Source organism: Spermophilus citellus (assembly GCF_964194105.1).
Source record: "Spermophilus citellus genome assembly, chromosome: 1".
Taxonomy (NCBI): Eukaryota; Metazoa; Chordata; class Mammalia; order Rodentia; family Sciuridae; genus Spermophilus; species Spermophilus citellus.
Window position 1 is genome coordinate 124,056,329 of NC_138182.1, and position 143,228 is coordinate 124,199,556.

At 47.7% G+C, this 143,228-nt stretch overlaps 3 protein-coding genes across 4 annotated transcripts in view; 1 reads left to right on the forward strand and 2 right to left on the reverse strand.

Moving 5' to 3' along the window:
- KCNIP1 (potassium voltage-gated channel interacting protein 1) overlaps window positions 1-8,456 on the reverse strand; it is a gene marked incomplete at its 5' end in the record, with an annotated part of 307,261 nt that extends 298,805 nt beyond the window's left edge. For both annotated transcript variants that reach the window (XM_081269910.1, XM_081269911.1), the window contains one exon: window positions 8,120-8,456. In XM_081269910.1, coding sequence (XP_081126036.1) covers window positions 8,120-8,207 — 88 coding nt within the window. The remainder of the gene's footprint in view (window positions 1-8,119) is intronic.
- A 41,839-nt stretch (window positions 8,457-50,295) lies between these two features.
- LCP2 (lymphocyte cytosolic protein 2) lies at window positions 50,296-94,874 on the forward strand. Its single transcript, XM_081269494.1, has 21 exons — window positions 50,296-50,572; window positions 54,849-54,911; window positions 57,791-57,837; window positions 68,763-68,828; window positions 69,272-69,303; window positions 70,558-70,592; window positions 72,971-73,172; window positions 74,364-74,473; window positions 75,817-75,883; window positions 75,975-76,058; window positions 78,794-78,819; window positions 78,912-78,931; window positions 79,032-79,139; window positions 80,548-80,578; window positions 82,513-82,525; window positions 83,201-83,330; window positions 84,344-84,393; window positions 88,927-89,021; window positions 89,443-89,520; window positions 91,025-91,180; window positions 92,642-94,874. The coding sequence occupies exons 1-21, from the start codon at window positions 50,495-50,497 to the stop codon at window positions 92,762-92,764; spliced, it is 1,614 nt and encodes a 537-aa protein (XP_081125620.1). The 5' UTR covers window positions 50,296-50,494; the 3' UTR covers window positions 92,765-94,874.
- A 1,140-nt stretch (window positions 94,875-96,014) lies between these two features.
- Window positions 96,015-102,916, reverse strand: LOC308635663 (uncharacterized protein C5orf58). Its single transcript, XM_081270245.1, has 4 exons — window positions 102,815-102,916; window positions 101,824-101,896; window positions 100,962-101,055; window positions 96,015-96,183 (listed from the first exon to the last, which is right to left on the reverse strand). The coding sequence occupies exons 3-4, from the start codon at window positions 101,053-101,055 to the stop codon at window positions 96,032-96,034; spliced, it is 246 nt and encodes an 81-aa protein (XP_081126371.1). The 5' UTR covers window positions 101,824-101,896; window positions 102,815-102,916; the 3' UTR covers window positions 96,015-96,031.
- Window positions 102,917-143,228: the final 40,312 nt, after the last annotated feature.

Below are 143,228 nucleotides of genomic sequence, written 5' to 3' on the forward strand. Positions count from 1 at the left end.
TTATCAAACTTCAAAATGCAGACCCAGAAGGGACCCCTGGAGTCAGCAATTCCTCCACTTAGGGATAAAGACACAGAGGCTCAGTGAAGGGAAGCCACTTGCTCTGTGCAATGGATTAATTAATAATGCTCATGCCCCCAAGTTGTAATGTTGAAGTCCTAGCCCCTGGTGCTGATATTCGGAGGTGATTAGGTCATGAGGTGGAGCCCTCAGCAGTAGGATTAGTGGCCTCTTGAAAAGGCCCGACAGCTAGCTTGCCCTCCCTGCTCCATGGGAGAATGCAAGAGGGAGAGGGCGCTCGACAGAACTGGGCCATGCTGGCACTAGATCATGGACTTCCAGCTTCAGAACTGTTTCCAGAAATATAAGCCACCCTGTCTGTGGCCTTCAGTGATAGCGTTCTGGATGGACTATGGGAGCAAATGTAAAGATCTGGATTCAAAGCCAGGTCTGACTCCAAAGCTGCGGCTCTGTGCACCTTTAGGGACACAACAGGGAATCAGTGGCTTCAGCCAGAAGACATGAGGTTGGCCTTGTGTGCATGGTCCTCCCGCCCTCATCCTACAGGGAGGAAGGGCTTTCTGCTGCCCTCATCCTGTTCATCTGTGAGGGCACAGGGAGGGTTGCTCACAGGTGACACTAACCTCCCCTCCCCAGGCTCTTCCTGGGGTCCCCCTTCTCCCCCCCCCCGGAGCCTGGGGAGCTCTGTGGTTTCCTCATCTCTCCTCCCCCACCCCGTAAGACTTCCTCAGCTCCCTGCCCCTCTGTGGGACCCTCAGCTGCTGGGTCCTCCCTCCTGCTTTCCACTCTGGGTAGGAGGAAGAAGCTGATCTCCCCTGAATATCCACGGACGCCTGGGCAGGCACCATAATGGCCAGCTTCACAGATGGGCAGCGCAGGCTTCCAAGAGGCCAATGCCTGGGTGGAGCAGGAGAAAGCTGGATGGGAACAGGGACAAGGGGGACAAGGTCCTCGGTCTTGCTTGTACCAACCCCTCATCTTGTTAAGGTCACTCTGGCTGGTCACTTCTGTCAAACTCTGCCCACGGCAATTCAGAACAGGGAGATGAGGAGTGGGAGGCCGCCTTATAACCAGCCAGACGAAAACCAGGCCTCAAAAAGAGGCAGCCACCCCCCGGCCTGCCATTGAGGGCAGGGGAAGCCTTTCTCTCTCATTAGTTCAGCGTTCACAGGGTGCAGGTGCCTGAGGCACCGTGGACATCCGCCCACAGCCAGTGGCACTGCGTGGCTTGCTTTCTGGGGCGGGGGTTGGGGGATGGCCAATAAATACACAGACCACTAGATAAAAGGGACACTTTCAGCTGTTGACAAATTTTCCATTACGGAACTTGTCACTGAAGCGACTGGCAGTCGCTGAGACAGTGCGGAGTGGCAGTGCCCCTAGAGAGGAGCCAGAAGACAACGGGACCCACGTGGCCTTGCTCCCTTCACCTTGACCTCTTCTGGCTTCAAGTCTGAGTTGAAGCACATGAGAAAAGAAAGGTAGGGGCTGGACGTCTTCCCGCAGCTGTTAAGTGCCAGGTACTGTGTGTGCCACCATCTCACTGGGCCTCCTTAGCCCTGTGACGTGGGAGTTATCGTCCCCATTCTAGAGCAGAGGACACAGACTCAAGATGGGGAGTGACGGATTTCCTGCTTGGCCTGACGGATCTGAAGATGGGCCTGCAGGGTTGAAGGCTGGGGACCACTAGGGTCTCGGCAGTAGGGCCAGGGGCCTCGGACCTCAGGGGTGCTTAGAACCTGAGGTGCTTGTCTCCTCCCTGTGCCACGGTACCGCAGCTCACGGTACCCTCCTGCCTGCTGGGGGACCCAATTCCAGCTGCTTTTAATTTGAAACAAACTAGCCGCTCCCCCGTGGTCCCGAAGTTAATAGGCGTCTGTGTAGCCATGCTGGGATAAGCAGCCCCGGACAAATCATTCCTTCCTCGAATCAGGGTTATACGGGAGGGAGGCTGGGAGACCCAGAGAGCAGCAGCCTCAGCAGGTGGTGGGAGGGCCAACTTCTTCTTCCCCTCTGTAGGACTCGGAGACCCCAGAGAGCACCCAGCCTGCAAAACTGGACCAGGGAGTGATGGGCCTGTTCCCGGGGATGAGGATGGTGAGGCCAGCCGGCCGGGATGGGGCCTGGGGGAGCCTGACCTGGGACCTGAGAGGCAGATGGGGACCAGGAGCCCTGGTGGTGGAGCTCTCTGCCCCAGCAAGGTGCTGGCTCTCCGGAGGGTGCAGGGAGGCAGCAGCACCTGCTGAGCGTGACATTAGAGGTGCTTGTCCTACACAGCCAGGACAGCGAGCTGAGGACACTCCTTTCCCCAGCAAGGGACGGGCTTCCCGTGGGATGGTCAGTGTCTCCCCTTTGGTAGCCTCTTTCAGGTCCCAAGGTCTCCAGGGTGAAGGCCAGTGCTTTCCCAGACAACCCCCAGCTGGTTCCTCAATGCTGGACCACCTGGTGCCCCAAACCTGGCACATGTCCCATGATCAAGACCACCTCTCACAGTTGCCTCGGACGGAAGAAGGGAGAGCTGTGATGGAGGGTTCTTCTATGTGTCTGAAAGGTGCCTTGGCCCCATGTGCCTGTGTGATAGGTGATAGGGACTCTGGGAGAACTGGGAACATGGTTGTCTTGCTGACCTTGGCCTCTGTCACAGCCCCTTACACAATAGGTGACTGCTCTGAAGACAGCTGGGGACCCTGATGGAGGCAAGGTGAGCAGCAGTGTGGGCAGCGCCATCTCCTCCAGCCCCGTGAGTGCAGCACATGGTGCCTGGCCTTGCTCCTGGCCTTGGTCCTGGCAGGGTCTGGGTTCTGGTCCCAGTTCTGCCCCCCTCTAGCTGGGCCACCTGGGTTAGCTAAACACGTTTCCTTCTCTGTCAAAATGGAGACTGCAATCCCTGTTTCTGGGGTTGAGACTGGCGTGTGGCAAGGGAGGTGGCCAGGGCACAGCACTACAGGGAGGACTCTCCTCACCCCCTGCAAGGCAGGCTGGGCATATGCCCACCAGCTGCCAGCCCTTACTGACATGATCCCCATCCTATGAAGAAGCACCCTGTACAGTTGATGTCACTATTATCTCCAATTAAAGGGGGGACCTTGACTTGGGAGCATGTGTAACTCGCTTGCCTCACAGATGGCTAACAGCAGAGTTGGGACCCGAGCCCAGCCATCCCCAGGTCCAAGGTCAGCCTCTTGAGGACCTTGAGCAGCAGCAGGGAGTTCCCAAGAGGTACAGTGTGTCTCTGGCAGGTCTGGAGCAAGGTCCTGGTCCTGTCTTGTGTGGAAAGGAACACCCTGGGCGCGGGGGGGGGGGGCACTGAAGCTCCAGGGCTTTGTCCTTGACATAGATCTGATTCCCCTCTTCCCCCTCCCTGCCCAGAGCCTCACGGGTGGCCTGGACGAGGCTAGAAGTTCCCCTGGACTAGATCCCTCCCTCCTGCTTATTTTGGCTTTGTTATCTTCACCTGGGGCAACAGATTTATTCCCGGGGTGCAGAGGAGATGACTTCAGACCTCCCCAGCCAGAGTGCAGCCTCAACAATTTCTGGCCTCCAGTTCTGTGTGAGGGAGCTGGGTCGCTGGCTGGGCAGACCAAGGGACAGACCCCTGGTTTCCCAGGCATCTGAATCAGGGACTGGGCTTTCCAGTGAAATAGCAGGTGAGGGCCTGGCTCTGAGTCAGGCTCTGACCTCCTGATGAGGGAATCAGACAAGGGGCAGGCTCAGCTGCCCTCAGGACAGCCAGATGGGTAGCAGGAAGTGAGTGGAGTAACGTCATCCAGTATCTGGGCAGCAGGTCCCATGCCTTCCTAGAGTGCTCTCGAGGGGTCTCTCTGAGTCTGTGCTGGACACTGATGAAACCAGCAAGGAGCAGGGGTGGGGCCTTCCCTGAGGGCTCACAACCCCAAGAGTGTCAGCTAATGACCACAGTCACATTAGGGACATACACTGAGTAGTATAGTGGCTCAGATGCAGGTAGCTTTAGAGACATCACCTGGTGTGATTCTGTAAGGAGGGTGCCATGGTCCCATTTTGCTGAGTAAGGAAACAGGCCAGAGAGGAGACAGGGCCAGCCCAGCCTTTCCAGTGTGTTAGGGACCCTGCGATGTACTAGGCTTGGCACCAGGGACACCTCCCAATGTGCTCATGGTTTGCAAACTTTCTTTCTTTTCTTTCTTTCTTTCCTTCTTTCTTTCTTTCTTTCTTTCTTTCTTTCTTTCTTTCTTTCTTTCTTTCTTTCTTTCTTTCTCTCTCTCTCTCTCTCTCTCTTTTCTTTTCTTTCTTTCTTTCTCTCCCTCTCTCTTTCTTTCTTTTTAATATTTTATGGTTGTTGGTGGACACAATGACTTTATTTTATTTCTATATGGTGCTGAGGATGGAACCCAGTGCCTCACACATGAGAGGCGAGTACTCTACCACAGAGCTACAACCCCAGCCCCAACTTTAAAAAAAAAAAAAAGAAAAAAGAAACTCTAAATTAGAGAGAAATCCAGTACGTAAAACAAATCAAAGTAGAGCTAAAATTGTTGGAGCGGGGATGCCAGAGGCCTGCCCACCCAGCCTCCCCTCCTGGGGACAATATAAGCCCTAAGGAAGCTCAGGCAGAGTTCTGAAGGCTTTGTGTGGCTGCAGCCGCACCCTCTGGCAACAGACCCAGCTCCTGCACCTGAACAGCATTCAGAGGCGGGCACTGAAGAGGTGGGGGTGGCCAGCGGCCAGTGCCTCCTGGATCAAGCATCTCAGACCACCCGCTGGATGTGGTGTTTCTTTCACTTTGACCCATAATGGACCTCCCACCCTGAGCCCCGCTCTAAACTTCAGCTCTGGCTACAGCGAGAGTGAAGCGAACTGGTCCTGTTCACAGGGCTGTGCACTAGTGGGGAAGACAGCTTTCTCACCATCTCCTAGAGGAGCGAGATCACCAGTGGCCATCAGGGCTAGGAAAGAAAGGCTCCCGGTTGGAGAGGCCGCGTATGTACAGGAAGACCTGAGACATTCATCTCTGCAGCAGGCCACTGATGAGAAATCTGGGCCACCAGGTCCCTCGACCAAGTGCCCTAACAGGCAGAATGGGGAGCAGGGGTCCCCAGCCATTCTTATTCCCCAAGTAGACTTAAGGCTGGCGAGAAATAATAGTTTGTTTCCAGGACCAGAACGAGGTGCCTGGACAACAGATTCTGCATTCCCACCCTGAAAGGGACAAAGAGAACTCGTGCTCTGGAGGGCTGGATTCTTGCACATCTAGAACTCAGTCCAATGAATAATGGATAAAGGAAATCACGACTCAAGCCAGAAACCATTAAGCAAGCATGCTGTGTCCACGTAGGGCGGATCTAAGTCCACCAGGGAGGTCCGTGAGGGAGAAAGTCTCTTTCTGGACTCTGTGCAGACCTTCCTTAGCTCCAGCCCTGGCCCTGCTCCTAGGGTCATCATTTATTTAATGAATATTCAGCAAACACCTGGGTTGGGCAGAATACCAGTTGCCCTGCACATGCCTGGCGCAGAGCCAGGACTGTGTAAACACCGGGTCCTCTCCGGGGAGCTGAGGCCAAGGGCACAGATACGGCCAGACATGCCCCTCTCCTGCTGCCTGGGCAAGCTGCCTCCCTGAACCCTGGCTGCAGGAAACTCGGTACTGAAGCAGGTCAGAGGAAGACTAGGCAGCTACTCTGTCCCCAGTGCTGGTCCCCATGGAGCCCCTGTGTGTCAGGTGGATCTCAGTTTCCAGGATTATGAGCAGGGTTGGGGAGCCCTCCTCCCTCTGCAGCTGGTCTTTCTGCAGAGGCCGACATACCAAAGTTGCTCTCCCAGCCAGCCTCAACCCCCTCGCCCCTGTTCAGCTCTGCCTCCCCTCCCAACCTCTCATCTCAGCTTAGATGCTACATTTGGAGGAGGCCCCAGTCTGCCCAGGAACAGTGCAAGTTGGCTGCCAAGCTTCCCTGCATCTCAGCCCTTCCCCGAGATGTTGGCATCCCAATTGGTACCCATGTGTTAGGACTGTGCCCTGCGGACTGCGGACTTCTCGGTGGAGGGCTTCTGTCTGTGATTCCTGTGTCCTGCGTCTCATGATGAGCAGAGCATGCAGGAGGTGCTCAATAAACACATGCTGAGCCAATGAGCACAGGCGAATGAGCAGAAGAAAACATCTTCTCGTCATTCATTTCTCATATGCTCATTTGTTCAGATAGCCACCTCTGCTGTCTAGCTGCCCGTCTGTCTCTCTTACACACACACACACACACACACACACTCCTGTGCACACACTCCCTCCGTCTGCCCATTCGCTTTCTCACACTCACCCTTCGTGCCGCGTCGTGTCCCTTCTGGACTATGTTCCTCCTCTGATGCTGCCTGGGTGGACAGACTCCTCTGCAGTCCATTAAATGGAAGAGTTTCTGACCTGAGCCCTGCAGGGGCCATGGGAGACCCTCCTGTCTCTGCCTCTGCCCCTCCCTCACATCTGCAACCACTCCAGAACGGATCCCACGTCTGTACTTCCTCGGACCCTCCCAGTGGTGCTCGGAGGTAGTCAGGATGTCATGGAAGCATTGTACAGTTGGGAAAACTGAGGTCAGGGAGGCTGTGGCTTGCCGAGGTGGCAGAGCCAGAGCTGAGACCTGGCTTTCCCCACTCAGACCAAAGCCCTTTTTTGGTGGACTTCTGGGAGGCTGGGACTGAAGGATGCTGCCCATTCTGGGTCTTGGTACCTGTGGCACAGGAAGCAAGCCCTGAACTGGAAGCACCGTGAAACCTCCTTTCCCCCTTACTCCCTCCTCCCCCAGGAAGTGAGAGCCTCTGCCGCCATGGCCCCTGGCCTCCTCTCCAGGCCTCCAGTAATTCAGGCCAGGCAGCCTGACACACGCCCCCATCACCATTGACACACGCCCCCATCACCACCTGGGTATCTGCAGGGACAAGAATCCCCATTTCAGAAAGACAATAAAGAAGGATCAGGAGCCCCCCAAAAAAGCCTAAGAAAGGAAGTAAGCGGAATCTCGCCACCCCCATCCATGCTGGCTACTGGATTTACCCAGGCTGGGCCCACTGGGCAGCCAGGTATCTGAGCCATGTCAGGAGAGCTGGTCACCCACAGCTTTATCTTCTCTCATTGCTATTTTTCAAATTCCCAGTCAAGGTTTTAGGGGCCTCTTTCCCTGAATATTCTGCCTGCTGCTTCCGGTGCCTCGTCCCCCAAAAGGACTTCCTGAAAGAGGGCATGAATATTTAAAGACATTTTTTTCAGTCAATGGAACCTCATCATTCTGCTGCTCTCCCTTTAAATTTATCTCTAGAAAGTTTGCCTGAGTGTCTCTGAGTGGCCAAACCTCCCTCGTACAGAATATAAAATGGGGTCTTTTAGAAGTTATTCCCCATTTTGCCAAGGGGACCAGAGCTGTTGGGCCCTTGTGGGGCTAATGATGCCCAGACTGTGCTAATTCTGGTCCCCAGCCATCCTTCCTGGGCTGCCTGGAGACTTAAGCCTGCAAACTCCCTGCCACCCCAGTGCTCAGAGAAGCAGGAAAATCAGACATGGACATGGGCAGGAGATAGGGAGGCACAGGGCTCCCAAAAGGCAGACAGAATGATGACCAGAGTCCCAGAAGCATGGGACCCTAGACCCCAAGAAAGAGCTTTTGGCACATGACTGCAAAGCCAACCCAGAATGTGGATTCACCGGTGCACAGTGAACTCAGGCCCCAGATCCCCTCCAGCTGCCCTATCCTGGGTCTGTGCTCTGCAGACCTGCTCACAGCCCACCACATCAAATCTCTCTTATCAACAAGACACAACACTCCCTGGGTAACTTCTTGAAACTCTAGTCACGCTAAGCTGCTTCCCGTGCTCTGGGAAGGGTTCTGTTCCTCTCCACACACCACCAACTCCATTTCCAAAGTTCCAGGCAATTATAACCGGCTGAGCTCCCTGGCGGGGTGCCCGCCTGCACAGAACCAGGACCCAGGTTGTCAGCAACCTCAGATCCCAGCCACCGATTTTCCACAGTCTCCTCCGAGAACTGGGCACATCACAACAGCCACACTGGCCACACAGAGGCAGCGTGACCCGTCAGATGACATCAGGACAGAGCAAGAGTCAAGGCCACTTTCCCTACCTTTGCTGAGGGTCCCGGTGATGAGCTTAAAGATGGTCTGGGCAAATTTCACGAAGCCAAGCTTGCATCTTCTGGAACAGCCGCTCATGGTGGCAGAGGGGAGACAGGCTCTGCTGTCAGCACCCAGAAGGGACAGCACCCTCCCCGAGTGCCCCTGGAACTCGGAGGCTGCCTAGGTGAACCCCGAGAGATGGGTGCACCCCAGAAGCCAGGCTCCAGGAAGAGTACAGCCTCCTCTGCAGCACGTCCAGCTTCTGCATCCAGAGAGCCTGCAGGGCGAACCCTCCTCCTCTCTCTACCCACTGCCACTGTCCACTCAAGTCCTCACCACGGGAGGACCTCGGGGTGCAGGGCTGGGACGGCACTGCCAGCACCAGGCGCTCACGGAACCGAGGAGGAGAGTGAAATTGAGCAGAGCAGGGAGGGAGGAGCTGAGCGCTCGCAGGCTTTGCTGACTGTCTTCCGAGCTAGCACGGCAGCGGTAATGTGGCAATTAATACTCCAGTCAGAGGGAGGGGACAGCCACGCAGCAAAAGCTCAGCCCCACCACCTCCCTCGCTCGCTCTCCAGCTCCTTCCTTCCTGGTTAATCTAATAGATCAATTCTCTGTGCCTCCATCAGGACCTGGGAGAACTCCCCACAGAGATGAAGCCGCGGCTCGATCTGCTCTCAGTAGAAAGTTTGCAGGCAGCCCTGGGCGTCCTGGTTTGCATCGAGAAACTGGCTGAGTGGGGAGTCCCTGGGGGGCTGTCCTGTGCACACAGAGGAGAGAGCCCGCTCCGCCCCACCCGCAGCCTCCACATAAGCAGCAGGTGTGGCCTCCTCCCTGTGTGGGAATGGCCAGTGTCACTGACTCCCTCCTCCTCGCTGCAGGTGCCCCACTCAAAGCCAACCGCTCAGTTCCAGGTTCTGCCCCTGCAGAGCAGGCCTGAGTCTGCTCTACCCCTGCAGGACAGCAGAGGATGCCACCAGGCTTGTCTGGATGGAGACAGTGTTGCTTAGAAAAGGGACACCCCCCCACACACCCTGCGTTGAGATTTGACTACGATGCAACACCCTTAACAGCCGACCTGCAAGGCATTCTACAGATGAGGATCCATAATGGCTTGGCTGTTATTCAGGACCAGGATTGTGTGGGTGGGAAGGGACCACAGGGGACATCTCAGCCCCCACACCAGCCCCATTTTGCTTTCTTCGGTGAGTCAGAAGGCCCCTGTAATGACCAAGGGCGCCATCTGTGAACGCAGTCTTTCTCTTTTCCATTGCCTTCTCTTCAGGTGACCTGCTCGTGGGCTCAAGAGGAATGGATTGCTCAAGAGCTGCAGAGCAGAGACCCCCGTGGACAAGTGTCAGACAAGCCAGACCCAGGCACCATGTCTTCGCTGTCCTCCCCTATCTTCTGGGAGTCTCATGGAAGCCTGTCTCGAAGCCACCGTCCCTCAGGATGTCCCCAGCCCATTTTAGCTCCGGGAAGCACAGAGCCGAGCCCCAAAGCCCCCAGCTTTGCCAGGTAGGTGTACCCAGCAGCTCAGGCAGAAGACACCCCACTGTGCCTGATGCCCTGGCATATTCACGGAGCTAGGAGGGTCCCTGAGCTAGGAGGGTCCCTGTGCGGCTCCCTGAGCCTGATCAGCTGGTGGAAGTTCAAGGGCAGAAGAGGCTGGAGTCTGACCTCCTCTGGGGGAGGCGGCGGCAAAGGCGCACCTGCTCCAGCAGAATTGAGCCTCTCAAGGATCGAGATTGCACCCAGGCCTGAATTTCTCCCTGCTCTCTTCATTCTGCTGCCCCAGCCTATTGGATAGTGCTACCCACATTTAGGGCGGGCCTTCCCCCTGGTTGGCTGACCCACATGCCAATCATCTCTGGAACTGCCCTCACAAACACAGCCAGAAGCGAGCTTCTAATTTTGTGGTTATTTCCCGGTCCAGTCAGGTGGATGTCCAAGATTCACCATCGCCATAGCCTCTCCCTCTTGGGCTTGGGGACGTCTGAAGGAATTAATGTCATCGCAGTGTCTGGCACGGTCCAGGGCAGAGGCTGGCATGTCATGTGAAAGGTAAAGGTCATTGCTGCTGCTTCTACTGACCCTGCCATTACTGCCCCAGCTGCTTCTGTCCCCATAACAACTTAATCTTGTCCCACCCACACCGCGGGACAAGAGGCGCCCCCAGCCATCTGGATTCTTGAGCTCCTGCTGATGGCCTGGCCCTGGGAGAAGGTGGAGCGGGGCTCGGAGGGGCTTGATGCGGTATCTGTCTTCACAGAAACCGGTGCCCTATCATGGAGCATCCCAGGTTCCCGGAAGAGAAAAGGGGAGGGAGGATGCAGAAACTGTAGAGGGTGGAAGAGAAACCCAGAGGTGGAAACAACCAGTGTAGGGAAAGGGAGTGGTGTGTAGGTGAACTTCACAAGGGATGGGACGCACAGAGCCAGCCTGCCCTTTGATCTCTCCTGGCAGCAACTCAAACTCTGCATTTTGGTTTCTCCTCTGATCTCTACAAGGCCTTGTATGTTTGAACTCTTGGTCTTAGATGAATGAGCAGGCCCAGACAAGATTGGCTGTAACCCAAAGATCACACAGCACAATCCCCCCCCCCCCCCAGTAAGGCATGGTGTTCAGTGGGCCATGAACATTCCTAGAGAAGGACGGCAAGCAGAGCCAGGTGGAGGGCAGGTGATGCCCACCTTCTGCATACTGGGTCTTTGTGAGAGCCCTGCCAGGCAGCCTTTGTTAAATTACCCTTCTGTGGATTTTTTTTTTTCAGGGTAAATGTCTCCATTATTTCTCCACAATGAGTTTATGATTGTAATGGACAGCAGAGAGGGAAAGCAACTTCTTGATGGCCACACAGCTTAGGCAGAATTTGAATCCAAGACCCTTTGACATTGGAGTCTAAAATTCATAGAAATTTATTTGATACCTCACCAGGATTCAGAATTAAAGGAACTGGCAACTTTAGAGTGACACAGTTTGCTTGGATGTTAGAATCAGCTGTCCATTACAATCACAAACTCATTGTGGAGAAATAATGGACATATTTACCCTGAAAAAAAAATCCACCCCTCATGGCCATGGTTATGGGGGTGAGAGGGGAGGTGGAAGGGGACATGGCTAGACAAGGGGTCAGCCACTGTCCAACCAGGAGACAGACCAGATCAGCTGTTCTAACAGGGAGTTTCGTACAGAGCCAGGCTGGGCAGCATCGCAGACCTCAGATGGCTGAAAGGAACCCAGAGGAATCGTGGAGGGAGGGGCTGCACAAAGCAGCTGTCACCTCTGGAGCTGAGGTCACCGGAGGGACAAAGGACAGAGGCTGGGATCCCCTGCACCTAGAACCCGGGCAGAGGCACCCTGTGAGGCCGAGACCCTGACCTCCAGGTGGGGTGCACCAGTGTCCCCGAGGTGGGATGAGGTTGATACAGTAATGACAATCATGAAAGGTACTGGGACCGAGAGCTCCCGCTGGAGCCCACTGAGGTGGGGGGTAAGGAGGCATGGCTGCAGCGGGCAGGGGCAGGAAGCACCCGTCCTCCCGCAGCGCCTCCCTCTCCCTGTCAACAGTGCTGGCCGCGGGGCTGCTGGCAAAGCAGACATGTGGTTTTCAGTCCCAGCCTCCGCATTCCGGAGCAGAGAGAAGGGAGCCCTTGACTCCGAGGTCAGTGGCGTCATCCTCAGCCCAGACCAGCTGCCGACTAAAGTGACGTCCACTCACTAACAGATATTTACTCAACACCTACTGTGTGCCAGGTGTGGGGGCCACGGGTGGAGAAGACAGAACTCCTTCCTTCGTGGAAACTGCTCTCTAGAGGGTGAATGGGGGGCAGGAGCGCTGAGGCTGTAAACCACGGAATTCATAAAGGGGAGAGCAAAAATGCTGGGGTGCAAATCACAGAACCCTTGACCAGTCTGTGCTTTCAAATCGGCAGTCAGGGATGTCCAGATCCCCTGTCAGTTCCTGAGACAGCCACCATGAAGTAGAAAAGGGCAGATTCCATAGGCATCGTGATCATTATAAAAGTATCACCCAGATTTGTTGCTGTGGGACTAGAGGCTGTTAGGAATGTTCTACAGAGGAGAAGGTAGAGGGTCCCGCAGATTAAGCGATTGATCTCTGGGGAAGAGGTTGAATCAGCAGGACTAGTGACTGGTGGGAGGAGAGCTGAGGGGTACCTGGCAAAACCCACCAGCAGTGTTAGAAACAGAAATAGGAAAGGAAGGAAAAAGAAGATCAAGTCTGGGGGGGAGATGGTTATAGATTTCATGTCTTGGGGAGAGAAATGTCCAACTAGCAGATAAAAATGGAGGCGAGGAGCTCAGGAGACCAGGTAGGAACTGTAATTCTTATAAATAAATGATTCCTGTTGCTGCTAAGGAAGAAAATAAATGTTGCATCCCAGCCTGCCCCAAAGATTAGCATTTAAATACAGGCTTACACAGGTGGGTAGAAAAGCCCATTTCCTAAGAATTGAATCAGATTTTATTTTTCCTCTAAGTCTCAGAAAAAATCAGTTCTGCTTGAATGTGGGCCTCAGAGAGGAATCCGCCTTGCTCTTGGGCGCGCCAGCTCCGCATCCTCAGGGGGAGTTTGTATCTTCTCCCTGTTATAATTGTGAGAAAATGATGCGTGAGGAGCCAGGGGCCATCCATCAGCACTGCTTGCTGGGGTTCCGAGGCTCACTGCACCCAGAGCAGGGCACCTGGTGGTGGGATCTCCAAGCACAATGGCTCAGCCACCCGCAAGTCTGCAGGGCCCAGCCAGGCGGGGTGGGGGAGCCACGGTTTTCCCACAGAACTGGCAAGAAGGACAAGTGCAGCTGTAGGGGCTGCCGGTGCCAAGATGGCAGAGAGCAAGGAGGCTCTGAAGCTGCCCTTTCTCTTCCTAGTGCCCCAACTGCCCAGGGTCTTTAGAGAACCCCAGCATTGATCACTGACATCCTGCTCAGTGGTATCGCCTGCCCCCATGTGCACCCCATGCTAAGAGCTTACTCAGTCCTGGACTCCCCATGGGAATCCTGAAATGTAACCATGGGTTTAAATGGGACACCAAGGGCCACCCATGTGGGTGCTGGCTGTTCCCACTGTGACCCACAGAAAGTCCTAGGAGACAGATTAGTGTCTCCTCTGCTTTCTAGAGATACTGATGCAGGACACAGCACCACAGAGCATGATAGGGGCTGGGTCTCCACTCCTAGGGGCAGATGCACTCTCTATGTTACTTTTCTCCCACTTTCCTATCAAATAGTCTTTCCCTGTGTCTCAGCCACTCAGGACTCTGCTTGCTCCAAATGGCTCAGCTGCCTTCTCCCGTGTTCTCTAGCTCAGTCACATCCAGCCTGCAGGAGAACCCAGGGTGGAACGGTCCCCTCTCACCCTCTCCCATCAGCCAGCCTATCGACAGCTCCTGCTATCCTCCTTACAGTCTCTCTGGCAAATCCACTTCTTACCAGCTCTGAGCACACCATAGGGCTGCTCAAAGTGTGGTCCATGGTCCATGCAGAAGATCGAATGGTGTCCCCGGGCCCAGAGTATGTTCACATCCTGGAATTGTAAAATGGGGTTTTATTGGAGGGGGGGACGGTATTTGCAGATATAACTCAGTGAAGTGTCTTGGGATGAGATCATCCTGGGTTGTCCAGGTAGTTCCTGGAAAAGTGGTCCACAAAGTGGAGCACCAGGAGCAACATTCCCTCTGCCAAAGAGAAGTCTTTTTCTTATCAAATGAAATGCAGTTCAATCCTTACCTGTTAGTCATGTTAAATTCTGACCTTTTTTTTTTTTTGTCCATCCTATTGAAATAGATATCCCTTCAGAGAGCCTGTGCCTGACATTTGTTTCCAGTAATGTCCTCCTATTCAGATGCCCCATCTCTAAAATGAGAGCAATACCACAACCTACCTCCAGGGGGCACTGTGGGCCATAAGGAGCACTGTATGGGAAGAAGCGACCTCTGCCCAGCTGCAGTGTGAGCTCTCCCTTGGCCTAGGGACCCTGAGCACAGGGAACTCACGGGCCCCCCACCCAAGGAAGTCTCTCCCTGCTGCCCACAGGCTTCTCCTCTGTCCTCAGGGGTGCTCAGGCCTGCCTTGACCTCCCTCCACTTCCCTTTGCCACAAGTGGGCTCTAGAAGCCTCAGAACTCTAAAGCCTCAGCTCTGGACTAGGTCACCACTCCTGGAGGGGCTACTTGGAGTGCAGCAGAACTGTCCTGGCCAGGCTGGCTGGACCCTTTCTCCTGGGAGCAACACAGATGGTGGTTTTGGTGGGAGGTGGTGGCCCAGGCAGGTACTTGTCCGCCAGTTCTGCAGGGTTTGGGGATTCCCACAGATAGCCAAATCCATGGATGTTCAGGTCCCTTTTGTGAGACAGTTTAGTGTTAGCATAAGGCCCCTGTATACCCTGAATCATCTCTGGATTACACAATGTGAAAGCTACGTAAACAGTTGTTTAATACTGTCACTTAGAGGATAATGACAAGAAAAAGTCCGTAGTGTTCTGTTCAGATGCGTAAAACAGATTTCTCTTTGATACACGATTAAACTTAAAGATTTGGAAGGTGCAGATACAGAAGGCTGACTACCCAGTAAAACTCAGGCACAAGCTACCCCGCGGTCCCTGACCCCTCGCCACCCTCAGCTTGAGTGTCAGGGGTTCTAGCAGCTAAGCCCTTTTAACAGGTTCACTCAACCATGCTTGAAGTTGGAGTCTCTCTGGGATCTTGCTTGGGTGATAGCAACTCTGTGTAATGAGGGTTTGGGAGAGACCATGAGACTGGAATTCAAAGTGCTGCCCAGCTCAGGTTTAAATGTGTCCTCCAACAGGTCCTGTGTGGGAAGCTTAATCCCCAAATTCACTTGTTTGTGGAATTTGGAGGTGAGGCCTTTTAGAAGTGATTAGGATTGGATGAGGTCCTGAGGGTAAGGCCCAAGATGGCATCAGAGGCTTTATTAGAAGAGCAAGAGAGGCCCACATAAGCCTGCCGGCTCTGTCTTACCATGTGCTGCTTCCACCATAATAGGATGCAGGTGTCATGCTCTTGGACTTCTCCAGAATTATGAGTCAAATAAACTTCTGTTCTTTATAAATTTCCAGGTTCCCGGTATTGTGTAACAGCAACAGAAAACGGATGAAGATTTACTGTAATCCCTCATTATGTATGTGCATGTAGCCCAGTTATTCCAACTCTCTAAGCTTTTAATTTCTTATCTTTAAATTGGAGATAACACTTCCTATCAGAATCAATGCAGGCATTAAATAAGAGGGGTGATCAACCGTTCTGGTTTCCCAAGGACTGAGGGGTGCCCAGGGACACAGGACTTGGAGTGTTAAAATGGAAACTGTTCTGACTCACCCCGTAGGAACAGAGCAGACACAGCCCTGGACGGAGCAGCAGTCAGGAGAGTGGACGACTCCTGTGTTCACACACCTTCCACACTCTGTTAAGATCTTTGGCCACTTGCATTTTACATTTTTCTACATATATTTTCACAAGTGATTGAATCCTTTGTGATGTCAGAAATTTTAAAGGGGCAATTATTATGAGTGGCCAGATCCTTTTGCTTCTGTGGGTCCTTCCAGAATATTCTGGTCTGTCCCCAGAGATCCATTCATGGAAACTATGAGGCTGAGCCCCACATTCACAGCCAGGCCAGACTGGCTGTCCCCCTCCATCTTCAAGGCCACCTTCTTGGCCATGGTCACATAACCAAGGTCAAACCTCAGGCAGCTCTACATCTCTGTCAGAACAATCACTCTAGAAACTCGCAAATAATGGAGGGAACTCGGGGAGGAAGTCCTTATCAGTTAAAGAATAGTCCATTTAAATAGACACCCCCATTTTGGTAGGTAGAATGTCTAGAGGGGCCAGAGGGCCCTATGCATCTGAACAGCAGGGAGGACACACACCCGGTTGGCAGGGTGGGGGGCCAAGTGGGAGTTGTCTCCCATACTGTGGGGTAGGGCTCACTATGGACCCCAGGCACCATCTTCCCCTTGTCATTGAACCCAGTCCCTCAGCTGGTGAAATCAACTCAACTACTAGCAGAACTCAAGCCGAGGGCCAAGCTGGTGTGTCCCAGGATGGGCAAGAGGTGACAGGCACACCCGAAGTGAGGCCAAGGCTTGGGGGACCTTATGCCGGTTGGTTTCTGCATCTGGCCTTGAGCTTGCTCATCTGAGGCATCTCTGGCTCCCTCTCCAGACCCCTTCTGCCCCAGAGTACCTCTGCTTGCCCCACGGTGTCCTTCACTTCCACAGCATCTTCACGTTCCCCTGAGCAAGGCAGACAGGCCCTTTTGTCTGGGTCAGCCTGTTTCCTTGTGGGCAATATGGCTGGAAAAAATAGCTCACAGGTTAGCTCTGAGCAGGTGTGGAGTAAACGGACGAGTACGCGCGTCTGATTTCTGCATTGTCACAGAAGGGTCGAGGGGCAGGCAGATGGATTGAGAGGTGGCGTTTGGTAGTTGAGAGCTGTTTCTACACCTTCCAGCTTTGTGGCTTCCTGGCCCTTGCAAGCCTCAGTTTCCCCATCTCTCAAATTAGGGTAATAATGGCCTGTTGTAGTCAGTGAATGGGCGGGTAAGGAAGCACAGGGCAAGGGCTCTGGTAAAGCTAGCTGCTCCTGATTTTGCCACTGTTGTCCTGACATTGATCATGAGCCTCCTGGACAGAGGAAGGACCAGAGACCCCTCAGGGCGTTCTGAGCCCACATAGAATTATTCGGAGTCTTGAATAATAGCCCATGAGCTGTCCCCCTAAGATCCTCCCATCTTTATCCCTGGCCAGGAGCCCGAAAGCTGGATGTCCTTGGGCTCTGACCTTCCGTAGCAGGAGAACAGAGGACTGGACAGGATGACCCCAGGGGAATTTTCCAGGCTCCTCTTGCTTCTGTGGCATCAGCCAGGGTTGGTTCATCTTGAGTCTTGCATCCCAAAGTGACAGTGAACCCATCGCAGGACCACCTATGTTGAGACCCTGCCCGTAGATGGAAAGATGCTTGAGTTTGACTCATGCCTTCCAACTCTGGAGCAAAGACCTTTCCAGAATGATTACAAGGCTCAATCAACCAGGAGGGCCTTGGAGCCGTCCTGCTGCGCCCCCTGGTGGCTGGCTGTGGAGGCGTCAATCCTTTCCACTGGCTCCTTCTTGCCATGAACAGAAAGGTCCAGAAAAAGATAAAAATGTGTGTGTGTGTGTGTGTGTGTGGGTGGGGGGTAACCCTTGATTTCCTCTTGGGGAGGGGTCATCTTTGTTGAGGCACAGGTCCTGAATGTCAGCTTGATGAACAGTGGTTGTGGGAAACATCTAAACTTCGTGTTGTGGAAAGGTCTAGACTAGAGGAGAGATGCGGAGGCTCCGAGGCTCGGGAGGGAGCAGAGGGAGGTGGCTTGGTCACTAGGAACAGCAAGAGGACTTTGAGGAAGGGCATGTGTGATGATCTCCTTTAAGTCATCCACGTGGCTGTGGAGTAAGACCCCAAAGAGTGGGCTACATGTGAGGGACTTGTCAGGTAGGTTTTATTTTTTTTCCCCTAAGTGAAAATTAAGGGAAGATATTGAATCACAAATTCAGATGGAATTGATATAGAACAGGCTGGTATACTAAAGAAGCCACATAGGTCCCTAAACTGGCTTAATTCAGTGGAAGGAGGTGCTCAGGGCTCCAGGTGACTGGGAAAACCCCACCCTATCTACCATACCACCACTTTCCCCAACATACACACATACACACCTACACAGTAGCAGAGAGATGGAGAAAGGAAGGGGCCTACCCCCTGGTGGGAAGACATTCTGGCAACATCTTTACTGACTTCTGGCTTTCAAAAATAACAAAATACTCACATCAGCTTGCACACTAGACTTTCCAAACTACTTTCTCATATCTTGTCCCTTTTGACCCCAGGATTTGGAGTCTCAGTTTGTAGACAAGGAGACTGCACCCCTAAGAGGTCACGAGACTCCCTCAAAGTGACACCGGTCGGGGTCTGTGCCCGCAGCTCTTGCAACATTTGCTGACCAGCAGTGCCCAGGCATCTGGTTGCAGGCTTGCTAATCGTTAGGATGCTAAGTGGCTCCAAAAATACTATGGGTGGCTTCCAGAGGTGAAGCTGAGCCTGGAAATGGGGCTCGGGACCCATATTCCTGCTGTGACCCCAGCCAGGGTGTGGGCGTTGAGCAGGGGACAGGCCAGCCCTAGCAGCCCCAGTAAGAGGAGCAGTGTGCGCTTGGTGTGGCGGAGAGGGTGGCTGGAGAGGGTGGGAAGTCTGAGGGCTCTGAGGGCCAGACCTCAGGAATCTCGTGCACAGATGGAGGAATTTAAGGTTCCAGAGACAAGGTCCTCAGAACAGTGAGCATTCCAAGACAGGTCAGCTGGGGAACACAGAGCAGCTGCTTTTTGACCAGGATTTGCACCATCCCACCACCTCCTTGATGGGGACAAATTCTCCATCAGGGTGGCTCTGCGCCCCAGCAGAGGAGTTTTCTGCAATGCTGCACTTTACCACTAGGGGAGCCCACACTCTCACTCCCACCATCAGCCCACCTGGCCAGATGAAGTCTTCCTTCTGCCCTAGAGAAGATGAGGATCTGAGGGCCTGGATTCAGAATTCTTCTGACCAGTAAGTAAAGAGACCAGGGATCCACATCCAGGGACGAGAGAGGGGAGAAGTGTAGGACACTCAAGTGGGCACCATGGGAAATGTCTCCCTCTCTGGAGAGCCAGGTGTGAGTCCTAGACATCTCATATTCTTTCAGATACCTGCCCCTGTGATGGGCTTGTTCTCCCCAGGTATGAGCTCATCAGTGATGAGAAGCCATCACCAGCCGGATGCACGGTGGTTAGACTCACAGGCTCTGGATTCAGACAATTTTGTTCCAGATCTCTCCAAACTAGATGTGATTGCCATGAGCCCAAGAACCTTGTCTACCTTGTGTACCACAAAAACCCCAATGCCTAGAATAGAGCCTGGCACACAGAGAGCATTAAATATTTCATGAAAAGCCAATGACTCCAATCCCCGCTGCCTATTTAACCTTGAACTTTAGTTGCTTTGTCTGAGTCTCATTTCTCTTCTCTGTAAAATGGGACAAAAGCATTCTAATCAGACAGGGTGGCAGTGAGGATTATATAAGAAAATCCAGCTCAGGCCCTCTGCTCTGTGCTTAAGGAAGAGTAAGGCTGCCACTGGGTGTCTAGCATCTGCTCAGCAGTTACACACGTGAGTGTGCGTGCACACAAGTGCACACTAGGACCTCAGGCGGTGTTTCGAGGAGGCCAGTTCTCTTGTTATCCGCCTCTGTTTACAGCTAGGAAAACGGAGGCACAGAGGGGTTCAGTGGTGCGTCTGTGTTTATCTGGATGGTGATACTGATGGAACTGGAGTTTTAAGCCCAGGCAGTTGGACTTCATGGCTTTGCTCCTATGCTCAGAAATTGGCTGCTTGGAGTCCTCTGGCTGTGATATTCTGCAAATGACAATGCATTGCTTTGGGTCGTTTCATGCAGAGGACAAAGCAAATCTCCTGCATCCTCATCTGCACCTGACACTCCCAATGCTTTTGACCACCCAAGGGGCATCAAGCCAAGTCACCCAAAGACCCAAAGATCAATGCCTACGTGTCTACCACGCTGCCCTGAGCAGACAAGATGGCTCCAGGAGGCTGCACCCACATCCAGGCTCACAGCCTTCAGAATCCACTGGTAGCATCAGACAATTGTTCAAAAGCAGAAGCCAAAGCCCTACCTGCCACAGCCCCCAACTGGGACAGATGCTGTTTCTATAGGTCTGCAGTGAAACTTTGGGACCTACATCTTTGTTTGTATTTATGGTCAACATGTCATGAAGCATTTGGGGGGTACAATGTGCTTTTCCATACATGTATGTGAAATGATCGAATCAGGGCCAGGATCCCAGGAATCATCTTCAGCATGAAGATGGCCATTACTTTGTGATGAGAACTTCCAAAAGCCCCCTCCTGAGCTATTTTGAAATTGACGCTACATTATTGGTCACTCTTATCCTCATAATGTGCAAAGGAACACCTGAGCTTTCCCTCCTTGCTAACTCTGCACCACAGATCACTCTCTCTTCTCCTTCGAAGCCGCAGGATCCAGCGTTCTGCTCTCCACTGAGTTTTGCTCTCCACTGAGTTTGAGATCAGGTTTTGGAGGGTCCACATTAGGTGAGGTTGTGCAGCACATGTCTCTGTCCTTCAACACCAGGTCCTGCGTCCCCCCCCCACACACACTGCATATGGATGATGGGGACCTGGACCTTGACGGGGACCTGGACCTTGAACAAGCCCCCTGGGTAATTCTGATGCAAGGGTCTCTCCCTCTTGTCTTTGGAAATTAAAAAAAAAAAAGGCAAACCAAAAGACCTCCTAAGTTAGCGACCAGTGCTTTCTAAACTCTCTGGTGATCTGCTAAACAGAAATGGAGGGGTAAGCAGGTTCTGATTTGGTTTTTCAAGAAGGAGGAAAATGCCAAAGACGCTCAGCACAAACAAGTCCACACTCCTCCTCTAGCCCTGGGCACCTCCCCTACTGTCCTCCGGGGACAGTGTTGAGTCTGCTCCACTGCAGCTGCCCAGCCCTGCAGACAGCATGAAGCCCAGTAAAAGGGGAGGAGAGAATTCCAGCTCCTGCATCTCCTTCTCCGCTACGCCACCCCCCTTTGCTTCCACTGGGAAAAAAAAAAAAAAGAAAATTGCCAAGTAATTGCTCTTTGACAACCCCTGCTGGTCCCCAGCCCTTTCCTTCTTGCTGAGATTATAATTAGGGATCAGTACGTTTAAATAGAAAATCCATGAGCAGCGCCGAGCCTTCATTTTTCAAATGCTGTTTCTTGGACCCTGAGAATGGCACTCACTTTGGCTTGGGGTAGAGGTGGCCAGGCGAGGTCTGCAGGTTCAGAGGGCTGCAGAGGGAGAGGGCACAGCCCAGCTGGCTCTCTGCAGGGGTGCAGGAGCCACAGCAGAGGTGTGAATGCGTGTTTACCAGTGCTTTCTAAACCTGACCTTGTTTCACCTACCCTGTGGGTAGGCTCAAGTCTTACTCCCATTTTAAAGATAAGGAAACTAATGCTCAGAAGAACCCTGACTTGCCCGTTCCATACTTGGTGAGGGCTAGGACAGGGACTTGAAGTCCCTGCACCTGAGTCTGGGATGTTTATCCTGAAATTTCATGGCTTTGCCAATGATGCAGAGGTCAAGGTTCCAGACCTGAGGAAACTCCTGGATGTGGGGTCCTTCTCTCCCAGCCTGAATCTGGCTTGGGCTCATCTTCTCCCTGGCAGGGCCGAGGGAGAGGAGAGAACCCTGCGGTCCCTTTAGCAGTAGTTCTCTCTGGGCTCCTGGTGCTGCCCCTTCCCTGGGTCCTCAATGCTCAGCGTAGGGCAGACCGTGGAGCTGCCTCCTGGCTGCTCCTGCCCTTCCTCTCCCCTGATCCCTGGGCCAAGCTGTTTTGACACAGGCTTGGCAGCAATGCAGGCCTGGGCTCCTGCTGCTAGGACCAGGCCTGTCAACAAAGGACCCCGCCCCCAACAACGCACAGGGGTGGTGGAAGATGGGGAAGGTGCTGTTTCTTGGTTGCTGAAGGGAAAGGGCTTTGGAGCCACCTCTCAGCGCTTTTTGGTCTTCATCTTTCTGGCATCAGTTGAAGAAGGAGGGGTGTGGTCCTCATGGGGTGGAGGTGATGGGAGGCCCCTGGATCCTGAATGTGAAACCCAGTTCCCATCAGGGCCGCGTGTGAGTGATGAGCAGAAACCTTGTCCTGTGTTTAATGGTGTGTCTGAATTATTAACAATGTCTAATTAACCTGAGGTAGGAGGATCCTCATTTATCAGATGGGAAAACTGAGCCCCAGAAAGACTAGGAAATTTGGATCAAACATACATCTTGTAAGGGGCAGATCCAGGTTCCAGTCAGGTTCTGGGTGATCCTGAGCCCATGATTTCCCTTCAGGGCACCTTCATGAGCTCCAGGGGAACATGCTGAAGGAGAGATGATGTCTTTGCTAGGACAGGAGTATCCGGGGGACAGAGGGACACTAGGCAATGTGGACAGATCAACCCAGGACCTGGTCTGCAGGACAAGCTTCAGTGTCTGGCCAGTGTACCTCCCAACCACCCTGCACCCAGAAGAGTGCATGAGGTATAGAGCACCCCGCAGGAGGGAACAGGGGCCTGGGGACTGCCCCCTGACCCTGGTAATTATGGAACCTTCCCAGGTTGTCAGCTGTTGCTGAAGGCCTTTAATTAGTGGCCACCAAAGAAAATCCCTCAAAAATAAAGCACGAGAGCATCTTACACCTGTGTCCCTTTCTTCACATCTCGTTTGTGATTTTCAAAAATATTCAAGAATTCTGAAGCTTCTTTTTCTCTCCTTTCCCTTTCCATGTTCTGTCTCCTCTCTGGTCTATGCTCTTCTCTCTCTCCCTCTCTCTCTCTCCATTTGCCTCCCTCTGCCCCTCTGCCCCTCTGCCCCTTGGTTCGACTTCTGACTTAGGACTGTCGCAGCAAGTTCCCCCTGGACTCTGCAAACCCTCCTCTCCGGGCTCAGCCAGCTGCCTCCTGGGCCCTGCACCAGCTCAGCACTTCAGGGAGGATAGCACCATTATGGATCACTGTAATTTTCTGGGGCTTCAGGAACTCACAGCTAAGCCTCTCTCCTCAAGTCCCTAAATGTAAATAAACACTGTCCCCAGCTGGGAAGGGCAGGCTCAGGAACTGGCTATGTTTCTGCAAAACAGAACTTCGTAACCAGAAAGAGGCACTTGCCGTTGTCTTCCCACCTAGAGAGAGATGATGAAGGAGGACCAAGGACAGTCTAGGAGAGTGGGAGGAAGGGAACGAACCAGCCAAAGGCAGGATAGAGAGAGGGTGATCCAGAAAGAGGAGACGCTATGAAAGGTTCATAAGAAGCCCCCATCTCTCACCTTCCACTGGTGTGGAATTTACCACTAGGTTTCCCATCTCACAGACAGATAAACCGAGGCTGCGAGAGACTCAATGACAATAGTAAGAGAGTCGAGTGAGCTCACTCAGCCCCAAGAACTGGAAAAGCACCACCTCTTCATCCTTCTCTCCTGGCTGGACTGACTCCAAGGCCAGAACTGCAGAGCTGTGGATTTAGCTGTGTGGCACGTGCCTCTGGAACCCGCCCTGCGTTTCCCAAGGAGTGCACACTGTCGCTTAATCCACGCTTGTCATTTAGTTTGGTTAAAAGGGAAAGGTTGTCAGTGCTGCGGCCATCTTAGTAGGAAATGACCAGATGGGGTCTAAACGGGCCAAGGGTGTGGATTCAGAAGAACCCTCAGGCCACCCCCCACACCTCACCATGGAAGGTGAAGGTGCTTCTGCCCAGGCACAGTTCCCCAGATCCCCTGGCACAATCCACACTGCTGGTGCCGATGCAGTAACATCAGGGTCTTTGTGCCACCCAGAGCCGCTGAGGACCCTGGACTAACTGGACTTTGAGCTTTGCTCAAAAGCAGCTGGAGTTGAGGAGAGAAGAGAGCTGTCGCTCTGCCCCTTGCCAGAGACTCAGCAAGGTCTCCCCGGTACAACCCCAAGCTCTGGCGTTTCCTGGGTTTCAGGTTCTCTGAGTGGATGAGCCTCGGTAGCTTCAGGTCTTGTGGGAGAATCTTTCTGAGATACTCTACCTTCTGTTCTCTGTCGTCAGAATTGAAACCAAGTCTCTGGTGTCAACCCTAACCAAACATAAATACCCATCCGTTAGGAAGGGAGGGTTCTCGAGGCAAAATTGCCTGGTAACAGTAACCATCACAAAGCCTCTGCCCGAACCTCAACTGTGCACAAAGGCCACAGCAGTTCCATCCCACAGTCTGCGGGGACAGGTGTCCAGCAAGGGTGTGTTCAACCATGGGCTAGCACTGCCCTTGTTTTTAATCCCTGTGGACAAAGATCGGAGTTTCAAAATATCTTATGTGCTCTTCCTCATTTTTTTGCCTTTAAAAACTTCCCTGTGCACACGCCCATGTGACATGCATGACATGGCCTCCCACTGCCGTGCTCGGCCCTTCCCAGATTGTCACCCATATTCTTTGGAGAATCTCCCTGTGGCTCCACATGGACTCCTGGCCCTGGGTTGGGGAAGCTGGTGACCAGGACTGTGATCTCAGGTGGCCCTCTCTGATATCTACCCAGGACACGTGCCGGCAGACTTTCTTTCCTAGTAAATCCTTTGTTTGTCATGTTCCCTCTGCTCCTGCGCCAGGTGTAGGTGTCTGTGGAACCTCTGGGTCCAGCAGAGTGTCTTCTGTGGGTTGAGGGACAGTCTGAATTTCTCATCTTCCTGTGGTTTTGCTGGATGGTGCTGTCGTGTGTCAGCTCGTTGCCCAGAACAGAGGCCAGCTGGAGTGGACAGAAGTGCTTTGCTTCCTGACGGGGATGGTGGGATGGTGGGATGGTGGTGACAGGACCCTCTGGCCATCAGACGGCCTTGTGGCAGCCTCCGTGTGACCTAGACTGGAAGCTGTGGGCAGAGCTGACCCCAGGGCCAGGCTCTCAATAAGGGCTGTGGTGACTTTCTCAGTCCCTGCCTTCCCTTTGGGTTCCTCCCCTCCGTCCCTTCCCGTGGGTGGGAGAACAGGGTGGTAGGCACCCCGCATGTGGACCACGAGGACAGGAGCAGCATTTCCACACAAGAAAGGTGTGAGAACAGAAGCTGAACCTTCCTGAGGGGGCGTCTGTGCCTCTCCAGGAGCCAGGCGACCTGGGGATTCAGGGTGCTCCCCCCCCAGCAGCCCCTCACCTCTACCGCCAGGACGCTCTGTGGAGGGGCCCCAACCGCAGTCGCTGCTCAGGCTGAGCTGATCCTGAAGAGGAAGGGAGAGCACCTAGGGGAAGGGTGAGCTCTGTCCTCCTTCCCCTCTAGGCCACGGTGGGGACAGGGAGGCAGGGAGGCTGGAAGCTGGACCCTGCATGGCTCTCCCTCCCGCTCCTCCCTAAAGGCTGTAGCTAGGAGGACAGGTTGGACCTGAGACCACAAGGTACCGAGGCTACACTTCAGTTTCCCTCCCCACCCCTTCCTCTGCTCCTGGGCACAATCCACGCACACCCACTCCCCTCCCTCCGACCTGGGCAGAGCCTCTGAAGGGTCCCTCACAGCGACCTGCTCCCCTTCTCCCCACCCCCTGACCAGCCACGCTCCACAGAGCCCCAAGCCCCATGGATTCCAGCCCTGGAGCAGGGACGAGGCCCCCTGGCCCCTCCAGGGAGCCGGGAAAAGGAACCCTGCCCTTCCCCAGCCAAGCTGCAGACGTGGGGATTTCCCCGAGGTCAGGATCACGTCTTCTCAGTAACTCCTTTGGGCCCCAACAGTGGGTAGGTCTCATGCCCCCAAACAACACGGAGTGGCCTGTGACTCATACCCAGCCCTGCCTTTTGAGAACTCTACTTCCTGGGGTTGAGCGCTGGGGTGGATGGAATGGGGGCCAGGAAAGGGTGTGCCTGCTCCTCAGGTGGCCTCCTGGGGGAACCGCAGCTCTCTGGCTGCAAAGCTTCTGGGCTGCTGAAGCTCCCCAGAACCTGAGCTCTCTGTTCTCTCAGGAAAGCAGCTCCCAAACCATCCATCCGCTTACTAGAAGGTTGTGTGGCATGACTCAAAGCCTGTCTGGCCGTTCTCTTAAAGGAGGATGAGCAGAACCGCCTGGCAGCAGAGGCCATGAGCTGCCGGTGGTCAGCAGAGGAGGGGTGGGCGGGGACAGCCAAGGAGTGCTGGAAGGCTCTGCTGACTCCCTCCTCTGCTGCTGCGGCTGCCTCACCACAGCTAGTTTCCAACAGCCTGGAGAGAGGTCAGGGGCGTCTTCCCCGTGTAGAGCCGCACTCTAGGCCCCAGTTGTCAGGATCACAGCTCCAGATCCTGGGGGACAAAGTGGTAAAGCTGCTTTGGTTTTGCATATTGTTATTATCACAAAAGGGAAACACCAACTTGAATATAAACAAAATGGGGAACTGAGACCCACCACGTGGTTTTGCCATTTTCTCACACTGGTTGAACAAGGGTGCTTTCTAATGGCTCCAACCACCTCTCAGGCAATAGCACTATTATGTATTCAAAGCCAGAATATCAAAGGAAGTGTTTGTGGAAACCCATCACGTACTCCTCTGCCTCATTTAATCTTCCTTTCCCAAAGCAGTAGGCACTTGGGAACCTGTTTCATGGTGGGGAAACTGAGGCTGAGGGAGATGGGGAGACTAGTCCGAGGTCTTAGGTACCTGACTAAATGCTAGAGAAAGGATTAAACATCTGGCCCACTGCCAAGCTCCTTGACTTTTCCTACACTCGCCCCGGCTCCACCCCTCCCTCCGCCTCCTGCTTATTTGGCTCCTTCTGTTCCTCAAACACTCAGGGCAGACTCATGTCAGGGTTTTCTGTCCCCCTTTGTTTTGGTTCCTTCTTATCATTTACACCCCATCAAAAATGTCACTTTATTGACTAATCACCAAGTATCCTCCAAGTGTCACCTTCCCGGTCAACCTCTATCAACAGAAAAGCCCCTTCCTCCCTTGAACCCCAAATGTGACTCCATCTTCTCTCGGGTATCTATTACACCCTTGTGTGTGGGGAGCCATTCTGACACGTGATTGGGTGACTCCCGTTAAGGGCCTGAGGCACTCTGGCTGTGTCGGAGTTATCCCGACCCTTTCCTGATGAGAGAGCCCATCCGTGTGGGGGTGTGCGTAACCACTGACCCTGGAGACCCAATCACTGACCCTGACCTTGGAGTACAGCCCCCCCTCAACCTTCATTGGATGGAATTCTCCCCTGAATCTCTTGTCCCCCCAAATAAAAGGCTACTCCCCGGCGTGTTCGCTATCTCTCTCCTGCTAGCCCAGAGTAATCCTCGCTGCCCTGCTGGGCGGCTGGAGGCGGGGAAACAGGGAGGCGAGCCGTCTCGGACCTAGCAATGTAAAATAAGGTACTGTCTGTGTGTTTTATTTTGATCTCTTCTAACTAACTTAATGCCAGAACCTCATTAATGAAACCACTGCGCAGGCCGCGTGGTAGACTTGTGCATCCACCTGACCCTTTCTTCTAAAGTAGCACCCTCTGGGATGTCACTCTGTTCAATCATTTTAGTACTTCTCCCTCACTATCCTATTCATTTCCATTGTCTGTGGCCCCCACTAGAATGAAGGGCTAGGGACAGCAAGGGACCCATCTTTCTTGTTCTTCTCTGTATCCACAGATCCTGGAGAAATGGCTGATATACTGAGGAAGTTCAGATATGTTTGTTGGATGAGTGGGTGGGGGGGAGGATAAATGGCTGGATAGTGGGTGAATGGGTGCATGTATTGGTGAGTGGGTAGATGGATGGATGGGTGGATGGATGAATGGAAGGATGAGTGGGTGGATGGATAGATAGATAGTGGGTGAATGGGAGATGTACTAATGGGTGGGTGGATAGATGGATGGGTGGATAGTAGGTGAATGGGTGGGTGGGTGGTGGGTAGATAGATGGATGTATGGGTTAGTGGATGGATGGACAAATAGAAGGATAGATAGGTAGACGGTGGGTAGACAGATGAATGGATGAGTGTGTAGATGGGTGGATGGGTAGATAGAAGGATGAATGGGTGGATAGAGGGTGGGTGGATGGATGGATAGATTAGTGGGGTGGGTGGATGGGTGGATGCATATATTAGTGGGGTGGGTGGATGGATAGATTAGTGGGGTGATGGATGAGTGGGTAGGTAGGTGGGTGGATGTAAGGATGAATAGATGATGGTTGGGTGGATGGTTAGAATCTGCTATGTACTAAGTCCTAGTGCAGCTGTAGAGATGAATGAAGTGTAGTCTCTTTGCTCAAAGAGTTCACTGTGTCATGCAGGAGACCGTCTTAATATTCAGGTAGGTGTATGGAGGTGTAATAGATGCTCTGAGAGAAGACAGAGGTACATTTGGGGTGCAAGCGAGGAAGGGGCTTAGTTTGCTTGGGGTTGATTGGGGAATTGTCTGCAATGACATTTTGAGCTGTGAAGCATAAATGGCTATTAGCGAAGTGATCAAGGAATTTAAAGCCCCCCTGCATCCCACGGAAAATGCGAAGCGGCTGCACAGTCAGATATGGTGTGGTGAGACTTGGGATAAGTCAGATTTGGTCTTGTTTTCTACTGGATCTTCTGTGTTTACCCCTCCACCCCCCGTTACCCTTGTGGCCCTGGATAATTGTCTTCCAGAGCAGGTACTCAATGCCAACTTGTTGAAGAAAGGAGCAGGCGCTCATGGTGAGATGCAAAGTTGGCATGATCGACCAGAGTCAGATGCTGGGCTAAGGAATCTAGACACCGGCCCCAGGAGAGCGGGGAGTCATGGAGGGTTGACAAGGTGCCTCTTTCTGACAGTCACCCTGTGCTCTACACAGGAAGCATGCTGGAGAAAGTCCAGACTAAAGCAGGAATGGGGGGCGGGTAAGGCAATGGCCATAGTGTGAGTGAGAGATTCTAGGAACTGAATCAAGATGGAACATATGAAGGAGTAGAGAGAGATTCCAGGGACTTGAAGAAGACAGATGTCACAGGATGCCCTCCTGGACCCCTCCTGAAGGGGAGGGAACAGAAAGGAGAGCCACTATCAAGGCCTTGGATCTAATTTCACAGTCACTATTTTCTTCTCACTTGTCTTTTCTTCCTGAGTTCCTCCCGTCTAATTGTAGAAACTTCAGGCCCCGTCAAGCCTTGACCCTTCCCTAGAAGTTCAAGGGGAAGAGTTCTGGAAAGGGAGGGTGAGTTCCACCTGGGGCACATGGAGTCAGAGGCACACGGAGCACCTCCAGGTGGAGATGCTCTGAAGGAGCCGAGCGCAGGCCTGGGTTTGAACTTGGGCAAGCCACTTAAGCTCTTTAGAAAAGCCGGGAGTTAACAATTTTCCCACCCTCATCAGGTCGCTGTAAAGATCAGGTGAGACAATGTATACAAAGTGCTCAGAGCAGCGCCCAGCACACAGTAGGTCAACAAGATACCTTGAATGTCTTCCCTCGCTACTCTGTGGGCAGGCGCAGGTCTGGGAGTCACGGGACAGGGTAGCCTTGGGAGAGCTGGACTGAACAGGAGAGTGTGTAAGGGCCAGAGGCCAAGGACAGAGCTCTGCTATCTGTCATGGTGAGCAGAAGAGAAACCAGCAAAGGGGACTGACAGGATCGGCCTCTGGGGTCAGGGTACTCCAGAGATCCTCATGAGTGTCACCTGATGAAGAAAGTCTAGCAAGAAGACGGCATAGGAAGGGGCCGGCCAGGGCCTTGGGGGATCACAGTGACTTGTTGAGGACTTTTGGTGGAGAGTGGAGTACCCAGGACCTGGTCTACACATGTCCAGTGCGCACTGTCCTCTGGAGAACCCTGACCGTGGGGAAAAGATGGGAAGCAGGACTGCAGGAGAACGGAGGCAGAGAGGCCCTCTGTGGGGTGGGTCTGCTTTGCTTCTGGAGAGCAGGGCTCATTGTTTCAAGATGAGAGTCGCAGGCGGTGGGGCCTGAGGGGAAGAGAAGGTGCAGAAGGCTGGGAGATTGGGGGAAGCAACGAAATAATCGATGGAAAAAATGAATCTCCCAGAAGCCTCAGGGAGGGGGCTCAGGAGTAAGGTGCCGCCAACCCCACTGCTCTGGGCTGGAAGCGGGGTGCAGGTTGGGAGGCTGTAAATAAGCACATAGGTGGGAGGACAGGAAGTGGGGGTGTGGCTGAGCACCTCAGCCTCTTGCTGTGAAGCAGGATAATACCCCACTGAGGAAATAAATAAATATGTGGCCTTTCCCTACCTGCGGGGCTTTTAGAAGAAATTATGATTAAGAAACTTAAAATCTCAAGGGGAAAACCAGAGTTGGAGGAACCAAGGCTGATGGTAAAGTTATTAATAGCCTCATAAAATATCTTGCACCAGCTGCCATCAAGCTCTGGAGGATACTCCATGCTACGTGAGGACGCTGTGGAGGCCACTGGCAAATCTTTATGGCCCAATAAGACTCCCAACATGTGACCCTGACCTTCGCTTTCTCCGGCTGCTTGAAGCAGTTCAGGATCTTCCTAGCCCACAGTTGAAACAAAATCTTTACAGATTGATTTATTTTCCAATTGTAAGTGATTTCAAACATACAAGGAAGTTGAAAGAATTTTACCAGAAGACCCATGGACTCGCCTCCTGCATTCCGCCACTCACGTTTTGCTAAGCTTGTTTATTGAAATAGACTTTTTGTTTTAGAATAGCTTAAGATTCACACAAACATTGCAAGGAGTTCCATGTCCCCATGTGGTCCACAGACACTGTCCTCATGGTTAGCATCGTGTATTAATACGATACATTTGCAACAATTAATTAATATTGATGGCTTAGTATTCACTTAGATCCATACCTCACTCAGATTCCTTCAGCTTTTGCTTAGTATTCTTTTTCTGTTCCCAACTGGGACACCATGTCACATCTAGTCCTCATGTTTTCTGAGGCTTCTATTGGCTGTGACAATTTCTCAGATTAGGCTAGGGTTATGGGTTTCGGAAGCAAGACCGCAGAGGCTAGCTGCCCTTCTTAATGTCAGGAATATACACCTTTGATGCGTCTTCTTGTTGTTGGTGTTGACCTTGACCTTGACATCTATCTGGCTGGGACACTGGTCATCAAGTTCCTTCATGGTAAAGGTGCTCTTGTCCTTCCTGTCCACAGGTGCTGTCTGGAAGGAGGCACTGTGTGCAGCCCACACTTAGACGGGGAGCTAGGCTCTGCCTCCCTGCAGGTCTATCCGAAGCATCATTTCTGTGGGATCCAGCAGGTGACATGGCCTTGGATCATTTAACAAGGCTAACTTCAGCTTTAAACTTTCTCCTGTGACTTTATAATTTTCTTTCCACTCCAGACCAGTCCCTGAGGAGGCCCTGAAAATCTGGCCTCTGCTTCGTGGTGTTAGGACAGAAGGGTCAGCCATTCTACCTCCTCCGTGAGGACACACTGATTCTGGTGGGTATGTATTTTCCACTTAAATGTCCTTTAGCAATAGAAGTGCTGCCTCCAATAGCAGGCCCCAGCTGACTCTGCCTGCAGAGGCCACTTATGACTGACAGATTGGTCTGGAGGAAATCGGCTTTTGGAACGTGGTTCTATGCTGGCTCTTTCAAGTCTCCCAGGAAGATAACTGCTATTTCATTCCATGTGATTTTAAGTAAGAGCTCCTATGTCCCTTTCTCCTTAAAGGATCCCATATAGCGTTTTGCTCTTAGAATTAAAGATCTGGGTACCAGGCACTTTACACAATCTGAAGATTCCCCATTCCAAAATGCTCCAGAAATCAGAACAGGATTCGCAGTGGGAGATCCCACACCTGACCTCAGGTGAGTGGGTCTCAGTCAAAGTTCAGGAGGACTAAAAATATTATATAAAATTGTCTTCAGGATATGTGTATAAGGTATGTAGGAAGCATAAATGAGTTCTATGTTCAGAATTGAGTCTCAACCAGGCACAGTGGTGCACATCTATAATCCCAGTGGCTCGGGAGGCTGAGGCAGGAGGATCTAGAGTTCAAAGCCAGCCTCAGCAAAAGTGAGGCGCTAAGCAACTCAGTGAGACCTTATATCTTAAATAAAAATACAAAATAGGGCTGGGGATGTGGCTCAGTGGCGGAGTGCCCCTGAGTTCAATCCCCAGTACTGCCCCCATCCCCCAAAAAAGAATTGAGTCCCATCAGTTTAAAAATGTCAGCACAGTGCTGGGCATCACTTTTACTTGTCCGTTGTCACCACCTCAGAGCCTAACTCCCACTCTGAGTTTCTCTTGGGTTCACACCTGTGATCCCAGTGACTCAGGAGGTGAAGGAAGGAAGATTGCAAGTTCAAGGCCAACCTGGGCAGTTTAGTGAGGCCCTGTCTTAAAATAAACCATAAAAAGGGATGGAGATGGTTCAGTGGTAGAACACCACTGGGTTCAATGCTAGCATTGCCAAAGAAAAGAAAAGACAGACAAACAGACAGACAGGCAGGCAGGCAGGATGGTTGTATGTTTGTGCTGCCTGCAAATTTCAAACAGGTCAGTGTCCCCAGGCTTTCTTCTGTCCACCTGGCCCATCAGACTCTACATCCCAAGACCCTGAGCCTTGAACCTGTGATGCAGAGAAAGGCCTGGGCCCAGATGGAGCACCTGGAGACTGTGGCCCCTGCAGCCTGGCCATTGGACATCCCATGGCTGTTGCCCATTTTCTATGTTCTAGTCTGTTTCCGATTCCCACCGACCGGGAGCCCTCAGACCCCAACACTGTTCAACACGTTCCCCTGGTTGTTCAAAGGAGAGTCGGTTTTCCTTGCTATCTGCAAGCACCTGGTCTCACCTCTAGGGATTAGTGACCCCAGTTTACAGATCAGGAAGCTGGACTCTGAGTTAGAGATTTTGAGCAAAAATCTGTCCTTGAGAACTCAGGTATTGAGAAATCCTTTTTTTTTTTTTTTTTTTTTTTTTTTTTTGGGCTGGGCTGGGCTGGATTTAGAACCCTTGTGTCCCAAAGAGATGATGACTCTTGAGTTTTGTTTCCTCATTGAGGCCTGTGCACAAGTGTATTTCTTGAGTTGTTCATTAAATGTGGCCAAATCCAGGTCAAGGGAGAACGACAGCTTGCTATTGAGCAGAGTTTCACTGAGTGTGCAAAAAAGCAGAAAAGGGAAAAGATCTTTCTGAAGTTAAAAGTTGAATTGAATTAAAGTAATATAGTGAATGAATAAAACTAATTATGGTGACCCAAGGGCCTAGGCAAGAGCATCTTTCCAAGTGTGGCATTGCTGCTGTGTTATGGTTTAGATATTAGGTCTTCCCAAAAGTTCACGTGTGAGACGAAGCAAGAAGGTTTAGAGGAGAAATGATTGGGTTATGAGCACCTTAACCCAATCAGTGAATTAATCCCCTGATGGGACTCACTGAGTGGTAACAGAAGGTGGGTAGAGTGTGGCTGCAGGAGGTGAGTCACTGGGGACGTGCCTTTGGGGTATATATTTTGTATCTGAAGAGTGGAGTCAGTCTCTGCTTCCTGATCACCATGTGCGCTGCTTCCCTCTGCCACACTCTTCCTTCATGATGTTCAGCCTCACCTTGATCCCTGAGGCATGGAACCAGCTGTCCATGGACTGAGACCTCTGAAACTGGGAGCCCTCAAATAAACTTTTTGTTCTCTAAAATTGTTCTTGTCAGGTCTTTCAGTCACAGCAGCAAAATAGCTGACTAAAACATGCTGACTCTGGAGAAGCTCAGGCCAGAGTCTCCTTCTCTCTGCTCACGGTTTTCTTTCGATTTTCACTGAAAACTTCTTATTGCTTGCTCATCAGGTGCCGAAATGGTTCTGAATACTGGCACCCCAGGTGCACGAGGATCTGTGCACATTCAGCAGAGGAAGAGAGGTAGAAATCTGTCTATCTAGTTCACTGGGGTTGGTGCGATGCTACTGGTTAGCTCTGGGGCCCAAAGGGCAGAGGAGGAGGAATCCTGCTCCTCTGTCTGTGGAGAATTGGAATGGTAAAGTTAAAGCAGGGGTGCAGGAAGCCTTGTCTAAGCCGCGCAAGTGTTCAGCCTTTGGGTAAATTAGTTAACTGCATCTTCGTCTTTTCATCTGTGGAATGTGAATAGTAACATCCCACAGATTAAATTAGATACTGTATTAAAAGAGAAAGAGCTTAAGCAGGGCTGGGATTGTGGCTCAGCTGTAGAAAGCTTGCCTAGCATGTGTGAGGCCCTGGGTTCATAAAAATAAATAAATAAAATAAAAAGTATAGTGTCCAACTACAATTAAAAAATAAATTAAAAAAGAAAGGGCTTAATCATATTCCACTGGATATATTTTCTTTATCCATTTGTTCATCATGAGGTTGTTTATAACTCTTGGCTCCTGAGAATACCGAGGTATTGAACACGGGAGACAGACTTTTCAACCTTAAATAAGGAAATTAGGTCACATGCCTCAACGTGGTTGAAGCTTGAGGACACTACACGAAGTGACAGAAACCAATCACAGAAGGGTAAATAGTGCATGATTCCATATGTGTGAGGAATCTAAAGTCACCAGACTCATAAGGACAGAAAGAAAGCTATAAGTCCCAGGGCTTGGGCCAGGGAAACGGTTGCCGTCCAGTGGGCAGAGATGCAGATGAGCAAGAGGAGAAATCCTGGAGTTCTGCTACATAAGAAGGTGTTTATAGTTAAAAAGAGTACTGCATGCTTAAAAATTTGTTAAGGGGGTAGATTTCATGTTTTTCTCAAGAGTGAAAAAAGAGAAAAGGCATAATCAAACAATACTACGTACTGTTTATGAGTATGTACACATGTATAAAAACATGCAGGGAAGGCTGCTGATCAATGTTTGGCAAGACTTGTTTCCAGATATGGAATTGGGAAGGGTAGGATTTTGCTGTATCTGTGAAGTTTTATTTCTTAAAACAAAAAGGATTTAAAGCAAATGGGGCAAACTATCATTTTGTTAAATCAGAGTGAGGTGCACATTGAGGTTATTCATTCTCTCTCTCCCTCCCTCCCTTCCTCCCTCCCTCCCTTCCTTCCACAGTGTTGGGGATTAAACCCAGCGATGTCTACCACTGAACTATATCCCCACCCTTTCTATTTTTATTTTGAGACAAGGCCTTGATAAGTTCCTCTGATTGGACTTGACTTTGCAGTCTCAGATGTGAGCCATCACATCCAGCTGGATTTATTATCTTTTATTATGGTTGAAAATTTAACAATAATATCAGGAATATGAGAGCATTTGGCAAAGTTCTTGGCATAGAGAAGAGCCAAACCCTACAAAACACAGACAGTGCAGAACTTCAGAAGCAAGAGAACAGCCCCTGAGTCCATGAGGCTGGGTATGCAGATCCCGAGGAAGGCTGAGAAGAAAGCCACGGCCGGACCACTAAGGGCACTCGTATGCTGAGTGTATACTGCTGAGGCTAATGTTAAGCCTAACAAAAATGCCGTCTTCCTTTCTAGAAGTCCCCAGATAGCCAATCCATGGTTATCTTTGAGCAGTTCCAATACCAGTTTGCAGTCTTAGGCCAGGCCAGCTCTAAGAATTACCTGTGGGTTTGCCAGTGCCATCTGTATGTTTGGGACCCACCCAGACATCTGAGCCATGGGGTCTTGGTGAAACCCAAGGATGTGCATTTTCCCAAGTTCACTAGCTGGGGAGTCTCTGGCCTGCTGGCCAAGCCTGGAGTTGCCTTTCCGTTGCTGTGGAGAAGGCTTGCTAGGGCAGGCTTTATGAAAATAGGGCCTGTTAAGCCAACTACAAATTCCCAGGGAAGTAAAGAAACATTGAATTATGCAACATAGACTATAGTAAGTATTTAAGGAAATTAACTCCAGTGGCGTCTTTTCCCAAGAGAATGGTCCTTGCACTAGGTAGAAATCATTCTCAGTAACTTAATAGGCCTTTTAAGGGCCTCCACTAAACAGATGGTTGTATTAGCTCAAATTATTGTGCCATTTAATAACAATTCTAGGCAGTGTGTGCTGAGGCCCACAGAGTACCTGTTGCTGGGCTATGGATTTCTCAGACCTAATTTCATTTAACTTTCAACAAACCCTATCAGGATTTGATACTAATCTTCCATTTCACAGCTGAGAAATCTGAGGCGAGAGATCTTTCCCAAGTCTAGGTCAATATTCGAACCCAGGTCTGCGGGGTCCCGGAGTCTGTTCACCTCCATACCTTCTCAATAGGTCCATGATGACATTCCTTGAATCATTCATGGTTTTACTTTACTGATGTCTACACTGGCCATCCCTGGCATAAACCAGGCTTATTGAGGTTTCTTTGGGGATTTTCTTGGGTGGGTACTAGAGCCAACTGCCTGACTCATCATCCACTGTCCTAGTGAAATAGGTTCAGTGGACACTAAAGGCAGCCACAGCAGAAGGAAATGTCACCAAATGACAACACACTCTTTTCCCAATGGGTAGGAGCCAAATGTAAACTTTCTTTGTAGAAGAGAAGTGAACTGAGGATGTATCAAAGTTCTAAAAGTTCATATCCTTGATCTAGCAAGGCGACATCTTGCAACTAACTATTTAAAGAAAGAATCATGGTTGTGTGCAGCTGTTTAGCTGAGAGAATCCTAATTTCTGAGTTACAATAATGAAATTTGAAACAACCTAAATATCCAACCATAGGAAATTATTGAAATACATCCTAGTACCTGCATGCCACAAGACGCTCAGCAGCCATTTCAAAAGCTGCCCTGGGATGACATTCAATCACAGAGAAGGCTGCTCACAATATGCTGCATATATGAAAATAACAATAAAAAGTACTCCAAAAAGGTGTTAAATTAAATAAGCAGGAAGCTATTAGCCTGAGGCTGCCTCTGTGCGTTGAGTTCCTATGTCATGAACTTCACTCCAGCATAGTATACAAAACAAATCGGGAACCTAATTTAGGAGTATAATTTTTTTGTACCAAATAGGCAGGTTCCAGCCAATCGCAAACAGTGATGCTTCAGCCAATCATAGACAGCCAACTCATCACACCAGCCGTAGCTGCACCCAATGAGGTGGTTTCCCTGCTCCACATGTGGCTTATAAAAGCCCGCAGTTTAAGATGCTGGGCACTTAGGGCGTCTTCCGAATGCTGCCGATTCTTGAATTGTACTTTTTGGAAAGAAATTCTATTATTTGTCTGAAGTCTTTTTTTTCTTCTTTCTTTTAATAAAGGCTATTAAGAACTGTATGAAGAGTGTTAATCTCATTTTGGGGGGGCGGGTACCAAGGATTGAGCTCAGGGGCACTCAACCACTGAGTCACATCCCCATCACTATTTTATGTATTTTATTTATAGACAGGGTCTGAGTTGCTTAGCACCTCATTTTTTTTGCTGAGACTGGCTTTGAACTCGCCATCCTCCTGCCTCAGCCTCCCAAGCCAAGGCTCTGGGATTACAGGTGTGTGCCACTGTACCTGACCTGTGAATCTCATTTTAACAGCAAGTTTTTTTTTTCTAATATGCCAACAGTTTGAGTGTCATTCTTTTTGTCATCTGCATTTCCTTTATTTTTTTCATGATTGTGTTATGCTTTTCTAGATAGAAAAATCATAACTTTGTTCAAACAAAATGAAATAGGACCACAGCTTGAAGAATTTTAGGTGGAGGATGTTTGAAGCTGTGCTTGTACAGCCACCTCCAGAATCTCCCACATCTCTGCCTTCTGGTTCAGAGGTCCAAACCTTTTCCCAAGTTCACTAGCCGGGGAGCCTCTGTGACAGTGACAGGTCTGACTGCCTTCTCTCCAGTGGTGTTTCAGTCTTTCTGGAAGTGAAGACATCCCCCTGCCAGGCTGCGTGATGCCTGGTGACCTCATGAGAAGCCCGTTTTTCCTGGCTGCCGTTGAGCAACTGGAGGGTGCTCTCAGCCCTTGCTGAGCCTGCAGGCTTCCAGTCAAGCATTTTAGGAGAAATGAAAGAAGAAGTTGAAGAGCCACCAAATCTGGAAGGATTGCCATGCTGTGGGAAGTCAAAAAGGGAAATGTGCACACATTCTGCTTTCCTAGGGTGCCAGCTAGGAGGGCTGCAGCAACCTCATGGTTGGGCACCTTGGGGCTTCAGGTGACCCCACTGTGGGGTCTGACACCCTGTTAGCCATGGCGATGCCATGTTGGCCTGCCCTTCAGAAGACCATATTGCAGTGGCAGTGGTTGTGCTGTATGAGATGGAGTAAGAGGAAGCACTCAAGAGGGACCTCTCACCCACATCTGGGAGTTCAAGGGAGTTATCCAGACAGCGAAACTCAACATTAATAGGGGAGAGACTAGGGGAAGGGTTCTGTGCATTCCCACAGAAGGGGTGCAGTAATGCGGAAGATGCCTTCCTTCAATCCGCCATCCATGGCTTGTGAATCAGTGATTCTGAAGTCACTTCCCAGATCAGTGGGCCTGGGGGCTCTGAGTCTCTCATGGAGTCTCAGAGCTGATGAGGTGGCCAGAGAGGAGCTGGGAAGAGCCTGGAGGGATCTGTGAACCCAGGGGAGGGGAAAAGAGAGAGGCCGTCCAGCAGCAATGGAAGAGCAGAGGGTAGGAGACAGGGGTAGCTTGGGAACACGTCTAGGTAGCTGTGGCGGCTGCCGGTGTCTCTGCTGAGTCTTCTGGAGGCCTCCTCAGCCTTTGGTGTCAGCAAGAGAAAAACTTTAGGGGATCAACCAGACACAGAAGGGAAAGGGGACAAGGACTTACTAGGGGGAGATGTTGTATGCTAGTTAATAAAGGGAGGCTGGCCCAGGCATGGTGGTGCACACCTGTAATCCCAGCAGCTTGGGAGGCTGAGGCAGGAGGATCAAGAGTTCAAAGCCAGCCTCAGCAATGGCAAGGCGCCAAGCAACTCAGTGAGACCCCTGTCTTTAAATAAAATACAAAATTGGGCTCGGGATGTGACCCGGGGTTGAGTGTCCCTGAGTTCAATAGCTGGTACCAAAAAAAAAAAAAAGGTAGGGGGGCTGGGATGAGGAGCATGGAGGCCCCTCCACAGTGGTTCAAGATCTGCACAGCCCTGTGATTCTCCTAGAGAGAAGCCATGCTCCTCCCAACCCTCTGACCTGGATGCCCACCTCTGGGTGGAGCGTTTTGTCCTGCTGTATCTGCACCCATCAGCATAGAGTTATTTGCCCCAACCGGCCAATCAAGAAGCCCTGCCACCAGCAATGACCCATCAAGTGGAATGTCGGTCAGTTCTTGGGGGTCAGGGCCTTATCTACCTGGTACACAGTAGGGCTTGATGAAAAACCTGCTGAATAAAGGAACACATGGTGGATGAAGGAGTGATGATCATCTGTGGAGGAAGGAAACCAGCTTAGAATTAGACGTAGACAGACCCTGAGACTGGGCCCAACTTCACTGCTCACCACCGGAGTAACCTTGGAGCCGGTGTCCTGATTCACAGAATGGAAAATGCCGGTTGTGGATTTGCAAAGCGTCTAACGTAAAATAAATGTTCTAAAAGGGAGCTATTTATTATAGTATTAGAACGTGGAGGAGAATTTTGCTCGGATACCAGATGTGAGATGGAGTGGAAATCCAAAATAGTTAACACTGGTCTTGACCTCTGTTGGTCAGGAAGGGGAGAAAGGATGGAATGACCAGATCTAAGGACATCTATGTTGCCACATGGGGGGGGGAAGGAAGCCCACGACTATGGTTTGAATGTGTCCCCCCAAATCTCATCTGTGAGAAATATGATCCCCAAAGTTGAAGGTCAGTGGCATTTGGAGTTGGGAGCTTCGTGAGGTGACTGGATCATGAGAGCTCTGCCTCATGATGAGGTTAGTCCATTCGGGGATGATGGATTGGTGAGTAATGGCAGGAGTGCGTTTGTTACCAAAGCCACTGTCTCTGGTCAGCTTGCTCTGTCTCACCATGATGCCTTCAGCCCTCCCCTGATGCAGGGCCCTGCTCTGAGATTTCCTGGCATCCAGAACCGTGGGCTAGATAAACCTGCACTTTACACATTACCTAGCCTCGGGGATTTTTTTTTTTTTAATAGCAACAGGAAACAGCCTAAGAGACCTGACTTCCTGGATTTTTCTGCTCTTGAGGCAGATTTATTGAGGTTCTTAGGAGCAATCCCTGGGAAGGGTCCAGAGCAGATGGCATGGCCCACCAGCATTGCTCAGAGGCATCGTGTTTGAGAGGAAGGTGCTGAGCTGAGTCTGGCTCCTCAACTCACTTCCCCCACCACCCAGTGGCCATGAGGCAGCGTCTCCATCTTACTGCACAGGCTGCTGGGGGAGCGACCAGCTGGCTATCTTGGCTGGCTTCCTGTTCCTGTCCTTCCATGTGATGTGGTCACTTGTCCAGATGTAGCAGTTGGTCCAGGCTTCTGGAAAAATGGAAAGTTAAACAGAACAGTTGATGGTGGAGGATACGGAGAAGAGTCAAGACACAGCCGATTCAAGGGAGATGTGACAACTGGACAGAAAGAAACGTGCTCACGGGGAGCTGGAGACCACGGAGGTGCATCCGGGAGATGGTGAGGAGCACAGAGGCTGCAGGTCAGGCCTGGGAGGCCTGGCTTTCAGCAAGTGCTCTGCTCCCGACAGCTGTGCAGCTCTAGGCCAGTGGCTTTCCCTTGCTGGGCTTCAAGTTTCTCATCTAGGGTCTGCTCGTCTGCCTTGGGGCATGCCATTCATCCACTGATTCATTAAATCAAAAATATCTCTGGAGCACCCGGGTGCTGCTGTAGATGCTGGGGATTCAGCAATGAACAAGGAGCACAAAAATCATATTGTCGTGTGGGTCCTTGTACTCAGTCAACAAAATCATGAAGCACAATCTACAAGGGACAAGGAGAAAATCCAGCAGGGCAGGGGGCGGGGCCTTTTCTGAAAGGGTGACTTCTAGGTGGAGACCCCAGGAAGCCAGTGAGCCAGGAGGACATTGGGCAGAGTGTTCCCGGCTGAGGCGATGCCCCATGCGAGGGCTGCTCAGGAGGTGAGCCCTGCTCACTGTGCTCCTCTCAGACTCTCCAGCTGCCCACTAGCATCAGCCTCTCCAGCCAGGCCTCCCAGCCTCCCGGCCTCCACTCCCGACCATGGCTGGTCAAGGTGACTCTAAGTTCTTAGACTCCGCAATTTCCCTGCTGGAAACCTACCTGTGCTCCTGTGCCACACTCCGTGCCCAGGACTGAGTCCCCTCTGTGGCCTCCCACCAAGCCCCCCACCCAGTGGCCTCCCACCAAGCCCCCTGCCCTCCCTCATCCTACACCCACTCCTTCCCAGTCACACTAGCCTCCCTGCTGTTGCTGGGACAGGCCAGGCATGCCCCCATCCAGAGCCTCTGCTCCCTTACCCCAGGTACCCACCAGCCTGGTCCCCCGACTTCATTCAGATTCCACCCTTCAAGAGGACATCCTTAATGGGCCTGCCAAAGCCAGACCCTATCACCCTCCATCTCCTCAACCCACTACCTTTCTTCAAAATATTTACTGTTACTTCCCATCATTTTTAATGTAACTATAAAGGATCAAATATTGCCTGTGAGCTGGACACTGGACAACGCAGGATTCATTCCTCTTCCCCTCAAACTCCTGGAGGGTGGTTTTATCATTAATCCCATTGTGGAGATCAATAACCGGAGACAGAGAGAAGTTAGGAGTCTGCTTAAGGTCCTCCAGCTGGGGCCTCTACCATGGCTGCAGCACCCCGGCCAGCACTGGTCAGTAGGGCTCAGCACGATGGACATGCTCTGCATCTGGAGTGTCCAAAAGGGCAGCTGCTGGGCACATGCAACTGCTGAGCACGGGAGGAACTTGGAGAAGCAGAAAGTGTCCCAACCCGCCTTCCTCCCCCCCCCCCCCCCGGCTTGCTGGGGAACATGGATGAATGAAGGGGGGTGGGACACCCTGGGGAGGATTGAAAATATAACCCAATTTTGTGGAGTGGGGACAGCCAGGAGCACGGTGTCCAAACAGAATGCTAAAAGATGCCCAAGGGCTATTACTTGGAGCTAATTCCCTTTAAGGGTCCTTGCCACACTGTAATGACAAGCCACCTCCAGGCACTGCACGTCTGGGTCTGTGTGCTTGGTGTGTGAAGAACCCAGGCCCTGGGACCAGTGTATGGGTGAGCCAGGCAGCACTGTGTGGACGCTGCCTGCAGTCCCACTGTGCGGAGATTTCTGGTGAAACTGGGTGGTGTGCAGAAACTACCAGTGCCCCGGGAAAGGGAAGGCAGGTGGAGGGAACAGGCACAGCTGGCCTGAGTAGCCAGGGAGGAGACAGCAGGGGAGCCAGCCCAGGACCAGGTGGGAAACCTTCCTAAGCAGGTCAGTTCTGAACAGCACTCGCAGCTGAATTGGGCTTGCACTGGGTCTTTAGTAGAACAGCGGGCGGCAGCCTCCACCATCAAGCCGCGTGCAGTTGTGCGTGTGTGATGGGCTCCCACTTGGGAATTTGGCCTTGGCCAGGATTCGCCCACCTCAGTTCACCCCGTACGCCTTGCGGGGATGCTGGGATAATGACGTCAGCGCTGTTCTAAGACTCAGTGTCCCTAGTGGGAGTCACGGTGGGTCCCTTGGTGCCTCTGATTATGTTGTGGGGTCCCTGTTGGTGCTTTCCAAATCCTTCCAGCTTAAAACATAAGTCTGTGTCATTTGGGGATTTTATCAGAAGTGGCTTGCTCCTCCTACAGCCAGCAATGTGGTGGGTTTGGTTTCTACGGTTTGCTTTTCATTTTTTGAGTTGTTGTGTTAGTTTCCTGTTGCTGCTGTAACAATTTTCACATTTGGGTGACTTTAAACAACGTCAATGCATTGCCATACAGAGGAGGTGAGGTCTGACTCAGGTCCCTGCAGGGCTGCCGTCAAGGGAGGCACTCCTGTCTGAAGGTTCTGGGACAGAGTCCCTTGCTGGCCTTGTGCTGCCTCTCAAGGCTGCCCACATGTGTTCTCTCTTCTCCCGTCTTCCCTCTTCTACTTTCAAGGGTTTTCGGGATTACACTGGGCCACCTGGATATTCCAAGATAATGTCCCTAAGTCCAGCTGGTTAGCAGCTGAATTCCTCTGTGCTGGGTAACCTAATAGACTTCACAGATTCTGGGACTTGGACATGGACATCTTTCCTCTACTTAACACAATTGACCACACTTCCCTTTTCAAATGTGTTTTTAAATGCAATCTGACTTTCTAGCTTTTCTTAAGCCATGATCTGGCAACACAGGACCCCGTTCCTGCCCTAACGGACCTTCGTCACAATACGGAGACAGCAGGCTTGAACTGAGCACTCTCTGTTGGCCCCAGTCCCCACCCTGCCTTATCATCCCCTTGACACCAGTGCCCAGAGCAGGATGCCATGACCGTTGTCTTACAGCGGGTTGCTCCTCCCCAAGGCCTGCTTCCCTCGCTTGAGTGTCCCCTTGGCCTTCGCAACCTTGAGCCTGCGGTTTTTCTTCTGAATTATTAGGAAAGCCTAATCTACCACTTTTGCCATCTGTCTACATCTGAACTATTACAGGGTAGCGTCTGCAGTTGATCCGCACCCACATGCTGATACAGGGAGAGGGAGTTCAAGGTTATGTGCCTCGAGGCTGCCCACCGATGGGAAGCTGCTCTGGGCTGGCCTCTGGGGAGGAATGAATGAGTCAGATGTGTTGACAGAAGTGAACAGTGCCATCAGGGACTCCCGGCTACAGTCTGGCCTGGCTACAGTCTGCCAGAGGCCGCGCTGGGCCCTTCCAAGTTCATGTCACCAAATCTTCAAAACAAGTCAATGAGGTCGACACTCTTATTTAGATTTCCCCATCCCCTGGTGGAAACTGTGGCACAGAGAAAGTAAGCAAGTTGCCCAAGGCCACACAGCTGGGGTGTAACCGAGTTGTGCCTGAGAAGTGTTATTCTGACTCCTAAACCTGCGGCTTGGCTCCTGAGCATCTGTCTTCAGAAGGAGAAAACTTGACTATGGTGTTAGACTTTTGAGGGAACGGACCATTCTGTCAAATCTCCACAAGGAACTTGAGTCCTGCTGGGATCCCAGGTTCACACTGGGAGGCCAGGAACAAAGCCCTCCATCTGAGAGTGCTGGCTGACACGGAGTTCTGACCTTGAAGTTGCCTCCCTGAGACTTCTTAAATCACAAGGCTGGCCATCAGGGAGCAGAGGGCCCCAAACTACTGTAGATGACAAGGAATGGCATGGAGGGGCAGAAAGAGGGAAGCTGGTTTGTGAGAATCTGGCAGTGTGTGTGTGTGTGTGTGTGTGTGTGTGTGTGTGTGTTACTAGAGGAAGCTGGTATTTTGTTGGCTGGCCACGTGTTATAGTGAGAGCTGAGAACCTGCATAATCTCCTTGGTTGAAAGATAAAGCGGACCCTCCAGGGCAGCAAGGGCAGGCTGCTCAGGGGCTCAGCTCGGGGCTCCAGGAGCACAGGATTGCCACATGCTGGGACATGTCCCAGCCTGATTTGCAGTTGGAGTTTCTGCCTGTGGTGAATAGGATTCTGATTTCTTGCTAAATGCAAACGGGGTCATCATTTGCCAGAACAAGAAAGGGACAGGGAATTCAGCTTCACCCAGGCAGATGAGACTGCAGGGAAACAGATCAAGCCAGCAACATGAGGAGGAGCAGATTCTGAGATGAGGGGGGGGCCTTACCTTTGCACAGGTGGCCCCAGACTATAGCAGTCTCCTCATTTTCCAAACCTTCCACCTGGAAAAGCACCTCGGTGAGACTGAGACATGTTGACCACCCCCTGAAACCTTTTCAGAATAAATCCTCCCTCATGACCAGATTGTGTCTCTTTTGTTCCTTTCTGTCCCTGAAGAGAGGCGGACAGAAAACTAAGCAGCTGCTGAGAGGACCATAGCTTCCATTGAAAGAAACCTCTAGAAATTGTCGGGAGAAAAGAAGTGGACTTGAAACCTCTCTATGACACATCATATGCAATTTGGGTGTTTAGCATAAGCAAGTTAATCTATCAACAGAAGCCCATGAGAGACGTTAAGTATTATTAGCTCCTTTTGAGCCCGAGGAGACCTTAAGAGGGGCTCCAGGGCGAGACCCACTGGGGCTCTGCTTGATGAGAACCTGAGCCTGGGGTCCCACTGGACGGCTGGCTTCAATACTCCGGGAACCTCTTTTACTACTCTTCAGATTGTTGGACAGAATGAAGAGCAAGGGTCTGTGTGTTCAGGGAGTTAGGGTGGTTTTGGTTGCAAGCTTAAAATGCAGCCCTGTCCAACCTGAGCACAGGCACCTTACTAGAAGGACACAGGGGTGGTCATATGTCCACCAGGACGGTTTCCAGAAGTGGGCTTGGGACACACAGGGGCCAGGCGGTAGCATCTCCAGGGCGTAAGTGACTCAGGCCTGTTCACGCCTCAGAGGGGAATGAACGAAGCCTGGCTTTCCTTCTCCCCCTCGGGTTTCTTGGCTCTGCCACCGTCCCACCTTCCATCTCCAACACAGCCGAGCCCAGCCCTAATGGGCATCCCTCCTTACAGAGCACCACTGCGGGACTCGGAGCCCATGCCATGAGCCCAGCCTGGACTCCCTAGGCCTGTTTCCTCTTCATTGGAGAAAAATGTATGCAAACCCAGGATCCTCGTTTTAGGAGAACTCAGAGGCAAAACACCTTGTCTTTCGGAGCCTAGTAAACATGGTTGGCAAGACTGATAATGACACTCACCTAGTAAGGTATCCACCCTTAGAAACCACAGCGTTCAGGGCAGAATCTTAGTACTGGACAAACCTGGTTGCAGGGCCTATAGGCTATCTCTGCTCACCTGTAGGCCTTGGATAAGCATTTGGACTCTCCAGCCTTTCCTTTTTAATCTATCAAATGGATATGTCTGACTTGATAGCCTTTCCACAAAGAGCAGATATGACAGACTTACATGATGTAATATGTGTAAGGTCTGAGCATTTCTTCTTTCTGGATTCTTGAGTCCTCATGGCATAGTTGCTAGAAAATTATGTGCTTTCTGGATTCTTACACTTCTGCCCAGACCTACCCCAAGCCTCTGATTCTTGTTGTTCTTGGTGATTGCAAATGTCCCCTTGGTCTCGGGTGCATGTATTCATATCCCGGGCCCCAGCTCTTCCTTGTAGAGAAGCAGTCACGTTAGGCCACATTTGCCTTTGCCTGCTCCAGGTTTTCTCTCACACTCACCCCCCTCCCTCCAGCTCTGTCCTGCCCCAGCTTGCTGAGGAAGAAGCCCAGGGGGTGTCCTCCATAATCCAAGAAGGCTGCCCTCCCCTCTTCTCCTTTGCCCACACCCTTTAACCGACACTTGGGAGTTTCTCTTTGCAGCAGATGTATCTGGGTTCAGGCTGCCAAAGTGAAAAACAGGGCAGATAAGAAGGGGAGGTTAGACAGGAAGCCCAAATATGTACTTCCTCCCACTTACCTTTGAACTTCGGAGGCACCTCGGCTCAAACAGCAAAGCAGGAGAAACAGAGGAGGATGAAAAAAAAAAAAAGATCTTTTTTAAAGAATGAAATTGTCAGCTCTGAGGAAGTGGAAAATTTTGCTTCCTGTGGTTGCCTGGCCAACGTGGCTAGCTCATGCTTTCCCCCTGTGTTATCCCAGGACGGGGGAGGTGAGCCACTGTCCAGGCTGCGGCAGGAGCAGGCCGTGGGCCTCTGTGAAGGCGGAGCAAGGCCTGGTCTGGAGAAGGCCTGGTGGGGGTCTCCTCCCAGCCCAGGGCCTGCAGAGCACTGGTGAGCACTGGGGCTTCCCACTGCCCAGCACCTCAGCGGAGGCAGCTCCAGGGCTCTGTGCCCTCCTGCAGGGCTGCCTGTGCCTCAGGACTCTATGCTGCCCTCACTCCACTGGGCCCTGTCATGCCGCTAGAGCCCCTTGCCATCTGGAATGACCCCAGGCACGGATGCTATTTCTGCTGCCTGCCTCTAAGAATGGAGGGGAGACTGTCCCTTCCCTGTGGGGATTGAGAGCTGCAGCCTCCAGTGGTCCAACGGGCAAACCTACGCAAACCCTCCGGAAAGTTCCAACGAGCCTAAGCTCAGCCTCTGAAGATAAATCCAAGCCATGTGAAGTTGGAGGAGGTGAAGGGGGAGGAAGGTGGGAGGAAACCCTCTGACTGACTGCAGCACCCCAAGTCCTCACCCTCTGCGGGCCACAGCTCTCGTCTTTGCCCTGGTTGAGGTCCTGGTCACATCAGATCAAAGGAGCACTTCTGCCCACCTGCCTGCTAACTCCTTAGCTTCCTGACCCAAGAAGCTCAGCACGTTATCGCCTGTGGAGTCCCTACTTTTCCTTCTCCTGGACACCAAGCCAAACTGCTCAGACCCCTCCCCACCTGAACACACAAGGGCTGCAAGTCCCAGGTCTCTCTCTCTCTGTTAATGAGCTGTCCCTTTTCTCACCTCTGACATGAGCTGGAGAAAGGCAGTCAGCTCACCGATTCTGCTGTGGGTCTGGGAGACAGGGAGACAGAGGGGAGAAGGGGGGCTCCTTCAATCTGGGTTGTACTCCACTGTCCCTGCATCCAATTTCTGACCCTAGGTCTGATGAGCTGACGTGTCCTTCCCTGAGGATGTTGCTTCTTGTGCACAGCCACCCCTGGATGCCCGTGAGAGACCCCGTCCTGTGATCCTGCCCCGGGTACTAGTGTGGTGCTGTTCTCAGGGTGCCCTGAGACCACCACCCCTTCTCAACCTCGAGATACATAGTTGACCTTCCACACCCGCAGGTTCTGTACCGACTGCCGATGGGAAATAGTTTTGAACATTGCACCTGTATGACTGGGACACTCTTTTATTCTCACCTTTATTCCCTAAACAATCAGGTATAACAACTCCTTGTGCAGTTGTTACTATTGTAAGTCCTGTAGAGATGATTTCGATATATAAGAGAATATTACACACCGACACTGTGACACTGTGACATTTTATATAAGGGACTCGGGCATCGAGGGATTTCAATATGTGACCCATTTGCTGCAGATCCCAGGGACGGTGCAGATTGCCAAGCCTGGGAAGGACTTCGTGGTCCTTTTGACCTGCTCCCTCGTGAGTTCTGGGTTTTTCCACCTGGCGAGGGGAGACTGTGGGATGGGATGGCAGAGAGTATCCCAGCTCGAGTTGCTTACTGTTTTAAGGCACTATGCCCTCCCTGGTCCCCACCCCTACTCTGCCTCATGCTCGAAGACAACAGACCTATGCTCTAAACCAAACTGAGGTGGCATTTTCACAGCGTTGTCACTGTGGAGGACTGTTCTCAGGACTGTCCATTTTCCAGGTGAGGAAACTGAGGCTGGCTCCCATGAGTTGCCTGCACAGGGCTGTACTGACCCTTCTGCTTTCCCTGGGGGCTAAGTGGCCCTGTCCTTCTGGGGCCAGGAGATGTGAAACTTGTGAGTGTTGGGCAACCTGCCCACCAGAGACTGGGGAAGAGGAAAGGCCTGACGCAACCAGCTTCCCCTACGTCACCTGCTCTGGAGGCCTGGTTGCTCTGTGTAGGGAGCGGGCACAGACACCCGCCCGCCTCCTGCACACGAAGTGCAGTAGACATTTCTGAGGTTGTTCACATCCAGAGGAGGTTGACGGCCTCACTTGCTCTTCCTGGGAGACACTGTGACTACCTTGTGCATAGAGGGGGTCTGCGCAGGCTCAGGCGAGAAACCTGGGTTGAACCCCGACTCCACTTTGGGCAACTCACGTGACTTCTCAGAGTCTTGAGGGGACAGATGGCCAGGGCCCAGGGGCTGAGACTGAGACACATTTTGGGTGAGACCTGGTTGCACAGCCTGCTGGCGGGAAGCAGGAAGTAGGCCCCTCGCCTCCCTCCCTGAGCCTGTCTTCTCTGTGGTGAAGCAGGAGTAACAGCAGTGCCCACAGGGGACACGGTCACAGGGACATTCCTAGCTCACTGCCTGGCATGGGTTCAGGGCTCTGCCTAAGAGTGGTCGCCATCATTGTCATTGTCATGCAGGGTTCTGAGCCATTGGGGGGCCCTTCTCACTGAGCTTCAGGGATTGTTCATCTCAGCCACTTTTATTGGATAATTCTTCCAAAGGAGCCTAATATTTAATGAGAGCTTCATTCCAACTGCTGCTTTTCCATAGTTTTTTTCTTCTCCTGAGTTGGGATGAGCATCATTAAAAAATTATTATTGCTTCGACTTCTAAGGATGGTCTGCAATGTTGCTTTCCACAGGTGCTGTGTTTTGAGAGAGAACTGACTGACTGAGGTCCAGGATTCCCTCTGTCGGCTCCATCCTCCAAGGTCTTCTTCAAATCCCAGTTCATGTGGTGATGCTGTCTTTGATTATTCTATTTGAACATGACTTCTCTTGTTCCCTCCGTCTTCAAATGCCTGCTGTGCCAGTGATTGGGAAGATGAAGCGAGGTCCCTCACCAGGGCAAGCTCTTAGGTTGTGGAGAGCTCTTAGAGACCACTCCCTGTAGAGAGCCTGGATTGATGTCCCTGTGCCCTCAGAAGTGAGGCTAATGGCCGCTCACCATTTTGGACCACTTTCCAAGTGCTGAGACTGAGACTGAACGCACATCTCCCTGAATCCCACAACCCTGTAGTGAGACAGGCACATGACAGCAATAACGGGGTCCCCTAGACGACATGTAAGATGGAAACCATGGGTGGCCAAACCTGCTCTTGAAAGGCCTTCAGAAGGCAGGCATCACCGTGGGCACTGACTGAGCATCACTCAGTAGAAGCAGAGAGGCTGACCCCTTCCTCTGACACTGTGACAGATGGTGCGTGTGTGTGCACGTGTGTGTGTGCGCGCGTGCGCACGTGGGCTTACACATGCATGGAGCTTTGGGTGAAGAAGCTAACTTGTATTTAGAGGCCACCATGTGGCATGGACATTTTGCTTTTAGACACAGGACTCACCCATGCCAACAAGCTGCTCAGTCTATGAGAAGTACACAGAGTCTCAGACGGAGGAAGAAAGCAGCAGATTCCCATCTCCTACCTCAGGGGATGTGCTCCTTGGCTAGAATATGTGGTAGGATCAGTAGGACACAGGAGCCAACAGTCAGCACATAAGGTGAAAACCCAGTGAACAGAATATACGACACCGTCAAATAGAAATTGTTAAATTTTTTCTTTCTTATTTTTCCCTTTAAGTATATCCAGTGAAATGCATCTCAACGTTGCACATAGAATCCCCGTTTTCTTTCTTCACAGTTGTGGAAGCTGAGAGGCCTAGATTTTCAGTCCTTTGCCTAAGACTGTCCAGCCCAGAAGCCTTCACACCAGGCAGTGAGCCCTGCTCGCCCCACCGAGGGGCCCGTGCAACCCTGGGTGCCCAACCCGCCACTCATCCAAGACCCTCTCATCCTGAAAGAAGTGAAGAGGCAGCTGAAGATCTTTGGATGGAAATGGAGGGTTAGGAGGGGAGGAGGCTGTGAGGCACTAAGAGGCCATCTTCCTCCCCCCAGCTCAGTAATGTGGGAATTGTCTCTATTTTAGGTCAACTGTCAAAGTAGATCTGTATCTGCAAAGCCCCAGCCAGGCAGGAGTGGTATCCAGAGCTTTGGGGGCCAAGAGTCGAAGGCAAAATACTGGGACCGACCCTGCAGCCTAGGTCTCCATCACTGCCCTCCCACTGGGCCAGGGGGAATTACCAAGCCTGTCTCCTCTCTCAGCATTCGAGGCCCCGGAGCCCAGCTTCCTTGTTTACTTATTTAGAAGCCAGCAGAGGAAGTGGTAAAGGAAGCTGGCTGAGTCGTTTTCTGAGAAGAGACCATATTTGCTTGCAGAGGAAGCCGTTGCTTTCTGGGATCTGGCGACGACAGAAACGGCCCCTACTCCAACAAGGGGTGCTCCCGAGGGTGGCTGGGAATTAGAAGAGCCAAGGACACTTCAACTTGTGGATTTAGGGGTTCTCTCTGTCCATGGGTGCTGCACCTCGGCCCAGCTGGTGAGCTTCCTGCCAGGACAACAGCCATGGCACTCAGGAATGTGCCCTTCCGCTCAGAGGTCCTGGCCTGGGACTCAGACAGCCTTGCGGACTATTTCAAGAAGGTGAGCCCTGCTGTTTTGTAGGTGGTCGGGCTGCGGAGGCTTGGAGATGGACCCAGGCAGAACCCGGGAGGAGTCTAAGATAGCAAGGCACCCACCTCAGGCAACCTTGTTGGCCAAGTGGGTGCTGTGGAGAGCACTGTGTTTCCCTGGCAATGGGTCCTGGAGGGAAGGATGCTCTGGAGAGGGAGCTTTCAAATCCCTACTGTGTGCTGGGATCTGAATTGGATGCTTTATATAGCCACTGTTCCATTGCACATGCCTCATTGTCTTGTGAGGTCAATACTATCAGCCCGTTGGCTGAGCTACAGAACCAGCCCAGGGAGGTTAAATGGCCCAAATCCCCAGGGACCACATGTGTCGGAGGCAGGAGTCGAGCAGTGCCACTTTGGTTTCCAAGTTCTTGCTCTGAGATGCGGAAAATGGCTCTGACGGCTAATGAGGTCACGTCTGCTTACTAGAAAGGGCAGACAGAGTCCTGAGGTGGGGGAGGCATGGGCAGGGGAGGAGGGATGGATGGAGGGCCACGGGGAACGATGTTACTTACGGTGTTTGGGCATTCATTGCTCATGGCCCTGAAAGAGAAGTCCTCAAGCTCTGTCATCAGCCAGAGTCTCACTGGAGTTTCATGAGTCTCCAGAGACAGGCAGAAAACTGCTAAGAGTGGCAGGAATAGGGGAGGGAAATTGATTCCCCGGAGGCGTGGGGCTCAGCGAGGCAGAGGCAGAAGCTAAGCTTCTGGAAGAGTGGTGACCAGTGTTGTTCTCTGACCTTCCAAACTTGGAAGACATGTTCAAGGGTCCTTATGCTTGGTCATCTTGATGGGGACCACATAGCTGCTTGGGCAGACCTCAAGTCATGTGACTTGGTTAGAGACCTTCTACCCCTGTCTATGGGGCAAAATGTCTTATGACAGGTCTTTGAGCTTCTGACACCCCCTTCCATGCAGGCTGGCATCAAATTCAGTTGATCTTCCAGACCACGATACAGATGCGATGATAAAGCGAAGACCATAGAACTCATCTAATTCAACTTCCTATTTCTCCTGGGCAAACTGGGATCCAAGGGGCTGGAATAGACTCTCTGGGACACGTGGTCAAACCTGGGATCGATTCAGTGCGATGGTGTTTACAGTCACAACTGTTCTTCCCCAACCTATAGGAGAAAGTGCTAGTGTGCTGAACTGGGTGTGGCATGGGGGGCCTCAGCCCGCAGATCCTGTTATTTCCACTTTTTGTGCATTTTATTTCTGTTACTTTCCCCCATGAGTTATCATAAACCTAGCTTTCAGCATTGTAGGCACAAAGATCACTGGGGGACTGACTTCCAAATAGCATTTCCAAGTGCTTTTCTCAAGGTAGACCACAGGTCAGACAAAAGGTGAAAACTTCCAAGATGACCCATTAGCTCACTGAAGGAAGGACAAAGGAATTTAGGGTCATGGAGGCAAAGTCTGGGGAGAGGCGGTGGGGGGGCTCAGGCAGGCGCCATCTTCAAGGCTGACCAGGAAAATTATGCAACCCGGTTGAATGACTGAGGTTCTGTTGGTCAAGTTCCCAGTGGAGCAGGCAGATGGCCCACAGTCAGGGATGATCCAGGGAGACACCAGACTGCCTGAGTTGGGGAAGGAGTTCTCAGAGATCCCAGACCCCAGCAGAAATGCATAGTGCTGGAGCAAGTTCCCCTCCTGAAATAAAAGGACAAGGGCGCTGAGGATGACCTGTGTTCTTGGAAGTCCCAGCCCAGCACAGAGATGGAAAAAGACCTTCACATCCTTAGCCCCAGCCCCCAGAGAGGGAGCTGACCAGGGAAACTGACCACAGAGTCGTTTGGAATGAGCCATTTAAAGCATCGGTCAGCAAGTGCAATGTCCACAGAAGCAGAGGGTCAGGCCATGCTCCAGGACACCTTCCACCACCTCTGGAGTCAGGCATGCCTTGGTTTGAGTCCTGCCACTGCCATCTGCTGGCTTGGTGACTTCCTTGGGTTCCTTTGATTCTTAAATTCCTCCCCAAGAAAATAGAGATACTAACAACTAACCAATGGGATGATCATGAGGATTAAAGAAAATAATGTGCCCAAGGAAGTCAGCAGAGAGAGGGACCTAATTAATATTCAATTTCCCCAGCTCCTGGTCCATTACTTGGCCTCTATTTGGGAACGACCAGAGAGACTGGCAGAGTTTTGTGTCCAGTGCCTCAGACACGTGGGTCTCATCCTATATCTGGCATGTAAGACCCCAAGGACTGAGGCCACATGAGGCCTCTGACTCCTCCAATTCCTTTGGGCCTGCAAGGAGAGCATCCTAAGCTGTGCTGTGGGTGGTGGGGTGGGGGGGGCACTGTCTCCCAGCCATTGTTCCAATCCCAGCACAGCTCCCAGCTCACTGTGTGAGCTTAGGAGAGATCCTTCCCCTCCTGGACCTCAGCCATTCCACCTACAAAGCCAGGTAACTCCCCTAGGTCAGTGCTACCAAGCCTGGACGGTCATCTGAATCACAGATGATGCTAGTTAGAATACAGACTCCAGGGACCCAGCCCAGATCTCACGGGTTAGGAATCCAACGTCTAGGTTCTAGTCTGGAAGTCTATCTAAGGATCTAGAGTCCGAGCCGGGACTCTGAAAAACCAGCCATTCATCTGATAATGATGACAGCAAAAATGATTAATTAAAGTCAACTGACTCTTCAAAAAAAAAAAAAAAAAAAAAAAAAAAAAACGCCTGCATGTAGATCAGAGAAGCCAGGGTCCACAGTGCTTTAAGCACTGACCTCTAACCCAGCTTTCTGAATATAACATTCACTCTGCTCTTTCAATCAAATGGTGACAACAATCGTATTTACTTTAAGTGTATGTTGGCCATGAGATAAGAACTTACTTCAATTAAATTAGATTCACTGAATTTTGGGGGTTTGGCCCTGGGGTTTGACTCTAGGGCCTCACACGTGGTAGACATGCCCTCTGCCAATGAGCTACATCCCCAGCCCTGAACTTGTCCTCAAAGAAGGCTACAAACTATGAGGTCCATGCTTTTGGAGGAGAACCTAGAACACTCAAGTACAAATATTTAACACTCAGTACTCCAGACATCAAATTGAGAGGTTTAGAGATATTTTGAGTTATTGAGGACAAGGTGAAATAGGTCTTTCACATAGTTACCAGTTGGTTTTGCAAAGTAACCAAGACCCTAAAAATGATTATTGCTATTGATCCTACAACCTTTCTGAGAATCTGACTTATCTTAAATAGTCAGATTAAGACTCATGCAAAAGAATATTCATAGTGCTCTATATTTTGATCTGGGTGGATTATATTTATACTTATATTTATTTACTTTACCTACCATATGTAAGTAATATTGTTATTAAAAAGAATGTTCCTGGGGCTGGGGCTATAGCTCAGTTGGTAGAGTGCTTGATGCATGCGCAAGGCCCTGGGTTCAATCCTCAGCATCACAGGGGGAAAAAAGGAGAGGGGAGGATGTTCCTGACAGACTAAAAGCCATGCTCTAGAGTCCGAGTGCCACCTCCATCACCTGCAACCCAAGGATTCTCATGCAAGTTCTTTGACTCTCTGAGCCCTGATTTCTCATCTGAAAAGCGGGAAGACTAAGTGACTTAAAGAATGGTTTCAGCACTCAGAACCGTGCCTGCCACAGAGCAAGCATTTGGTATTAATTGGCAGTTTTACTTTTCATTATTAGAGCGGCAGTTTGGTAAACAACCTAAACGTTCAGCAGTAAGGGGGTGATTAAATCATCTTGTGGCCATTAAAATCGCATTTAAAACGAGTCTGTCATAACAGTAGACAGAGCTGGTATTCTTATTTTTAGTACTTAAGAAAGAAAAAGGCAGAGAGGAGAAATCATCATCTCACTACGTTCGGAAAAATGCAAGGGAAGAAGGACTGTGGGAGACGCAGCAAGGTCACCAAGGTGGTCTTTGGGGACAAGACCACAGATGGTGCTTCTTTTCTGCTGTCAGCTCCTCCCCACTTCCCCGGGGGTATATGGCCAGCCTCTCAAGGGCCTCAAAGGCAATATCTTCCCTGAGGGCTCAGCCCCAGAACCCGAGGGTGAGCAATTCCTCAATTTCAGGCAGTCTCAAGGGAGTGGCTACAGCAGGGCTGCACTGGGGACCAAGCCCCACTGTTAGACGGGGAGAAGGGGAGGCTCTCCAGCCACCAGGACTGCAAATCACTAAGCTCTGGGGCAGGCAGGGGAGGGAAACCAATGGCAGGAGCTTGCCTGTCACTGACGGCACCTTCCTCTCTCTCTGCAGCTGAACTACAAGGACTGCGAGAAGGCAGTGAAGAGGTTCAACATCGATGGTGCCCGGTTTTTGGTAAGTCTCTGGCCAGTCGGATGCATTGAAGCCAAGGATGCTCTATGCTTTTCCCAATAGCTGTAGGGACAGCTGGTCTACCTGGTCCCTGTGGGGGACATCACCTTTGTCATCTCAACTACTCTCCTCTTTCTCACTAGTGAGTTCATACACACACCAAACATACTTTTGATAATGCTGTCTTCAGTGTATTATAGTTTTAAAAGCGTTATGAAGGGCTGAGAATATAGCCCAGTGGCAGAGCTCTTGCCTAGCATGCACGAGGCCCTGGGTTCCATCCCCAGCACCACAAAATAAATATATAATTAAATAAAATAAAAAAAGTGTAAGACTGAAGTGCAGGGACACTTAAGGACCAAGCCATTAAAGGAAAGGGTCCAACTCCAAAGGTGGAGGCAGAGGCACTGAGCTTTGGCCAGGGAGGGGATCTGAGAAATTCCCTGGAGAGGATACTTGGCCTGTGGTCAAGAGAGAGCCTGGGCTGTACCTAGCCACCCTCTGGGCACTCTGCCCCACTCCTTAGTAAAGAAGTGGAACAAGACTTCAAGGGTTCTGTGGGTGTAGGGTGTTTCCAATCAGGATTCAGAGTGAGGAGGATAAACTAAGTTGTGTGCCTCTGTAAGTCGTGGTCAGTAAAGGACATGACCATGAGACTTCAGGCCAGCAGAAGGGAACAGGCAATCACATGACAGTGGCCCCTCAGCACACCCATCCCAGTCTTAGAGGCACTCCCACCACCAACATCTGCTGAAACTTCCTTAGGAACAGTGAGCTTGCGACCACCCATAGTCTCCTGCCCTTTCTGGGCACCTCTGGGCCCTGTGCTGAGACTAAACATGGAGTCCTGTTAGGCTGAGTTCTGCTGTCAGGAGCCATGTCAGGCCACCCAGCTAAGTCATTCATTCCCTCCCCATGGGCTCCCTTGACAAGCACTTCGCTGAGCTCGTCCTCCATGCTGGCCCCTGCTGTGTGATGGGTGAAGAGGTGATTAAGACATGATTCCTGGCTCTGGAGGCTCATTTTATAGGAGAAAGCAATCTTCAGGAAGGCCTCCGACCACCTCATTTCCAGATAAGAAAACATGTGCAGAGGTGCGATGAGATTTGTCCTAAGTCACAGCCACAGTTACTTATCACAACCTAATCACACAGTCACTTTACTCTAATATTGTATGGGTTTTTAACAATTTTATTTGCTCATACTGAGCTTTAAGCCAATAGACTTCCTGGAGTTCTTGAAATTACTACAAAATCACTACAAAACACAAATATTTCTTTCTTGTACCTTTAGCACTGAGAAAAGAGGCATCGCTATTGAGTGGGAAGGGAGGGAGACGTCTCTGAGGAGGGTCCTGGTTGCCTGGGCCACCCTGAGCAAGCCCTTGCCCTCTCCGAGCCTCCCTTGCTTCCTCATCTGTTGACAGAGCATGTCACATGGGGTCACAGCAGATGATGGTTCCTTTCAGCTCCTTGATTCTGTGGGTTTAGGTGTGATGGGACCGCTGTTTCCCTGGTAGAGAGATGTCATCTGAGCAGCCACCTGCTCTGCTCCACTCTCTGGCATCCATCAGTCCTTTGGAGAATGCACACATTCCACTCATTGTGTGACCATGAGGAAGTGACAGGAGGGGTGATAGGAGCATGAGAGTAGGTCGCAAAATTCAGTGCCTGCTCTAGGAACTGGAATATTTACAGGCAGGTTCTATGAAATCCACCCTCTATCACAAGTGCTCTGGGTACAATTTGGAACTCCTGGTCTAAGCTCCAGTGGCTTATCTGTTATCCCTTCCAGCTTTGGAACATCCAGGGCCATTCTGCTATTGAAGGAATTAGCTATCCTTCGTTTCCCCCTCCCTCCCTCCTTCCCTCCCTCACTCCCTCCCTCCCTTCCTTCCTTCCTTCCTTCCTTCCTTCCTTCCTTTCTTCCTTCCTTCCTCAGAGTAGTAGGTCTTCTAAATCTGTTTTGCCACTACTTTTTGATAGAATCCGGTGTGCTGGGGAAGGGGTTCCTATGCTTCCAGAAGGCATAAGCAGGAGAGGAAATGTGCTTACTACATGCGTCTGCACATCGCCAAGACCTGACCACAGTGGCTTAGGGGTTGATGTTTCTCAAATAATAAGAAAGGTACAGGTGGGTGCCCCAGCTGGTGAGATGCTCAAGGAAGTCATCAAGAAACCAGGCTCCATTCAGCCTGCAGAAAATCGGTGGCTCCTGAACTAAAGGTTCTGAGCTGGCTACTTCAACTCCAGGCCTCAGTGTGCACTGCAGACAGGAGGAAGGGGAAAGGCAGGAGGCGCATGGTGGATGGTGAATGTGTCACCCTGGGGTAGAACCATTCTGGAGGAAGGAGATGCTGATGCTCAGTGGTGAGAAGGAGGAGGGAGGGAAGAGAGAAAGCAGGCCTGGCCAAAGTCTGATCTCCTCTGGACTTTTGGCTGACACCCTTCACCCTCTCCATCTTGCCTCAAAAGGTCTGATAAGCGGGGTCAGAAAGAGCCGGATCAGATGAATCCAACCAGCACCTTGCCAAGACCCCTTCAGGAAAACTGAGGAGGGCTCTGAATCCTGGGATAGAAGTGTAGGAAACATTCATGACATGGCTAAATCAGCCCACACAACCAATTCTATTTGGTTGCACAGATTTAGACCTCGCTGCAATTATTTAGTTATTGAATTCAAAATTATCTGTCAACATTTAGAATTTGGGTTGTTTCACCTAAGTTCCCGACTTTGGGATTCCCTTTGGAAAAGTAGATCCCGGCTGCTCTTCCAGTGCTCTGGTCCCCTCTACTGTCTAGTGTCTGACGTGTGACTTTGTGCCTGGCTTCGAGCCCCACCTGTGGGTTGTAACCTGTCTGCCACGTGTGTCTTCCTTTCAGAACCTGACAGAAAATGACATCCAGAAGTTCCCTAAGCTCCGGGTACCGTAAGTACTCCCTGACTCCATGGGCAGTTTGGGAGGCAGAGTTTGGAATGGGGAGTCAGTTATCTGCGGGGTAGATGAGTCAGTAGCATGTAACCAGTCACTTGAATGAGGAAGGCAGGTAGGACGGGTGAGGACAATGGCAGGCCATGGGAAGAGGGGTCTCATGGTGACTTAGAGAAAGGAAGCCACAGACAGAGCCCAGCTGGTAGGTGGATGCTCTTGTCAAGGACAAACTCAAGCTGGAACCATGTTTTCATTTCGCGTCTTTCTGATGGGGTAGCTTGGGCCTGTGACAATAGTACCAGGGTCAGGAGGCTTGAGGTTTCATCATGGTGTCACCGTCGACTTAATGATGGCTTGAGTTTTCGGTACCTCCATTTGCAGCTCAGCAAAATGAGAATTAAAGCAGTTGAAGGATGGGGGGTGGAGGTCAATACTAACTGCTAGGGAATGGCTGTCAGGGGCATTGTGTTAGAGGAGTCTTGAGAAAGGCAGCCGTGATGGATTACTGATGTCTGCTGTGATTGATTACCGATGTCTGCTGTGGGTGCTGAAATGGGAAGTTGTGGTACAGATATTGTGACCTGTCCTTCTCATTCCTCTAGTGAAGGTCTCACCTACTCAAATACCTATAGGATCCAGACAGATGATATGAATGTGTAAATGGGCCAGGTTAAAAAACTAAGGCCTGTGGATTTGTCTTTCACTTTACCACCTTTGAATAAAAGATGACTATGGAGATATAATCCTCTGCTAGAAGGATTGTATAGCACAGTTATGATTAAAAAGTAACCATCTTAAAGCTTTCATTGTTGGTGAAACAATAGGGGATGGTGGGCACTGATGTCATGTCCCCTTCGAAGAATGCTACAGCTACTCAGCATCAACCAACGTGGACCTGTTGATGTCCAATCTTCAAATTTACCACCAGTAGCGGAAAATATGGGTTTTATGTGATATATCTCAATTTTTAAACATTGACTCAAATATTTTTAAATTAACTTATGGACTAAATTCATTCTGGGTGCTACTACTTTGAGATGTCTATTCTGGGCATTCTCTGAGGTTCCTTCTCAGAGCTCATGATGACAAAAGGAAATATCCTGAAGGAGCAGGAAGAAAGATATTAGAGTAGGTAGGAATGTCGGAGTAGCTCAAGAAAAATATATCTAGGACGATTAGGTTTCCCTTGATGGGAGGGATGAAGGAAAAGAGGAGTGAGGATTTGCTTTTGGAGCTGTCTGTCTCTAGGGACAAGTATTGTGGAAGATTGTTCAATCTTTCGAAGAATTTTCTCTAGACACATGTGGATATTTAAGTGTAAAATAAATGTAAAATCTGGTTCTGCAGAGCACTAGCCGTATTTCAATACAGGTATGTGGTGACTCCCATAGTAGTTCCTCCTTATTGGCAGTTATTGGCAGTTTTGCTTTCCACATTTTCAGTTACCCATGGTCAATAGTGCTTGAAAATATAGGATAAAGGGAGAGGGAGAGGGAGAGAGAGAGAGAGAGATTGATTCCCCAAACTTTTAAAATGGTACATTGTTAAAATTGTTCTATTTTTTATGACTTAGTATTGTTGATCTCCTATTGTGTCTAGTTTCTAAACTAAATATCAACAGAGGTGTGTATGTGTAGGAAAAGCACAGCACATAGAGGGTCTGGTATTATCCATGGGTTCAGGATCTCCCGGGGGGCTTGGAACATATGCCCTCTGAATAAAGGGAGGGCTGCTGCAGAATGGAGAGTAAAGCTATAGAACATGTCCGTGAGTGCAGAAAGGGAATGCTCTAGAGACCAACCACAGTTTTTCTTCAAAGGAAAGACCTTAACACCCAGGGGTCAAACTGGTGGCTGGTGGGGCAGATCCAGCTATAGATATAATAATAGGTTTGGTCCATGCTGTGTCTTAAAATCAAGAAAAGTCTCACAAATCCAGTTTCTTTAGAAACAAATGGAAGATGTGCTGATCCAAGCTCCATTTTCTATTATTGTGGCAACAGTCAGCTGGGTCTGATGTCCATCGACTCATTTAGCTCCGTCTCATTTTTGCTCCCCAATTGGCCATGGTCCTCACCACTTCCTAAGTGATTATCCTAAGGTGCACCATTTTTTTTTTTTTATCTTATGCATGGAGACTTTGTTTCTCTGACCAAGATGAAATGCTAGGAATAAGATTTACTTTACCACCAGAAACAACCAGTCAGGACATATTAAGTATCAATTTTCAAGACACTGGATGCCATACAATGACAGATAGGAAGCTAAGGTGAGGAGCCCTGTGATTGTCCGCCGCTTTGAGAGTCTCTGGGCCATGGTGCAGGGAGCAGGGAACACAGGCAGCCTCTGTGGACAGCTTGGAGGCAGAGCAGAGAGTCCAGCAGTCTAGAGTAGCTCAGGCAGATGCCAGAGGGGAGGAAACTGGATAGAGAAAGTTCTGGAGAGTTTCAGAGGTCCCTCCTCAGTAGAGGGCTAATCAATATATACAAGTGAGAAGACTACTTTTACCAAGCAAAAAAACAAAACTAAACTAAACCAAACCCCGCCCCCAGTCAGAGTGGAGGTCACAGTAGTCAAGTGGTCACAGATCTAGAAATGGTGCCTATTTCTACCAATCTGGCTGGAAAAAGTCCAGATTCACAGTCACTAAGTAGAGTGCGTAAAAGGACCTTGCCTCAGTAATGAGAAATAATTATCCCTAATCTAAAGATGTTTCTGGTTATGGTTAGTAAATCTTCAAAGAAAGACTCAAAAGAATCAAATTATTTCCAACTACATTCTCAAATAAAACTTAAAAATATGTGTAGGAATGCAAAAATATTCATTACCTCATGAAATAAAATTTCACAGTGTTAGACATCTAATCGGACAGTAATCGTACCCATTTCCATGCAAATAAACAGAAAAATGAGACCCAGAATGAGTAGAAGACCAACATTTCAAAAGTGACTCATAATTGACACAGACATTAGCTTTGGCATGCAAGAACAATAGAACTGTATTCCATGGGTTAAAAAAAAGTTAATTTGAGGCATGGGAAATAACAAAAAGACCTAAAGAGAAATTTTATAGGTGAAAACTATTATTTCTGAGATAAGAAATAAACTGTTGGGGAATAATAGTAGGTTAGACATCATTGGTAAATATGGAAACACAGAAATAAAAACTACTCAAAACAGAATAAAGAAAGAAAATAATTATTATGAAATGATCAAAGGGGAATTTATTATTGGACTTTGGGGACACTTGGAATAGCCTAATAGGTATATAATTAAAGGTTCTAAAGGATAGTAAACAGTGCATGTGAAGAGTGGGTGACAGAAATAATTTGATGAAATACTAGCTAAACTTTTTTCAAGTTGGATGAAATTTAAAAAACCAGCATATCTAAGAGTTTCAACACACCCTAAACCCAAGTAGCAGAAAGGAAACTAACACAAGGTATATTACAACCAAATTGCTTAAAACAATTGATTAGAAATCAATTATGTAGGGAAAATCTTATAAGTAGTCAGAGAAAAAAAGGTTACATTGTGCATAGAGGAACAAATACAAGGATTACAGCCAATTTCTGGTGAGAAATAAGGCAAGTGAGAAGACAATGAAGCAACATTTTAAAGTACTGAGAGAAAAATACTGTCAATCTAGAGTTTGATACCCAGCAAAACTATATTTCAAACGTGAAGGGGAAATAAAGACTTTTTCAGACATGCAAAATCTGAAAGAATTTGTCACCAGTGCTGACTTACACCACAACAAACATGGAAGAAAGTCCTTTAAGCAGGAAATGACACCAAATGTTAATCTAGAATTATAAAATCAAGAGAATGAAGAGTGCCAAAAATGGTAATTATGTGGGACTACATATATACTTGACCCTTAAGGCTATTTGAATTCCCATCTTCCAATCCCTATACAAAATTCATACTTCATTAATTTAGGGAACTGGTTACCCTCAATGAGTTGAGCCTTTGTTAATCGCTCAGGCTACAGAGGTAATAGAGAGAACTGGATTATAGAACTGTATTCCATGTGTTAAAAATCCCCATTTGCAGGACACTCCCATTCTAATGGGAGGCTCAGCTACACAATCAAAGTAATTGTACTACAACTCCAGCAGGGCTGTGGCATTTGCATGAACCAGTACAAGGGGAACAGGAAGGCAGGGGTCATTTCCCCCATGGTATTCAGGGAACACTTCTGGGAGGAGGAACTCCAAGTTAGGTCTTAAAATATGCCATGGAGGTCAGGTGAAGAATGGATTGCAGGCTACTCTAGGAGTGTGTCTGGGTGGGGTGGGGGCATGTTGCAAAAGCACAGGCCACCCATGTATTTGGTGGAACAACTAGTGGACCAGAGAGGCTGGGCTTCTACACAGGAGTATGGAAAACAGAGTCTAGACTGATGGATAGCCATGTGTGGGTCACAATTCATGAAGGCCCTAAGAGTGTTAGTGGAGCTAGCGTACCAGGGGTGATACCAGGGTCAACCTGGGTCTTGGATCTATCCATATCCAGCGGAGCATAAAGAAGACTTAGAGGAGGTCTCAGATAGGCACTTGGGACCTAATTAGGAGATGGTGGGCATGATTCTATGAACAAGGTAGCCCTGGGGCTGGAGCTGTGAAGATTTGGGGTGGGGAGACTTAATAAGAGCTGGATGAATAAGGATGTTTCAGGTTGTAAGATGCCCTTTCATGCTGAGACTAGGCTCAGCTGATGTCGTTGAGCTACAGGGATAAGGGGGGGTGAGAAGTGGCTGCTTAAGGATGTGGAAGGGACAGTCACAGCTCTTGTGTTGCAGGTGGGCAGGGGTGGGGACTGCTCTAGCCACGTGAAAAATGAAACCGAGTGTGGCCTATGGTACAACACCCTCCACTGTACTGAATGTAGACCCCAGATGAGCCATGAGGTCTCTAGGGAATATGAAGGGTAACATGAAGACCATGGCAAGTGTCAGCTGGGTGGCTAGTTTTAAGTGCTATTTTAGGTATAAACAGGTAGATAGGAGAGCTTAATGAGGTGAGTGCACACTCGGAGGCCAGATTCTTGAAACCTAATTCTACCATCCATGAGCTACGGAGTGTGGACTAATTATCTCAGCTCTCTGAGGCTCAGTTTTCTCCTCTATTAAGTGGGAATAATAATAAAACCTACCTCAAAATACTGATCAGAAAATGAGAGTGAGTAATTCTTCCTTTTTTAAAAATCTTGATTAGCATCACTTCAAATTTTTGCCAATTATTCTATTTTGCTAGAGAGAGAAGATTAAAGAATAAAAAGGGTGTGAGCTGACTTTGCCTCCTACCAGTGGTGGGACCTTGGGTAGTTGCTTCTACAGTCTGAGCCTCAATTTCCTTGTCTGCAGAAGGGCAAAGAACTCATTCAGGGAGTGGTACATATCAAAGGAACCTAAATTGCCTAGCACTGTCCTTGACACATATAGATATTCTAATTTATTTTGTTCCCTTGTATAGAGGTTGGTTTGTCTTGATTGTCACTCTAAAAAGCCATGGAAAAGAAATCATGTTTTTATGTACAGCACCCAAAACAGGATTATGCTCCTCAGAATATCTCTATTTTCTTCCCTCAGTGATTTAAAAATTTTTTTAAAAATCAGATTTAGATAAATTCCTGAGGAAGACTTTCTCTCACTCTTACAAATGTCGTTCCTCTCTCAGGACACTGTGGATCCCAAGACACCCCAATATTGTAGTAATGGAAGGTTCTTAAAGAAAACAGTGAGGGTTCCTTTGAGAGGGCCCAGGTTCAACCTCGTGGCACGTCTGAGAATGGTGGGGGAGGTTGTCAGGACACATGTTAGGATCTGCTGATGTCTATTTGGAATTCATTGAAGGAGAAGATGTTTGAGTTTTATATTAAAATCCCAGCATATCTTAAAAAATAAGGAGCCGGGCATGCTGGGGTGGGTGGTGTAGGTAGCAGATAGCTATTAGATAATATTGTCTTGTAGCATTCTCAGGGTCCCATCACCAGTAGCAGAATTAGGCTGGGAAACTTAAGATTCCATCAGAGAAGTAACAGAAAGATCTGTTGATAGCAGATATGGCCTCCAGTCTCTTCTGCATAGGACCTCATTCTATTCCTGAGATGGAGAACACCGGCAGGGGGGAGAGGATGGTTGAGAGGAAGGGACTCAGAGGTACAAAGAGCATTCTTAGGTCTTTGAAAGCTATAACCAGCCCTCGGCAAAACTGAAGCAATTACAAGGTCTGTCTCCAACATGTCCCTTCCCCGCACGGCACCCTTCCATCTATTGACTGATCCCTCCGAGGTACCCCGTCTCCTTCATGAAGGGTGCCTACTCCCAACTGCCACCCCTTCTCCTCCGAGGCAAGGTCAGTGAACTTCTGGGCTCAGCGCCACATTGATGAGGCCATGTGGCCTGTGACAGGCACCTCTCTGCATGCCTACCTTCCTCTTTGGTGAAAATGGACTGCTCCTAGTCGCATGTGGCTGGAAGGGTCGTGCGGCATAAGTGAAACCCACGTGGGAACTGTGGTCAAGGACGAGGGCGAGAAGTGAGAAGACCACACTGCACCCCCGATGACTCTTTCCCACCCCCACCCACGCTCTCCTGTGGCACAGATGGCAGCGAGAGCCCCTACCAGCCTGCAGAGAGCCATCTTGGCTCCTCTCTGGCTCCTCGTGGACAAGGAAGGTTTGGAAGGTCTGGCTCTGGCTCATGGAGATTGATCTTTGTCGGCAGAACACGTTGTTCCTTGAGGGAGGGATTAGATGCGAGCAGAGAGCAGGCGGCATGTTGAGGAGGGGCTGAGGCCAGGGGTCCTGGGGGGCATTGGAGCCCACTGTGCAGGTGCCTGCCTTCCCTGGGGCCTGGGGACATGCTGTCCTGGGAGGGATCAGCACCCAGTCTTAAGCTGGAGTCAAGGGAGAAGCCTCCCAGGATGGCGGGAAAGGAGGAGAGTGGTCCAGAGACCTGGCTATGCGAGCTATGGTGAGGACTCAGCTTCCCATATAACCATCCAGGCTGCAACAGTAGAGTTCTTGTGAGAAACCGCCTGCTCTAACTGTGTGCCCTTGTCTCCTGCCTGCCTGCCTTTATTATAGGAGAAAAGAAAGTAAAGCAAAGGGGGGCTCTAGCATCGAAGGACAAAGTGGACAACACTGTCTCCAAATCTGTTACTGTCTGATGTCACCAGGAGGGCTGGGGACTACCTCTGTATTCTTTGACAATCAGGTGTGCAACTCCTCCTCCATGTGGGTGGAGGAGTTCTTGACCTTAGTTGGTCCTCCCCAGAACTGTCACCGTGGCCATCCTATTTGGGGGGCTTCATCTAGGAGTCAATCCCATGTTAGTGTGAACACGGGTCAACAGCTGGTCAGAAGTTACCTCAGTGCGCCTGCGCTACTAAAGGACTCTTCTTCCCAGACAATTGGAGACACTGATAGCCCCGATTCCTAGCTTTACATCAACATCAACGGACCCTCTCAAGAGTTAGTCCCATTAATCCTTTTCTCGTGACATGATTTCCAACTAGCTCCCTTGCTTCTGTTTATTTTCTACAAAATTAACTATCACCCTTTGGAAGTTGTTTAAAGATGACCCTAAAGTAATTTAAAGAACACTTATGACCTTGCCTGCATTTCACTGCGATTACTCAGGCCTATGTTCTACTCAACAGGAAGTAGCTATTGATTTGACTTCACCTCCCCTCATTCCCTGGGTGATTCAGGGTCTCCAGTCCTTGACGGGGGATATTAGGTATTAACTAGTAATGAGGTGGTCTCCAACTCTCCTGGTTCCCCTTTTTATTTTAAAAGAATCCTCAGTGTCAAGGATAACAGGAGTTATTTCACAAGCTTTTCTGGTCATAAGGGCCACCTGGGCACTGGCTGATGTGACTGAGTCCCAGACCTCTCTTTGCAGAGTCTGATCACTCAGACCTCAGATGGGCCCTGTGATCTGTGTTTGCAGCAGGCGCACCTAGGTAATCCTGATGATCAGGCCTGCCGGGGATTCCCCAATGAGACCCAACCCCTTATTATGCTTATAAAGAATCTGGGATTTAGGAAGGGTAAATGCCTCCTCTAAGTTACATGCAAGGTCCAGCCTTGGAAAAGGACAGATCACAGTCAAAGTCTCTGTGCCTGCAGGTTCCATGCCTGTGTGTCATCAGGAAAGACCTCAGACTGTGAAGATGACATATGGCTCCATCATGTAGCTACTTAGGGATGCAACTGGGCTGGAACCTGGATCATCATAGGATGCCGCCTTCCTGCAGAGGCCTGACTTCCTGTGGGTGGTGGAGCCCTTTCCCTGGGGCCAGCACAGCCCACACACAAGGGGAGGCAGAGAGAACTACTTCCTGTCTAAGGCTGCCTCTCCCCTCTGCCTCTTTTCCTGGTCCAGAGTGAGACCTGGTGTTTGCTGACAAGAGGGAGAATGAGTCACCTCCGGCCACTCACTGTCACTGGGGTGACACATAACTTTGCAGGTTTGCGCACAGGGAGCAGCCACCTCCCAGCCCTGCATGCAGCATGGCCACCCAGCCACCTGGCTGGGCCAACAGGGGTTCCACTGGCTCAGCGGGGCTCCCTGAAGCCCGTCAAAACAAGAGGGTCCTGGAAGGCCATGTTTTGCTACAGGCTGGACTTCGGGGCTCATGCTGCTCCCTGAGCTCTGTGTCGCTCCGGGGTTTCTGTGGTTTGGCATTTCCTTCCTCACCCCGTTAGAGCTGGAGCAGCCACAGTCTGGCTGTTGGTGATACGGTAAGAAGCCATACCGCAGAGAGCGCAAGGCCTCGTGGAGATCTGAAGCAGCTGTGTGAGCTGGCCTGAGTGCTGTGGGACGGGGGTGTTGAGGTGAGGCTCAGCCTGCCTCCCAAGGCCTCGCTGAAGTGTCACCTCCTTCCTTGTTGAGGCAGGAGTGTTTTAAACTGCAACCCAGCCCAGCCCTGCATGTGCACGCCCCCGCCCAGCCCCCCACCACTGCTTGTATGTAATGGCATTTCCTTATTCTGAAGTCGCCTCCTTATTCACCGTTTGTCACCTGCCTTGCCCTTCAAGCCATGAGCTCCTGGGTCTGCTCTTCTCACTGGTGCACCTTGAGCACCCAGAAGATTCCCTGGCCCTAAGGTCCTTAGTGCATATTGTTGAGTGACTCGGCATTGAATGGGAGTGGCCGCTGTAGCCAGCACCTGACCTGGCCACAGTGCAGGACGAGAGCAAGGCTCCCCGACCACAGGTAGGAGACCTTCAGCATGCCCACCTCCTCACTAAGCAACCATTTAAAGGAGCCACAAATAATCATGTCACAAACATTCTGATGGCATGATCCAGAGGCGCCTAGGGAGCCCTGGGCCCTGCTTTAAAGCACACCCCCCCCCCGGGGGGGTTGCTGAAGTCTGAGTTCCATTAATGATGTGGTTGTGGAGGCTTAAACATTGTCCTCCTTCTTTGTCCTCTTAAGCTCCCAGTATGTTATCAGATTCACCTGCCGGGCCACTGTCCTGGGCAGCCGCAGTTCCCTGGGGAGTGGAGAGGAGGGGATGGGAGTCGGTGGAGGGATGGAGGGAGCAGTGGATCTCAAGGGCTGAGGACTGCACTTGCTAACTCAGCAAGTGTGTCTTAGACCAAACTTGTCACCTGGAGATGGTCATTAGGTGAAGGAACGTAGATGGCAGGTCACTGTCATAGATGGCAGAGCTCAACAGTGTCTACTCCCAGGGAGCTTCCCACACAGAGAAGTAACCCAAGGACATCCAAAGGATGCTGGCTTGGACACCAGAGAGGCTGGCTTGGAGGGTGCTGTGTGAACTGGGGAGACTGGGAGACTGGTGGGCACCCACATTACTCTCCTCCTTTTCAGTCCTGGAGATGGAACCCAGGGCCTCACTCACGCTAGACAACCATTTGGACCACTGAGCTATGCCCCCAGCCCCCGTGTCCCTCTTGTTGTTGGGGCCTCTATTGTCTTTTCTGTAGAATGAAGTTGGACCCGACCGTCTCCGCGGCCCCTCACAGTTGCACCAAGTCTCTGGGGAGCAAAGGGGCAAGAGCTGGCATGGACGCCAGCTGCTGGGGCGCGCTCACGGTGTGGTCCTGGAGGCAAAGGCACTCTCTGTCCTCGGGCCCGGGGACTTGCCAGTTCCGACACGCAAGCCCCTGAACACAGGGTTTCTTGAGGAGTCTTGGCCAAGGTTGGCCTCGGGATGGGCGACTCAGGAAGCCTCTGTCTGTGCCCTCAAGGAGACGGCTTCTCCAAGTCTCCATGAGAACCCAAGTCACTGAGGAGAGGCAGGGAGGGGAGCATGGTAGACAACAGGACGAAGAACACCCCATGAGAGTTTGCAGTAAGGGGCGGGGATGTAGAGCACTTGCCCAGCTTGGGCAGCCCTAGAACCGCCAAAGGGGGGAGGGAAGAGCAGAGTTTGTGATAAAAAATACGCAATGGGCAGCTGATTCCTTGAGGGCCAGCAGATGGTCTGATGGATCCTGGGACCAAGACAACAAAACAACACAAGGATGTTTGACCAAGAATCAAGGGACATCATCCCCAAGAATAACAGCACCGTAAACTCTGCCCCTGTAGTATCCAGATCCCAAGGCAGCATCTCAGAAGAGGGGACCAGGTTTGAGCTGACAAGTCCCAAGGACGGGCTCAGAGCTAGATTGAAGGCTCATCCAGACGCAGGTCAGCCCAGGGGCAGAAGCTGGGGGACCAGCAGTGCAAGCTCTGATGCCAAGGTCAGGTGACAAGTTCTGGGAGGAGGTGAGGAGACCTCCTTGTAGTTGAAGGTGTGAGTCTGGCTGGGGGCCCTCAAAAAGAAGGCTGGTCAAAGTCAGCCCAGGGGCTCTGAAGTCGGAGAGTCCAGGTCACTTCTGGGCTCAGCGGAAACCTTGAGGCCAGGAGATGATGTTGTTTCTTTTTAATTTGTAGGATTCTCAGCAAGTTAAGTCAAGAAATCAACAAGAACGAAGAGAGAAGGAGCATCTTCACACGCCGGTGAGTGGGGCACTCAGGTGGGGCTCGGGGTTGATCTAACCAACCCAAGAATTTTTGAACCCAAGTTGAACCCTCAAAGGAAGCCACAGAACTAGTTTTGTTCCACTGTTTGACCTGCAGGGATCCTTTAAGTCCTGGGGGTTTTGAAGAAGGTGCCCGAGGAGGGGAGGGGTCCCCTCTTCCTGCCCTACCCTGTCCTGGCATCTAGGACATCAGGGGGATGTCCCCCCAAGATGGCAGGCAGTCGCAAACTCCCAGCGGTTCCACCAATGTGGCTTTGGTGGTTTCCAGAATTGGGGGGCAGCAGAGCCCTGGTTGCCAGCAGGACACCCTCCCGGGCAGTGAGGCATGCTGTCCGCTGGGGGCTCATGGGCAGGGGGGCACTGAGGGAGGGGCGATCCTCAAGTTGCAGGACCCCTAATGCCATGCTCTTTGCCTTGCAGACCCCAAGTCCAGCGGTTTCCAGAAGAGACAGGTAAGGATGTTAGGGCTGAGAGACCATTGCTTTAGGAATGATAGATTCCTCAAGTCTTTTGTCCTCTGATTCCCAGGGCTCCTCGGGTGCCAGGGAGGTGACCCTACTCATTTGCCTAGTTTTTACCTAGAGAAAGCTTGGGTCTCAGAGGGCAGGAAAGATGGCATTCTGCAGGATGCCTGGATTAAGGCCACTGGGCTACTTGGCAGAGACAATGAGGGATTCTGGGAGCTCTGTGGGGCTGTTGGAAACACCCAGCCTTTGCCTGAGCACCTGCCCTGAGCCAGGTCCCCTGCTTCTGTAGATTCAAAGCAGTTTTCCACTGTTAAATTGCATGTAGTGTTGAAAGGCAGATTCCTGGGGCTGGGGATGTGGCTCAAGCGGTAGCGCGCTCGCCTGGCATGCGTGCGGCCCGGGTTCGATCCTCAGCACCACATACCAACAAAGATGTTGTGTCCGCCGAGAACTAAAAAAAAAAAATAATAATAATAAATAAAAAAAAAGAAAGGCAGATTCCTGGGCCCCACCTAGTCCTGCTGAACAGGAAGCCCTCGGGATAGGGTCCCAGAGGTCTGCATATTTTAAAACACTCTGAGATGACTTCTATGTACATGAAAGTTTGAGAGTCATTGTTACTTTCTGGTAGAGGGAGCTCCAACATAGAATTCCAGGGTGATAGTAAGTTGCTCTCATAGTCTGTTTTCTGTTACAATAACAAAAAACTTGAGGCTATGAGGTTTATAAAGGAAAAAAGGTTCATTTTGTTCATGGTCCTAGAGGGCCAAGAGCACAGTGCTGGCATTTGCTCAGCTTCTGGAGAGGCCTTCATGGCAGGTGTTCTCACCCAGTGGGACCCTTGAGAAAGTGAGGAGGTGGCACATGTGGAAGTGACCGAAACACCATGGGTAATCTTGCTCTATAGCAACTTGCTTTTGTGGTGACTAATCCAGTCCCATGAGACTCAAATCGCGCCTGTGAGACCTGGTCCTGTCTCAAGAGACCTAACCAATCTCTGCAGAAAGACCTCAATCCATTGGGAGGGCGGAGTCCCCAGTACTGAGGACCTCTTCCAGGCCCCACCCCCGCCCAACTCCACTGCGGGATCCCCTCAGCAGCCAGTGAGGCTAATGGCATCCAAACTGGTACAGAGGGAAGGACGCAGGCCTGGGGAGGGACCGCTGGTGGGGGAGCTGCTTTGACTTTCCCTCAAGATGGCTTCTTTGGTGCTGATGACGGTGTTGTCTCCTCCCACAGAAAGCCATGAAGAGGATGGGGGCTGGTCATCCTTCGTGAGTATGGCGGGGCTGTCCTCTGTAGTAAGAAGGAGAGGCAGTGCCCAGGGGGACAGCCTCTGATAAGGTGGTGGCTCCCCGGGGGCTCAGAGTGTGTGCTCTGCCCAGGGCCAAGTGGTGAACGGTTCGGCTTTGCAAGCCCTAGGTCCTGCCTCCTGCTCAGCCCTGCCACTGAAACACAAAGCAGCCACCCACAGTGTGCCACAGGCCAGCCTGGCTGGGTGCCAACAAAGCTCCAGTCACAAAAGCAGAAGGGGCTGGACCCAGTCCCCAGCAGGAGTTTGCCGACCACGCCGTCACTCACCGTTGTCTCGCCCACAGAAGTCCTTTCCCCGTCCCTGTCCCAATTCCATGGTTTCCTTCCTAGAACTCGAGGCTATAGTGATGTTCCTTGTGGTCTTACGTCCCCCTTGGTGGCCCAGAGAGAAAGGGATTTCAGAGTAGATCATCAGCCCTGAAGAGTCCTCCCCACTGCAGCTGACTTTTACATTTGAGGGGTCACAGTGGCCCCTTTCAGGATCTGAAGGGCTCTGTGCATCCCCTCCCCACCAACCACACCCAGCGACCACAAAGCCAGACTCAGCTCAGAACCCTGAAGGATCAAAGTCCAGTGTGTCCAAGGAGCAGTTCAGGAGCCACAGAGCCCCCTGGGGTGCGCCTTGTGTAGCGCTCATGGTCAGTTAGGGGCAGCCCTGGGCCAGGCCGCCTGACCCCGCGTTGAACCATCTTTCTGGTAAGCGCCACCTCTGGGGCCAGCAGAGAGCAGTGCCCGCTGCCCTGCCTTGATGGGGCTCCTGTAAATGAAAACATTACATTTGGTCTTTCTATGGGAAAACAAAGAGACACAACAGATTTATTTGGTACAGAAGGGAAAATAAGGCTAGAGCTTCCAAAACAAAAACTGTCTGTGTTTTTGTGGAGAAGCAGTCTGCCTCACACTCCTGCACTCAGCCTGAGGCAGCTGTTCCCACGTCTCTGTAAACCCTGGATTTCCAGTCGCTGGTGGCTATAAAACTCCATAGCTCTGTTAGTGCCCTGCTCTGCTTGGGGACTACAGGGACATAGGCAGAGATGAAGAGCCCAACCACGTGAGCATACACACAGCAGAATAAGGTCACCAACAAAACACATTAAGGGCCAAACGGGTGGGAGAAAATCATGGTTCTAGAAACAGAAGGAGGAGTGCCTTGGAGACAGGCTCCTGGGGCTGTGGAAGGTCAGGAGCCACGGTCTGAGGTGGACAGGCTGAGGGGGGTGTGTTGAGGTCCTCGGAGGCAGAGGCTGGAGAGGGGCCACCTGTCCATGGCTGGGCCATTGTTCTAAAGTCCTGTCCTTCAAAGGTGTGGTCCACGGCTTGCAGTTTCAGAGACAGGGACGGGGAAGCTTAGGAAGGTGTTCGACCCTCGCTTTGCCTTCTTAGTCACTGTTTTTTGAAAAATACTCCTCAGCTGGGAAGGCACAAGGAATCTTCCCCAAGTCTCCACTGAAGCTGTGGGGACCTATAAGGGACCCATAGACAGGGTCCTCCCCTTACTGCTGCTTCTTCCCCTGTGGCCCTCCTCCTGGAGCCCTGGAGCATGTTCATTCACCAGCTTAGCTTTGCTGTGACAGCCATGAGCTGCTTGTCCCTTGGTGGCTGAGGTGCCACCGCTGCTGGGAAATCATTGCCATGACCCTCTGGTGTCATGGACGCCTGTGAAGGCCATCACACAGTACCACGGACTTCCTATCCCTGAGGCCCGCAAAGAAGCAAAAATAAATTACAATTAGATCATGGAAATGGTGGAAATTCTTTTCCAAGAGGGCAGCTCTGACTTCAGTGACCCACGTTGTGAAGGGCCGTCGTTTCTGTCCACGCAGCTCTCGGCAGGAGGAATGGCGCAGGCCGGCCGCCCTCCCTGACAGGTGGAGTCTGCCCTTGGGGACAGGCTGCTTTCCCTGTCCTCCACGGACCTGGCCTTCAGTGCTGCCATAGCTCATGATGAGCAGAGTTTCTTTGAGCCGAGGCACACTAAGAACAGGCGTGGACTAATGTGGCATGAATGATGTCCTGCGCCTTTGTCCTTTCTCTTGGTGCCTGGGGCAGAGACTGCATTTACCCAGGACGGAGCACACAGCCCTGTCCTTCTTCCTCCTTGGAACACGCAGGTGTAGGAACAATCACTCACCACCCAAGAGTCCAAAGGCGGTGTCTGAGGTCCCAGGTCCCTGACCTGCTGGCTCTGTGGCATTGCATGCCCCATTGTGAGGCCTGCAGAGAGCAGGCCCCGGGGGTCCTTGGGGTCCTTGGGGTCCTCTAGGTGCCCCAGGTCCTGCGGGTCCTGCGGGTCCTCCGTGCCCTCCGCGGCTGCTCTGAGCCTGCTCTACCTTGGCAGGAGGAGGACGACTATGAAAGCCCCAATGACGAGCCAGACGGGGAGGACGATGGGGACTACGAATCTCCCAATGAGGAGGAAGAAGAGGCACCAGTGGAGGACGATGCAGAGTACGAGCCACCGCCCTCCAATGATGAGGAAGCTCTGCAGAACTCCATCCTGCCTGCCAAGCCATTCCCCACCACCAACTCCATGTACATCGGTAAGCCCCCTGCAGCCCCCACCGGGCTCCCCACTGCTGCCTGGGCAGTCAGCGCCCCAGTTTTCCATGTAGCAGAAACCCCTGGGTGGTGGTACCAGCTCAGCTTCTCAACAACTGTGTAACTTTGGGTGAGCGTCTCCACCTCTCTGGGCTCGATTTCCTCATCTGTGAAGTAGGATAATAAGAGTATGGTCCACATTGGTTTGCCACGAGGATTGTTACCAGTGCAGGCAAATCATTGCCTATGCCGGCTGCCATCTGCATGAACAGCCACATAAGGGCATTTGGCAGTCATAACTTATTCTGAGTGTTACTCGTGCTTCTGGGCTATTTTTCTGTTCCTGCCATCTTTGGACCAAATCATAGTCATGGGGCACTGCTCAGGGCAGACGGTCAGAATCAACAGGAAGTTATTGAGCGGGGTTTGACGGCAACTTTAAGAACCTGTGGACAGTCTTTAAGAATTTGTATCACCTTCCTGCTCTGCCAGTCTCTTCTCCCTCATTCAGCAAAAGTGGTGGCTGTCCTACTGGGGGACAGAAGGTCCAGGTAGCATACAAGACTGTTCGATTTGGTGACAGGAGTTGGTGGCCAGCTCTGCCTTCTAAGGGACAAGATGAGCAAAAGGATGAGGCGGGAGAGAGAGATGGCTCAGAGCCTTTGTGAGGGAAAGGAAGGGGACAGAGCGCAGGGTCCTCCTTTGACCAACTTAGCCCTGACACACAGCTGTGGTGTGTGAGTGTGCACATGAGGGTGAGCATGTATGTGCACATACATGTGCGTATGTGTGTATGTGCCTGCACACGCGTGCCTGTGTGTGCAGGCAGAAGCTGTGTGTTGATGTTTTACAGTTCTCTCTGAAAACACTCCTGCCCAACACGGGCTGAGCTCATTCCAGAGAGGCCTTTTGTGCTGGGAACTTCTCTGCTGTTCCTGAAAAGTGACACGAGGTGTTTCCTTGTATAGGTGGGAATCAGGCTAGGACAGGGCCAGCTGGGGTGGAGCATGCCCGCCTGTAGCAGCCAGGCCAGGTATCCCTAGGGCTGGGGCTCTGGCTGGTGCAGGTGGCACTCTGAAGGTCAAGGAGCGGACACTCCCAAAGCCAGGGTCAGTGCCTTCCTGGAGAGCGGCCCTGAGGGTGGCTCACCTTGGCGGCATGCTCTCTCTCATGCGAATATTCTGGTTCTACAGACCGGCCCCCCGCAGGGAAAGCCCCTCAGCAGCCTCCTGTGCCCCCTCAGAGACCCATGGCTGCCCTTCCTCCTCTGCCAGCCACCAGCACGACCAGCCGGAACCACTCGGTAGGTCTCTCCCTTTCTTTTATGTCACTTTGTAGCTGCTCATTATTTCTTCTACCAGACAGAAAAAAAAAAAATGAAACATCTTTATCTAATCCTAATTGTGCAAGAAGAGATTCGTTTAGGCCGGGAAAAGGCTTACCCACATGCTCTGTGCTTCCTTGGGGAGTGAAATACTGGAGATTTTTATTGACACTGTCATGCTTATTGGCATTTTCTTTGTACCATAAACAGTATAAACTACTTATCTAATAAAAAGGCCCCCGTCCAATATGCACTGTGTTATTGTTTCCCACTATTTGAAATAGGTGGACCCTGTAAAGTGAACAGTAAGGGAACCCCATTAAGGCAAGGGCATTTATTGGGGTCCATGGTGCCAGCTGGCCCCGCTGGCTCTTGCAAAAAGATGTGCGCCACCTGCTGGCCAGAGCCTGAAGTTCACAGGGCAGAAGCTTTCAAACCAGGAGACCTACAATACAATGAGCTGCGGGGGAAGCGGAGGGGGCACACTCCTCATTTGTCTTCAAGAATGCACTCTAGCTCTAGGGATCTGGTAAACCCCAAAATGGCCCTGAGAAGCTCAGACCAAGGAGTTAGTAGCTAGGAATATGCTCTCCTCACAAGTAACCTGAGCACATGCCAAAGTGCTAGGGAGACCCCAGGTTTTTTTTTAACCAAGGCTCAAAATTCAGGCCGCACCACAGTGGGGACCTTCCATCTGAGAACAGATGCATCCTCCTGCCCATGGGGTTCCACTTCAAAGGAGGCTCACAGGGCTGAATTGATTGACAAGCGCATTTTGCTTTTGAAATACGAAGCCCTGCAACTCTGCGGTGGGATGCAGAATTCCCTCAGTCAGTAAGACACAGGGGCCAGCAGTGTTCTGGATGCTGGGGACAAAGTATGAACAAGACCAAGTCCTGGCTTTCACCAAGTTCTCATTTGGGTCAGGGAGACAGAGAATACACAGCTAAGCAGATGTAGCAATGATGTGAGTGGTCACGTGTGGCTAGGGAGACAGAGGGTGGTGGTAGAGAGATGACATCGAGCTGGGAAGAACGAGCCAGCTGTGGGAAGAGCCGGAAAAAGAACATTCTAGGCAGAGGAGACCCAAGCACAGAGCTGCCCAAGAGGGCACAAACTTGAGAGTTTCCAAGAGCTGCAAGAACACCCTTAGGGTGGGGCCCCGCTGGAGAGAACCAGAACTGGGCCAGGTAGATGGGCCAGCGCCAGCTCAGGCAGGGCCGGTGGGTCACGATGCAGAGGCTGTGGATCTGGGCAGGGGCATGCCAGGTCTGGCCCCTGCATGGGAAACGCTTCCTAACTTTTGTATCTTTTTTATGCAGCCACTTCCCCCACCCCAGCCCAACCAGGAAGAGCCAAGCAGAAGCCGAAACCACAAAACTGCGAAGTGTGAGCACCCCAGCTGCCCTCTCCTGCCCACCAGCCCGCCCACCCCGGCCAGCGCCTCCTTTTCTTCCTGACCTCACCTTTCTCCTTCTAGTGCCCCCTCCTTCCATCGACAGAAGCACCAAACCACCCCTGGATCGCTCACTAGCTCCCTTTGACAGAGAGCCCATCATACCAGGTTGGTATGATGCATCTGATGCACCAGAACAGCAGTCCACATTTATAGAGTACTTGCTGTGTGCCTTTCATGTGTACCATCTCATTTAACCATGAGGAGGAGGCTGGGAAATCATCCTCATTTTTCAAAGGAGGAAACTGTGGTATAAAGATTGCTCAGCTACCAGGGGATGGGGTAGAACCAGGTGCCAGGTCAGCCCGACTGGGGAGCTCCCGCTCTCAGCGTCCATTGTGCCTGCTTCTCCGTGGGTGTGCACTGTGGCACACATCTCACTGTCCTCAGCTGAGATGCAGCAGGAAGCCCTGTAGGGCAGCACGGGAGATGGGCTAAGAGACAGGAGGTCTGGGAGGGCTATGGTCTCCCAACAGCTTGCTGGCCGGCAGGGTGTTACTTTCTCAGAGCACAGATCCTTATTTGTTTGGTGAGTGTTCTGTAAAGAGGAAGTACTCATAAAGCTCCAGGATGCCTGGATGTGTGCAACTCACACTGGCCCACTACTGTCTATTCCCCCAAAGATTTACACACAATATTCCAAGATCCCAGCTACCTCCACATTCAGCTATCCACAGCTCAATTCTAAAATTTAGCCACCATTTATCCACTACATACTATGGGACAAGTGCCTTACCTACCCCAAATAATTATCCTACACCTTTTCTAATCCTATGCCCACCCAACAAAGCAGGTGCATTATTATTTCCACTTCTCAGATGATGAAACTGATGGTCAGAGAGGTTGAGTGATGGCCTCAGATTGCATAAGGAGGTAGGAGATTTGCACCTTGTCCTTCTGACTTCAAAGTGGGGATCTTTCCCACCACATCCTACTGCAGTTGAGGACCTAGGGTCTTAACTTGCTGTAAATGAGTGGATCTGGGGAAGGAATCCTGAAACAGGACAGATAAGAACTCCAGAATCCCCGCCCCTCCAGCTCCTCCTTGGTGATGCTCTGAACAGGGCCTGCAGCCGTCACAGTCTCAGTCTCCTCCTCTGTTGGGCAAAAGGACTTTCTGTTCCTGGGTTTGAAGCTGCTGCTTCCCTGAATTGCATCTCAGCTGTAGTGCTGAGGTCCTCAAGACTGCGATGTCTATTGGGGTTTAGAGTTGACCGCTGGGCAGAGCTGCACAGATACCAAAATAGAAGACAGACTTGACTTTGAGTCCAATCCTGCTCATTTCCTTGAGCAGGGCATCAGAAGGGTGGGATTCTGACATCAGACCTTCACAACTCCCCACACCCATGACCCTTGTAAAGGATTCTTTTTTTTTTTTTTTTAACAGTTTGACCCTGGAGTTACTCTATTGTCTGTGATGTTTTGGAAGAACAAACCTTTTAAACTTCCAACATGACAGTCCCAACATGCCCAGAGAATATGCATAAATCTGAAATTTTTTTTTCAGGGAGGGGTACTGGGGATTGAATTCAAAGGCACTCAACCACTGAGCCACATCCCCAGCCCTATTTTGTGTTTTATTTAGAGATAGGGTCTCACTGAGTTGCTTAGCGCCTCCCTGTTGCTGAGGCTGGCTTTGAACTTGAGATCCTCCTGCTCAGCCTCCCAAGGCACTGGGATTATAGTCATGCACCACCGTGCCTGGCAAATCTGAAGATTTTTGACAAAGATAAATCAATTCAGGCTGAAGGATATAAATTCATTTCCTGGGAATTGCTTTATACTAGGAGTTCTACCCCAAATTAAGTATGGTAAATAATAAACATCTTTTATACCATGAAAATTCTCTTGCATTAGCCAGGGAGCTGTCCATCGTGAGATGGCACCCATCATGGGTCTGGCCTATCCTCAGTGCTTACAGAATGAATCATGTTATGGAGCTACGATCCCAGGAGATGGGGCCACCAGTCACCCTGGGTGCTGTGTCTGGTAGGGAAGGGAGGGAAAGAAAGAGCAGTCAGCTAGAATTTGTCAGCAGCTACCCATCGTGTCCCTGATCTTACATATAGGTTGTCATATGACACAGCAAACCTATGCAGACTTTGCCTGTCATCCTGTTTTACAGCTAGAGACATAGAGGCTCAACATGTTCAGTTAAACTTGTGCATTATTCAAGGTCCGTAGGATCGGTGCCAGACCTAGTGGACATTAACGAGTAATACTTGTATCACATTGACAACAAAGGGCCTGCCTCCTCTAGGGGACTCCAGATGGAATAAAACTTAAATTGCTTTGAGTAGCTTGGCAAAGCAGAATTCTCGGGTATACCTAGCAAACCTTCAGGAATGTAATTTCTTCTCAGAGAAAAGTAAAAAAGCAAACAAACAAAATAATAACAGCTCCCCAAGAGAACCTCCCGAAAACCTCTCTTCCAAGTGAAAAAACTAAGTGGTCACTTGATGCGATGTCAAGAGTACCCCAGAGCTGGAGGAGCATTAGCCCCTCCGTGGCCCGGGTTTATTTCAGATACGGGAATGAAACACTGTGCGAAGAACATTTCTGCCCATGACAGAGGCACAAAACCCCCTTTTGGTCATGGGTTATGTTGAGTAAAGTGTTGAAAAGAGGCACAGACCCACAGTCCCTATGTACACAGAGCTCTGTGTCCCTGGCAAGAGCCACTTACTCTCTCTGAGCCTATAAGGTTAGGGGCTCTGCAAGGGACCCATCCAAATCCAGAGTCTGGGCTTCTTCAATGCTTAACCCAGCCTGCCCGAGGGACTGGCATTCAACCAACTCCGCGTGTCATGCCCTCGTCCTGAGCCCTGCTTCTCTGTCCACAGGGAAGAAGCCTGCGTTTTCTGACAAGGTAAGCTGCCTCTCTGGTTTGATGGTTTCACTTTGGCTTTGTCCTTATTTGAGAAGTGCCTGGCACTCACCCATCTCCCTCCTGTCTTGCAGCCCTCGGCCCCGGCGGGAAGGTGAGAACTGTTGGCATCGAGGCTGGAGGTCAGGGGACTGGCTGCAGGGCCCTGCCCAGCTGTGACCTGCGTCTCACGTGCCTTTCTCTGAACTCGCCAGGATTCTCGGGGACCATTTACCCAAGATCCCAAAGCCTCCTTTACCACCAGCCACAGAGAGACATGAAAGAAGCGGTCCCTTGCCTGGGAAGAAGCCACCTGTGCCAAAGTAAGTGTCCCTTGTTGCCTGAGCTTGCCCTGTAGAGTGGACGGCATGGGCAGCCTGCCGTGGCCATCTCCCCGGGGCATGGAGCATCTCAGGCATTCCCGGGTGGGAGTGGGCACCTTGGGCTGTGGGGAATCTAGCTCAGGAACGAGTGGAGGGATGCTTGCTTGGGAGCACGGGGGAACTGTGTTGGGGGGAACTTGGGTGAGCAGAGCCACCCTGCCTATTTGTTTATCAGCACAGGTAGTAAAGAGAGCAGAGGGAGGTTTGCAGGTCAACATAAATGTCACGCTTATTGTCAGTCCACTCTAGTATTTCTAACTGTGCTGTGGAGTCATTTTTAACAAATGGCACAAATGTACCTGGGGTCCAGGCCAGCCCTGCTGCTTAGGAAAGACCCAGCTGATGAGGCTTCTATTTAGCTCATCTTTGCAGTTGGGATTCAAAACAATTGCCCTCGCTTGGCTGCTGTGAGGATTCAAAAGGACCAGGGCTGGGATATATGCCCAAAACAAAAACAAAAACAAACCAAAACAGGGCTGGGGGTGTGGCTCAGTGGTAGAGTGCTTGCCTAGCATGTGTGAGGCACTGGGTTCGATTCACAGCACCGCATAAAAATAAATAAAATAAAGGAAAAAATAGACAAACCAGAAAACAGAAACACACACACACACACACACACATACATACACCCATGCATGCACACACAAAAAAACAACCCTGAATTTAACAACATTGCAATGCATTATTGTTAAAAATAAAAATTGATGCAAAAAAATCATAATGACTGAAATATCAAAATGATCACTAAACACAGAATGAGCTCCCATGAGCTCAGCACACATGACACCCCATACCCAGGAGGTATTTGGCAAAGTGTTCTCCTCCACCCTTCCTCTCTAAGAGCAGGGACGCCCAGGCACATAGTCACCATGTGTGTGTGACAGGCTTGCTCATCCTGGCCAATACCAGGTCCCATTTGGAAAAGTTCCCAAATGGCCACATTTTCCAACTGTCTTCCCATTACTTGAAGGGTGGCTGGCTTAAAACATCAGCAAAGAAGAATATAACCTAAAATGTTTCCATTTGCTTGGAGAAACATCTACTCAGTGAAATTTAGTAGCTACTAAAGAGTAGACTGCTGACTAAACCTTTATATACATATACATAATTATTTGCTGCAGTAACTGCACCGAACAAGGCTTTGCCTGGCTTGCAAAGACAGCAGAGCATGGAGGAGCCCACCCTCTCCCCTCTCCTCCCCACCTCTCTGATGGGATTTGCAGCTGCCCGTTCCACCACGGCTCAGTGGGTTTGATGTCTCCTCCTGCGATTTAGGAAATTGCATTCTGAAGTAGACCCTTGGAAAGTCTGGCCGCTCACTTCTTTTCTTTACCCTCATTCATTTCAGGCATGGATGGGGACCAGACAGAAGAGAGAATGTGAGTACAAATGCTATTTTGTAAGTGCTTGGCACAGGGACAAGCAATGCAGGCTCTGTGGAGCTTGGGGCTTTATCTGCCCTTGGTCTTCCCTGAACTAGAGCAAGACCTGAGCATAATTCCTCTGTCTTTGGGGGCTAGGGCTTTTCTGCAGCCCATCCGTCTGTGATGCCCAGCTCCCGTCCTCTGAGCCCCACTCTCCCCCACCCCAGCTGGGCTCCTCACAGACCTGTAGCCAGTGGGTGATTAGTGGGGTGAAAGGGCAGGGATTGAGGGATGCCCAAGAGTCTGAGCATCACACAAAAATTCCCAATGCCTCTACTTTCCCTTCACCACCTCCATGACCTGGGGAACAGGGGAAGCAGTGTTACTGAATGCTCCAGGGTGACCAGCTGTTTGCTGGGAATTTCCCAGAATTAGAACTGAAAGTCCCATGTCCCAGAAACTTCCTCAGTCCCAGGCAAACCAGGATGATCAATAATTACCAGCTATGTTTAGGCTTTATATTTAATGATTCCATGAGGAATTATCCTTTCTCGTTGCATAAGAATTTCAGGCTTAGAAAGAGTAATACACTGGTTTCAAGTTGCACAGCTAATAAATAGTCAGGTTCTGAATCCAGGCCTGTCTGAGCCCTCTGAGGGCCGTCAGATGCTTGCCCCTGATCCAATGCTCGGCCAATGAGTCTACTGTTCCCATGGCTCTCTGCTCCATGCTGTGTTTGGTCAAATGAAGTGCAGAGGTGTTATGGCGACAGGCACCTCCATGGCACATGTGCTAGGGAGCATGCCTCCATGGAGTGACCTGTAGAGGGACGAGAGGTCTATGGGGGTCAAGGAGCCAATGTGGACTTCTTAAGGGAGGAGAGATTTGTGGCGGTCATTGGGTAAAAGGGAAAACACAGGTCAAGGAGCCAGATGGGACGCGGTAGCCACACTGTTGAAGAGCAACCGTGTCCTGGGGTGTGCGGAGCCTGTGTGTGTTTATTTGTGTAGTCCTTTTCCAGGACTCTGGGTGGCCCACTGGGACAAGCAATTCTAAATGTGGTCCTTGCCACATCTCAGTGTGTCGCAGACCAGCGATGGCAAACCCACTAAAGGGCATAGAGCCCAGAGCAGGGGATTGAATCCTCAGTACACTCCCAGGAAGGCATCATGGCAAAGTCACTTTGTCTCTTGGAACCTCATTTGTTATCTGAGGGGAAAAGAAAATAGCTCTTCTCTTGTCCAGTTCACAACGTGACCTTGAAGATAAAGATAACCAGGGCTGTAGATGCAACTCATAAGCCACACTGGGAAAAAGAAAGGTCTTACTGCTTTTAAAAAGAGTGGGCATCATAAAGCAGAGATAAAAAGAAGGCTGAGCCGGGCATGGTGGCACAAGCCTGTAATCCCAGCTATTAGGGAGGCTGAGGCAGGAGGATTGCAAGTTTGAGGCCAGCCTCAGTAATTTAGTGAGACCTTTATCTCTGAGCCTTGTGTCAGATAGATTTGGAATTGGATCTATTTCTGCAATCCATGGTAGATGAGGAATTCTTCTAAGCATCATGTTCCCATATATAAAACGAGGATGTTAAGTTCTCAGTAGGTCACCGGGGAATTGAATGAAATACTGTATATGCATCTTGGGGGCACATCACAGATATTATAAACATTATTATATCTTTGAGCCCTATTAGGAACCTCAGAGCTAATTCAAGCACAGTATATGAGGAAATTTCAAATTGGAGTGTCCTCAGGTGATTGTTTTTATTAGAAAATCATAAACCACTTATCAAATTCTACTATTATCCACAATATGTTTATTATGGGAAGCTATAACTAAGGAAAGAACCAGACACATTTATAGGGTTGAGAAATGCAGTTATCATTTTAGGAATTGTGTTCTGATGATAAGTTAATATCTTTAATTTTTTTTTTCTTTCCCTTTGCCAGGATGAAGATGATGGTAGGTTCAGAAAAGATTTCTTACCACTTCTATCTCATTCTCTCATTTTTCTGCTGAGGTGTTCCAATGGGATCATGTAGTCTGGGAGCTGGGAGCCCTGCAAAACCAATTATAACTGTTAAATTAATATGAAGTCAACATGTGTCAACTGGTATGCTACATAGCTATAGTAAAAGGAATTACTTGGTTGAGTTCCCAAGGAGACTTAAGCTCATGTGTAACAGTGCAGATTAACTAATTGTATAGTAAAATTAAAATTACATGTGTAGCTTGACAGAAAAATTTGTAATATTTACGTCCTGTAACACAGATGGGTAAAGGATCATAACTTGCAGGTGAATCGTATGCAATTTTGGCTTTTGCAAAGCAAAACAAAACTTGTGAATCATTTCTGAAATTTATAAGGTTTCTAATTGACCATTTTCAGCCAAGTTAGCACTTTAAAAATGAGTGGGGGAGAGGGGAGTGTATTATAGAGAATTATATAGAATAGCAGTACTTTTATAATGCATCCTTGGGTGGTAAATCATCTAGAAAAGATTTGAGGCTGGGGGTTCCCTCCTACCACTTTCCAATACATCTGAGCTTTGGGATTTTATATCAGCTGTTTTCAACTAGGGAGCATCTCTAGAATGTTCCAAGAAACTGGAGATTAATTTCCTCCTTCTCCCACAGTGCATCAAAGACCCTTGCCCCAGCCTGCACTGCTCTCTATGAGCTCCAACACCTTCCCCTCAAGATCCACCAAGCCAGCCCTCAAACACCCGCTCCTGACCTCTCACGGGCCTGGGACATTCTCAGAAAGGTCTGTGGCTGTGGTCATCAAATTCTCACTTAACGTCGCGTCTAGGGCCACCTGATGCTGAGGTAATGCAGGTGGCTGGAGGGGGAAAAAGCCTAGGGTGTCGGCATCTGAGCAACCCTTGGATCTAAGGAAACAAAACCAAGCTGAGCTTCCAGGACAAGACGCTAATCCTGCCCCTGCGAGTTCTGGGGGGGGGGAGCGCAGCACTGACTTCTCCCGGATTGTTCCAGATGGAAGGAACTTTTTGGCAGAAAATGGGGAATGTTTTGACTTTACAAGTTAAAAATATATATACAAACAAGCAGACGTTCAGAAACCCATTTAACTGCAGTCCTGGAGCTCCTCCTGAATCTTGGAGGAGACTGACAAGATGTGCCTTGCTCCTGGCACAGCCTCCCCCCACAGGCCTGTGTCCAGCGAGGCATGTCCAGTCCTGCCCAGGATCTGGCAAGATGCTTGACATCTTTTGCTTTCCCTGGGAGCCTCTCGTCCTCCTTTCCTGCGGTTTCTTGTCTTCTGGCTGGTTTTCTGTCGTTGCCACGTCCACCATTTTCTCCTGCTGCTCACCACCCAGGGCCCCAACCCCGACCTTCACTCCTGAGGAATGCCCCCCAGGAGAGGTGGTGGGCAGCAGACTTCTAAGGGCTTGGCTGTGGGTGGGGTGCCACTGCTCAGCACGGAGGAGCAGATCCTCCCTCCTCCCTCCAGTCCTGGAAAACACTGTCACTCCCTAATGTGGCCCTACCTGGCGCTCACATGGGCACAGACCTGCCCTCTGCCTGCAGACCTGCAGGCCCCAGGACTCCCAGAGGTCCCTCCGAGGTCCACCTTGGGACACTACCAAACTGTGTCAGCTAAGTCCCTTTCCTGTGCTCAGATCCCACGATTTCAAGGAGGAGAGGTGACAAGTCGTAAGACAGCAGGACTCGAGGACAGCCTGGTTTCCTTCTCCCAGTTCTCACTCTGGCCCCGTCCCAACTCACTTAAAATCCTTTCTTTTTCTGTCTCCACAGTAACAGCACTTTCCCACAGAGCGCCTCTCTGCCGCCGTACTTCTCTCAAGGTTGGTACCCGAGCCTTCGTGACCCCCTCCAGCCACCACATCTGTGGGACTAGATCCCCGTCTGGCTCACAGGCCTTCGGCAAAGGTTTTGTGGTTTCCCCAAAGCACCTGAGGTCCTCATCCAGGGTTTAGTTAGTGTCTGTGGGGCATCGAGGAACTGCTGGAGTGACAGGAGGCTACACGGTCTACCACACACACACACACACACCTACACACCACACACCGCACACACACACACACACCACAACACACACACACACACCACAACACACACACAACACACACCACACAAACCACACACACACGCACACCACACACCACACACACACATACACACACACACACACACACACACACACTCTTCACCAGGAAATCGGCCCCACTCCCTGATGTTCCCACAAAGATGCCCCTTTCCTTCCTGCTGTTTCCATACAGAGCTCAGAAGAGTTGCTGGCTTTCTCTGCAGTGTTAGGTTCCCATGGTGAATCTGCCCTTGGGGTGTGAGTTTCAGAGTCTGCGGGAGGCCCAGGGATAGATATTTCAAATGATACTGCTTCTAGTGTGTGTTCATAGTGTTCTTGAACTTTAACGTGCATACAAATCACCGGGGAGCAACCCAGGGACTCCAGTCCGGGGTCCTGCTCTCAGCAAATGCAAAATGGCCTTCTGCTCCCGAGGATCATGTACCCAGTGCTGAGTGGGAGGAGAGACCACAGGGTGCCAGCCAGGGCCTCTATGTAATCAAGTGATGTGATTCTCCTCCTGTCCTCCAGTCACCCAGGTCCCTTCCTTGCCCGGCCATGCCTGGAGGGCACCAACCCGACCTTCTTCAGCTTTTAACTTTTTATTATCGTCTTTGTATCATATTCTGATATGATTGCAGAGCAATATTTCCAGTCGACCAAATATCCTAACCTTTTTTCATTTATATGCAAAAGAAATAGTTTTAAGTAACTGTACCCCTGTGTCATCTTGCTATTACTTCATATGTTGTACTTTCTTTTTTCTTCTTTTATTTTTAAATATTTTTTTTAGTTGTAGATGGACTCAATATCTTTATTTAATTAATTTATTTTTATGTGGTGCTGAGGATCAAACCCAGGGCTCCACACATGTGAGGCCAGCACTCTACCACTGAGCCACGACCCCGATGTGCGCCCTGCTCAGCCTCTAGTGGCCTACTCCAGCCTCGCTGACATCTGCTTAGAAGACCAATTCTAGAACTTTCTGGGTTTTTTTTTTAAGAGAGAGAGAGGGAATTTTTTAATATTTATTTTTTAGTTTTCGGCGGACACAATATCTTTGTTTGTATGTGGTGTTGAGGATTGATCGCCGGGCATGCCAGGCGAGCGCGCTACCGCTTGAGCCACGTCCCCAGCCCTACTGTCTGGGGTTTTAATCCTTCAAATTTTGGACTAAAGTTGTATGTTCCTGCCTGCTCTGATGCTGGGTCCCCAGGCAGTGGGAATGTCTAGGTCTTGACCGCCCTCCTCACCACCCCAGCAGTAGGGTCAGTCTCCTCGAGTCCCCAGTTCCATAGCAGAGTGTGACAAGGTTGTAAATATTTATAAGTTTTCATACCTTGGGAGACACAGAGGTGGTGCTTTGCGGTTCTTCATGGTGTCGTGTATGTTTTGATAACAGCGATTACAGGCTCAGTATTTTATCTGGAGCTCAGAGGCCAGGAGCACATTAAAACAGTTTTATAACAGCCTGGCCTCCCTGTAGACCACTTCTTTCCTCTTACACTATAGAAGGCAGCTGGCCAGTCTAGGCTGGATGTGAATAAATTTCTTCTGTCCCCTGAAAAAACAAAAATCACCTGGGAATTCAGTAGGATTGGGTTAAGACCTGAGATGCTGTGTTTCTTTTTTTTTTTTTTTTTTTGAGAGAGTGAGAGAGGAGAGAGAGAGAGAGAGAGAGAGAGAGAGAGAGAGAGAGAGAGAATTTTTTTTTAATATTTATTTTTTAGTTCTCGGCGGACACAACATCTTTGTTGGTATGTGGTGCTGAGGATCAAACCCGGGCCGCACGCATGCCAGAGGAGTGCGCTACCGCTTGAGCCACATCCCCAGCCCCGAGATGCTGTGTTTCTAACAAGTTCCCACACAATTCGGATATTACTAGTCCACTCTGAAGTAGTAGCAAAAGCCAAAGTAGGACTAAATTGCATTTATTTTTATTCCTAAACAAGTGACTAGCACAAGGAACTCTTAAAATGCTTATTGAACGATGGAATCTCCAAAGACCACAAAGTTACAACTCTACCAAGTGGACTTCACCATATGCCAGGAAGCTGACTTAGTGTTAGTGAATTCCCTAATTTATTTTTTTAAGAAAATACGTCCTTTAATGTGAAAGTGCCCAATTTTTAAAAGTTGACTTATATTAAAAAAAAAAAAAAACATTGTGAAGTACAAACAGAAGACTTTTCTTCTTTTTTCTTGTTTTCCGTTTTTGGTGGTCATGGTCCATGCGCAGCAACACCAGTGTGGATTTTAAATAGGAGATTCCATTAGTAAGTTTGAATTGTAGCTCCACAGCAAACGTTCTTCTGGAGCACATCAACTGTATGCAGTTGTACACATCATTCCACATGTCAGATACCACTGCTGATGCCAGCAGCCCCTACTAACTTTTCCACGTTTTCTAAGCATTTGAGATTAGTGTCCTTATTCTATATGGCTTCCCATTCCCTGCCCTGTCTTAACTTTTCACAATCCCTCAAACTCACTGTTTTCAAACCTACATCTGTGTTATCTACCATCCCCTATAAGCATCTGGATTATAGACACTTCACTGATAGCAATAATACTAAGTACGTACTTAAGTGCATGCCACAGATTTCTTGTTTTGTGAGTTGGTGACATGGGGATTATTAATGCAAACAGTTAATTGGGGCAGATATTACCTAAGTCAAAATTGATCCCTTTTCTCCCAAGACTGCCAGGATACCTGTTCCTCCGTCTGTGGCTACTGCAACCCCAGGAAGGGAGAAGTCGATCATGCATTGTCAAAAGCCAGTTGCAATTCCCTTGAGAAGCCAGATATTAAGGGTGACGAGTGACTGTAATAAAGAGCATATGCGCTCGTGTGCTGTGAATTATGGCTTTCTGGTGCTGGCCAGTGGGTGCAGAAGCAGAGAGTAATTCCTCAACACTGAAACAGCCATGCGGAATACACTTTGGTTCTATTTTTCTCCTATACTGTTTGATCTCATCCACTCAGCAAGCATTATAAAAATATATAAGTTCTGGACCCAAAATGTGGGCCTGTTTAGGTGTTGGGATCCTGGAGAAGGAAGGCACTGGCAGCTCAGGGTCAGTCTTGTAATCATTTAGAAACAGGGAAGGGCACTTTAAATAATCCTGGTGACATAGCCCAGGACCCCTCAGCCCCTTCCCAGGTGACTCCCTTCCTCCTGGGTAGCAGAGCAGACACTGATTCCTGTGATTCAAAGGCCCCTGGGGGTTCTCACTGGTGCACAGTGACATTTGAGAACCACAGGTTGAAGTCTTGGCCCTGACACTGTCACACGATTTGCTTCAACTCTTTGAGCTCATTTCCTCCTGTGCAAAATGAGCATAATACCCACCTTTACTGCTGCTGGGTGGATTAAGAGTACTCACTCAAGATCTGGACAGAGGAGAGCTGGAAAGCATGGGTTGAATGAGCAAATGAGTGATGGGTGAATAGTTAAGAGAACACTCAGTTGTCCAATTCTTCTGTTTTTCATAGTTGTTCTGACACAGAGAGAACAGCCTTGCAACTCTAGTCCACACACACAGTCAAACCTTCCCTGAGATGAGGAGACACATACTCAGAAACTTTCAGGGGATCCTAAGCTAGGAAAAATGTCTTAGAGGAAGTGAGACACATGCACTGGGTACCTTGTAAGTTCCAGTGACGAGTTTCAGATCAACCAGGTGATCCTTCAGCTAAACCAGCAGTGAGCATATGTTGGTTCTGAGAGCTGAGAAATACTCTCAAGGTGATTTCACCGCATCTTGGGTAACAGATTTCTCTTTGTGAAGACAAGGAAAACATAATCATCATGCATTGGTGGATGAGAATCCATTGCATGTACTGATATCACCAGGGTCTCTGAAAGGTCTGTCTCTCGAATGTTCTTTCTTTCTTTCTTTCTTTCTTTCTTTCTTTCTTTCTTTCTTTCTTTCTTTCTTTCTTTTTCTTTCTTCTAATCAGTTAAACATACAGCTTGAATGTTCTTACTGATGTTCACATTAAAACAATGGTGACATTTTTATAAATGAATCTAGGCCCTCTATATGATACACCAAGAACATTGAAGAAATCTCTAAATTTTGAGGTTCTGCTCTAAAGTCTCACAGATATGGTTACAGAATCACGTGGCCCTTGTGTTTTTGAGCAGGTAGGAACTATTTTTAAAGCTTAATTTTCTTGAGATGCCAATTATCAGAACAGCGACAGGGCATTTGGTTAAGTGTTAGGAGAAGTAAACAGTAGTTCACGCTACATTTTTAATTGTCAAAATGTTGTACTTCCTTTAAGGCCCCAGCAACCGCCCACCTCTCAGAGCTGAAGGCAGAACCTTGCCCTTGCCCGTGCCGAGCAGACCTCAGCCCCCGTCCGCTGGGGAGGAAGAGGTAATAAAGCACATGTTTTGACCATTTTCATTCCCTAGCAAATGGACCATAAGAAACCCTGTTGAATACTCTTCCAGGCCTCTGTCTTCTATTTTTGTTTTTAATTAAAGGGGAGGGCGCTGGGAACGTAGCTCAGTAGTAGTTGAGCGCCTACCCATTATGCCTGACCTCCTGGGTTCCATTAAAGGGGAGGATCCACATGGAAAATAACATGTGCCTTTTCCTTGGTTCTTTCAGACCCTTGCAGTGGCAAATGTATGTTTTGCTTTAAACAATAAGAAAAATAATCCCATTTTCTGTTTCTCAGCTTATGAACTTGAAAAAGTTGCACCACTGCTCCATGAACACAGTTTTTTTTTTTCATTAAGCATGTTACCCCTGCCAAATTTATTCCATTTTTTAAAAAATTTTACATTTGCAGAATTCACTGGATGAAGAGTGGTACATTTCTTACATTACCCGGCCAGAGGCAGAAGCTGCCCTTAGAAAGATAAACCAGGTATGGTGCTACAGTTATTTGAAAGTAGTTATAAATATTAATGGAAGAAGAAGAAGGGAACTGACCTAGACTGAGTCCCAATTATTGGCTGGGAGATCTGTGAGGTGCTGTTCCGAGGACACCCATTGGTCCAGCTTCTCACCTGTCAGGGTCCATAGCTGTGACTCCTGGCACCGGGACTCATTTGGCTGACAGAAACGTCTAAACCAAGGCAATCATCTGATTGGCAGGATCTTAGGAGATTTTTATTAACGAGAGTCTGTCTTGTCATGTAGCATCAAAAGGAGATGCTCCCAAGTTTCCCACATCTTGCCAGTTCCATCTGCCTCTGAATGCAGTCTCCCTTCATATCTAGGCAGTAAACCTCCCTGTTCAGAGAGGCAGCAGCCATTTTTGTCCTTCCTCCTGAAATTTTTAGCTACTTCTTTGATATTGTCAAGTCCTAAGCAGATGCCCTGTGGCCCAGTGCTGACCTTTAACCTTAAATCCCTTTATTAGAGGTGGGAAAGCAAAGATTCTTCACCGTTCACATCTAAAGTCCATAGCAGTAGCTCCCAACCTTGGCTGCACTTTAAAACCTTCTGGGGAGTTTTCTGAACATCCTGACTCCTGGGTCTCACCTGAAGAGATTTTGTTTTAATTAGACCAAGTACTTTGTGGGATGAGGGAGTCTTTGAAGCTCCCTGAAGATTCTGATTCCAAGCCAAGGCTGTGAATCAGGATCCAGAGGTGTGTTTGTCTGACAGGGATGTTCTGACTGACTCAATTAACTTGTGATAAAAAGAACAAAGGAAGACTCTTATTGTAGATTGATGATTATTTAAAAGCCATCCTGATTTAGTACGTGGAGGAGGAAGTGGTTTAAATGAGTCTTCCTAAGGAGCTCAATTAATATTAGTTCTTTATTATGATGTTGTGGTGATTTATTGAGTGAAAGTTTAAAGGAAAGCATGAATCACAACAAATATATATTTTTTAAGTTCAGCAACTATTTTAAAAAGGTAGGAAGAATACATGTGGTCCACATTTAATTACGTTCAGGTGTTTGATGGAAGAAACGCTGAATCTAGAGATCAAGAGGTTTAGAAAGGGGTGAGTGTCATTGGCTTATGGGGGTTTTCTGACTGTGGATCTGGAAAGGAAAGCGTAGGGAATTAATTCGCAGGAGTAGAAAGCTGTATCTTGAGCTGGCCATTAAAGTCCTCTTTTTTGGCCCTTATTCTCTCAACCACCTATTATGTGTTTTATTACTGAAAAAAGATTCCTTTTCTAGGAAGAGGCTTTGGAGAGGTTGGCTTGGAAACGTCTCTGATGACATTTCTGCAGCCTCTCTTGATAACCAAGAAACACAGGGCATACGGATCTGTGGCTGCTAGGGTTGCCGCTGAAGGCCAGTGGTCTCCACTGACAGAAGTTTCTGGTCCTGGGAGAGGGTCAGCTGCTCTCAGAGGCAATAGAGTCCTGACTTTTACTGTTCCCTACTAACAAGAATTTCCCCTTGTAGGATGGCACTTTTCTGGTTAGAGACAGCTCTAAAAAAACAATAAGCAACCCGTATGTCCTCATGGTATTGTACAAAGATAAAGTCTACAACATCCAGATCCGTTATCAGGAGGAGAGCCAGGTCTACATGCTGGGAACTGGACTCCGGGGGAAGGAGGTAAGGACTTGGAGCTTCAGAATTTCCCCCCATGCTCTTTCTACACCTGCCTGCCTCCCCACGGGGAGATTCACTTAATATTCTCTGGGAGCCCATGCTGGGCAGCAACTTAGAGCTAATTCCCATTAGCAAAGCTCTTCATTATTTGGAGGGGAATAGAGCAAAACATTAACAGTGACTGATTCAGCCATAGGAGTCCTTCTTGTATCTTTTACTCTAAATAATCCAACCTCACATTATAACTTTCAAAATTAAAAAAAAATAGGTTAGCATTTTTAAAAAATCTGTTAGATGGAATCAAAGTCCAGTCTCTTCTGTTATTGACCTCTGCCATATAATTTTTAAGGTAAGATTACAGTGTACCTAGAAGGCTGTATTTTAAATTAATAACCTCTGGGAAAGGGGAAGAACCAGAACACTTGCTGTGGTGGTTATTTGGACACTAGGGTCATTTCTTACTGGGCAAGAGGTACAGTTCTGTGACAATGGCCAGATCACTAAATTGTTGGGCTAAGGCTTAGATTCTCATGCCAGACATTTTTTTGGGTGGTTGTCAGAATTGATATGAAAGAGGTCCTCTGGGCTGCCTTGTGTAAAGACAGCTGTCAACTAAATGCACCATCCCAAATCGTGCTTTTCTTCGAGTTCAAAGTTGCAGGAGGAAGACCAGTGGAAGTGAACATCTCCAGAATGAGAAAAAAACTCATTCATGACGTACACTTTTAAGCGATGACAATGTGGATGAGTGGGACAAAACACGTGCTTTTGTTTAAATGTTGGAACCACTGGATGTTCTGCCCTCCCAGATTTCCTTGGCCTAGGATGGAAACATACAGGCACAGACTGCTGACTGCGGCTGCCCTGGAGGGAGGCACCCAGGCCCCGAGTCCTGGGGGAGTACATATTCCTCTGTGGAGTACCATGTGACTTCTGACCACATACATAAGGATGAATGGGGCCTTTCTTGGCCATCAGGGATAGTATAGTACAGGCTATGGGTGAGAACAGTTGGCTGCCGAGTTTCTGTGATTGAGGGGGTGGCAATGGGCACGCAGCAGAGGCTGTGAAGGAACTTCTATGCCATGCTGTAGCTGTCACCTCCAGACACTGTGAATGGTGTCTGACCTCCTGATTCCCCTTTCCTCCTAACCCCATTAATTACTGGGGTGAATAGGAGGTACAGAAACCAAGACCCAAAACAGAAACCCAAGGAGCAACCAATATTTAGGATTATGACTCCTTATATAAAATTTTAAGAACTTGTTTTTCATTCATTATTTGTTGGGTGTTGATGAGGAATGTTTTCAAATTTCTATAGCAGAAATTACTAAAACATCTCCACAATTTATGTGCCCCCCATTCTAGTTACTTACAGGGGCTACATTATGCAGATTAAAAAAAAACAGTGAAATTCACACTATCCACTCAATGATGACTTATCTTCCTCTTTTAACTTTCCAGGATTTTTTGTCGGTGTCAGATATTATTGACTACTTCAGAAAAATGCCACTCCTGCTCATTGATGGGAAAAATCGAGGCTCTAGATACCAATGCACATTAACGCACGCTGCAGGGTGTCTGTAGCAAGTGAGTCAAGGAGACAGACTTTCCTTTTGCCTCTGTTGTGGACCTGAGAAGATCAACCGACCTTGGTGAATGGACAACGGTACTGAAACCAACCCCTCGACATCGACATGAGAGTTTTGAACTTCCCTTTAAAAACAGTGTTTGAAATGAAGACTGTCAAATATACCATAATTTATTTATTCCTCTTTAATGTTTATAAAGTGAAAGAGTAATATTGTTCACACTTGAAGTCTAGTAGTGTACTATGTACTTCATTTGAAAAAAAAAAAAAGATGTGTATTTTTGAATGCCCATTTTGAAGTGAAGTAGTTTACATAGCCACAGCAAATTTGGGGCAAGTTTAGAAACACTGAAACAGTAGTAGTTTTTGATATCACATGGAACATAGCCAAGCCTTTGTCAGTTAGAGGTAATCATCAGTTTTTAAATATAATTTAAAAGTTACTAAAATTCTTTTTCTCAGCAGCAATAATTTGAGGCTTCAAAAATATAATGCCACTGGTTCTTATTTGGTGTTTTCTGCTGGGGGGATTTTGTGTACTTTTTAATGACAAGATAAATGCATGTTGGGATAACTTCCTGGGATTAAAATAGTCTTTTGCCTTTCTTTTGGCTTCCTATAACGACTTTACTGACTTTTTTGTTTAGTCCATACTATTATTGTTTATTTTAAAGCAAATTTAATCTACAGATATCAAAAGGAAACATTTTAAATTTAGAGATGAGACTTTGGTAACAAATAGGTTGATATTTCATCCCCTCCCTGTACCCAGCAACCCCATCACACCCTCTACCACCCAACCCAAAAGCAATGCTCAGTGATATAGGCTTCACTGAGTTTCCTGGGGAGATGAAGGAGCAATGCTTAGAAGGTGATGCAATTTCATCAAACTTTGCTATTAGACACTGTGTTAGGTAGTTCTGTTACTATGACAAAATAGATGAGATAATCAACTCAGGAGGGAAAGTTTATTATTGTGGTTCATGGTTCCAGAGGTTTCAGTCCATGGTTACTTGGCCCTGTTGCTTCAGGCCTCTGGCGGTACAGTACATTGAGGTGGGAGCATGTGGAAGAGGTTTGTTCTTGTGATGGCCAGGAAACAGAGAGAGAGGGAGGCAGGGCTGAGGTCCCAGTACCCTACCCTTTCAAGGGCACAACCCCAGTATTCTAACATCCCTTCTGCTAGGCCTCATCTCCTAAAGGCGGCACTGCTTCCAATAGCACAAAGGGTTGAGGACCGGCTTTAACACCATGGGCCTTTCGGGGATGCTTATCCAAACAATAGAGCTGCTCTTCTGGGTCTTTTCATTCCCGATAAACCTGTCATAAAGTCCCTTCTCTTTCTTCCCAAAGGCAATTAAATGCTTTCCTTCAGTTTACAAATTTCACTTAACAAAAAATACAGTCACCGACTTGTGATGGTTTGACTTATTTTCGAGTTTATGATGATGTGCCAGCAATATTCATTAAGCAGAAATTGTAGTTTGAAGCTCTTCCTGGGCTAGTGCTATACAGCACGATCTTCTCAGGAAGCTGGGCAGCAGATGAGCCAGCCAGCCGTGTGATCTAAGGGCAACCACCAGTGCTCTAGTTAGTGGCCATGTTGCTAGTGTTTGGATACAGGCGTTCAATATGACATGTCATATTCAACATAATATAAAAGAGGGTGTTAGATGATTTACCCAAAAGTAAGCTAATGAAAGGTTCTGAGCATGTTTATGATAGGCTGGGCTGTGGTGTCTGTGTGGGAAATTCATTTTTTATTTGAAGTATTTTCAACCAATAGTGGTTTTTTCCAAAGACGCAACCTCAGCATAAATCAAGGAGAATCTGTGGTGGGTATTTAGGAAGCAAAGCCCACATTCAGCAAAACAACAAAAACCTACCTTCAGATGTTTCCCTTTGGGGACTTACTACTACACAAGTTTTATTAACAAAAAGTTTTGGGCTCTCTGCTTAACCTACCAGTTTTCTGAGTTAAAGAAAGTTATCTTATACCTTAAATTTCACAATCTAATAGAGCATTGGAAGAGGGACAAGTTGCCTCATTAAAGTTGATATGCTAAGATACGGAGTATGTGGAATATGGATACTTTTAACCAATGATAAAAATAAAAACCTCATTCTTACAAACCAGAAGCTCTCAATTCACTTGAGTCCAGAATTGGATGTTCAAAAGCTGAAAGACCTGTATTCATTTGCATGCTTGCTCAACAGGACATGTTATAACAAGTATTTATTTAGTGTCAATTCTGGGTTAAACACTGAGCCAGGTGCTGGGCAGTGAGGTCAGCTGACACTAGACTCCAGGATGAAGTGAAATCAACTTGTGTCTTGCCTCACAGCATTCTCTTTTGCTAAAAAATATCTATTTGGTGGTGAATCATGACGACAACCCAGAGCTTAGTTTTTTAAGTCTCCTGGTGGGAAGGGAGAGAAGTTGGAAACTTTTAGGATAAAGATGTTCCATTCCGCTGCTGCGGTGGAAATCAATGGGAATCTGATGCATTCGTGACCCACACTTTCTTCCTTTCTTTAAACAGGGGCCAATTCCTTCTTCTGGCTGAGCTGTTCCTTTTTTGCCCTTAGGCCTTATGGTCCCAATCATCACTGCACAGGCCTGTGCTCAGGGATAAGCATCTTTGACCAGTTGGGGTCCTTTTCTGAACTGTTAAAAACATGGGCAGAGAGACAGATCTTTCTATTTGGGGGCCCCCAAAGGCAAGGCTATATGCCTAGAGTTGTCTGCTAGCTCCTTCTCCCTCCTTCTCCCCACCCTGTGGTGGAAACCAGTCAATCAAAGGAAAGAATGAGGTCAACACACAGATACACAACAGAGACATCAGATGATGTGCGAAGTCCCTGAAATCTACTCCAACTGTGGAAAAGTCATACGACCCAATAAATGTTTCCCTATTTGTGTGTGCAATACCAGCAGAGCTCTGATTAATGTAAACTCATATGGATCCCCATTAATAATTTAGTAACTGGCAACCTAAGCCAAATTCAAGCATAAAACAAAAAGGATAACAGTGCCCATAGTGGATATCCCATGTCACGCTCTTGCCACGGTGAAACAATTGAGCCACTCTGAAACATGCAAATAATGAAGCGACCATCAAGAACATGAAGTGTTTATTTACAGCTATTATTTTTTTTAGTATATTAAGTATATTAGTAAACTCAATTCCCCCACAAATTTGTTAATTCAACAATAAAAATAGAAATTTCTCTCACTATAAACAAACAACAAAAAAAAGAAGTCAGACAGAATATTTGTTAGAAGTAAGGGATACATCAGATAATTCAGACCCTTCAAACAGGGGGTTGCTTCTTTCTGCTTCCTTTAAGTCTTCCATCTTCACAGGGTGATTAAAATGTAGAGTAAGGTCACAAAGCAATAACTGGGAGAGCTCTGAGTAAAACAAAATCATGGCAGGCATTATAGGACACATGTCATAAGTAACTCTAAGAAGCTATTCCTAATTTAGTTTTTTCAAATGATTACTGATCAAACTACAATTCAGGTGTGCCTTAGATTTATATACTACACACAGGTATGATGTAAAACTTGACTGGAAATACTTTTTAGGCCCAATAGTCAGCGATTTTTCTACACTGTTAACTAGATTTTTACAAATTTGATTTGTACATTTGGGGGGGGAGTGTACCAGGGATTCAACCTGGGGGCACTCAACCACTGAGCCACATCCCCAGCCCTATTTTGTAGTTTTTAAATTTAGAGACAGGGTCACACTGAGTTGTTAAGCATCTCACTGTTGCTGAGGTTGGTTTTGAACCTGCAATCCTCCTGCCTCAGCCTGGGATTACAGGTATGTGCCACTGCACCTGGCTACATTTTTAAACATATTTAAGTTATACATGCACATAGAATCAGGTCTACAAGGCAAGTTACAAAAAACAGTTTCTCTCATTTTAACTCTGTTGCTTTTGTTGTATCATGTCCCTTCCTTTTTTTTTTTTTTTTTTTTTTTTTTTTGTTGGACTGAGGGAGGATTAAGTAGTTTATTCCTATATCTCTAACTGGCATTTCTTTCTAATTTGGAGGCTTGTGCCTTGTGGATATAGCTCTTTCACTCAATCCCTACTCCCCCAATAAGAGGACAGTTCTTGGTAGCTCAAATATTTAATGCTTAATTATATTAATATTTTTCACAGCTGAGTCTTGTAAGTAAGATACGTTGTTTCTTGCAGGCTACCTCCCAAGCACAATAATTGTATTCTACTTTTTTAATTGTGTATTAGGACCATATCTCAAAGCCTTAGCAGTTCCACTGCAGCACTCTGAGACAACTGCTCTCTAGGACTGCTGTGTGATTGTGTGCGCCCTGAGAGCTCCCTTCACCACTATCTTAGGGATTCCCTTTCCACCCCTTCCCTTCTGTGGAGTGGCTCTTTTTCCAGAATCTCCATGCATCTCTCTTTTGGTCTGCTACTTGTTTGGACACAGGTTCAGTAACTTCCAGGGACAAGAGGTACATAATCTAAAAAGTTCTCTTTATATACTAATGTCCAATTATGCAGGTTGTCTACCTATAGAAATTCAAATTGGAAACTATTTCTGCAGATTTCCAAAGGCATTGCTGCACTGTTTTCTAACTTCCATGTTGCTATTGAGAATTTTTATGATATTCTCAATCTCTATCATCTTTTCAGACATTTTAATGCTTTTTTTGTTCTCTCAGTATTCTGAAATTTCACAATACTATGCCTTGGTATGTATCTATTTTCATCCATTGTGCTGGGCTCTTCCATTGTAGAAATTCCTGTCCTTTGGCTCTGGGAAAATTTCTCAGATGATGTTTTCAATGAATTCTTCCTTCCTATCTATTGTCTATGTTCTAACAGTATTTATTAACTGTTGGACTTCCTTCACTGATCTTGTCACTATTCTTACACTAAAATTTTCCATCTCTGTTGTTTTGCTCTATACCCTAGGGGGATTTCTTCACTTTACTTTTCAGTCTTTCTAGAGTTTTTCACTTCTACTTTCATACTTTAATTTCCAAGCACTCCCTTTTGCTCCCTAAATATTTTTATAGTATCTTATTTCTTTTTAGTGGCTTTAGCATCTTCTCCAACTTCTCTGTGGATATTAACAGTAGTTTCCTTAAGTTTTATCTCCCTTCAAAAATTGTTTCTCTCTCACTGATTTCTAAGTTTTGCTTTTCATATTTAATGCCTTCCTCAAATATCTGTTACAACACAGTTTTTGGCAGATGTTTAAGATCATGAAAATAAAAAGAACTGGAAACTCCATCTCACAGTGTTTATATTATCGCGTAACCATTCTGGATTATTTTGTTGGGAGAATCTTTACTTTCTTTAGGTCTTTATTCTTAGGTGATCAAATTCCTGAAAGAAAAAAAAAATCTGAAGGGTATAAATATGGCTTTAAGTGTTTTGGTGGCCATTTTAGGATGTCTAACTATTTAGTATGTAAACTTTGTCTAATATCCTATTTTCAGTATAGTCCTCTCCCTAAACTATGTCTGGTGGCTCCAGGAAGACATTCCTTGTTTTAACCATGGCTTTAATGTCACAGAAGGGGGATGGTTTCCCAGTTACAGGGCAGAAGAGACCTCAGGGATTTATGATTTCTTAACATTTAACTAGTGTTCCCAGTTATCCAGCTCTGCTCCACCCTCATTTCTGGACAATTCTGGGGTCACCATGTATTGAGTCTTGAGAGTTTATTTCTTGGTTGTAGCTAGTCATCTTAAGAGTTCAGAATTTTATGGACGTCAGAGTTTAGACTTATTTGCTTCCCTTTGTATCTATTTTGTTGTTATTTATTCATCTCTTAAACCATATAGATTTCTGACCCTTTATAAATTTTAAAATTAGGTCTACTACTCTCTAGTTGCTTGACTTTTGATAAAATTAACTAACCTATTTACACATCTGTCATTGTCCAACCTTATAGCATTGTTATTACAATTAAATGAATTCACTTATGTGGAGCTCTTAGAAGAATACCTAAATCATGTAAAATTCTGTTATCCATTGGCACTATTATTTTGGGAAGAAGTGAGTATAAACGGAGCATTCATTTAGTCCTTACCAGAAATTTACCCTTCTAGTCTAGCTCTTTAGGTCCTCATATACTAACTGCCTGACTACCCTACCCACACAACTTTTCAGGAACATGTTTATCATATTTATCATCTCTATTTACTTCTTGAAAGAATATTTCACAAATCTTGGAGGAATGGAAAGACTAATTGTTTCAAATGAGCTCAAGCATCCAGAAACATTATTTTTTATTTAATAAAAATTTTCAAGAACCCCTATCAAGAAACTGTGTTAAATGATAGAAATACTCTTAATGAGCTTCCAGTTGGGCAGGGAGAGAAAAAGCAAATAGATACACAATTACAACACAGTGTGACACGTTATAGGGAAGGATAAAAGGAAAACATATGGGTTCAAAAAAAGCAATGTAAGTGACCTCAACAAATAAGGAGCAGTTAACCTAGTATGGAGAAGGTGAGGTGTAGTAATGGGATTTCAGAAGGCCTATGTATTAGGGCACAGACACAGAACAGATGCATGGTTATGCTAATAATTCAGTATCATCGAAGCACAAAATATGCAGGGAAAAAAGGGTGAGGTTAGAAAGGGAGGCAGGGCCAGATCTCAAAAGGATGCATTATACAATCCATTCTAGGAGTCTTGGATTTCATCCTGAGGATAACAGTGAATTCAAGGAAGGTTTTCAGGAGATTTTCATTTTAGGAAGAGAATCTTCACATAGTGTTGATATTTTGAGAGATAATAAAAGTTAATCAGATTTCTTTGTAACAAACTTCTCATTCTGTTAATATTCACTGTGAATTTGTGAAATATACAGTATAAAGCACTTCCCCAACTTTTTGACCATTAGAACATATTCTGTTTTATTGCATATCATCTATTAACATCTCTTGAGACAGAAGGGTTCACAGACCAAAGTTTGAAAATGCTACCCTAGGGAGCACTTTTCGTGGGGACAAAGCAGAACAGGCACTCACTATTTGGTGCCTAACTAACAGCCACTCCCTTCTTCTTCTTGGTGGCACAACTTGGTTCCATTTGAGGTGCTCCTTTCCCCAGCTCCAGCAGTGCATTCTGACTGGTCCAAACTGGTCTTGGCAGTCCCATTCCCCTTGGCTTTGGCTGCTGTAGGAATCCGCAAGTGATGCAAATCTGGCCAATGAAAGGAGAGGGGAAATGTGCTGCAGGCATCTGGGGAATGGCTTAAATAGAGACAGGCAGAGATAATGTCTGTATATGGCCATCTCTGAAGGTAATGACCATGAGCAGTGAGTTGATAAAGAGAGTGAACATGACAGAGAAAAAAGATGGGAAGAATCTGGTCTCTAATGAAATCTTTAAGCCTCTGGGGATGCCCTCCATTAGATCTAAACATTCCTTATTGCAGAAGTCACTCTAAGTTGGTATTTTATTACTTGAAGCTGGAGGACTCACCACTAATAAAGGCTATCTTCAAATATTCAAGAGTGGTAAGAAGAATAACTATATATTTGATGTAGTTTTCATGGTTAGAACAAGACCCACAGATCAAAGGAACAAGGGAACAGATTCAGCTAGTCCACCAAGAGGAACTGTCAAAAACGGGTTGGGTTGACTGGTGAGATACGGAGTTCCCCAAGACACGGAATGTCTGTTCAAGGATAGATTATCCATAGAAATAGTATATCATGGAAATTTCACATACCAAAGATAAAATAATGGAATATTTTTGTTTGGTGACTGACTAAACATGAATTATAAGGTCTGCTATCACTCTCTGAACATGGTTAAAATAAAGAATCCGTAACTCACAGAATCAAAATTCTTAATTTGGAATGAACCTTAGGGACTTACTGAGTTCATCAATAAAGTTGCAGAATTTTGTAGAATGTGTCATAATCACTGAATAGTGTGCTGAAGGAAAGGAAGAGAGGTAAATTTAGACATGAGACAACATGAGAAGCTTGTTAGTGTTAGGGATAAGAATATGGATCTTCTAATTCCTGGGTCAAAGCTCAAACCTGATTCATTTTTATAGACTAGATTGTATAGATTGTACTGTCAACATTTCCTAATAGATAAATCCAACACAAATTTGCTCTACCATTTACTTTATAACAACATGCAAATGTTTTAATTTAGTGATTTTATTCTTACCTTTCATCTTCTTCAACTCCAAAGAGATTGTGTTAATGTCTTTAATCATGGCTTCCACCTTTTGCTTATGATCAGTAACATTATTCTTAAACATCTGTTTTAAAAGAAGAAAAATGACATATAAACCAGAAGTATTTATGTGTACTTTAAAAATACTTGAACTTTTAGCATTTCTAAAAAAAAAAATTACTTCAGAACTGATACTTTATTTTTAGGCTTACTATCTGGCTTCATCTAACATAGAAAGACATCATCAATCTATTTTATAATATTTTTTCCAAATGAAAACAACTCCTACTGGAATTCTTGGGATGGAGGTTTTGGTTTTTTCTTCTTCTTTAATTATACCATATCCACAAGATGGGGCCCTTACAATGGAAACGAAGATGGCCTCTTTTCAGAAAGCCTCAGTACTTATATACCACCTTACAATTTAGCAATTGTACAACACTCTTTCTGATTTTGTTTATGTAAGTCAATGTCTCTAATTTATTCTTGAATGACATGATCCACTTATGATTTTTTTTAAGTACACAGTAAAATCAAAATAGGATTTGATTATAACTCAGATGACAAAATGGCTACTTTAGGTTTAGGAGTTAAGCAGCACAATTTTAATTTGGGTTAATGGAAGTGTATAAGTCAACACATTACCATGTTATATACAAAGTATTTTACATGTACTTAATCCAGTCAGATACCTAAGTATAAAGACACGTGATTGAATAGAAACTAACCTCAGCCCTCAGATGTCTCTCAAAATTACTAGAAAAATAACACACAATTAGCACACAATTCCTCCAAAGTGTGAAAGCTGGGCAGTTAAGGGTCAGGCTGTTTGTCCAAAATAATGAAAACTAACCTTTAAATCAATCCTTGCAACTGCCTTTTCTTGAACCAGAGGAATTTATCCTATTTCACTCACTTCAGAGACACTGTAACAGAAATAGTTTTGTTTTTCGGACATCAATCAGTAAAATGAACTTCGCATCCCCTTTTAAGGCTCTCTGTGCTACAACGGGAGTGTCAACAACCTTAGCTGGGCATGCCAAACCAAAAGATAAAGGACTGAGGGGAAAGGAAACACGATTTAAAAAAAAAAAAAAAGTAATAAAGAGGGTGGGCAGGGCTGGGGTGGTGGAACTAAAGTACTCTAACAGCAAAGAATAAGTGTAAAAACTAAAAATTAAAAGCAAGAGTAAAACCAACTGGGTAGCGAAATGCCCAAGTGAATGGATTCCACCCGCTGGGTGCGAGTGCCCAGTGGGTGGGCAGATCCCACCCAACAGGCGACCAGGGCCAGGAAGAGTCTGGCCTTCTCCAGGGAGCTGGACACACCTGGCGGTGGGGGTGGTTAAACTGCGCTTCACCAGGAGGTGAGGCAAGAGGCCAGAAGTGGAGACCCCGCTCTGGGGACAGCATATCGGGGTCCAGGGAAGCCAACGTGTCACAGACCAAAGGCACCCAGGCCACTGAAGCACTGGCCCTTCCAGAGGGGCAGGGTCCGCGCAGCCAGGACCACAGCAGGTTTTCCCTAAACTCCGCCCTGTTGACCCAACCGTTGCTGCAGCCCACCCCGGCCTTCCCAGTGCCCAACTGCTGCCCAACGGCCGCCGCACCCGGGGGAAATGGATGGTTCCCCAGCTGCCCTGGCCACCTGTCAGCCCAGGCCCTTCCCACCCAACCGCCCAGAGGAGCCCAGGAAGAGCCCCCGCAAGGACCGCCTACCTGCCCAGTGGCTGGAGAAGGAGCCTGGAGAGTGTGGTCGTCCTCGCCCTCCGACGACACCCCACTGGGCTAGTTAACTGAGTAACCCCGGCCTGCCCCTCAAGCGCCTGGCCCTCAGCACCCACCTGGCCAACTGTCCCCGAAGTTCTGACTGCGAGGCGCTCTGAGTAGGCGCTGACTCAAGGCCGGCTTCCTGATTGGCCGGCTCCTCCGTCTGGGACTACCTGATTGGCCGGCTCCTCCACCTGGGGCTTCCTGATTGGCCAGCTCTACAGCCCGAAGCATCCTGGGAAGTGCAGCTCTTGGCTTCGTCACTAAGGAGAAGGTTCTGGAAGCCAGGCTGCAAGTGAACCCTTGAGTGAGGAAGGTGCTGACGTGTCCTCCTTTGAGGCCAGACCCTCGGCCCAGACTGCTTGGTTTTGAATCCTATTCCGCCATTTGTTTAGCTGCAGTGTAGCCAGAGTCCCAATGCGCTCATCTATCTTAGGGGATGACAGCTGTCTTTGTTATTTTGAGAGTTGAGATAATGCCTTCAAAGTGCTCAGTGTTGTATAAGTGCCCCATAATTATTAGCTATTATTATTCCGATACATTTTTTACAGATGAGTAAAGAGTACAGTAAGCTGAGAGGTACCGTGGTGTCTTGCCAAGCGGAGAGGCTGGGATTCAAGCCATCTTTGCTGGATTTCAAGGGGACTCTCACTCACCCCTTGGTGCTGGCCCACAGGTTTTACGTGGTGCCCTGGTTATTGTCCTAGTTTTGGTGAGGAGCTTGGTCTCCTCCAGCCTCAGGTGCTGGGAAGGTCTTCACCTTCTCTAAGCTTCCTCTGTAATGCACAGTAGCCACTTGAACCAGTGCTTTCCTGACAAGCCACAGAGTAGCCTGTTCATTATTATTCATTTTAACAATGGAGAATTTATTATCTAACCCAAAGCTAGGTGAGACACATGGGCTATACCAGTATTTTCCAGATTTCACCCAGGGATGGTCAGGGTAATGACTGCTTGACAAAAGCTCTTACTACTGATGTTACTATTATTACCTCTATTTAAAATTTACTTCCTTTGAAATTTTAAGTTTACGTTTAAATCTGTAGGTCATCAGTGTAAATGGAATAAAATATTAACAGAAGGTTAGAGGAAAAATAAAGAATGAAAATAAGACAGCATTTTAAATAATTAGATGAACTTGCCTCCTGATCAATGAGGGATCTTTGTTAAAGGGTCTTAATGTTAGAGAAGTGTTAAAGGCAGTGTAGGGAAAACAGACATTCTTCTGAATAAAATCAAAGATTTTTAAAGAGCTGAAAGAGGAACAACTCTCATTTTTTGGGTTTACATTGTTTAATGCCTATGTTGCCACATGTAGATATCCCTCTTATTACTGGTGGGACATGTCCCCTGATTTTTAGAATTTAAGGTTATACACTCTCCAATAATTCTTCCCCTTCTAAGACTTCTTAATTCTCAATGTGTTGTATGTTCCTTTCAAAATCCCATAGGCAGCTTCTTGAATCAACCCTACCTAACTCTGCAGTTTCACAAAAGCCTCTGTGCTGATGCATGCTTCACATGATAGTTTAAATGTAAGCACTGGTGGTATTTGTTTCTGTATGTGTGCTGAGTGTGTTTCATGTAATACTCTTGAGTGCTGAGTAAGGTATAAAAAAGGCTCAACAGAACAAAACTCTTTGGATACCCACTGTGTGTCATATGTATGTCAGAAGCTTTCATTTTCTGATAACCCAATCTATGGACAAAGAAATTTAATCTAACCTCAGTTCCTGCTCAAGGGTTCAAGGCCAGGAAAGGACAGAACCTTGTACATCCTATTTGTGTGATTCTGGGTCCTTCCATCATTTCCTCTATGAAATGTTGTCTTGTAGAACAGAGTGCCACCTGCCTTGGGCTGAATTAAGGACATTAACAATACAAATAAGACAAGAGCCAGCATTGCTGTTTTATAAAAGCAAGGGTAATTTAACATCAAAACAAAAGGAAAAATAAAAGGAAGAATACAATTTCAGAATAAGGCTAACCTAACAGAAAGTTTACCAGATATATCCTTATTTTGATGCAGACAAAAGAAAACTTCTCCCCAGACCCACAGGATTCCCTCTGTATGTTTGGAAGCACCCTGTAGATAACAGCAGAAGAAAATAAGCTATTTGGGAGAAGTTGATGAAAACAGTAGGTGAGGGAGCATAGCATTAAGACGGAGGACCCTGAAGATCAAGCGATGGCAGAGCTGGCTTAGGCAGGATGTGGTGTCCCAAGCTCCCAAGCACATGGAACTGTTTAAAGAATGAACCAGGAATTTTCAGGAACTGCCCTGCCTAACCCATGGCTAGGATCTACCTTACCAGACTCACAGAACTTTTCATGGGATCTAAAGTCTTTTCTACCCACCCCAAAGCTCTGATTTTTTCTTAAAAATAGATTCAAATGATTGCATTTGAAACAGGACCTCATTGAGCTGTTCATTCACAAAGAAGTTTCAACTTTGTGTTTCTTTTAACTAAGTGTTATAAGAGGAAAAAACAGATTAAAAACTCAGGAAAAAAACTATAATAATGTATTTTCATCCATAAAATTATCTTGGAGGAATGATGACTACTTATTGTTGTATTTTTACCTCCTTAAACAACTATACATGTCTTTTTTGTTTTTCCCTAATAAGATAAAACTTTAAAAGCATGATCTACTACTTAATGTGTGAGACTATTATAGTTAAGACCCTTAAAAAATCTGTCTTTAATCAGTCTGTGAATACAAGAGTTTCCTGGAACCCAACACAGGTTGTGTTGCTGTTGTTGATTCTAATGTTAATCAAATGAAGGAGATTAAAAGGCTGGTAAATTCCCCCCTAAAGAGAATGGCAGTTATCAAAACTGGGCGATTAAGCATTTTATGGAGCCAAGTCTGTGCCTCAGTTAGCTTTATTACAAATCATTGACACAAAGTCCTGGTTTCCAGGAAAACAAATTGAGTAAATTATCTCACTTCTTCCACTGGATCTCAGGGCTCCCATTTCCCTCCTCTGCCTGCTCATTATCAATTAAAAGTCCTGGCCTGGGTGTCTAAGGGCCTGCTGCTGCTAGAGCGCCAACTCCCTTCTGAACAATCCAGTCTTCACAAATTTTGGAAGTAGCAACCCCTGCACATACTTGGATTCTTACCGGAGAAGCAGGACCACCTTGGAAAGATCAAAGACACCCCTCTGTATTCAACCAGTGATTTCCCCTGGCCAGCCACATAAAGGAAGCAAGAAGCAAGCAGATCACAGCCTCTGTGATCTAAAATGAAAGTTGGATTTGCTGCCACTCTTGTCTTCAAGTAGCTGATGTTATAATAGAAGCATGTTCTTTCCCTCCAGGAGAGAAGAAAACACTCTGCAACACAAAAAGATATTACCAAAAACCTACCTTGCTCCTAGGTTAGCTGAGGTGTTTTTACTTCTAAGAAATTACAGTTCTGTATCAACATTTCCCTCTAAAATAGGAAGCTAACCAAGTAAGTTTGCCAGGGAAAAAAAGGACACCCAGTTAAATTCAAGTTTCAGAGAAATAACTATTGTTATAGTACGTTTGTCCTGAGTGTTGTGTGGCACTCAGATTCAGAAATGAAACTGGAAATCCTGCTATTTACTAAATCTGGCGAGTCTTAACCCTGTATACTTCAGCCAAGAAAGAAGAAAGGCAAACAGTGTGGAGCCCTGGGATTCAGAAGGTCTGGAAGCCTGAGATGCTGAGGCTTCCAAGGTGATGTTCAGAATAGGAGCCTGGATGCACTTACCAGGTAGCACGGGCTCTCCTCTTTCTTCTGGGTGTTTGAGACAGCGATGGACAGACGCTGATGATTTCAATAAGGCACTGTGTTGTCACTGTTGCCTGCCTGTCTTTTTGTCTGCAAACTCTTTGTGCTTTGCTTTAGATGATGCCTTCCTCCAGCCAGGCATGTTCATGACACAAGTTGTGTTTATTTCCAGAGATCCACCAATCAGAGAACACCTGTCTCTGTCCCCAAATAAAAGCATGTTTCTAATTCTATTATGTCAGCCATCCATCCCATAATGATATTTTCTGTTTATTAAAGGCATAGATCCTGATCCAAGGTCCTCTGCCTCTGAGCACTGTCCCACCCCACACTGCACCCTCATCAGCCCGCTGTGCAATGAAGAATGAGCCTCTTTATGAAAAGACATATGACGTGCTTATGAAGTCAGTTACAGTAGAATGTAAGAGTGCACTCATCTTTCCTTATGAAGAAAGGAACGTATGTGTGTGAAGGTTAAGTTTGGAAGAATTTCACCAAAATGTTAACAATCATTATTAGCATTTATGATTATAAGGTTTAAGAGGGTTTTATTTATTTGTGTTTATTTATTTAGCCCAGCTACAATTTTCACCCCAACCCCATCTATTTTATCTTCAGGTCACATCTCAGCATGGTACATCAATCACTTTAAAGCAAACCTTCTTGAGCTTTATGCTGTATGTCAGTTAACTCAGGGAGCTTGTGAAAGGTTCAAAGACTCTGCTTTAGTAAACCTAAGGTGGGGTTCCCCAGATTTGTACCTTTATACCACCTGCTCTTGTACCCCAGGTGGTCTTGTGTGTCCTGCTTGGCAGAACACTGACTTCAGCTTCCTGGGCATTCATAAGCCACAAGTTCAGGAGCACCACGGAAATTCACCTTGGCTCTACATACAGGGGCTAGGGATGTGGCTCAAGCGGTAGTGTGCTCACCTGGCATGCGTGCGGCCCGTGTTCGATCTTCAGCACCACATACAGACAAAGATGTTGTGTCTGCCAAATACTAAAAAATAAATATTAAAATTCTCTCTCTCTCTCCCTCTCTCTCTCTCTCTCTCTCTCTCTCTCTCTCTCTCTTTAAAAAAAAAGTCTACTTACATAATTTCAGATCTTAAATAAGGTCCACTTAATGAGAGAGGAAAGTGTATGGGGTGCAAGGCCTCCTCTGGCCCAGCCGGAAACAACTCACACTGTCTGCTCTGCTCTCTCAGGTGAGGGAGGGAGGAGATGGGTGCACCAGCCTCATTTTAACTTAGGTCTTATTTCTTCTGGCCTTTGTTTTATTTTATTTCTTTGGTCTCTAGTTTTGTTTGCCATCATAATGGAGAGCCAAGAGCTAGAGACTGAGAAGTGGTTTGGTTTTTAAAATATATCTATTTTAGATGTGCATTTTGTACTCAGAACTTTTCTGCCTCTGATGCCATGCCCCTGGTCCAGGACATCGGCCCCACCACCTGAGCTGCTTGCAAGTGCATCCTTACTGGCTTCTCACTGAGATTCTTGTCTCCTACGATTCTCTGTACACACTACAACAGGGCAAGCTTTTGAACGTGTACATTGGATCATGTCTTTCCTTCAGTTGCTCCCATTGTTCCTTCTAGAACCTGGAACAAACGCTGCCCTCTTGCCCTGGTCTGCATGGTGCCAGTCCCCTTCCTCCCCCTCTTTTCAACCCTGGTCCATGCCAACAGTGGTTCTGCAATTGCTTCCTTTTGAGCCTCCCAAGGGGCTTCTTTTCATGTTTTAGGGCACATTCTCTAAGATGAGTTCTTTGTTTCCGTATGCTACTTGATTTAATTGGTTATATTGTTGTTTATGTTTTTGTTTTCTCTCGGCTTGGGCTTTAACTTGTCTCTTTTACTATGATGTACTTCTAATTAAGGGAGGGAATGGATTGTCTTATTCTCCCTCATCTACCCTGTACCTAGCACAATTCCTGGCACAGAGTATGTGCTCAAAATGTCTCTGTTCAGTAGCTGAATGAATAGATGGAGCACTGCTGTAGTGTCTTGGATGGTCTGAGAAGCCAAGATGTGCATTGCCCCCTGACACCACCTTGCAGGACTCTCAGCAAAGCTTTGGTAACAGAAGCCACATTTTCATGCTTCCTGAGCCCTCTAAAGGAGGGGCAGTTGCAAGGCAGCTGGGGAGAGAGTGGATGTGCTGTAGCAATCTAGACACAGCAGTCCAACCTAAGGGCACTGTCCCCCACCCTTCATCCTGTCTTGTCTGTTTTATGATCCTGGAGCATCTTCCAAAGATCCACTAGAGCAATAACATGTGGATTCTGAAAGCCCACGCCAGGCTCCAAAGCTTCCAAACAGCCTCGTGTGGAAGGATTGCAGTACTCCAGTCTTGGATTAAAGAACTATCAGGGCTGTGGGTCATGATTTGAATAAAAATCAAATGACTTAGGATCTGTCCAAAATGAAGGATGTTTTAATACTTTGTGTGTAAAAACACTGATATTTTGCTTCTTTTTTATTAAACAGATTTTATTATTTTTCAGAATCTTGTCAGCATAATCATTTTATGGGTGGATGAAATATTCAGCCCTGCCACGGCAGGAGTTCTTTCACAGCAATTACCTTGTGGCACTTTCCCTATAATTAGGTTTTCGCCTAGGATTTTTTTCCCTGGGTCTGGGTAATAAATGAAATATGACCAGAATTTAAATTTGTCAATTACAAGCAAGCGTAGTGCGTAAACACACAACAGAATTCCAAACCACCGGCTGTGGCTGGGGGGCAGATGCTCTGGAAATTAAAATGGAAATAAAACTACTGACTGGCAAGCGGAAAGTGGCCCCCACAGAAAGCGAGTCTCCCCCGACACTCGGGCACGACTCTACCAAGCAGTGTGAGGTCTTGATTACAAGTTGCTTAGCGTGCAACTGACAATTGCAGAAGCAAGCTATGGGTTTGCATTCAAATAATCTTCAGAGGGCTCTGCCCTTCTGCCCTCCGAGTTGAGTTCTGTTTTGGAGAATAGACCAAATGGTTTCTGGGTGTTGGGCTAGAGTGCCACTGCACTATAGGGCCTGCTGGAGGTCTCTGAGCTGCTCAAGGGTCCACAGATTTGGGAACAGGATCTGCTGTCTCCCAGCTGACTTCTGCTTTCACTGACTGGACCTCAATAATTGCTCCTGGGGGGCCCTCTGCTGACCGTCTCTTGCAGAGGTAAAAATAGTGCTCACTGCTGGGAGATTTTGACAAACCATCTGTTTCAGTAGAATCCCACCAAACAAAGGCCAATGTTCTGAACTTTCAACTCTAAGAGCCTAGGCAAGGAAAAAGGACCCCTGCTTCTGGAAACTGTCTGTGCACATGGATTTATTCATGCAGTGGATCTTTCTCAAGTGTCTCTTGTGTGTCAGACACTGTGCTGAGTTTTAGGTGCAGGGTGGTAAATCTAAACCCACTGGTCTCTTTTTAATACAGGGCCTGTGGACTGACGGAGACAAACCGAATTCAAAGACCACAAAGACCACCATAAAGCGCTGAACAGTGGGGGACATTCTTAGAAACGGGTCTTTAGGTGAGTCTTTGTGATTTGGGCATCACAGAGTGATCAAAGACAGCTAGGATGTCGCTAGGCATCCTTATGAGGCATGTGGCTATGAATGTTAAGAGACAGTTTAATTAGACACTGCATAGGAGGGGATGTGACATGGCCAGGGTGGCTTTTACAAAAGGCCTTCCTGAGGAAGAGACTTCTGGGCACTGATGAGGAGGAGAGAGCATTTCAGGCGGAGGGAACTGCACCCTGCAGGGGGCGCTGAGCAGAAGCAGCCTCACTGGAGCAGAGGAACAAGGCTGGCCCAGGCAAGGAGAGGACAAGAGCAGATGGGCCCGGGGTCATCTAAGGTGTCAAGGATGTGACCTCTGTCCTGGTACCTGACAGAAACCACCATGAGAGTTCTCATGGAACACTGGTGGGCAATAGGGACCTATTTGTGGTTTGAAAAGATGACCGTGACTTCAGGAGGAAGAACATAGTGAGAAGGGGGAAGAATAGAGACGAGGCGTCCAGGGTAGCACGTATCACAGTAGCCCACACGAAAGATGACCGCGCCTTCTTCAAAATGGTGGCAGAGGGGATGGAAATGAGACGGTAAACCCTATGTATGTTGTGATTTTTCCTACATACATACAGACCTATGATAAAGTTTAATTGCGTATACTAAGAGATTAACATCGACAATAACAAAATAGAATATTTATAATTGTATGTAGTAATAAAAAGTATTTAAAACTTAAATTGTTTATTCTGAAAATTTTTACTTGATATTGTGATCATGGTTGACCACAGGTCACACACTGTGTTCGTCAGCTCTCTGTCACTCTGACAAAATACCTGGGATGAGCAACTTACAAGGAGAAATGTTTTATCTAGGCTCATGATTTCAGAGATTTCGTTCCATGATCCCTTGGCTCTGTTGTTTCTGGGCCTGTGGTGAAGCAGAACATCATGGTGAGGAGCATGTGGCAAGGAAAGCAGTCACCATGAGGCAGAGAGGCAGAGAAGAGGGGGCAAGAGAAAAGAAATACTCTAGGGCAGGCCCCCAGGACCTAAGGCTACCCAGGCTCCACCTTCTCCCAACAGACTGGTAAATCATGGGTCCATCAATGGGTTGGACTTAGTTCATTAATGAGGTCAGAGCCCTCCTGATCCAGTCTCTTCCCACAGCCCCACCTCTGAACTCTGCTGCCCTGGAGACCAAGCCTTCAACACCTGAGCTTTGGGGGACATTTCAGAATGTCCCACAGAATACAACAACCACAGAAGGGGAAGTACAGATAAGGGGTGACTGCCTTTAGTTCCGTGCTTGGCTCAGAGTGAGGACAAAGCATATGTAAGAGCATTCTCACTGGCCTGATTCTCTTCTGCACCAAGACCACACTTTGGGACTCAGTCTGGGATACTCAAAAGGACATTCAAGAAGGAACCAGAAGTTTCTAGCAGCCTAGTGGGGTTGAAAGAACACTGGCTTTGGATAAATGGGGCTTTGCATTTAAACACTATCTCTACGATGTATAAACTGTATATTTTACAGGTACTCATCCTAAGTCTTCAGTGCCCTCGTGTGTAAAATGAGGATAATTTGGTATTTACCCAGCAATGCTATTTCGAGGATTGCATTTGATCTTCTGTGCCAAGAACTCGACATGTTAATGTGTGAGTCCCTTCTTTGTAGAAAAGAAGGAGAAGTTGCAGGCTAGTCCAGAAAGCCGATGGACTAGGGACTGTTCTCCACTCAGCCCTAAAGTTCCTGTCACTTACTGATGCCTCTTCCTGTGGTTGATTCTGGAATGGCAAAAGAAGAAGTTGGCTCTCTGGGGGTCCCGACAAGTTGACAGATGTCCCCAAGGCAGCTTTCAACAGAAAGCCCTTTATTATTATTATTATTACTCTTTGTGATTTACAGTGTGTGTCTACAAGCCTCTGGGCACAATCATGGAGCAGGAATGGAATTAATAAATCAGATCTGTTTCCTGCTTAATTCATGGCTCTGACAAAATTAAAAAATGGAGACAGGTGGGAAAGCATAAGCAAACAGTGTCCCAAAGCCTGGACACTCAGGCACAGGGGCCTGTGGGCAGAATACTACCCAGCCAGAACAGCAGCTGGAGCAAGAAATGCAGCTGTCTGAAGAGATCAGAGGAATCTGGGGACTCCACGGAAAGCCACAAATCCTTCCAGTCCACGCCCATTTGATTGAAGGATCTCAGGGCTCCAGGGTCACAAATGCAAGGGTGCAAACTCCAGCTGCACTTTCGAATTTCTAAGCTTGAGCAACCTACTGAAGGTCACACAATAGATTATTTGCATAACTGGATTCAGAAGCAAGTCTGATCCCAAGACTGGTGTTTGACTACTGCATTGTTTGTAAATGTAGCAGGGTATAGTTGCTTACATTTTTATTGCACAACTATGAATTCCTTCAAATGAATGCCTAGTATACAGAAGTAGATTAATAAGTGCACATGGAAATATTACCATCTTATTTTCAAAAATTTGAAACAAAGATGGCGGCGGGAAGTGAGTAAGCCGCTCCGTGCTCCACGCCGCCGCGCCCGCAGCGTATGTTGCCGCGTCTTAAAAGATGAAGTAAAGATCATTAAAGGAGATCTGTCGACAAAGACTCAGCAGCATGTCAAGAAAGGGGCCTAGGTGGAGTGAATCCGCCACGACTCCAGCCAAGGTGGAGTGAGTCCATCACGACTTCAGCGCGAGCAGTAAGGCTGCAGCCCCCGAGCTGCCCGGCTCCCTCGGCCCCTTCTCCTTCTCCTCTCCGCCTTTCCGCTTTGCTTCTCCCCTGCCGTCTCTCCTCCCACGCTCAGTCCCTAAATCTAGATCTCAATTTCTTTCCCCCACCCCGCCTGCTCTCCTGCGTGTCCAGTACCCGGCCCGTGCGGCCCCGAGGCGCTGCCTCCCCTCCCCCAGCCCACACCCCCTCCCCGGGGGTCCCGAAGGCCACAGCTGGGCCGCCACTGTGCCGCCGCCGCCGCCGCTTCCCGCGGAGCACCATAGAGCAGACTTCACCGCACGAGTGAGCTGCCGAGTTAAATGGAACAGCTGCTAAGATGAGTGACAATTTAAAATCTAAGTGATCCAACATGGCGGCGGACGCTGAGAGATCAAGTCTCTAACCCCTTCAGCTGCGTGAGCATACGGAAAAGTAAACTGTCAAAATACTGTTCGCTCAGGACCACTAGGCACTGTTGAGCTGAAGGGGATCCCCGGCGAACAGTCTGCCCCTCTCAGAACACACCGAGCCCGGATTGGGCTGCATTCTAGTTCTGGTTAGCCTGCTTCTAGTGACTCAGCACTAATGATCCTGCTGAAATAACTAGTCGGCCCACCTGAACTCACAGAGGTAAAAGCCAACTGAGCACGATAGTCAGACCCAGGGTATCCCTCTGCTGACAACAGAGGTCCCTTGCACCAGCTACCAGGGGAGTTGCTACCTGAGGGCAAACAAATTCGCTGGGGGTCCTCAGCCGCAAGCCCTACAAACTTAGGGTCTGAGGGAGGCAAACAGAAAGGGTGTGCCCAGGCATCCATGGAAACAGGGCTCCCAGGAGCAGCAGACCCGGCGTGTAGCCAGTATTGTGGCGAGCTTCACAGGTGAGCAGGACCTGGCTTGAGGAACCACAAGAGAAGGCCCTAGGCACTCAGGATTGGAGACCCGCACAGTCTGGGAAGAAGAGCTGAGGAACAGTGATTGGTTCCCACCCATCAAGAAGAGAAGCCTGGCCCAGTTCCCACCTACTGAAAGAGAAGTTAATTCAGCTCTATGACTTCATTTATTATTATTATTATTATTATTATTTTAATGATTATTATTGGTATTTTTTTAAATTTTATTTTCACTTTTTGTTGTTGATGTTGTTGTTGCTCTTCAACTTTCTTATTAATGGTTTCAATTTTTTTAAATTCTTTTTATTCTATTATTATTACTATTATTTTTTAAACTTTAATTTCCATTTGTTTATTATTATTATAATTTTTTTTGGTTTTAAATTTTTATTTTTTCGTTTTTTCTTTCTTTCTTTTCACTTTTTTTCTTTTGTCTTTTCATTTCTTTTCAATTTTCTTATTCCCCCTTTCTTGAATTCTACCTGCCTACACTCACTCTCTTTAGTGACTTCTTCCCTTCCCTTCTAATACCTCTCCTCCCAAGCATCAAATAAATTTATAAGAGTAAACAGTAACTCAGCAGTCAAACAGAACAAGAAGTATCATGAGCATAAAAAAGCAAGGAAGAAAAGGAGTACAAACAAAATGAAGGACAGCCTAAATATTCAGGAGGACCTGGAGTCATCAGAAAAATGGCCATATAAAGAACTCAATGAACACCTTAGACAGATGGAAAGGAACTTTAAAGATCACATTGAAAATGAATTACATAAACAGATAAAAGAAGAAGTTAAGCATCTTTATCAGGAGATAGAGATTATAAAAAAATCAAACAATAATTCTAGAAATGAAGGAAACGATAAACCAAATTAAAAACTCAATCGAGAGTATCACTAACAGAGTGGAGCAAGTAGAAGCCAGAACGTCAGATAATGAAGACAAAATATATCATCTTGAAAAGAGTCTAGCCAACTCAGATAGGCTGGTAAAAAATCACGAGAAAAACATCCAAGAGATTTGGGATAACTTAAAAAAACCAAACTTACGAGTCATCGGGATAGAGGAAGGCACAGAGATTCATGCCAAGGGAATGAGTAACTTGCTGAATGAAATAATTACAGAAAACTTTCCAGAAATACAAAAGGAAACAGATATACAAATTGTAGATGCATACAGGACACCGAGCACACAAAATCACAGTAGACCAACGCCAAGACACATTGTTATGAAGATATCCAATATACAGAACAAAGAGAAAATATTAAAAGCTACAAGAGAAAAGAGGCAGATTACATTTAGGGGTAAACCAATAAGGTTAACAACGGATTTTTCATCACAGACGCTGAAAGCGAGAAGATCCTGGAACAACGTATTTCAAACACTGAAAGACAATGGATGCCAACCAAGAATTCTGTATCCAGCAAAATTAAGCTTCAGATACAACAACGAAATAAAAATCTTTCATGATAAACAAAAGCTAAAAGAATTTGTAGCCAGAAAACCAGCATTGCAAAGCGTCTTGAGCAAAACTCTACACGAGGAAGAAATGAAAAACAATAACCAAAACCATCAGTGGGAAGTGCCTCGGTAAAGACAGAGGACGGGGGGAAAGCTAATCATGGAGAAACAAACTAAATTAGAAAAAAAAAGAGATAAATAATCAAATATGGCAGGAAGTACAAACCATATATCAATAGTAACTCTAAACGTTAATGGCTTAAACTCTCCAATAAAGCGACATAGGCTGGTAACATGGATTAAAAAAACAAATCCAACAATATGCTGCCTCCAGGAGACACATCTGATTGGAAAAGACATACACAGGCTCAAGGTAAAAGGTTGGGAAAAAATATACCACGCACACGGTCCTCCTAAGCAAGCAGGGGTGGCCATTCTCATATCGAATAAAATCAACTTCAAGACTAAGTTAATCAAAAGGGATAAAGAAGGACATTATATACTGTTAAAAGGAACCATTCACCAACAAGACATAACAATTATCAATATTTATGCACCAAATAATGGCGCTGCGACGTTCATAAAACACTCTCCTCAAGTTCAAGAATCAAATAGACCACAACACAATAATCATGGGTGACTTCAACACACCTCTCTCACCATTGGACAGATCCTCCAAACAAAAGTTGAATAAAGAAACTATTGACCTCAATATCACAATCAATAACCTAGACTTAACTGACATATATAGAATATATCAACCATCATCAAGTGGATATACTTTTTTCTCAGCAGCACATGGATCCTTCTCAAAAATAGATCATATATTATGCCATAGGGCAACCCTCAGTAAATATAAAGGGGTAGAGATAATACCATTCACTTTATCAGATCATAATGGAATGAAACTGGAAATCAATGATAAAAGAAGGAAGGAAAAATCCTACATCACATGGACAATGAACAATACGTTACTGAATGATCAATGGGTTACAGAAGACATAAAGGAGGAAATAAAAAAATTCTTAGAGATAAATGAAAATACAGACACAACATATTGGAATCTATGGGACACAATGAAAGCAGTTTTAAGAGGGAAATTCATTGCCTGGAGGTCATTCCTCAAAAAAAGGAAAAACCAACAAATAAATGAGCTCACACTTCATCTCAAAGCCCTAGAAAAGGAAGAGCAAAACAAAAGCAAATGTAGCAGAAGGCAAGAATTAACTAAAATCAGAGCAGAAATCAATGAAATTGAAACAAAAGAAACTATTGAAAGAATTAACAAAACAAAAAGTTGGTTCTTTGAAAAAATAAATAAGATCGACAGACCCCTAGCCATACTAACGAAGAGAAGAAGAGAGAGAACTCAAATTACTAACATACGGGATGAAAAAGGCAAAATATTACAACAGACGCTTCAGAAATACAGAAGAAAATTAGAAATTATTTTGAAAACCTATATTCCAATAAAATAGAAGATAGTGAAGACATCGATAAATTCCTTAAGTCATATGATTTGCCCAGACTGAGTCAGGAGGATACTCACAACTTAAACAGACCAATATCAATAGATGAAATAGAAGAAGCAATCAAAAGACTTCCAACCAAGAAAAGCCCAGGACTGGATGGGTATACAGCAGAGTTTTACAAAACCTTTAAAGAAGAATTAATACCAATACTTTTCAAGTTATTTCAGGAAATAGAAAAAGAGGGAGCTCTTCCAAATTCATTCTATGAGGCCAACATCACCCTGATTCCGAAACCAGACAAAGACACCTCAAAGAAAGAAAACTACAGACCAATATCTCTGATGAACCTAGATGCAAAAATCCTCAATAAAATTCTGGCGAATCGGATACAAAGACACATCAAAAAAATTGTGCACCATGATCAAGTAGGATTCATCCCTGGGATGCAAGGATTGTTCAATATACAGAAATCAATAAATGTTATTCACCACATCACTAGACTTAAAGATAAGAACCATATGATCATCTCGATAGACGCAGAAAAAGCATTTGACAAAGTACAGCATCCCTTTATGTTCAAAACATTAGAAAAACTAGGGATAACAGGAACTTACCTTGACATTGTAAAAGCTATCTATGCTAAGCCTCAGGCTAGCATCATTCTGAATGGAGAAAAATTGAACGCATTCCCTCTAAAATCTGGAACAAGACAGGGATGCCCCCTATCACCACTTCTATTCAATGTAGTTCTCGAAACACTGGCCAGAGCAATTAGACGAAAGTAATTAAAGGCATAAAAATTGGAAAAGAAGAACTTAAATTATCACTATTTGCAGATGACATGATTCTATACCTAGAAGACCCAAAAGGGTCTACAAAAAAACTACTAGAACTAATAAATGAATTCAGCAAAGTGGCAGGATATAAAATCAACACACATAAATCAAAGGCATTTCTGTATATCAGCGACAAAACTTCTGAAACGGAAATGAGGAAAAACACTCCATTCACAATATCCTCAAAAAAAATAAAATACTTGGGAATCAACCTAACAAAAGAGGTGAAAGACCTATACAATGAAAACTACAGAACCCTAAAGAGAGAAATAGAAGAGGATCTTAGAAGATGGAAAAATGTACCTTGTTCATGGATAGGCAGAACTAACATCATCAAAATGGCGATATTACCAAAAGTTCTCTATAGGTTTAATGCAATGCCAATCAAAATCCCAATGGCATTTCTTGTAGAAATAGATAAAGCAATTGTGAAATTCATATGGAAAAATAAAAGACCCAGAATAGCAAAAACAATTCTAAGCAGGAAGTGTGAATCAGGTGGTATAGCGATACCAGATTTCAAACTATATTACAGAGCAATAGTAATAAAAACAGCATGATACTGGTACCAGAACAGGCGGGTGGACCAATGGTACAGAATAGAGGACACAGAGACTAATCCACAAAGCTACAACTATCTTATATTTGATAAAGGAGCTAAAAACATGCAATGGAGAAAGGATAGCATCTTCAACAAATGGTGTTGGGAAAACTGGAAATCCATATGCAACAAAATGAAACTGAATCCCCTCCTCTCGCCATGCACAAAAGTCAACTCAAAGTGGATCAAGGAGCTAGATATCAAATCAGAGACTCTCCGTCTGATAGAAGAAAAAGTTGGCTCTGATCTACATATTGTGGGGTCGGGCTCCAAATTCCTTAATAGGACACCCATAGCACAAGAGTTAATAACAAGAATCAACAAATGGGACTTTCTTAAACTGAAAAGTTTTTTCTCAGCAAGAGAAACAATAAGAGAGGTAAATAGGGAGCCTACCTCCTGGGAACAAATTTTTACTCCTCACACTTCAGATAGAGCCCTAATATCCAGAGTATACAAAGAACTCAAAAAATTAGACAATAAGAAAACAAATAACCCAATCAACAAATGGGCCAAGGACATGAACAAACACTTCACAGAGGAGGACATACAATCAATCAATAAGTACATGAAAAAATGCTCACCATCTCTAGCAGTCAAGGAAATGCAAATCAAAACCACCCTAAGATACCACCTCACCCCAGTAAGATTGGCAGCCATTATGAAGTCAAACAACAATGAATGCTGTCGAGGGTGTGGGGAAAAGGGTACTCTTGTACACTGCTGGTGGGACTGCAAACGGGTGCGGCCAATTTGGAAAGCAGTATGGAGATTCCTGGGAAAGGTGGGAATGGAACCACCATTTGACCCAGCTATTGCCCTTCTCGGACTATTTCCTGAAGACCTTAAAAGAGCACACTACAGGGATACTGCCACATCGATGTTCATAGCAGCACAATTCACAATTGCTAGACTGTGGAATCAACCCAGATGCCCTTCAATAGATGAATGGATAAAGAAATGTGGCATTTATACACCATGGAGTATTACGCAGCACTAAAAAATGACAAAATCACGGAATTTGCAGGGAAATGGATGGCACTAGAGCAGATTATGCTTAGTGAAGCTAGCCAATCCCTAAAAAACAAATACCAAATGTCTTCTTTGATATAATGAGAGCAACTAAGAACAGAACAGGGAGGAAGAGCAGGAAGAAAAGATTAACATTAAACAGAGACATGAGGTGGGAGGGAAAGGGAGAAAGAAAGGGAAATCACATGGAAATGGAGGGAGACCCTCATTGTTATACAAAATTACATATAAGAGGTTATGAGGGGAATGGGATAACAAACATGGAGGGAAATGAATTATAGTAGATGGGGTAGAGAAGGAAGATGGGAGGGGAGGGGAGGGGGGATAGTAGAGGATAGGAAAGGTAGCAGAATACAACAGTCACTAACATGGTAGTATGTAAAAATGTGATGTGTAACCGATGTGATTCTGCAATCTGTATTTGGGGTAAAAATGGGAGTTCATAACCCACTTGATTCTAATGTATGAAATATGATATGTCAAGAGCTTTGTAATGTTGTGAACAACCAATAAAAAAAATTTGAAACAATTTTATTATTTACTGGAAAAAGCATTTTAGAGAAAAATATTTAGGTTTTCACGAATCACCAAATTCACTCTTATGGCTTGGTGCTCTAAGGAGGTGGTGGGACCTTTTGCAGGTGGGGCCCAGTGGGAGGAAGTTAAGTCATTGGGACTTGACCTTGAAGGGCATATTGAGACCCCAGCTCTTAATTTCACTATCTCTGCTTCCTGGCTGCCATGAAGTGAATAGCCTCTTCTACTACAAAATAGAATATGCTCCTGCCATGAGGTAATGTCCTGCCACAGGCCCAAAGCAAAATGGCCAGGCAACCATGGAATGAAACATCTGAAACCATGATCCAAAATAAGCCTTTCCTCCTTTTAAGTTGTTTCTCTCAAGTATTTTGTCACAGTGAAGGAGAGCTGACTGGCACATCCATAATATCAAAGTCAACATCCACACTTCATGCTAGCTGTCTCTTCAATCTCCTTTTCCTCCAAGGCCATGAGATCCTGGGTAAATCCTCACATCACACCTTAACAACTCAACATTTTCCCCCTATTAATCAGTTTCTACTTTCCACAACGAAACATGGATTTGATTTCCTTAGGACAATCACTGCATGTACTGCTGAATGAGGAGGTGGTGAAAGAGGGGAGTGGGCATTGGTTGGGCTCCTTTTTTTGCATTCCAAGGACAACAGGATCCAAGTGTCCCCTCAGCAAGATGTAACCTGGCAATGTGTCATACATTAACCTTCAAGCTGCTTTTCTTAGTCAAGCCAGCAAAAGCCAGAAGACCCTGGTGCTGTGAAACCCGTATGTATCCTTCTCCATCAAGGCCAGGTCTAACCCTCACTTGGGCCCCAAATATCATTTCCGAATTTCTAGTCTTATGCCTTATCATAATCTATTTATTGCTTTTAATGTAAATTTATTTCTAGTATAAAACTGAAACCTTTTAACATAAAGAAATGATACATGGTTGAGGAGATAGGTATGTTTAATTTGCTTAAACATAAAGATATATGTGTACCAAAAATCACATGTTACCCCTGTAATGTATATCTTTTTACATTTTCTTTACTAGATTAAAAATAAATTTAGTAAAGAAATCTAAATATTTAATTTTAATTTCACAAATATATTTTGGGTTAGTAAAATGGGAAAGAAGGGTGAATAAAATACACTGATGTTGGGCTGGGTTTGTGGCTCAGTGGTAGAGCACTCATCTAGCATGTGTGAGGCCCTGGGTTCGATCCTCAGCACCACATAAAAATATATAAATAAAATAAAGGTATTGTGGCCAACTATAACTAAAAAATAAAATTAAAAAATACATTAATGTTATTTAGAAGTGAATGGGAACACTAGTTTAAATAAAAAGAAAAAAACAAAACAACAAAAACCAAATGCGCATCATGGAAGACTCAGAATAGTGTCCAAAAAAACCCACAAACAAAACAAAACAAAACAAAAAAACCCTGTAATCTCTACTTAGGAAACTTAACTGCTAACATTTGAGTGCAAAGCCTTCTAGTCCTTCCCCCTCTATTGTACTGTTTTTGAAAAAGGATTATTCTTTCAAATGTCCTTATGTTTGAGAAGAGGGGATAAAAAAGTCCTTATGTTATCCCTTTCAGAAAGAACCTGAGTAATCCCTATTATGTAAACTCTTTCAAAGAAGCAGTCTGTTCAAAGCTGTTGCCAAGTCATTTGTTGCTATAGCAATGCTTGGCCCTGGAGGCAGTAAACAACTCCAGACACCAGCCTCCAAACAGGGCAGCCATTATCTCCTTCTGAGCTCTTCAGGGGGCTCTTTTTGCCAAAGCTATTCATTTAAATTAGCAGCTCCCTCCTCGGTCACCTGAATTTCTAGTGCTTCATACCAAGTCATGCCAGGGGGCTAAAAAAGCAGTGAAGGCCCTAAAATGAGATGCTGAGGGTTGTGCTCTTTTCTTCTGGTGTGCTCTGTGGCACACCCACCTGCCATCTTGGATGGTTGTCACCCTGAGCAAGGACATGTTAGGAACTTATGGGTACAATTCCCATATAGAGAAAAATTTGGCAACAGTATATGTAACAACCCCAGTTAATTTCATTGAACTGAAAGTACTCAGAAAAATCTCATAGAACATTCTGGAAAGCTCTTTGTAATTTAAGTGATTAATATATATTATTTCATTAGATTCTGGCAAAAACAACCCTAAGGGGGAATGTAGCATTTTTCACCTTGTTTTACAGAAAAGGGATTAGAGGCTTACAGAGTGTAAGTGACTTACCCAAGCTCCCTGGCTAGAAAGTGGAAGAGCCATAGGTATTGTCATCCCTATTGAGAGGGAAGCTGAGACCCAGCCACGGCCCATGCACAAGGTCAGCTGGCTGTTGTGGTACAAAAGGTTGAAGTCAACAGCTGCCTGACCCAGAGCCTGTGCCTCCTCCTCTGCACAGCATTATCTGGGACCTGGAGGTCATTAAGCCTAAGGCCCTCTTTGGGGGAACGAGAAAACTGAGGCTTGCCAATATTGATGCCCAAGGTCATCCTCAAGGTCTAAGGAATACTTCCCTCCAGCAGGGAAGGGAGCTGGAGTTCACCTGTTCCAAGTTGGCCTAGTTTGCACATATTCCCTTTCGCTCGGGTCAGGTCCCAGGGGGGACTGTTAAGCCCCTGTCCTTGAAGAGTGTGTGTCACTGTGGGAGGACCATGGTCTTGAGCCTGGCTGTCAGCGGGCCATCTTGACCTTCTACCCTGGCTTCCTCAAGACTCACATCCAGAGAAATTCCTCCTGCAAGCGAAGCCTCCCAGGGTGGGCCCAGGAGAGAGTCCTGACTGTTATCCTGCGTCTTCCCTGCTGGGTCTCTCTGGTGGGCTGTGTCTCTTCCGAAGGTCACTGCTCCTGTCGAGAAGGGACTCTTCAGTGACCTCTTGTTTCAGGTTCTGGAAACTGCTCTTTCCTTGCCCCTTTAGGCCTCAGGGTAGAAACAGAGCCCTCCTGTTTTTAGCCCCAGGGGCACACCCCCATAACTTTCTCCTTTTTCCAGGTTTGCCCTCACCACGGCAAACTGTCTGCTGGGGAGATCACCCAGATTGAGGGGCCAGGTGAGTCCCCCATGGTTGTCCTCTGACTCATCACCCCATTTGTGTCCTCCCCCATGCTAACCACTGTCAGGAGTCACCTCCTAGACTATGGATTAGCTTCCTTACTGTCTCTCTGCCTCCCAAGTGTGCGTTTTAAAAGGACAAGGACTTGACTCATTTATTTTCAAGTGTTCCTGCTAAGTGTGTGTGGGGCATTTCCACAGTGCCACTGTGACTGTGCACAGAAGGCCTAAGGAGTGACCGGATGCAGCTGAGTGAATTGTTGGTGGCTGCATCCGGGGAACAGCCCTTCCAGGACGCTTTCTTCAGGGCGAGAGCTGAGGCTGGTTTTCAGATCTCCCCCTGGGTATGGCCGATCATCAGAACCCCAATGACCTTACCAAGGTCACCTTCATCTCAGCCAGTGATTTGTATCAACTCCATCTGCGGGCTGCACATTACAGGGCGCTAGGAGGGAGGCCCACCCAGCCTCCAGTGGGGGTTCCCTGCCCTGATGAGCACTTTTTAAGGAATCAGGTAGAACATTCCTTTGCTAGATAAACTCACCCATGTCCAACCAGATAATTTATCATAGGCTACTCGAGAGGAGCTGTGGGAGGGGGTTCTCCATTTACTTGGTGCCTAAAGAAGAATTGCGACATTTTAGACACATCAGGAACTGGCTCTCCCAACATCAGGAATCACAGAGACATCCTAGGCTGCCTTCCAAGGACCCTGTCATCTCTGCTTCCCTGGCCACAGCACTGTCTGCCATTGGCTTGGGAGACTACAATGACCTTGAGCATTCAGGCTGTGAATCCCAACAAACTTGGGCTCCATTTCTGAATTTTCCTCTTACTAGCTCCAGATGCAAGGCAATTCATTTAACTTTCCTGATCCTCAGCTTTTCCATCTGCAAAATGGGAATATGCCAACCTGCTTTCTGGGGTTGTAAAGATTAGACTTCTGTGGTGCAGACAAGGCACTGAATACGTGCTCCATGAGTGGCGGTGACCAGTGATGGTAAAGCTGGATCAGACTTTCCATCTGCCACGTCTGCTGGATCCTTTTTAAATGATCTAGTTTTAGTTTCCTTAGCCACTTAGCTTACAGATCTTTTTAAAAGTCATTTAGATTTTTATTTCCAATTCAATAAAAACTGCAAGAGGCTTGCTGGTCATTGCTTTTCTGGCTGTGGAAATGATTAGCGATGTTGAATGTGTACCCTCCAGCTGGACTTTGTCCCTCCATGAGCTCACCCAGTTCCCCAGCCGTGCATGAGGCTGGTGTGGGCAGCAGCAGGCTCAGGGTGCAGGTGGCCCAAGTGGAACCCTGTAGCTGCCGTTGGCTTCCTCGTGTGAATTAGGTGAGCCCATTTCTTCATTCATGAATAAAGCTTGACAGACATTTGGGTCCAGGGCTTGGAAATGAAAACTATTTCTGTTATATGTAGGGTTTAATTTTACCCTCGAGGAGCCTCTATTATACTTGGGATGATAAAATGAGTAATTCTGAAAGCCCAGTGATGGGGTCCAAAGATTACTATCCAGTCTAGGGCATGCCTCCCGGTTCAAGTTCTTCAGCTCCTGTATTGCTGAGCTCGATAACGAAGGTGTGGACAGACGCCTTTGACTTCAGTAGAGTTGACCCCTGAACAATGCAGGGGTTGAGCACAGTCTAAGTTCCAAACACAGCTTTAGACTCCCCCAAACTTAACTCCTAGTAACCTGCTGTTGACTGGAAGCCTTACGGATGACATAACAGTCGGTCAACTTGTATTTTGTGTATGCAGAATACGTGGTTAAAAATAATGGAGAATGCGAGAGATCACTTTTTACTGCAACACACAATTTACCGGGGAGATGAACTGCTCGTGCAGAGATGATTGGCATCCCACGGTGTTTAAGAGGCTATTCAGCACACTTGAGCTCAGTGCCATAGCAACAGGAGGTGGCTACGAAATGATCACAGCATTTCGGTCTGTGTACCACAGTCAACTTCCTGCCATGATGATGTAGTGCCGCATCTTTATGTTTGCTTACATTTCTCTCAGCTGTGAATGGTGCCGTGGGTGGTCTGTAAGTGTTTGTGAAAGTTTTGTTAAATTTTAACTGTCTATAATAGATTTGTGTATGTCTTATGGTAGTGATTATAACCTAGACTGTTATGGATCTAGTTTATGCATTTATGACATACCTAACTGTAGCTTTTCCTTAACTGTTTTTGATATTTCTAGGCTATGCAGTGTTAATTTCTTGACCACCCGAGTTTTGTCAAATGATCACATATTTCAACAAAACAAAACAAACAAACAAACAAAAAAACCCCATGTCTAAGTGGGCCTGGGCAATTCAAACCCTGTTGTTCAAGGGTCAGTTGTATTGATCTCATGAAGGCCAGTGCTTTCCGTTCCTTCCTCTCTTTGGCTGGGAAAGAGGTGTGTTGAGGTTAAAAATCCAATGGGCAAAACAGCAGTGGATGCTGGTGGGGCAGAGCTTGGCTGGGTTTGCAAAACTCAGAAGGAAGCCGTGATCCTGGCATGTGCTTTTGAGACTTAAGACCTACTCAGGGTAGTTCTTATGGCTCAAGTCGTTATCACAGCTAACAGCCCCCCAGGACTGCAGCCTGTCTGCATGCCCCACTTCTGACCTAGCCAGTGATCTGTCAGTCCCCAAACACACCAGCCAGCTTCTGCAGCTCTGCATCTGCCCACGATGCCCTCCACCTGGTGTTTTCTCCTTGGCCCCTGGCTGAATGACTCTTACCCTTTCTGACACAGATGCTGTGGCTCACTGGGGCTCCAAAGCAGTCTTCTCAAAATGGGTCCTTGGTAAGTACCTGTGAGCAAACTCCCTGATGAGAGGAGTACGGTAACAGCAGTGTGAGTGGTTTCTTATCTGTTGAGTCTGGCTATAGCAAATTTGTGCCATGTTTTCATGTCTTGCTTTCTTCATTTTGTTTTTCTGCTAATTTATTTTTTATTGTACAGTCAGTCTTCCCTTGGTATGCAGAGGGAATCGGTTCTAGGAGCCCTGTGGACACCAAATCCTGATGCTCAAGTCCGTTTTACAAAATGGAGCAGCATTTGCACATAACTATGCACGTCCTCCTGTACCCTCTAATTCTGCTCGTGGCCTGTGATACTTAGCAGGAAGTGAAGGCTGTGCAAATAGCGGTTGGTCCACATCATTTAGGGAATAATGACAAGAAAAATGCCTGCAGGTATTCAGTGCAGGCACATTCCCCCCGTAATGTGTTCAACTCCTTGTTGGTTGAATCCATGGATGTGAAGCCCGTGGGTATGGAGGGCAGACTGCACTTCATGGAGGGCCTGGAGTGTGAGGGAGGAGAGGCAAAGCAGAGCCAGTGGCCTCCACAGCCAGCTCCACACCTGAAGTTTCAAGCCCCCCATTTGCTCCACTACCTCATCTTCCTCTCTTCGGGTCCTTTACACAGAATCCTGCTCCCACCTGCTCCTTGACCTGAACCTTCTCCCAGCTGGGCCACTCTTCTGTCCTCTCTCCAAGTGGCCCTCTGTGCTGCCGGCCTTCTTAGGCAGCTCAGGTGTGACTTCCCAGTCAGGCCTCTCAAACACACCATCTCACCCGGGGCTCTGCATGCCCTCTCTCTTCCCTGAACTTGATCACAATTGGAGGCGTTGCTGGGAGTTCCACCACCCTGCTAGGTCCCTTCGCCCAGCAATGAGCTCCCTGAGGTTAAGCTTCATCGCACTAGCTTGGCCATCACCATCTCCCTGGCTTCCGGTAAAAGGCCTAGCACATAGTAGGTCCTCAGTAAACATGTTGTGGGCCCATTGGATGACTGGGGAAGTGAATGGTAGAACTCAAAGATGGGCACCTGTTTTAGTGGTAGAACTCAAAGATGGGCACCTGGCTGCCCCTAGGCAGAGTTGCTCATTCTATCATTTTGATTGTCTCTGGGGTCTAAATAAATTTCTTTCTTTCTTTTTTTGTAAATAACTTCTCACTTAGTAGAGCCTCTAAGAAAGTATGGCTTTGCCCCTAGGGAGAATTGAGTTTCAATCCAAGCTCCGCCAACCTGCTGGAAGACCCTAGGCAAGTAAGTGGACCTCTCTGAACCTGTTTTTCTTGCCTGCTAAATGGATATATCATCCTCCCTCACAGGACCATCTGAGGATGTGATGAACGGGTCAAATATAAATACCTGGCAGAGCAGCACAGACTCGAGCTTGGTCCCCTTCTTGCTGTGCTGTGATTTTATTTATTAAGGAAATCCATGCATCTCCACAACAGGAGTACCACATCACCCAGCACAGTAAATAAGTAATGAGCTCAGTAAATAAGTAATGATCAAGTTATCAGATGACAATCACACCAATTGATCAGTGTTTTCAGTTTCTTAATCCATAAAATGGGCATAATAATCTTCAGAGATTGAATAAATTAGAGAGATTTGAATAAATTAGGCATTTAGCTCACTGCCTGGCACATTCTACAGTTTGATAATTAGTAATTATTATTATTGATAAAAATGACCTATCAGATAATGTTCCCAACTTCTCGGCACTAGTTAATTTGCAAAAGAATAAACGAAAGGAAAGCTCGTGGTCTGGCTGGACTTCTTTCTGACATGTGAATAGAGCTGGGTTGTCCTAGGCGCAGCCCCGCGAACAGACTGCCAAGCAGGTTCGGCTGCAGTCGGGAGTGCCAGCAGGGGGCGCCGTTTCCTCAATAATGAGCCAAAGGCGAGCGATTGAGACTCCAGCTGGAAGTTTGAGGCGCAGGAACTGGGCAGGTTCTGAACAGCAATCTGCTGAGTGTCGCTCCCAAGGTTGGAACCCTACATACCTGCCTCTTTCCGCTTTTGTCACTAACTTCAGTGAAAGCCAAGACTGGGCTGACCCCAGAGCCTGTGGGCGGCATGCTGTGAAGGTATCATCGCAATCACGGAGAGCCGCTGCCCTAGGAAGGATTTCTGGAAGGTTCTGGGGGCGCAGGAATTCGCACCTACAGATCTATGGCTTCCAGGTGGCTCCTCAGGCGCGCAGTCCTCCCTCCTCCACCTATCTCCTTGAACTGCGCGGAGGTCAGGGCAGGTCGCATGCCAGGCAGGTGCATTCAGTATGTGGCAGGTGGGGGCGTGGGAGGGAGCGCCCCAGCTCACCCTCCAGCAGTCTTGGGGAATTCTCAGCCACCTCTTCCTGGCCGGTGCCTGGCCTGGTGGTCTGGAGCTCTGGGGTCTTCCTTGGATCCTAACTAACCTCTGGCTGTGAACACCACCACAAAATGAACTTGACCAGTGCCCTCCTCCTAAGAGAGACAGAGGGTCTTTGGAAAGAAGTTTTGAAACACCTGGAAGGCAGGAGGAAGGGCATGGTGCCTCTCCTGGGGGTGTTACTGTCCTCGTTGTTACTTTGGCACCCTAGATGGCCTTTGTCCCCATGGCTGCACTCTGCACCTTGGGCAGATGGCAGTAGAGCTCTCTTCCTACCACAGAGGAATGTGCCCTCTCAAGGGTTGGCTCTCAGACCCCGTGTCCACCTTTCACCTTCTCACTTTCCACAGAGGCCAAAGGAGTTGCATATTCCTCATTATGAGGAAAAAAAACAACAACAACAACTCCAGTTAAACTGTGGTGACAAATAGCCCTGCTGCTGTTCCTGTGCCACTTGTGACACAGGATGGATGAACTTAGTGAAGGTGTGGTCTGTATGAAAGGCCTGCTTGGGGGTGGGGGGGGATGCAGGCCCCGTGTTCCTAGTGCGTCTAGATCTTCTATATTTTTTTTTAAAGAAATTCAGATTTTTAAGTAAAGTCTCCTACATTTTCTTTTTCTATTAATGTTGACTTAATTGAAACACACATATTACACAGACAGGCCAGAGACTTTATATCAGCCACAGACCATCAGCTTTCAACTCTGGCTTATTGGAAAGTCCATCTTTGGCATGATATTCAAAGCCAACCGCCAGTGTCCATTGCTGATTTCCTGGACTCTTCTATACCCCATTCCTGTCAAATATTCTGTCCCTTTCACCCCGTCTGCTGTCTACTTAAACCCTCTTCCTGCTCTAATCTTCTTGACAGACTTAGTGATCACTTTTCTAGGCCCAGTCAAATGCCACTCCTTCTTTTCTGGAAGAATTCCTTAAACTGGCTCATCCACCATATTTCTTTCATCCAGTTCTGAGGTTGGTGGTTTCTCAGGAGGATAAACATCAGCTACCAATACTTCTGCAGCCGTATCCTCTTGTCTTCATTTGCAAATATTCTCATTATTACCAAGTAAAATCTTAGGGAATGAATTATAGATCACATTAAAGAACTGTATTGTGGAAAACTTTCAAAAGTACTTAACAATAGTAGAAAGATCAGTAAGATGAACCCACATGGGACTGGGATTATGGCTCAGTGGCAGAGCGCTTGCCTCACATGTATGAGGCACTGGGTTCCATCCTCAGCACCACATAAAAATAAATAAGTAAAATAAAGGGATTGTGTCCATCTACAACTAAAAAAATATATTTAAAAAAATGAACCCACACGTATCATCTCACGGCTCTAGTAACTGTCGACTCATAGACAATCTCATTTCATTTACATCATCCTGACTCCAAAATCAAAATTTTGAAATGAAGTTTAGACCTCATGCATTTTCATCTGCAAATATTTCTGAACATCCCTCTAAATACAATGCCCTCCTCGGGGCTGGAGTTGAAGCTCAGCTTGCCTAACACATGTGAGGCCGTAGGTTTGATTCCCAGCACTGCATGTATGTAAGTAAATAAAATAAATGTCCATCAACAACTAAAAAAATATACTTTAAAAAAATGCCCTCATTTTAATATGAAAAAAATATAGAAGTAGTTTGATGGATTTTGTGTACTCATTGTCTGACTTCAACAATGGTAAATCCATGAGCCAATCTCATGTTATCTATATTCCTCATTCTTCTTTTTCATAGATTATTTTGAGACAAACTGTAGACATTTCAATGCCTATGTGAACAGTTTATGTCTCCTAACTAAAATAGTCTATATGCACAGTAATAAAATTGAGCCCCTACTTCACACCATACACAAAAAGTAACTTAAAATGAACCCATAACCCAAATGTAAGAGACAATGCTGTTCAGTCCTAAAAAGGAATGAAGTTCTGAGCCCTGCTTCAACATGGTAAATCTCAAAAACACGTAAAGTGAAAGGAGCCGACACAAAAGCCACAAATTGTATAATCTGTTATGTGAAATAGCCAGAATAGGTGACCCAGGGAGATGACGCAGATGGGTAGTTTCGGGGGGAAATGGCACTTCATTTTGGGTGATGAAACGTTCTGGAACACTGTGAACTTACTAAACACCACTGAATCATTCACATTAAAATGATTGATTTTATGATCTGTGAATTTGACCTCAATTAAAATAACCATACTACCATTTTCATTATTTTTTTAATATCCAATATCTGAGCAGTTTTCAAATTTTCCTGTTGTTATAAAAACACACACAGATTGCTTCATCTGGGATACAAGGGAGGTTCACACATTCTGAATGGTTGACATATTTTCTTGCCTCAATCTATAGATTCCTCTTCTATGTCTTGCCTTTCCCTCCCTCCCTCCCTCCCTCCCTCCCCCCCCCCTCTCTGTCTCTCTCTCCCCTAATTTCTTTTGATTGAAGAGACTGGTCCATTTGTTTTGTAGATTCTGAATTTTGATCACGGCCCCCTGTGGTGCTGTTAGACATATTCCTTTGTCCCCTGCATTTACTGTGATTTGACCATTAGTTCTAGAAGCTTGGCAAGACTCTGTTTTGTGTCTCTGGAAGGATGACCACCTCGTGGGCACATCATGTCCAACAGCCTGTCTTCGGTGGCATGAGCAGACAGAGACGACCACTGGCCAGACCCATGAATTCCCTGGGGTGTGCGAGTATGTGGCCGTCTCCCCTGCTCTCTGCATTTATTAGCTGAGATCCTCCATTCAGAGAAGAATCAATGACCCAAATGTAGGAGACAATGCTGTTTAGTCCTAAAAAGGAATGAAGTTCTTCTGATCCCTGCTTTAACATGGGTAAATCTGAAAAACACGCGAAGTGAAAGGAGCCTCTTTCACTACTGGATTCTGCAGAGGAACTCTTCACCTAGAAAAGTCGGACACGGTTTGATCCCCCTCCTTTATTAAGTGGTTTTGAAAATAATATCTAGTTTCCTAGCATCTTCCAAAAGTGGTCATTTTGAAGTATCAGTTATAAACTCACAAATTTGAGCATGGTTCAAGTTTTGCGGTCCTTTATATTATTATTTTTGTTGCAAGGATTAAGTGAGTGAAGCCCAATTCCCCCTTCTGGACCTGTGACAGCCTTGGAGTCTTTTTGTCACAGGTTTGGTATTTCCCCTGGCTCCCTCGTCTGGTATGAGATGGTGCTGTTCCTTCTCCAGAGCTGGAATTCGCCATTCCCTCCCCCAACACCCCCCCCCCAACACCCCCCCCCCACCGGGCACTGAGAGCCTTTCATATGGAGGGGAATCCTTTCAAAAAGAGGATCCTATAACTATTATTCACATAGCAATTGAACAGCCATTCTTTTGCTTATGTTCCCCCTTGAAATCTACCTTGTGATGTTGAGTTTTCACAGCTCTTTCATCTACCCTGGCTTTCACACTGGGTTATCTTCAAAATCAATCATGTGAAGCAAGGATACCAAAGACACCTGTCAGTCACTATGCCAGGGGTCTTACAGACTCAGCTCACTGGCTTAATGCTGGAGATAGACTACAGGTGGAGAATAATAGCTCCATTTCATTGACAATGAAACAGAGCCCCAGAGGCACAAAATCGCTTGCTTATTCATGAAAGTTCATCCAGAACATTGGCAGTCACCTAATTCCAACTCGCCTGCCCTTTATCCTGCAGTCCATGAGGAGGGGACATGTCTGAAACTCAGTTAAGAAACGCAGTTACGTTTGGAGGTAGCCCAGCACCATGCAACGCTGTGTGTTTGTAGCGGGTTATTATAATGAATTCTGCTATCATATTCCAAACCTGAAAAGCCCCTCAGAAGTAACTTCTTAAAAAGTATTATTATTACGGAAAATGATGAAATTTCACCTCCTCCTTAGAGAAAAGCCTGTGTTTATTGTTGTCTTCCTCATGGAAGGCTTAAAAGCCAGGGATCTTAGCAGAATCCATCTTAGGGATTTGCCGGGGAGGGTTGCAGACTGTTTATCAAATGCTCATTGATTTCTCCCACATAGGAATTGCCAGCTTCACAGGCAGAACAAATAGGATTTTCTTTCTGCCTCCTTTATGCCCTTCTGAACAGTTATTTTGAAGCACAAATGCAGAAATAAATACACACATCCATAGTCCCCGGGGCTCTGAGGTCACAGTCTATAATTTTCTCTCTGGTTTGAGTTGGATTCAAAGTTTTATTACTTTTTTTTTAACCAAATACATAGGATATGATGCTGTTCTAAGCATTTTACAAACTTTAACTCATTTATTCCCCTTATGGAATCCTATGAGATAGATGATGTCGTCAGCCACATTTCAAAGATGAAGAAATTGAGGCACAGAAAAATAAAGTCATTTCCCCAAGGTGGCACAGCTGGTAAGCTGGGGTGGTGTTGGTGCCTCAAGGCAGTGAGCCTCACCTCTTCCAGGCTGCCTTTCCATTTGTGGGCTCCCGAACCTGCTAGAGCCACATCTGCAGGACTGAGCGCAGCTAGGACACTATTTTCTATAGGTAAATGTGCCTGGTAAGGGTACTCTGGTTTCAGACCAGATTTAGCAGAACACACCTGTCTTTGCTGGCATCAGAGGGCCAGAATTGTGAAACGTTATGCTTTATTTTCCCCTAATCAGGTTTGATTTTAACAAAGGAAACATATCTTGTTTGTGGAGGTAGCTTCTGCTTGCAGATGCCCAGATGCTGTGGTACATCCAACATCTGGTTGAGGCATCAGTTACATTTCAGCTACCTAACCAGGTTTCCATGGCAGCAGCCTCCCAAACATCTATGCTTGACTTTTCTTCACTTTTAATGTGACTTTTGTCATCGTAATCATGATCATAACATAACAAATCCTGATTATAATGACTAACATTTATCCAGAGTGTGCTGGGGCTGGGGACAGCATGAACATGGCATTTGATCTGCACAGTGACACGGGGAGATGGAGGCAGTGCCGATCTGCATTGTACAGGTGAGGAAACTGAGGTGTACAGAGGTTAACGAGTCACAGGTGGGGGCTTTGAAACCAGGCCTGTACAGCGGAGATCTGCTAATTTCCAAAACTACCTGTCACATAGCAAAATCATGAGCTTTACTCAAAGCCCGCATGGTAGACTTGGAGAGTCAGTTTAAAATTACTCTTTGGTGCCCTTTTCTCTCTTCATTGCTGAAACAAATATTTCTCGAGTCATCCTTCAGTACTAGATTGTGGACAGTAACTGAGAGAATAAGATGTAGTCCTTACTTCCTGGGATGTCATGGGAAACACAGGCTTTTACCAGGTTAGGAAGGAAGACCTTGGTACTGGCGAGCCCATAGGAGGAGATTAGGATGTAGGGGAGGCTTCCAGGAGGAAGTGGTATTTAGGTTGGACAAAAAGAACATACCAGATGGGCACAGTGGCACATGTCTGTAATCCCAGTGGCTCAGGAGGCTGAGGCAGGAGGATCACAAGTTCAAAGCCAGCCTCAGCAACTTAGCAAGGCCCTAAGCAACTTAGCAAGAACCTGTTGGGGATGTCTCTCAGTGGTAAAGCACCCCTAGATTCAATCCTCAATACAGAAAAAAAAACCCCAAAACAACAAAAAACCCACCACCACCACCAACATTAAACCCAGAGTTTAGCAGGAAAAGTTAGGAGAAGGGGCATTCTGGGCATAGGGAAGATTATTTGCTTAAATGTGAGTCAAGGTAAGACAATGTCTGGGAAATGGAAGAAATGCAGTATACTCTGAATTGGAGGTAGGACATGGGGACAGTCAGAGATGATAGTAGAGAGTCAAGGACCAGATTGTCCAGGGGTTTCTATGCTTTGCAAGAGTTCATACCTGATTCTTGGGGTGGCAGGAGCTTCTAGAAAAAAGCCATAGCTTAGGATTCTCATGAGCCGTCAGCCACAGTGACCAGCCTTCTACAGCCCCACTTGAGGAGCGTGGCCTGCCGGTGGAAGACCACCCTGGGAAGGAGACACCTGATGACACTGCTGTGTCGTCACTGCTGTCAAGCTCCCCACGGTCACCGAGATGCAGGCGATGTGGCGAGGCAGGAGACTGTGTAAATCACTTTAAATAGTTATTCATTTTGTTCCACTTCTTTAATAACAAGCAAGATTAAGTTTTAGTTTCTTTACATGGAAAAACATTGTCATTATTGTTAGATCTAAAGCTGGTGAGGTTGACCCAAAAGACATGTGCAGGGTGACACTGGGCGGGGAGTCCCTGGACCAAAGTGGCTGTGTATTCACTTTGCAGAGACAACGAAGCCCTGGCAGGGGAGGGTAAGAAGACGTGCGCCCTCCCCATCCCAGGGAACCTGGAGCAGCCCTCTGGAGACGCCAGGTGAGGTGGTGGGTGGTCCTTGGATTTGTTCTGCTCTTTCCTTCTTCCTCCTCCGGCAGCTCCCGGCTCTGTGCCTTTCCGAGCCCACTGTTTTTCATACTATATCATTTGCCCACTTGACAGTTCCCTCAAGGACGCCTTGTCCTTGGCACCATCCTGTGTGCCACAAGCACATGACAATCCTCACCCCCAGGTCTCTGCTAGCAATGAATAGAGACATTGCAGCTCGGTGTCCTCAAAATCTGAAGGACGGATACCTTTCCTGGGTATGTGCACTTCAACCCCGGGCGAGTGGACCTGCAGGAATGGATCAGCAATGCTGGGGTTTCAGACAGAGGGGACACACTGGGACAGGAGAGAGGTAGAAGGTCCATGGAGTGAATCTCAGGACACACCCATCAGCTCATTATATGACATCTAGCAATTGCTTCTTCCTGTTTAAAAAATATATATATTTGGGGCTGGGGATGTGGCTCAAGCGGTAGCGTGCTCGCCTGGCATGCATGCGGCCCAGGTTTGATCCTCAGCACCACATACAAACAAAGATGTTGTGTCCGCCGAAAACTAAAAAAAATAAATATTAAAATTTCTCTCTCTCTCTCTCTCTTTAAAATATATAAAATATAAAATATATAAAATATAAAATATATAAAATATAAAATATATAAAATATAAAATATAAAAAATATAAAATTATTTTCAAATATATATATATATATATATATATATATATATATATATATATTTGAAAATAATTTCAAACTTACAGAATAGTAAATGCACCCATTAGATTAATGTTAGCATTTTACCACATTGGTTCCTTCTGTCTCTGTACATGCTCATACACGTGTGCACACACACACTTCTTTCCCTAAACCACATGAAGGAGGTGCAGGGAACACGGCCCTTGACCCCTAGATACCTCAGACGAAGACGTTCCCTTACACAATCGCAGCAGAGGTCCCACCACAGACGTTCAAATTCGACACGACTCTTGTCTCCAAGGCTGCTCACATTCTGTTTTGTCAAGTGACCATAACACGCCTGGGTGGCGTCTCCCCTTTCAGGATGGTTTCCACTCGGGCATCAGCTGTGCATCGGCTTGTCATGTCTCCTTAAACTCCTTTAATGTAGAACATTTCCAACTTTCACTCTCTTGACATCAGCCACTTTCTGAAAACAGGAGGCATCAGAATTACCTCAGTTTGAATCCTAGCTTTGCTGCTTCTGAGCTGAGTGACCCAAAGCAAGCTACTTCTCCTCCCCGAGTCTCAGTCTCCTCATCTGCCTAATGGGGAGAGTAATGAAGTGGGAATAGCATCCAAATAGATGGAAGTGGGAGCAAAATATGTAGATAAACTTGAAATCATGCATGGCCCTAAGACTCCTAATGAGGTGCCTGTTACCTAACAAGTGATCAATGCATTCGATTAAAGTAGTTAGTAATTAATATGATGTCATCCACTCTGGCTTTGTCACTTACGTGCTGTGTGACCTTGAGGAAGTTGCTCTGCCTCTGAGAGACACCGCGTTCTCAGGGGCAAAGGTGGGGCTTTTAATACCTTCCTCCTGGGGTTGAAGGAAGCGCGGAGGCTGGTGCTGATGAGCTCAAAGCTGGCTCCCTTTCCTCTTGCAAGTGCTGACTCCCCTCTTGCCAATAAAGCCTCCATTTCCCCCTTCTGCACCCCTTACATTGGAATTCTCCAAAGGACAATGCCAGCTTTGTGGCCATCAGTGATGGGGCGAAACCTTTATAGCAGGTGTGATCGTGTGAGAGGTCCAAATATCAGAGATGATAGCTGTTTAAAGAAGAAACTGGAAAATGGCACCCTCCCTGTGGGTGTTTTTCACCAAGCATGTTTTGGGGTAATCTCTGTGTTGGTCAAACAGGCTGCCATGGTGGGTGTGGTGGAGGGATAGGGTGGTGGTAGTCCCTGGTGGCTGTGATTCATTGTTGATCAAAATCAGAGTCTGGGGATCCACATGACCTTCATGTCATCATGGAAACTCTGATGTGAGCCAAATGCCCAAAATAGAGCCCTCCAGGGCTCAGCAACCCCCTTCCGGGATGTGTCCCCAGGTCTCCCCAGGGCCAGGTCTCAGCTCAAAGCCACCTCCTCGGGGAAGTCTTCCCAGGCTCTGCATCTGATGTCGGCCCTGCACTCCTGAATTGTGCCCCCGTCTTGTTGCTCTTAGCAGAGTGTGCCAGTTGGCCTCACATCTGTTCAGCTGACTCTCATGTCCCCGCACCATCTGGAAATCTCAGATGTCAGGGAACAGGCCTCTGCTCCTCTCCAAGGAAGGCCCAGTCTATGACATGGTGGTCACCAATTTCATTGGTCACCAATATTTGCTGCCTCAATAAATGAAGCCTCTTCCACTCTGGCCCTTCTGTGATGATGAGTCCCAAAGGCTAATGGTGGAGTACACCGTGGCCCACACCGCGGCGTGACCTTGAGGGCACACCTGGGAACTTGGGAAGGTCTCTGTGGTGGGTGAGTTAGGACAAGTTAGCAGGATTGTGGCTTTGACCCCTGGGAGCAGGAAAACCAGCTTCCTCCCTGGGATTGGATTTCTTCTTTGGAGATGACTGGTTCTCATGATCCCATCGGTTCCCCATGGGTGCAGATACCCTGGGAGTGTGGGGGCATTCCCTGTTCAGATGAGCTGCAAGGAGGGACAAGAGTCTGTGGGTGTGAAACAAGCTTATGGTTTGGTTGCTGAAAGTCCTGAAGCTCATTCAACCTTCAGGGGTGACCTGGGTGCCGGGGTCTATAAGGAGTAGGACACCTTTAGGCTCTTGTTTCCTACCTCAGCATCCGGGATCAGGACTTAGGGCTCAAATCCCTGGCAGGCTACATGTATCTCCGTGATTTGGCCAAATGCTTTTCTTCTCTTGAGAATCAGTGTCCTCCCATGCAGGAAAAATAACCCCTGCATCTATTGTCAGGAGAGTGTCCTGCCCACACAGAGTGCCCAGTGTGGGCCTCAGGAGAGAGCCACCTGCGTGATCAGTGCGGCCCAAGATGGAGGCTTCAGGAGCCTGTCAGACCTGAGTGTGAATCTCGACTCCCCCACAGCACAGGTGACTGGTGGTAATGCTTGTCACCTCTCTCCAGCTTCTGTTTTCTCACCTACAAATTGGCTAGAATAATATAGTTGACCCTTGGTATCCTTGGGTTCCACATCTGCAGATTCAACCAAGAACAAATGAAATATATTTGGCTCTGGAGGCTGAGGCAGGAGGATCAAAAGTTCAAAGCCAGTCGCAGCAACTTAGGTTCAAAGTGACTTAGTGAGACCCTGTCTCAAAATAAAAAAAAAAAAATTAAAAAAGGAGCTGGGGATGTGGCACAGTGGTTAAGTTCCCCTAGGTTCAAACCCTGGTACCAAAAAAAAAGAAAAAATAATTGTATCCATACTGAACATGTATAGATTTTTTTCTCACTATCTCCTAAACAATGCAGAAAAACAACTATTTACATAGTATTTACATTGTATTAGGTATAAGTCATCATCTAGAGACATGGAAAGACAGGGGAGGATATGGTACCTTATATGCAAATACTATGTGGTTGTACATGAGGGGCTTTGAGCATGTGTGGATTTTGGTACCTTCAGGGCTCCTGTGAGTGCTAAGAGACAGTCGTATATTTCCTGAGGCTACTGGAAGGACTGTCCAGAATACTGTTGCATAAATTGCTATTCAGGTAATTATTGCTGTTTAGATCCTTCCCACTCAGAAACTAAGTGGTTGCTGAACCCCCTAAATACAGGAACAGACGTATTATTCCCAAGTGCATGGAACTCACTGGTCCTGTGCGTTGTGTTCTGTGCAAGAGAAACAACCTGGTCAATGACCTCTAGCATCTGGGGGCAGGTGCAGTGTTGTGAGGATGTGTCCCCGGGAAGCGATGGCAGTCACCCCTCCCTCCTGTCCTCTGCTACCTCTCCTCCTTCCCACCTCCCTTGCCCTCAACCTGGACCATCAGCCTGCTCAGCCTCTGCCCTGATTCCTCTAGAGGTCCAGTTACCAACTGCTCTGACACCTTGTTCTAGAGGTGCTCCTCCAGAATGGCCTGGCCCCAGGGCCTCTCCCCTGCAATATCTGTGCTGTTTGGTTCATTTGTGGACATGGAGGCAAGTGACCTTCTGTGACTCGATTCCATGGTTTTGTTTGCAAGAACACAGACTCGCAAGTGGCCGCTGACAATATGTGTTCCAGCATCATATACGGGGCATATTTTGCTCAGAAACATGCCCTGTTAGTTGTTGAAACCTCTTTTGCATTCCCTGAAACAAATGACACTATGGCGTATTTTCTTTTGGGGGGCAGTAAATAAAAGCCTTTTATGTTGACAATGATAATATTATATCCTACAATCTATTTGCATTTCTCTATTCTGTGGATTTTATTGCTCTATATAAATCCCCAGGCTGAGGAGCATTAAGCTTCACTCAGGAAAGAATGGTGCATTTTTTGTCACAGGGCCGGACAGAGACGTGCCCAAGATGCCACCTGCAGGGATTGCCTTCTGCCCTGTTGTGAAGGGGCAAGACATGGACAGGAAGACATGTGGATGTGCACACAGGCTCGGGCATATGCATGCGAAGCCTTGGTGATTCTTTTTGGATCCACAATCAAAATCCATTTCCAAGAGGGAGACGGTCCATGCATGTGCCTCTTCCATGTGCTACCTGTGGCCCATCCCTGCCAGCTGGCTCTTCAGAGAAGTGGTCAGCACCTGCGTCAGCTCTGGCCAAAGCTCTTTGGCTCGGGTGAAGGGCAGAACACAAGACTGAGGACATAAATCATCTGAGAGGCTTGTAGAGCAGTTGAGTCTCTCACCACCCCCTGCGGGGCTTCTGAATACTTCTGAGAGCAGGAGCGTTGTTCCAACAGGCAAGTCAGTAAAAACCTGCAGAGATAAACTGTGGCACGGCTTGAGTTTATTAGTGCTGACCATTGACGGCCCTCTGGGCACTTCTGTGTGCCGTGCCTTGTGCTAAGCACTATCTCATTTAATCCTCACAACAGCCTTGCAAGGTAGGTGCTACTGTGATCCTCATTTTACAGACCAGGAAGCTGAGGCTTAAAGTTCCTCAGCTGAAAACCTGCAGAATAGGAATTCAAGCTCTGACAGGTCTGGCGAGAGTAATTGGTGGCAGGAGAAAGGACACTAATGACTCCCTGGGAAACCTTCAGTGACAGACATGAAGCCCCTCCTGCTGCCTGCATGTGTGACCTTGCAGAACACACAGAGAATGAACCGGTAGTGGGTGTAACAGGGCGGAATGTGGCGAGTGGCTCGGCGCAGGCATCCCGGGAGACTCTGGCTATTTCAGGCAAGGCCGTCTTCTCTGCTCTTGAGGGAAGCTTCTCAGGTGCAGAGATGGGATTCCCTTGCCCAGGCACAGGGAAGAGGCTTCCGCTGAGGGGTTTGGTGACGATGTCTCCACAGAGCTCTGAGTGGGGCAGGCAGCCCCTGCTTGAGCCCTGTTTGGAAGAAAGTCCCAGACCTGGTAGTTTCTGTGCCCCTAGGTCAGGTTAAGGAAATGGTCCTCAAAATACCCAAGTTTAATGGAAAAGTTCTTGGCTTTAATTATCAAATCCCTAAAATGCTTATTTATTGTGTTTTAAGCCATGCCCATTTTTCTATTTTAAGTCTCAGGAGGGTTCAAGTCAGAGCGGGAGTTGGAAGGGGACGTATACATGATTTCCTTTAATTTTTTTTTCCTTCCTTTTTGCTTTTAACTTATTGGGGGCTTTAGTCAAATGCCTGTTTTCAAATCGAGCCTTTAAGGAGAACATTTGTGAATGACTCTGCCCCCTTTGTTTTCCAGGTAATCAAAACCAATTTTCACTTAACCAGAAAAGCAAATGTTTTTAGAGCTGCGCTGACTCCTCAGAGGGTGGTTTCCTAGGGTGGGAGGTCAGTGTCACCAAACAGGAGACAGGGGATAGCGTTCAGGACAGGGGTGGTCAGGACCGGCCTCTGCTGACTCCCACACAGCCCAGGAGAACATGTCGCTGTGTTTTCAATTGAAATACCAGAGGAATGTCCACGCCTTGTCCTTGGGCCATGGCTGGGACGCTGGGACAACTGGACTCCTGTCCAGAGCTTTGTCATCTGTGTGGCAGTGGCGGGCAGGTGGACCCAGCAAAGCCTGGTAGCACAGGCTTAGCCCAGGTCTCAAAGAGCCTGACAAATGAAAATTGATTTTAGGTGGCACTTGGAGGAGATGTCAATAACCCGAATCCCACAGTGACGTATGGTTACCTTTCCACGGCTCCATCCTTCTGAGCCTGTGAAGGACAAAGTCTTAAATTTGTGCACTGTGTCTGCACCTTCCTCCTCATCTCTGGCTTTTAGATGAAGACAGATCCGACCTTAGTCTTAGATATAGTGGTTTTATTTCCTTTTGGAAAAAATTTATGATAAACCTGCTTTATAGCAATTTTGAGATAAGATAAAAATTTCATTTGAAAATAAATCAGTTTAAGGTTGTTTGCAAAAACAACCTTGATGTGTCTGTGGATGCAGATACTGCAAGACTTAAGAGGCAGCAGAGGAAGCCCCCAAGTGTGGGATGTGCCGCCTTGGGCTGAAAATTCAAGGAGGTAGGCTTCTCTGATGCCTGGGCATGATGGCCATTTACTTCAAGGCTGGTGGGAACGCCCAGGCCCTGGGATCAGAGCTGATTTCAATCTTCCCGGCCCTCACTGACTGTGTGCCTTGGCCACCTGGTTCTGTTTTCCCATCTGTAAAGTGGGTCTGAGAAGCAGCTGGAGAAGAGCAGGGAGTGTCAGTTCCTAGGACAGGGAGAGCCTGTCTCCCCAAGGTGCAGGCGCCCAGCTCTAGGCCAGTTGACTTATTCTTTTATTGCCAGGGCCCCTGGTTGCTTCTGGGAGGGGAGGGGATGTGGAATACAGTTTACCCCCTGCAGCCTGCTGAAGAAATGAGCTCCTGAGGCCAGAAAGTCAAGCAAACCCCTGGCCGAGAGGACTCCGCAGCACAAAGTCAAAGTCACGTGCAAGTCTTGCGCAGGGCAGCCCCTCCTCATCTCAGGCTGCAAATCTTGGGCAATCGGAGGCAGGCGCTGAATTAAGCTTAATTAAAATTCACCCTTAATTAGGGCCATTGCTTAAAATCAACTCTATGTAATAAATCTGTGTAATCATAATTAAGCCCCAGGAATGGAATTAGGAAGCTCAGGATGCCAGAGCCACACGTGGATGGGCCTGGTGCCGGCAGGACAGCTCCGAGGGCTGAATTAACAGAATCTTTAAATAACCGAGGACCAATGGGCGTGCATGAGGAGTGTGCCTGAGACCTGCATGGCTGGCAGGTCCCAAGGAGGAGGGTTTGTGATAAATGGCCCGAGAGGCTAAGCTCCAGGGTGGTGCTTCAGCAGGAGCCTGGGGCAGCGCTAGGAAGGCAGGAGGCCGGGTTCAAGGAGGCTGGCTTCCCCTAGCTGTGGGTGAGGCACACATGGCTTCTTGGGGTTGTTCCCCAGCTGAGACACCAGGACGGGAGGCAGCTGAGTCCCCCGCAAGAAGTCTCTAACTACTACAGGATTTAGACTCAGGACTCTGGATGTGGGGCTCTCTGGGGGGGCTTCCCTTCAGCAAAGTCAAGATGGATGCCATCAGCTTATAGCACTGGAGGGGAACACGTGGAGTTCAGGGTCCTGGCTGTTGGCATCATAGTTACCATGGCTGTTGTTAAGGAAAGAGGGGAGTGGGGGTGAAGTGACCTGTGACCATCTCCTGCTTGGACGCTAACTGATAAGCACCCAAAGAGCAGAAATGTGTGATTTTTAATGAGACAATCAGTTTTGAACTTTGGATGTGCCAACTACTGGCCGAGTCGTCTAGGGCAATATTTTCCTTCCTTCCCAGTTCCTTCAACTATAATATAAATTATAATGAAAAGGTTGATCTGAGAAGGAGACACATCAAAAACTTACATAGCCCAGTGCCAGGCAAACCACACATTTTATATATTTTTTTAAATACTTATTTTTTAGTTTTAGGTGGACACAATATCTTTATTTTATTTTTATGTGGTGCTGAGGATCGAACCCAGTGCCTCACGCATGCTAGGCGAGTGCGCTACCACTTGAGCCACATCCCCAGCCCCTATATATTGTTTTAAGATGTGTACATTGTTAATTATATTTGCATATTAAATTCCTGTGCTTCAAGCACTATTCTGTTTTATATGTAAGAACTACTTGTATATTCATAATTGCCCTAGGAATAGACGGGATTATTTTCTCTGATTTATACATAAGGATTCTGAGACTCAGAGATGTACGTGACTTGGCTCAGGTCACACAGGAATAGAGTAGCAAATAGTAAGAGCAGTGTACATGACAGTTATTATAAGGTGAGTATCTATGTCTTTTGGCCCAATGATCAAGGTCAATAAGACCCACAGATAACATGTGCCTGGAAGCTGCAGGTAAGTTCCAAGAAAGGTCGCTAGCACTGCTCAGAGGCTGGTCTTACTGTGCAACTCACCCTGCGGAACAAGACCAGGCTTGGAGTTCAGAGGGGAGGGGCTATTGGGTGCTGACTGCAGAGCTGTGGAATGGCAAGGGGAGGAGGAAGCCCTTCCATCTGATTTTTTGGCCTAGTGAGCTGATTTCCTTGCTTGTGGGACTTGGGGATTGTTCTCAGAAGTGGTGAAGGGACATTTAGACACCCGCAGCCTAAAACCAGAGGCTTCCTGCTTGAGCCCCCCTCATCAGGGGCTGCTCACACCTCTTGTGCCCCAGAGAAGTGTGCTGACTGTGGGCTTGACACTGAGTGTGTCTGCTCATGTGCTATCTCAGCCCCGCAGGGTGGGAATCCTTGCTCTCATTTTGCAGAGATGCTGTCTAGGCTGGGGTGCCGCCCACTCTGCCGCTACCCTAGCAGTCAGCACGAAGGTCTGTCCTCTCCACCTACACTCAGGACCAAGAGACCTTCGGTGCCATAAAGGTCCTGCAGTTCACGTTTCTCAGACAGCTGCGTTCTCTCTGCTTGCCTGTCCCCAGGG

Excerpts from the sequence above, each read along its gene's own strand:
- LOC308635663 (XM_081270245.1), bottom strand. The coding sequence starts at position 101,055 with ATGTTTAAGAATAATGTTACTGATCATAAGCAAAAGGTGGAAGCCATG. Across the intron at positions 96,184-100,961 it reads GGAGTTGAAGAAGATGAAAG|AGCTCTCCCAGTTATTGCTT; the intron begins GTAAGAATAAAA and ends TGTTTTACTCAG.
- LCP2 (XM_081269494.1), top strand. The coding sequence starts at position 50,495 with ATGGCACTCAGGAATGTGCCCTTCCGCTCAGAGGTCCTGGCCTGGGAC. Across the intron at positions 68,829-69,271 it reads AGGAGCATCTTCACACGCCG|ACCCCAAGTCCAGCGGTTTC; the intron begins GTGAGTGGGGCA and ends TTTGCCTTGCAG. Across the intron at positions 79,140-80,547 it reads AAGAAGCCACCTGTGCCAAA|GCATGGATGGGGACCAGACA; the intron begins GTAAGTGTCCCT and ends CATTCATTTCAG.